The 144179-nt window shown below is 41.5% G+C and overlaps 1 protein-coding gene across 1 annotated transcript; it reads right to left on the bottom strand.

Annotated features, from left to right (window-relative positions):
* Window positions 1-33789: 33789 nt before the first annotated feature.
* LOC124605591 (methionine--tRNA ligase, mitochondrial) lies at window positions 33790-109017 on the bottom strand. The gene is made up of 7 exons (XM_047137378.1): window positions 108861-109017; window positions 108507-108784; window positions 90975-91206; window positions 70651-70903; window positions 68133-68344; window positions 34593-34784; window positions 33790-34429 (listed from the first exon to the last, which is right to left on the bottom strand). Exons 1-7 carry the CDS (start codon window positions 108997-108999, stop codon window positions 34077-34079), a joined length of 1659 nt encoding a protein of 552 aa, XP_046993334.1. The 5' UTR covers window positions 109000-109017; the 3' UTR covers window positions 33790-34076.
* Window positions 109018-144179: the final 35162 nt, after the last annotated feature.

The following is a 144179-nucleotide window of genomic DNA, read 5'->3' as shown; positions in this document are numbered from 1 at the left end:
TTTGACTTGAGAAGTGCCAAGCTTAAAACAAAATTTGACGTAATAACACTATTCCACTTTTTCTGTCATTTTGCCCACAAAACAAAATCTGACTACTGCCACTTACACTTGTCAGTGCCTAACCAGTAACTGGTTATTTCCACAGTGGTGAAAAAAAAGAAATGTTCAATACATGAGCAGCCCTCACATATAGGCAGCTATACATGTAAGTATAAATAGAATAATATCCACTGGTAACTGATCAATATTAGTGAAGAGCTGGTGATTAGTGCGGGATTTGGATGAGTAGCACTAGATGTCTCTGACATTCAGAGACAGGCAGAAAAATGCAGCAGGGAACTTAAGTTTATAATATGAGGATGGTTTGATAATTCTGGTAAATTTCATGAAAGAATTAACTTTTTTTGCTGCACCTTCATGATTGGTAAACTGGATTATTCTAAGGATAGTGTAAAGAATTTTAACAATGTACAGTGTATAGTTTATTGTTGACAGTTTTCTAAATTTGTCAGTGTGTAGACCATGATTGAAAATGGAGAAAACCAAGTTTTGTGCTATTATTGAACATTTTGATTTGAATGTTTGGACTGGCACACAAATCAAAACAGAATTGGGGAAGTTTATGTGGACTCTGCACCATTACTGAAGTCTATTTAATTTTGGGTTAGTGACGTTAAACATTGTCTAGTAAGCACCAAAGACAAAGTGCATTCCGACTGTCCAACTGAGGGCACCACAAAAGAATACTATTGAGAAAATTCATGACATGGTAATGCAAGACCACCGCATAAAAATTTGTGAGATTGCTGAGACTGCAGGCATCTGAAATGGGTGAGTACATAATATCCTGCCCTGAGAATTGGCTGTGAAGAAGCTGTGTGTGAGGTGGGTGCTGCGATTGTCCACAGCTGACCAAAAGTGCATCCACCACAACATTTCAACACAATGTCTGTTGATGTTCAGCTGCAATGTGCAAGACTTTTTGTGCCAATTTGTGACTGTTGATGAATCATGGATCAATCATTACATACCAAAGTCAAAACAGCATTCAAAACAATGGACAAAGGCCAGTAAAAATGCGCCAAAGAATGCAAGAACATTTTGCCAGCTTGTAAAGTGGTGGGCAATTTTTTTTATTTATTTTATTCCAAAGTAATAAACCTCATAGATTACTTGGAAAAAGGCAGAACCATAAGTGGACACCATTTTGCTCCATTATTGGATTGTTTGAAACTTTCGAATTGGCTCCTCATCCACTCTGTTCATCAGACTTAGTCCCAAATGACTCCTACTTGTTACCTAACTTGAAGCTCTGGCTTGCTGGAAAGAAGTTTTCACCAAATGGATAAGTGATAGTTGCAGTCAATAAGTATTTTGCAGAGTTTGACAGAACCTATTTTTCTGACAGGATGAACAAGCTGGAGGATCGCTGGACCAAGTGTATATGCTTCGAAGAAGACTATGTCAAGAAGTGAGGTGAGGTGCTTATGAAATAAACATGGTTTAGTTGCTTTTTTACCAGACTTACCAAACCACCCTCATATGTATAGATAATTGTCATACGCAACTGTTGTGTGTGTAGTGGTAATGCTATGATTCCTCAGTTATACTCGTGCTCTCACCCTCATTTCTACATTGGTCAATTCTAATTGTATCTGACAAGACTCAGACAATGAGTTTATGGTTGTAAATGGGCAGTGCAGAAACTAGTGAGTCGAGTCTCTACACACATGGAGAAGGTGAGTTCAGAGGTCATGTCATAAGACCCATGGGAGAGTTTAAAGTGAATTTACAGAGCTCATTTCTGATCTCCACTGTGAAGTACTTACTGACTTTTTGGTTGCAAATTTAACAATCACAAAGGAACCCATAAATTACCTTTCTTTTTATTGCTCCTTACACCACTGACTGCATTTTTACAGTGTGTTCAATTATCATTGTTCTATTTCCCCCTGAAACGAAGTTAAATTCAAAGGCATTTTTGGTGATGGAATGTTCTTTAAAAATTGTGTACACAGTGTGCAGATCAAGTCTCTGGTACTGCATGTGTATCAGGAGTAGATGCCTCAGACAAGGACTTAAGCTGTTCAACTCAATGCTTTTCCTTAGGACAAAATGTCACTACAAATGTAATTTTTTCTGACCCCATAAGAGGAAATTGCATTTCAAATTTGATATTTTCCTCCAAAAACTGAGCATACCACACCATTCATTTGAGTATTCTATCAGTTCCATCAACAATGCCTTCCCGATCACCTTCCTAGCATGATGTACTACACTAATGTCATATAGAATATTATCACTTTAATCACACTAAGCCTATTCATAAACGAAGAAATATTTTTAAAAAAACACATAATCTAATAAATATCAAACATTACTTTAGATACAAAGAAATCAAATTTCTCTAATTTATTAAAGGCCATTAAAATAGTAGCTAGAAGTTGATTAAAAGTAGATAACTATTAAACTTTTTCACAGTTTCTTCCAACTAGTTGTTAAGCTGTGAACAAATGGGATAAGCTGTAAAAAATGAATTTCAAGATTTAAGTTTCAAGTTGGGTTTATTACTTACATATTGTTTGATTTTCCATAGTATTTCTTACTTATGGAACATACTTGCATTGAGAGTATTGTTAGTATTTTTAAATAATATAAAATTATTTGATTTACTATGACAGAAAGAAACAATAAAATATGCATTTTTTTATTGTGTTAAAATGCATGTTTGCAATACAACACAACAGTTAAATTTTACATGTTACGCCAGTAATGGAAGTATTAAAGAATTTGTACAGTTAAAAAATACAGTGTATTATTCACAAGATTGTGAAACTGTTGTCCAAGAGCTTGCTTTCTTATTAACAGACACCTAAAATTAGGAAGAAATTATTGTGTTCCCATGTGTAATGGTATACAGACTAGGAAATTTTGAACTCTACTACAACAAGTCTGCCTACAATAATCACATTATAAACTGATTTTTGTAAGTTTGGTTTCACTTACTTAGCACAATAACTGTTCTTTCTATTTTTCTTCTTTTCAACAGTTTTCAAGCACAACTTGTTAGACTAATCATCCAATAGTTTTCACATTTATCTACACCTGGATTCCGTGAAAATGTGAAAATAATGTGTTTCTAATATCTGATGGTAGGTAACCAGTTTCATATATTTTTATACAAAATTAAATAATCGAGTTTTTATGCCTTTTCCTAATTTCAGTATCTCCAAATGCACATCATCAATTCCTGCCAACTTGTTTGAATTCAGGTTATTCAGTGCACTGTCAAACCCTGACAGCACTATTGGAGTATCTATATTTGCTCATCTATCATACTCCTCCAATGTACAGGTCTTCAATGTTCTTCTGCTATGTCTGCCATTTTTTTTGCATATAATACAAGTTTTCCATCTATCTATCATAATTTACACCTATGTATTGTACTTGTCCAAAGCAACATTTATCCCTCCTGTGCACCATGCCAATTCTTTCTACAATCATATCTTTTATATTTCTGGCAAGTATTTGATTTAACCTGTTTGCACTTCCTGTTAATTATTTTTCATAGGCAACCTGTACTGTTGCCTTTGTATGTTATTGTGGTCTTCAGACCAAAAATTGGGTTGACGTAGCCCTCCACACTAGTCTATCTTGTGCAAGCTTCTTCATCTCTGCATACCTACTACAACCTGCATCCAAATGAACCTTCTTACTGGAACCAAGCACTGGTCTTCCACTACAGTCTGTATCCCCCATACTTCTCTCAGTTACCAAAGTGACTATTCATTTGATCATTTCTTTTTGTAAAATTCTGCCATCAACCTCTTTCCTCATGAGTTCAGTTCAGCACCTCTTTGATAGTCTTCTGATCTATTTATTTAATCCTCAGTAGTGTTGATCCTCAGGAGAGTGTCCTGGGCCGATATCTGCACAGATTGTCAAATAACCACCTGACCAAGAAAAGAGGCATGATTAATACACTCATGATGTGAGTAAGATGAATATGTGAGCTATAGCACCTCATATGTGAAATGTAAACCTAGAAATGGTTCTGAGGAGCAACGGGTACTCCACCAGTTACACAAGAAGTGCCACAGAGTCAGGCACTCAGCAAAGTGACATTTTGGAAAAAGAAATGTCAAGTACAGCATTCCTGCAGCATATTATGAGAGTGACCTACAGAATCAATTGTTTTAGTGCAGACATGGAGTGAAGACTATTTGTAAACCAACAAATAAGATCAAAGAATTTCTCAGAATGGTCAAGGAAAAAGCGACCACTTGCAGTATCAAGTTACAGCACCTACCATGTACATTTGGAAAAGTCTACAAAGGAATGACTAGACTATCAGTGAACACCAGGATCACACGTAAGTGGCACTGCAGGTTAAGGCAGGTGGAGAAATTGACCGTGGTGGAGCACTGCTGAGTGAGACTGATCACATAGCAAAATTCGCTGACATGGAAGTTTCTGCTGTAGGAAATAGTGAAGTGTTACATGTCTTCCAAAAAAAGGACAAGGTAAATATACATCAGATGTTACATCAGGTGACAGATCTCATGAAGTGTTCTGGCCCAGCTTCAACTACATGGAGTGAACAAGCATCTACATTAAACAATAAACCAACAAGACAAACACTTTATTTGGCTCCCAGCATACAGGATGAGGAACATTGGAGAAAAATGAAAGAAAATAAAGAACTATAAATCTACAAAATCTGGAAATTTAATGAGCAATAAATTATGGCATTGCTAAGAGGAACAAAGATTAAACGAAAGAAGCAGTACTGATATGTCAAGAAGAAAGCAAAAGGAAATATCAGAACAATTCACAAAATCTGAAGACAGACAGTACTTATACAATTGTGGTACAAGTATTATGGCAACTTCTATTAAATTTATGTGTCAAATAAACAACACTGACATGTGAATAAAAGAATGTTTTAAGTATGATGGAGTAATTTTTCGGTGAGTGTGAAGGAGAAGAAATTATCTGTCAGTTTGGAGAAGCAGATTTCGAATTTTTAAATCGGCAGGGATGCAGTAGCAGATAGGAACGCTGCAGGGGTGCTGCTGCATGACACAGTGCAATCCACCTATCACTGTGTTTGAGACATTTGCTGGCCTGGGAGGTGCAAATCATCGCGGTACATCGCTCCGTACACGCGGATGCATCAGCTGCACGATGAGAGTGCACAGTTCGTCGGAAAGGGTAAGCTGTTCAGAAAATACAGAAATCCATGTTGAAAACATTTTTCATCTAGACAGTGGCACATTGTTTTAGTTTTATCATGTTTAAGAAAGCTGTTTTAGTTTTATCATGTTTAAGAAAGCTGAACAGTAACCACAGCATAATAGAGGGTGCATAATAGAGAATATTTGAATTGTTTGCCAATCATTATCAGAAAAATGACTGCAGAGGCTAAAAGCTTAAAGGTTTATTATAATGTCTGATGAAAGAAATTCTAATTTTAAGAAGTTATCTGACAGAGCAGAACCAACAAATAAGAAACAGCCTGACACAAAGGAAAAAATTATCTGACACTAGGAAGGAATTATCTGACAAAGTAGATACTAATATTAAGGAACTATCTGACAAAGTAGAGACTAAATGTAATGAACTGTCTGACAAAGTAGAAAATATAGAAAGCAGAACTAAAAAGAAAGAGAAAATAGAATTGCTTAACACTAACACTCTTTCTAAGGAAGGTGCTGAAGAAAATAAAACAGAATTAATGAGACTAAGGAGGCTATTGAGAGTACTAAGTAGGAAATCCATAAGAAAGTGGGTGTAAATAACAGTGGGTTATTGAGTACTTTATTAGTGGAGTTAAAATTCGGAAGTAATGTGAATTTATCAAAGCAATCTTGAAATTCAAAGCTGTTGCTGAAGTTCACATCACCTATTTTTTGAGAGTATTTTCTAGATCTTTACAAAAAATCTGGGCGGATAGCAGAAAGATAGATTTTGGCTTGAGTTATTTGATAAGTGATGTAGCAGACTGGGTAGTGATATCGCCTCTGTCGAGTATTGATTGACAAATAGATTGATCATAGAAATTATACTGACGTTTGATGATGACTTACATGAATATACTTGCCTATTCTACTGCATTTCATATGGGCTTGTTACGATCAATTTTCAGGATCAATTTTCCACAAAGGTGAAGCCACAGCAAGTCCGTTCTGTAGGAAATAGCAAACAACTTCTCACTCCCAGTGCCACAGAGAAGTACCTTAGCAGATGGGGTACCTGGGGTGGAGAGTGGTAAGGGAATCATCTATGAAGTATTGTCTTCTTTTCTTCTTCGATTCTAACATACCTGTCTCACTATTTGGCATAATCATGTACTGAAAGTTCTGGTTGAGAGTTGTGAATTATTTAGGAATAAAGGAGACAACTCAGCAAAAGGCAGAAGTGCTGCATCATCAATAGGTACACAAACAAAAGGTACAGAGCGTTGCTAGCTTTCGGAATGAACTTCCTCTTCCAAGTGTGTAGGGGAAACATGCACTCAAACACCCACACACTCACTCACAAGCACACGCTTGTGCTACATTGTGCTCAGTTGACTCAGTGCAATGTAGGAAGACAGTTCTGTGCAAGTGAGGGAGTGTGTGTGTGTGTTTGTGTACAAGTTTCTCCTACAATTTGGAAAAGAAAGTTCATTCCAAAAGCAAGCAAAGCTCTTTACCTTTTGTTTGTGTATCAACCAATGACACTGCACTTCTTTCAGGAGTTGTCTCCTTTATTCCTACATAATTCACATATCTCGCTATTTCCTTTTCTTACTTCTCCATCAGGAGTGCCAAAACTATCTTCCCTCTGTCCATATGCAAAGTTCCTATCATAGGATCTCTTTTTACACTCTGTACAGTAGAATTCACAACCTACAACAGTAGGATTGCACCAGTGGGTATTTCACGTATGATGATGATGATATACTTAACAAGAATTTTGTTTTTAGTCTTAGGTAAATGATACATGTTAGTCACGCCACACGTTGCAGGGGGGAGAGTCCTGGTAGGAGGTGGAAGACAAGACAAACTGATGGCGTGCTAACATGCATAGCCAATTAAAAAGCAAGGTCTGTATAGAGTTAACAAGAGGACAAGAAGGTTTGATAACTAGTATTCAACCTAGTGTATTCACTAGAAATACCTGGAATAAAATCTTTTTTATTGTCTACATCTAGTAATTATAAGAAAGTAGAGGGTAACCTGCATGTATCAGTAAGTAGAAGGAAGACACTTACGTGTGAGAAGTATGTGTATGTAATGATGTTATGTGTGTTATAAACAAGAGTAAGGGAAAAAAGCTAGAAGAGAGGAGTTAAGATATTTAGATAGAGAGCAATCAGCAATTATTGGAGAAATTTATTGTTTAGAGCGAGAAAAGATAATAAAAGTGGGCTAGTAACTGTATTTACTGATGAAGTTAAGATGGGGCATATCCAAATAGTGGATGAGATGTAGGATAGGAAAAGGGTGGGTGGATCTGTAGGAGGAATGGCCTATACCATGATCGGGTGAATCCGTGGGAGGAATGACCAGTATCATTTAACGCAAGCAGGAAAGAGCCAAGGTTAGAAGGACCCATAGAAGAGGTGGTCTATAACTTAGTCAGGTGAATCCTTGAGGAAATGACCTGTACCATATATTTCTAGGGAAATAATGGTATACCCACATTTATAATGGTATATGGTGAGTGCCCTTAGAAGGAGTGTAAGTGCAGTGAATACAGAAGTATGAAGCTGTATAATGACTGGTGGTTACGATATGAAAGTTTTCTCCAAACTAGTTCTATACTATTATAGTCACTACAGTTCTTCCAGTACCCCTGTAGCTGTGGAGGGCAAGGGCCGCATTTCTGAGAATCAGGTTTTCTGAAGGGCAGTGCTGAAAGCAGGTGTAAAGCTTAAGAGTTGCTATAGCTCAGCCAAGAAACACTGCTGCAATTCCACTGGAGGATGACGTTATTGTGAGGCTGGGAAGGCATGAAGCGTGCAAGGAGGCAGGTTATGGCTCGGGGTCACCTGCTGCCACCGACTGAGTATTTGTAGCCATTTCTATGGTGGATGAGGCATCCTTGACATCCAGGTCGACAGGGGACACTAAGATCACCACATCCTCAGATGCAGAATTGATAGGGACTGGTGGTGTTGGGGCTACCAGAGGGTTCTGTTTCTTAGCGACTTCTTAGTTTGCTTGCTCTCTTGCTTCTCTTTATGGGCTTGCTGGGAAGATTTCTCCACATCTTCAGGTATGGAGGAAAACTGTGAAGCTCTTCGTCCAGCAGCTTTTGGCTCCTTGAGCCACTGGCAAGTGTCTGCCATGGCATTAGTAGAGACCTTGGGAGAGAGGGCCCCAAGGGACCCATTCCGCACGAGAGGAGCCGGAGCAGGCTGTTGCTTCTCCAGAAGGGGGGAGGAGGACCGATGCCCCATGCGTTTGGGAGGGCCTTGCTCGCGAAGTAGGTGCTTTGGGAGCAATGGAGGAAGATTTGCCCCCTACCATCAAGGGGGCAAATGTATTCTGATGATGCGGGCGGCCCACTGTTCGTGGCACAGAGTGAGGAACCGCTGGCACTTGGGACGGTGATGGTGACACAGCTGCAGCATATGTCGACGTCAATGGAATGGGATGTTTACGTTTAGCTTCTGTGTAAGTCAACCAGTCCAGGGTCTTGTACTTCATGATTTTCCATTCCTTTTGGTGTACTGGGCAGTCTGATGAGAAGGGGGAGTGGTGTTCCCCACAGTTGATGCAAGTGGGAGGTGGCGCACATGGAGTATCTGGGTGTAGTGGACGTCCACAGTCTCGACATGTGGCACTGGAAGTGCAGCAGGAAGACATGTGACCGAACTATCAGAACTTAAAGCACTGCATAGGGAGAGGGACATATGGTTTAACGTCACAGTTGTAAACCATCAGCTTGACCTTTTCAGGCAATGAGTCACCCTAAAGACCAAGATGAAGGCACCGGTAGCAACCCTGTTGTCTTTGGGTCCTCTGTAAACGTGCTAGATGAAATGAACACCCTGCTGTTCTATATTGGCCCGGAGCTCGTCATCAGACTGCAAGAGGAGATCGCGATCGAAAAAGATCCCCTGGACCATCTTGAGGCTTTTATGGGGAGTGACGGAAACAGGAATATCACCCAGCTTGTCACAGGTGAGTAACGCTCGGGATTGGGCTGGGGATGCTGTCTGAATCAAGATTGCGTTTTCGCATCTTGGACAACGCTGTCACTTCTCCACACTTATCCTCAAGCTGTTTAATGAAAAATTGAGGCTTCGTAGGAAGAAAGTAGTCCCCCATCAGTTCTGCTACAGACTAAAAGCCAAGGCGAATATGGCTCTATCCGTTCTGTAGCCCTGTGTTCCTCACATGGTGTAGTGAGGGAGGGAAACGCTTTAGGGTCATACCTGTCGGCATTGTATTCAATCTTGCCCTTCATGGAGACTGCTGGAGTCATACGGTCACCAGCAAGAGATGACTTAGTCCACTTCATTGCAGGTCATCCACCCTGATGCCACCCACTTTTATCAAGGGCTCTCCCCACGGGCACCACACAGCCACAGCAAAGGCCAACTGGCATGATGGCTGTTTCCCGGAGTCCTGATGCCTCAGGAAGACAGGCATCTACTCCTTGGCATACGTGCAAGGTTTACAGCTCAGGCATCAGCAGTGCGATTCCTGTGTTGTCAGGGGGCTACCAACAAATGGGTGCATGATGGTCCCACCACAACAGACTGGCTACCATGCTGGATATTGGGTGCAGAGAAACCCAATATTGTCATGGGAGCAAAATAAGACAGGAGACAACAGAAGAAGATGACATACCCAGGAAAGTGTCCTCGCCCTAATAGTTAAATCGTAGGTGGAGATGTAAAGCCATGACAAGAGATTCAGGAAATCAAATCTAAGGGCACTATGGATAACTCTTGCACCACGTAAGGTGTCCTTCCCCATATGGCCCACATTTTGCAAGTGGAAGGTCAAATCATAGAATGGGACCTGAACTCATAGGGCTGAAAAGTGTGAGACTCCTTTTAGTCACCTCTTACGGCAGGCGGGAATACCTCGGGCCTACTCTAACCCCCTGACCTGCAGGGGGAACTCATGCTGGAAGCCAATGTCTGAGCCTGTGGTGTTGTTCCCCATATTTGCAGCTAGCAAGCTTTAGCTCAGTACATGGAGTAGCATTTGTGGTTTGCCGGTGCAACAAGTTGCTAATGCGGCCAGTGCAGATACCAAGCTGCAGCGAGAGAGAGTGCAAAAGGTACTGGTAACACTGGGTCTCCACACCTTCCCTCATTGTCTATAAATGAGTTAATGTATTGTTAATTAATTGAATGTTAAAGGTTACATTTCTTTTTTTAATATGCACCCACCACACTCTCCGTCTGCATATAATTACACATGATGATATGTGTTAGTAGAGAGACGCAAATTTAATTGTGATGGGGGACTGGAATTTTATAGTAGGAAAAGGAAGAGAAGGAAAAATAGTACATGAATATGGATTGGGGGGGGCATAAACTAATCATACCTAAAACTTGGTTTAAGAGCCATGAAAGTAAAGGTTGTGTATGCGGAAGAGACCTGGAGAAATAGTAAGATTTCAGACCTATTACATAATTGTTCGACAGAGATTTAGGAACCAGATTTTAAATTGTAAGACATTTCCAGGGGCAGGTGTGAACTCTGATCACAATTTATTGGTTATGAACTGTAGATTGAAACTGAAGAAATTGGAAAAAGGTAGGAAATTAAGGAAATGGGACATGGGACATGGGTGAGTTAAAGGAACCAGAGGTTGTTGAGAGCTTCAGAGGGAGCATTAGGTAATGGTTGACTAGTACAGGGGAAAGGAATACAGTAGAAGACAAACGGATAGCTTTAAGAGATGAAATAGTGAAGGCAGCAGAGGATCAAATAGGTAAAAAGACAAGGCCTAGTAGAAATCCTTGAATAACAGAAGTGATATTGAATTTAATTGATGAAAGTAAAATATTTAAAAATACAGCAAATAAAGCAAGTGAAAGGGAATACCAACATTTTAAAAAATGAGATTGACAGGAAGTGCAAAATTAGTAAGCAGGAATGGCTAGAGGAGAAATGTAAGGACACAGAATAATATTTTACTAGGAGAAAGATAGGTACCACCTGTAGGAAAATTAAAGAGGCCTTTGTGGAAAAGAGAAGCAGCTGTAAGAATGTCAAGAGCTCAGATGGTAAGCAAAGAAGAGAAAGCTGAAAATTAGAAGGGAGATGAACTCGAAAGCAAAAAATATACGCGCTCACTGTCCAGTGTCGCAAGGAGCACCACCACTTACATCAAGCAATAAACTGTGAGAAGTCTTCCTCTGTGCTCTTTTTTATCAAGTGCACGCTCCCATGTGTTACTAAGTGCGTAGATGGTGTGTCTATTGAAGTTATCACATACTATAATTTCCATCGCTTTGTTAACCATTGAGTGTACATACACAATCAAAAAAAGTTTTGCATCACCTCAGTTGCGAGAGTTCTGGAACCTCTACAGAAAATTGGAAGAGATATCAACATAAGCATATTTTTGCCCTTTTTATTGCTCATGAAAACTGCACATAGTGTGTTATACCACCATACAGCGAGATCTTCAGAGGTGGTGGTCCATATTGCTGAACTCACCGGTACCTCTAATACCCAGTAGCACGTCCTCTTGCATTGGTGCATGCCTGTATTTGTCATGGCATACTATCCACAAATTAATCAAGGCACTGTTGGTCCAGATTGTCCCATTCCTCAATGGAGATTTGGCATAGATCCCTCAGCGTGGTTGGTAGGTCAGGTCATCCATAAACAGACCTTTTCAATCTATGCCCGGCAGGATCGATAGGGTTAATGTCTGGAGAACATGCTGGTCACTCTAGCCGAGCAATGTCATTCACAAGATGAGCACCACGGGGGCGCGAATTGTCATCCAGGAATACGAATGTCTCGCCAATATGCTACCGATATGGTTGCACTATCAGTCGGAGGACGGCATTCACATATCGTACAGTCGTTATGGTGCCTTCCATGACCACCAGCATCGTACGTCGGCCACCCCAAAACGGAAGGGTACCTCCACCTTCCTGCACTCGCTGGACAGTGTCTAAGGTGTCGGCCTGACCAGGGTGACTCCAAACACGTCTCCGACAATTGTCTAGTTGGAGGCATATGTGATGATCATCGGTGAAGAGAACGTGATGCCAATACTGAGCAGTCCATTCGGCATGTAGTTGGGCCCATTTGTACCTCGCTGCATAGTGTCATGGTTGCAAAGATGAACCTCGCCATGGATGTCTGGAGTGAAGATATGCATCATGCAGCCTATGGTGCACAGTTTGAGTCGTAACATGACATCCTGTGGCTGCACGAAAAGCCATTCCCAGCATACAAGAAAAGAGAAGTAGTCCTTACATGTACCATTAAGACTAAATTGATCAATATTATGCAATAATTGTAGAAGCTGACAAGGGTAACACAACTGTTGTAAAGAACAGAGCAACATATGTAGAAAATCTTTAGACTTCTTCCAAACCAACAACATAACAGAGATACATAAAGATCCAACAGCCAGAATACAAAAAGACATTAAACACATTTCAAACAACATCAACTTTCTACTCACCATCCAAAAAGCAAGAAATATTGTAACAATGAGCCCACAAGCACCTTGCCTTAGATCACAACCTAAGATACACAAAAATGGGACACCCATCAGGCCTACAGTGAACTGTAGGAACAGCCCAACATTCAAACTCAACAAAATGCTCTTCAAAATTCTCAAAGAAGCATACACATTCAATAATGAGAGAACACCTAAAAACACAAAAGAATTTACACAACACGTCAAAAACATAGAAGTACCTGATGGAGCCACATTTGCCTCATTTGACATACAAAACCTTTATTCCTCTGTGCCAATAGATCCCACACTACAGGTAATCAATGCCAACCTACAAGAGAACAAAAAAATTCCCTTCAACCCACATTACTGAACTAATGGACCTGCTTGAATTCACACTTTCACACAACTATTTTTAATTTAACCATAAAATCTACAGACAAACAGATGGTCTGGCAATGGGCTCGAATATTTCCGGACTGCTAGCTGAAATATTTATAAGTAACTTAAAAGACAAAATCCTGAATTCCAATCACCACCTCCTCAAAAATATCATCTACTACTACTACAGATACATAGATGATACCACCATTTTAATCAAAGGCACCAAAGATGACATCAGTGAGTTGAACGAGTTATTCAACAACTCCCATGAAAACATAAAATTCACAGTTGAACACCAAACAGATGACAGTATAAATTTCTTAGACCTTACCATTAGAATAAAGAACAACAGACATCAGTTTGAAATTTATTGGAAGCCTACCACAACACATAATACAATCCACAACTCCTCTTGTCACACCACAGCCCAAAAAATGGCAGCATTCCATTACATGATCAATAGAGCTATCCAATTACCACTCTCTGAAGACAAATGTGAACAAGAAATGGAAATAATAAAACAAACAGCTATTGCAAATGGTTATAACAGCTCCATAGTAGATACCCTGAAAAACTCAATAACGGCAAAGCAATCACAACACAAAAATCAAAAAGAAAATAACATCTTCCATACAATCCCCTTGCTAGGTAACATTTCATATCAGATTGCCAATGTCTTCAAATGAAAAGGCATAAGCATATCCTTTACCACAGGTAACAGACACAACATCAGCACACAAAGCCCACTTTATCACACAGGTGTCTACAAAATTGAATGTTTGGACTGTGACTGCTTCTACATAGGCCAGACAGGCAGATCATTTGAGATTAGATTCAAAGAACACATGGCAGCACTAAAAAACAAAAAATACCACACATCAACAATAGCTATCCACCTGCATGAAACAAAACACCATGTTAACAACTGAAGTATCAGTATCCTACTCATCCAACTAAAAGGCAGTAAACTAGACATCCTTGAAACACTCCAAATATACAAACACCAAACAAAACATCCTGAATCCATCTTAAATGACAATATTTACAATAGTATCATCTCTGTTTTCAGCAACTGCCTACGTCATTAAAAACTGCAAAGCATGTGCACGTGCGCTCGCATGCACACACACAAGCACACAAATATTAACCATAAATATTTAGTCATGTTACCACAACAGCCCCTAAGTGCACAAGAGATTGGCCTCATTTACAGATATATCATCACACCAACAGCTTGTACCCTTGTCAGTGTGAAACTATATGTACATCAACTACTGGCACTAATTGCACATCCATCTGCATATTTTTAAGCATTAAGCAATGTATTACCACAACCTTTAGGCAGTTATTACATGTAACAGATATATCCTTAAGACCCCTTGCCTTGTAAAGTTTGCTCTCATACAATCACTCTTTCCACCCTTCCTCCCCTCTCACTTTCACTTTCTCTTTCTCCCTCCCTGCCTCCAGCCTTTCACATCTATCCATGAATCCCAACCAAAATTATTTGTGTACGATTTTACCACTGTAGCCAATTTGATTATTGTACTTAAAGTTTGTAACACTTCACCTGATTGTATAAATGAGTATGAAGTTTAAGCTATTTTTACTTGTCAAAATCGGATTTATATACCACCTGAAGAATTTATTCCAACAAATATAATCAATACCTCAAACAATACCTCCAAATCCCTTAAAAAATTTATTCTGTAATAATGTTGTTAGGATGTACATTCTTTGTACTTTCTGATAATGTTTTCTCTTCTGCTATACGATCCATGCACCCAATAGTTTCCAACACCATATTTGTCTACAAAATATGACAGTACACATGTGACGACTGGAGGTACTTTATTTTACTTATTTTTATGTTTACCATTAGATACATGTTTAATTTTTTTCGTCAAAAGAAACCCAAAACCATGTTCTGAAATAGTGTTTTGTTTCTCCACTAGACAGTGCCTCCACCAAAAAATCGTAACACAACACACACATAAATGTCATATTAACAAGTGTAAATCCACCTGATGATGGAGGTTTAAACTTTTGAAAAGTGTTGTGGAGATAAATAAACAGTGACTGGTAACAATAAACTTGTGGTTTCATTAATGTCAATAACAGTCACAGTAAAGCCTAACCTAAAATGTTTGCATTTAAAGTTCCCGTCTCCCTGTGTCTCCTCCATGTCTGAACATTGCTTTGGTTCACTTCGAGATGCCTGGACACTTAGCTTGTGAGCCCTTCCTGGCACAATGTAACAAAGCAGATGCGATCGAACCGGTATTGACCATCTAGGCATGGACAAACTACAGGCAACACGAGCTGTGTACCTCCTTCCTATTGGAATGACGAATTAATCAGCTGTCGGACCCCTTCCATCTAACAGGTGCTACTCATGTATGGTTGTTTACATCTTTGGGCGTGTTTAGTTACATCTCTGAACAATTAAAGGGACTGTGTCTGTGATACAATATCCACAGTCAACGTCTATCTTCTGGAGTTCTGGGAACCAGGGTGACACAAAACGTTTTTTGATGTGTGTGCCATAATTCTAGTATGTTCAAACATAGCCTTGTCTGTATTTTATGCTCTGTCCTCAACCACCCTTGATTTTTCATCATTCTTGTATTCAAGATGATACTAACGTTCAACATAGTGACTAGTGACCGGCAATATTCTGTATAGCTGCACCCCCCCCCCCCCTCCCCCTCCATAACTGTTACTGACTCACAAGAAATATTACAAAACTCTACTGTTCTCAGCCAAGATTATCTTTAACAGATTTTTCTTGGGTGGCCCAAATACAGATCTGATGACTTGCCAGCTTAGGACTCTTACCTGTATTAGTGGTTGCACCTCAGAATGGAAACAGTGCTACTTGTTGGTCCTCCCTGAGTTGGCTGAACAGCATTGCATCTCAGTTTCCTCAACAGTGTTGATGTAAAATCACAGAATACCTGGCTCTCTGTATTAGTGTGTTCAACATCTCCCTTCTGAGCTGGTTGAAAGAAGCTATGCCTGTTGAGTCATAGGTCCATATGCATCAGTTTTCTATGCACAGCATGGCTGATTTGGCCATCTGCTTTCGGTTCAACCAGCACATCAAAGAAAAGCAACTGCCCATCCTCCTCCCATTCCTACTGTAAATCTTATGTTCGGATATTTACTATTCATGTGGTTTATAAATTGCTGTGGTGCCTCACAGCCACATGGGCAGATTGAAAATGTATTGACAGCTTATCTGAAGAAACAGTGGGGATGGAGGGGGCACCCAATTAACATTCGTTCTACATCATTCTCCATGAAAAAATTAGCTATGGCTGGTGACAGTCTTAAACACATGGCTGTTCCACCATTCATTTTGTAATTATTTCCACTGCATAAAAAATATGTCGCTGTCAATGTTTGTCAAAACAGTTTTTAAGTTTCAGGGTAGAAATGAGTGGCTAACAGTTTTAATGTTTCTTCTACTGGTAACTTCCTAAAATACGAGACCACGTTCAGGCTACCCATGACTATCAACATCTGCTCTATGTCAATTACACACATTGCCTGATATAGGTGCCAATAATTTAGTAAAATACTTTACCAGCCTGTATGTAGGAGAGGCAATAGCACTAACATTTGGTCTTGGTGATATGCTACCTTTGTGTATTTTAAGCACATCATGCAACCTGTGTGGTCTAGGCATCCTTGTCCTTAAATTCTTCACAAGATCACCAGGGAGGTCAGAGTTCTTTAGTAGCTCCCCTGTCTTCTTGCTAAGTGAGGATATGAGATTCTAAGAATCTTTTATGTGCTGTCTTCCAGTAATACAAACAGTTTCTTATACCGTGTAGCATTGAGGATAACCATAACATTTCCCTTGATGAAGAGTAAAACAACAAACTCTTCAGCCTTCTCCAATGATTCCAGTCCTTGTTCCTCTATCCTCCTAATATTGGGTACAGAGGGCTTGGCTGTCTCTAAAATCTGGCTAGTTGCAAGCCTCACCTCATCTGCTGGCTCATGAGGAAGATGCCTCATTGCTTGTTCCACTCCACTGATAATCTTGGCAACTGGTAGGATTTGTGGAGCTGGTGCGAAATTCAGAACTTTACTTAGAACTGAACTGAATTCAGCTTCTTGTTGGAAAAGTTGGTGACAGTGCAGTAAATGCCACAGAACCCAGCAGTTCCTCATTCGGTCCCGGCGGAGGTTCGAGTCCTCCCACGGACATGGGTGTGTGTGTGTGTGTGTTTGTCCTTAGGATAATTTAGGTTAAGTAGTGTGTAAGCTTAGGGACTGATGACCTTAGAAGTTAAGTCCCATAAGATTTCACACACATTTGAACATTTTGAGTTCCTCATTCACAATTAATGCATTTGAGCTGTTTTGCCATTTTAAGCAATGGCAAAACAACTCACTGTATACTGCCAACGTCAGGTGTACACATTCCCAGTCCTATGGTGAAAGAGCTGCCAACAGAAATAGAGGGAAACTAAATAAGAAGTGAGTGTTGGCATCATGTTTATACTTCATATGACATATCCTCTTACTGACAATAGTGTAGCTTCTTTTGTGTAAAATTCTGTTTGCTGTTCACTGAAGCAATGCAGATTTAGTTTACTGAAGCAGTACACGTTTAACTCCTGATGACAGTGATGGAAACAATCACTGAAAGTTTGGGATTTTATTCACAATGTTATGTAACATTTATAGACTTATAGTAGATCAAAAACTAAATGTTGCAAGAAACTATACTGAAAGTGGCAGATGGGCCACTCATACATAATGTTAAAAAGTGCCCCACATCTAAAGGGGTGTCTGGCTACTGACTAATTTCACTACTTCATGAAGATGCTGGAAAAGATTATGCAACCAAGAAATGCAACTTACCACTCTCAAAATAAGGTACTTATTTAGCCTCGATTTAAATTGAGTGCACAGCTTCTTGTATTTTCTTACCAAGCCCTTGTGCAGTGATTTTCTTTCATGCACGAGGAAAATTCTTCCAACTTCTTTTATAGCCGAGATTATGTATCTCTGCTTTCTTAACCAAGTTGCCTAGATTTTAAAATAATGATTTTTTTTCTCAGCATTGTTTAATCAGAAGGACCAACCTTAATTTTCTTTCTTTTGTAATTGTATGCTTGATATACGTGCAGCAGCGGTACATTACATCTGACACACTTCTCACATTCTTGACAAATTAACTTCTACTTATTATTCATACTGTTCATGAGCAGAAGATCAAATCTTACACTATAAAGTTTGTAATAGTTCATATGATGCCATGTCTTTTAATGTGGAGTAAGCTGCAATGTAATCTAATTCTAATAATAATTATTTCATGACAGAATGTTTCTGATCAAAGCACTTACAACTTATTTCAGATTTAATAAAAGTAAAGTTTAAAATATTATTATTTGTTTATCTTTTCTTGCATACTATTACTGACTGATCTCTTAGTGCTCACAAAAAAGAATCACATAATTTAAACGACACAATTTAAGAGACTATACTGGTCTCATGCAGATATGATTTTTTTGTGTTTATATATTGAAGTGGTGAGTGAAAATTTATACCAAGACTAGGAAATGAACTCGGGTCTCTTGCTTACTAGGCAGGTGCGTTAGACACAACTGCATGGGTTATCCTAGCACACCTCCTCCCTTCGTCCAAATTCTCACTTCCACCTTAGTCTACTTTAAATTCCCACTTACACATGAACAGAATTGCCAAGGCTCACCGTGTTCTGGGATAGCACCTCAGCATTGAATGTAAATGGAGGATCCAGCCTAAAATCTAGGTGCAGGTACTTATACATATTATTTGGATTGACGAGGGAGGTGTGCAGGGTAATCCACACATGTGTGCAAACTGCTGTGTCAAGGTGGCTTAATGGCTAGTGCACCTTCCTAGAAAGCAGGAGACCCGGGTTTGATTCCCAACCTTAGTACAAATTTTCACTCGCTGCTTCAGTCTATATACATAAAAAATTATTTATGTATGAGACTAGTAAACTTTCTGAAATTGTGTCATTTCATTTGTATAACTACCTGCACATGTGTTTCAGGCTGGATCCTCCATTTACGTTCAATGCCGAGGTGGTATTCCAGAACATGGAGAGCCTTGGCAATGCTGTTTGTGTGTAAGAGAGAATTTAGCGTAGACTGGGGCGGTGGTGAGAATTTGGATCGAGGAGGGAGGTGTGCCTGGATAATCCATGCTGTTTTGCAAACCGCTGTGCCAAGGTGGCTTAGTGGCTAGCGCACTTGCCTAGTAAGCAAGAGACTGGGGTTTGATTCCTCGCCTTTATACAAATTTTCATTTGCCGCTTCAGTGTATATGCATAACAACATATAATTTTCAATATTAGCCTTCAGCAGGCATTGTAAAATTGAATGATCCACTACAGTACCTCTTCCTCAGTGGGTAATACGCACCAGCACGACCTGCCATGGTGACACTGTGTACTTTTCTCATACATAAATGTTTTCCTTCACGTTTTCATTTTTTAATTGATATAAGATGAGAATGAATAAAATATATTTCAGAAGTTAATGAAAATTTATTTTCAAGACATTACAAGTCGTTTTCAGTGTGAAACATGTCAAAGCAAGGTGCTCCCCACAAGGAAAGTTCGCATTCTGTGCACCAGTATAAGTCTCTCTGTGAAGTCCTTTTCTCATGCACACCATACATTTACCTGTTGGCATTTTCTTCATAGTAGACAGAAGGAGATCTGGAAAATGCCTGGCTGTAAGGCACATTGCTTTCGGTGTTCAAGGTGGGCGTCCTACTGATGTCCCATGTTATGAAGAAGATATGGCCAATTGTTTGCCAAGACTAATCATGAAGTTCATTCTATATCATTTTCCACCATTCTTCTTATACAGAAGATATGCAATGAAGCATTCAGTGTTTAATAAGTGGCACAAAGGCTTCTGATAACATTTTTTCAGCCTGTTCCTGAGCATCTGATAGCTTCGCACCTATCCATACCTCTCGTATTCTTGCTGTAATCAACGTGGCTTTTGAACAATTCCCTTCTTTGAATTTACATTTAAAAATGTATTGTCATGGAAGGTGCTGACCATAATGACGTCTCTTTCATCGCTCCATTTCATTAAACTCTGCTTGCCTCTGTACCTTGTTATGTGCCCTCTTCCTTTATTACAAAGTCAGGGAACCTCTTCCTGTCTTGTCACACTGTGCTGACAACTGTCATCCAAATCTGGAGTGGTGTACCAGTTGTCAATATAAATGCAGAAGCCTTTCCCGAGTAGTTCACATGCACGCCTCAAAACAATTTTAGAGGTTATTGTTCCTTCTGGATAGTGTCATTTCCAGTGTAAACAACAAAGTCCCATCATACATACCCAGATCTGCTTCCACAGAGTTCGTACAATTTGATGCCAACTCCACTGCACTTTGATGGAACAATTTGCCTCCATCAAGCTGTCCTTTCCAGAGCAACAACAATTTGTCAGCAGTCATGTTCCATGCACCATGATGAGGTGAAATATGAATAGCTTTCTCTGGTAGTGCCTACTGGCAGAATTTCAATAAAGATGAAACCGTTTTTCACTCATCAGTTTCCCAAAGAAAGGAGTGTCAACTGATTGTGTTCTCATTTGTGTGAATTCATGGAAGTGTAGCCATTCGTGAGGATTCCAATAAGTGTTTTTGCCTCATCAACTTGTAGTATCCTGCCAACTGCAAACCCTGGAGCATGCTGCTAAATTGGGAAGAGCTATGAACTGTTGTCATGTAAGTTTGTCCGTGCAGCTATTATTTTGCACAAAGCATCATCCAAAAACACATAAAACAACTCACCACATCATATTGTTTTGGACGCATAACTGTACTACTTCTACCACTGAACAAATATTGATCACTAACTGAACTAGCATGCACAAATGCATTAGGTACCGTCAGCTGCAGTAGTGTCTCATCATCAGATGTTTCTGTATTGAGGTCACTTCCACTAGCTTCAAGATCCACATCATGAATATGGTGTCACCGCCAGACACCACACTTGCTAGGTGGTAGCTTTAAATCGGCCGCGGTCCATTAGTACATGTCGGACCCGCGTGTCGCCACTGTCAGTGATCGCAGACCAAGCGCCACCACACGGCAGGTCTCGAGAGACTTACTAGCACTTGCCCCAGTTGTACGGACAACTTAGCTAGCGATGCAACACTGACGAAGCCTCGTTTATTTGCAGAGAAGATAGTTAGAATAGCCTTCAGCTAAGTCAATGGCTACGACCTAGCAAGGCGCCATAGCAATTGATAGTTATCGTATGAAGCATGTCTCATCAAGAACGATGTATACAAATGATGGATTAAAGTTAAGTATTCCAGCAGCTACGTACTATTCTTTATAGCATTCATTCCGTATCCTGTTTCAGACCTCACGCCAGCCTGCTTGAGTTTAACGCGTGCATTTCGGCCTTCTCTAGCTATACAACAAATGGCGACGAGGATGGGATGTTACAAAGAAATTACTTCAGTACTGGGTCATCTGTATAATCAGTCTCTATTGAATCCGTATGCACCAAGGATACCATTGAAACCTGGTGCAGGAGTACCAAAAGATGGGAACCAAGCCTAACCTGCTGAAGCTGAAAAGCAGATGAAGAAGATAATACAGCAGGCACTGTCAACAAAGGATGAACTCCTGCATGTAGCTATATATGACTGGATGTTAGGAAAACAGCTTTTAGAGCAGTTAGTGACAATCTCTGAACCTAGCTTTGAAAGATACTTGAAGCATTCTGCAGAGCGCAACAGTGATAGTAATTACATCAATGACCTGCTTTGGAAGTTCTATGAGAAGAATGAAAATCACGCTGAAGCTGCACAAATTTTTCTTAAAATGGCAACAACTCCTGGGTCTTCTCTGAATCTTAATCAGCGGATAGCTTACTTAGCTCGAGCAGTTATGTGCATGCGTAGTGATAAAGTGGGTTGTGCACCTCATCTAGGAATTGTGCTTCAGGAACTTGAAGACAAGATTGATGTGGCCCACGTACAACAACAGATTTTTAAGCTAGTCAATCCCTCCCTTCAACAAGTGATAGACATATTGGATAGGCAAGACACACTTGACTTAGCTCAGGAATCGTTTGAAACTTTGCCAGCTGTGTGTCACATTAACCGGCCCGCCGGGTGAGCTGCACGGAACTGTAAACAGCCCTCGCGCACGTCCGCGCAGCAACGTGTCCCGCGCCAGCATGCAAATGCAGTACTAAAGTCGTGCCCGCGGTGTGCTACTAGACATTCGCGTGAGAACTGCCCGTCACGCCAAGCTATTTGATTTTTCTGTAATAAAAAAGGACATGTTCAAAGTGTTTGCCAGAAAAAGCTCAGATCGGACACTAAAAACCATTCCAGGCCCTTTGCTTCGCACCGGAATCGAACCAAGAATACTCAGGCTCGTGAACCTTCGCCCATGGACATCCATGTAGTTCATTCCACTCCGCCCAGTGCCACTCTCTCTAATGGTGACTGTGTTCGTCCCACAAAAAGTGTGCGTCGACATCGACGGAAATCACGTCAAGTCGCATGTGATTCTGTACCAGTGTCTGTTCACGTTGCACAAAACAGTCGCTCTTGTCGTCAGCAGGACAATAAACTTTTTGTAGACTTGGACATTAATGGCAACGTGATCCCATTCCAGCTCGATACCGGAGCTGCAGTTTCATTGATCAATAAAGACACGTACAAACAACTGGGCAACCCTCCATTGCGTGCCGCAAATGTTAAGCTCATTAGTTATTCAGGACAGCATCTCCCTGTGTTACGACAGTGCAGCCTTCTTGCAACATACAAGGGACAAACAAAACTTGTGTCATTTTACGTCCTTCGTTCTTCTTCTGCAGTGAACTTGTTTGGTTTAGATTTATTTCAGTTGTTTAACATGTCTATAGTCAATCAGGTCCTATTAGTGAACCAGACTGTGCCTTCAGACAGTGTTTCTCATCTATGTGAAGAATTTGCAGACATTTTTGCACCGGGCCTTGGTTGCGCTAAGGACTATGAAGCGCATTTGGAACTGAAAGTCAACGCGCAACCGAAATTTTTCCGAGCGCGCAATGTTCCCCACGCATTGCGTGATGAGGTCGCAAGAACATTACAGGATTTAGAATCACAAGGTGTAATTGAACGTGTGCAGGCTTCTCTCTGGGCCTCACCCTTAGTAGTTTTACCAAAACCTTCCGGAAAATTGAGACTTTGTGTGGACTTCAAGGCAACAGTGAATCCACAACTAGTGATTGCCACTTTTCTTTTACCCCGCCCGGAAGATCTTTTTGATAAACTGTGCCCGGGTAAATATTTTTCTAAGTTGGACCTCGCAGATGCGTACTTGCAAATACCGGTGGACGAAGAATCCCAGCGCGTATTGTTGGTTAACACGCATCTTGGTTTGTATCGATTCAAAAGACTGCCATTCGGGTGTGCATCCGCCCCTGCATTGTTTCAGCAGTATCTGCAAACTGTTTGCGCGTCGGTCCCTACTGCAGCAAACTATCTGGACGATATTGTGATCTCCGGAAAGACAGAAGAAGAACATTTAGCAAACCTCCGAACATTATTTCAGGTCTTGCGACAAAATGGTCTTCGCTTGCGGAAGGACAAATGTGTGTTTTTTGCTCGTGACTTACCATATTTGGGACATGTAATCAATGCCCAGGGCATACATCGAAGTCCAGAGCACCTTCGTGCCAAACAAGACTTGCCTTCACCGCAGAATTTGAAGCAGCTACAGAGTGTGTTGGGAAAACTTAATTATTATACTAACTATGTGCCGCAAGCCTCTTCCATTTCAGCTCCACTTCATCGCTTACGCCGTAAAGGTGTTCCGTTTGTCTGGACGACGGAATGCGAACGCGCCTTTCGCCAATTGAAATCGGTGTTGCTTCCTAATATTTGCCTTATGCCATTCGATCCCCAGAAACCCCTATTGTTGATGGTAGATGCATCGGATTTCGGGATCGGTGCTGTGCTTGCGCACAAAGATGGATCGCATGATCGCCCTATTGCCTTTGCGCCCAAATTGCTCTCGTCTGCGCAAAGAAATTATTCACAGATAGAGAAAGAAGCTTTGGCTCTCGTGTTTGGTGTTACAAAGTTTCACAATTTCTTGTATGGTCGTCACTTTACCATCATCACAGACCACAAACCTTTGACATCGCTTTTTCATCCGAACAAGCCTGTACCTCCACGTACAGCGCAGAAATTCATTCGCTGGTCTATTTTCCTCTCACAGTACCGCTACGATATCTTGTATTGGTCCACTGCTAAGCACGGAAATGCCGATGCGTTGTCCCGTTTGCCTGTTGCTGAGGATAGAGCATTCGATTCCTCCGAACTTGCTTGCATGTTCATTGATGCGGAAACCGATGACGTGGTCAAATCGTTTCCGATTGATTTTTGTCGTGTAACTACAGCCACAGCTGCTGACCTGTCCTTGCTACCGTTTTGCGTTTTGTTGCTACGCAATGGCCCTTGTCCAAGTCACGGATCGAGGATCCGTTGGTTTGCCGATTTTTTGCTCACAAGGAGAGACTTTTTGTACGACGTGGTGTTTCGCTGTTGCGTTCTGATAATGATCAGTCCAGGGTCGTGGTCCCACATTCGTTACAGTCCTCTGTCTTACGGCTTCTCCACCAAGGATATTGGGGTATAGTGCGAACAAAACAACTTGCTCGTCAGCACTGTACATGGTTCGGAATCGATGCTGCGATTACGAATATGTGCTCTTCTTGCATGGCGTGTGCCAAACAACAATCCACCCCACCGCGGAAATTCTTTGCATGGCCGAAAGCCACTTCCCCTTGGCAACGCTTGCACATGGATTTTGCTGGTCCATTCTGGAATGCTCGATGGTTGGTTGTGGTCGATTCTTTCAGTAATTTTCCTTTTGTTGTCCGGATGTCTTCCATGACGTCATCTGCCACCATCCAAGCGTTATCTGCTATCTTTTGCATTGAAGGTCTTCCACAGACTATTGTTTCCGACAATGGCCCACAATTCATGTCCGCAGAATTTCAGTCATTCTGCAAGGCCAATGGTATTCAACATCTGACGTCCACGCCGTTTTCGCCTCAGTCAAACGGTGCTGCTGAACGATTGGTCCGGACTTTCAAGTCACAGATGTTGAAGTTGAAAGAGTCGCATTCTCGGGAGGACGAGTTATTGCTCTTCTTGTCCTCGTATCGCTCTCAGCCCCGAGATGGTCGTTCACCGGCTGAGTTGCTCATCGAACTTTGATGTCTTTGTTGCATCCGCCACATCAGGTTCCTGTGCAGCGGCGGACGCCTGCTTTTGCTCCAGGCGACGTTGTATACTATCGCAACTATCGCGGTTCACAGCGTTGGCTCGCAGGGCACATTCTTCGCTGCCTCGGCCGCGCTATGTATCTGGTTTTGGGGGCCTCTGGTGAGGTGCGTCGGTATCTCAATCAGCTGCGCCTCTGTCGTCGCACGGGTTCTGCCGCTCCCCGTCTGCTTTCAGCGATGGTGCCGTCCGGTCAGCACCCTGGGGACCCATCTACTGGCTCGCCTCATCCCCAGGTGTCACCGACGCTGCCTTCCATTCTGCCCCATGGCGACGTGCCGCCGCCGCCTGTTCTCCCGCCGGCGCCGCCCGCAGTGTACGCATCGCTGCAGCTGCCAGGCGCCTCCCTGGGTCACGCGCCGCCGATCGCTTCCCGTGACCAGCAGTCCTCCGCCATGGACCTCTTGCCCGCTCCGGACCACATGGCGTCTTCGCGCGTCGGGTACCCCGACGCGATGGAGGTCGACCCTTCGGCCCCTCCTGTCTCTTTACGGGCGCATACACCGCATGTTGGCGTGCACCCTGGACTAGGTTTTCAGGCGTTTCCTAGCTCCCCTCGGACCGAATGGCCGGGTGCGGGTGGCACAGCCTCGCTTGTTGTTAGGCTCCCCACCTCATCGCATACGCCAACATGGGGTCCTCCCCACGGCGGCCGGAAGCCTTATAACACGACCGTTCGCCGATTTGCGGGGGAGGAATGTGGTGTCACCACCAGACACCACACTTGCTAGGTGGTAGCTTTAAATCGGCCGCGGTCCATTAGTACATGTCGGACCCGCGTGTCGCCACTGTCAGTGATCGCAGACCAAGCGCCACCACACGGCAGGTTTCGAGAGACTTACTAGCACTCGCCCCAGTTGTACGGACGACTTAGCTAGTGACGCAACACTGACGAAGCCTCGTTTATTTGCAGAGAAGATAGTTAGAATACCCTTCAGCTAAGTCAATGGCTACGACCTAGCAAGGCGCCATAGCAATTGATAGTTATCGTATGAAGCATGTCTCATCAAGAACGATGTATACAAATGATGGATTATAGTTAAGTATTCCAGCAGCTACGTACTTTTCGTTATAGCATTTATTCCGTATCCTGTTTCAGACCTCACGCCAGCCTGCTTGAGTTTAACGCGTGCATTTCGGCCTTCTCTAGCTATACAACAATGAAAGCTTTCAGAACTGTCACTGAAATTATCATCACTTCTACAAGGAGAAGGCTACCATCTATTGGATGAAGCTCAACTAATACCACAGTATCAATGGCAGACCGATGATTCATCATTCCCACTAGCTACTAGCCACAGAATGCAATGGATGGACATACCCATCCAAACCATTGTGTATTAGCAGAGTGTGGGTAGATACAAGGTCTGTTCAAAAAATTCTGTAACATTCGTAGTTTTGCACCAATGGTGCAATGGAGTAAAATGCGGTTGGTATCCCTGCACACACACCTGTGTTTAATGTGTAACTGCCGGAAGTTTTATTGTTGTATGTCTGTTAGTTATTGTTCAGTGCTGCTTTGAGTAGAATATTGTGTTGCCCACTTTGCGAATTTCGAGATGGGAGAGTTAGAGGAGCAATGCATCTGCATTACATTTTGTACGAAACTCGAGAAAACCTTTACAGAGACACACCAAATCATGCAGGAAGCCTACAGTGATGAGTGGTTAAGCTGTACTTGGTGTTACAAATGGCCAGACAGAAGTTAAAGAGGAACTTCATTCAGAATGCCTTTTACCATCAACAGACAATGCCCATATCAGGAAAGTCAATGAAATTGTGCATGCCAATTGAAGACTTACTATCCGAGAGATTGCAGCAGGATGTAACATTTCAGTTAGATCATGTCATGAAATCCTGATGCAGCATCTCAGAATGCATCATGTTGGCATCAAGTTCATCCCACGGCTCATGAGTCAAGACCAGAAAGACTTCTGCCTCGCAATCTGTGAAGAACTTTTGGATAGTGCATAACTAGTGATGAGATATGGGTCTACGGTTATGATGTTGAGACCAGGGTTCAATATTGAAAAGGTTCTTTTAAGGCCTAAAAAAGGTTGTCAGGTCAGGTCAAAGTCAAAGCCAAGCTGTTAGTTTTCTTTAAGTTTAAAGGATTAGTTCATCATGAATTCATGCTGCAGGGACAAACTGTTAATTGATGGTACTATCGGAACATGTTGAGACACCAGTGAGATAATGTGAGAAGGAAACAGCCTGAAATGAGGCAGGATAATTCATGGCTCTTGCATCACAACAATGCATCCGCAAATTCACCTCTGTTGGTATGTGGCTATTGTACAAAAAACAAAATCCTGTGCTGCCTCATCCTCTGCTCTCTCCAGACCTGGCCCATTGAAAGTATGAAGATTTGCAACGTTAGATGAGAAAAAAGAAAATTTGCAGAGGGCACTTTGTGGGATCCAGCGAGAAGCATACCGAGACTGCTTCCAGATATGGAAACAGCTTTGGGAGAGGGGTCTCAATTACGGAGAAGAATTTTCGAAGAAGATCATGCACAATAGGTAAAAGGTAGGTGCAGAAGAATTTTGTGGACAAAGTCCTGGAATTTTTTGAACAGACCTCATATATCCTTCATGTGTACTTAAAGGGTTAACCTCCAATGAAGTAGTTGACAATAATCAACTTGAGTTCAAAACCATAAATATAAGGCTAGAAGCAGAAATTACTTGCACTACCCTTCACTTAGCCTTATAGAAACAAGAGAGATATTCACTGATAAAAGTCTTTGACCAGTTACCCAGTGGTGTTAATAATTTCAAAGACAGCAAAAGTATCTTCAACGACAAACTGAATCCACATCATCTTGACAACACCTTCTGCTCCATAAAATATTTCCGAATATGTAATAACATTTTGTGTATGTGTGTGTGTGTGTGTGGGGGGGGGGGGGGGGGGGAGACAGAGAGAGAGAGAGAGAGAGAGAGAGAGAGAGAGAGAGAGACAGAGAGAGAGAGAGAGAGAGAGAGAGAGAGAGAGAGAGAGAGAGAGGGAGGGGGAGAGAGCGCACGTGTCACAGTTATGCTCCATGGAACATGCAAATAACTAAACTACCTAATTTGATATGTAGTACTATAAAGAGAACACAGAAGCTTAATGTTTTATAAATTAATCATGATGTTATGTAGAAGTTAAATGTATTTTTTTTATGGCAGAGACAAACTGAATTATCTTAACTGTGGTTGCTCTAATATTTACTTAGATATTTATTACTCCTGGGGTAACTAAAAAAAAAAAAAAAAAGAAGAGATCATGAAGACTGTATGTGAAAATTACTATAATGTTTTGCCATATAGCTGCAAAGGAACATGGAATACAGATTGGCTTTCATTATGATGGGAGGAACAGTTTTGAAGAAAACAAGTCCAACAGATGTAGTACTTGAGGTCAAGGTCACTCTGTCTTCAGGCTCATCAAGATTTAGTCATCAACTAGCACACCTGCAATTATAAGATAATTAATAAAATAACAGGTCCCTGTGTAAAACACTAATATGGAAACTGAAGTCTAAATAGCATGCAGATGCTATTTATTAACTAGAGGTTCAAAATGCACCCAAGCAGAAAACCTCTGAGAATAGGCAGATCAAACTAGAGCAAATTCACACACAGTTGCTGATCTCATCTGTAACAAGTCTCATGTCCATTATCAAAGCCTGAGCTTACCCAAAAATTTATAACCACCACCAAGATCCAACAGATACAACCTTGAAATTTTTGTCCAACCAATAATTTCATTTCCATTCACAACTTTGCCTATAGATTTTTTCAGCAAATCATTTTTGTGGCGAATATATACAATTCTTGTGGCAAGAAGGTCTTGCCCACTCATTGTCTCCTTTGAACCTTAATCTGTCCTCACGATTTTAATGCGAATTTTTCCCTGCTTCTGTTTTTCTATCTTTTGCACCCTCTGCCTCTCGTTTTTCCACTCTCGCCATTTCTAACACTCCAAACCGTCCTCTTCCCATGATGAGTCCCATCACATATTACATGCATTCTTTTTGAGAACATGCTTTTGCACTATCAAAATTAAGGTTCCACATACTGTTTCTTAAAACCTGCTTGTCCCTTGGAGTTACTACCAAAGGTCTAATATTGAAAGTCCCTTTTTCTGGATACAATACTACTCTGCACCAGCCTCTTTTACAGTTTCAAATACAGCAATCTCTTGCACTTACCCGTCTAATCTTTGACCTATACGCCACATCTACCAGTTTCAACTCCACCAGACTTTTTTCCTTCTACAAAATCCTGCAGTTATCTGCCCCTAATATTTCCTTGGATGGTATCATACACCAAGCCCACTTCAGACTGGAACAACATGCCAGACTTCACCTCAAAAAGCTATCCCACCTTCTCCTAAATCTCCTCAACAGTGGTGTTTTCATTCCTGTGCTCTGCAGCTCACCAAATAGCCACAACATCAACCACCACTCGTCTCCTACAAGTTGAGCATGGCCAACCTCCTTAACATCCCGTAGCCTGTATCACTGCCTCCCAGATCAGTAATAACTCAATTACAAAAACCAGTCACAACTGCACAGTATTCTCAACCTCTCGTCCAAAGCACTCCCCCCCACTAATTAACTGTGTTATCCAAGGGTCTCACTTTCAGCCCTAAACCTGCATTTAACTATGCTGCTTTGGTGAAGGACCTACTTTCCTTTACACATAATGACAACTGAAAATATCACTTTGCAAACCCAATCCCAAAACCTTTCCGACAGCAGACCTGACATTGAACCCTGCCTTGAACAGTACTGACCACAATCCCAACTTGACCCACTACCATTACTTCAGAATCATCCCTTACATGCCTTCCAAGAATTCCTCACTTCCAGCATTGCATCACAACCTTTCCTCAGATTCCTACTAATGTGACCCCAATATGTCCTCTGCAGAACTCCATGATCTACGTTCCCTAAAAGCTGATGACTCCATCATTAACTATCCATTTACATTATATTATCAATAATTGATTACTTTCTTTGTTATACTAACTGACGATGAGTTTTCTGCATGTGTTTATATGATTGAGCAGCAGTCATTTGGTACAACACGGGAGCACACTCTTTATTGGTCACGAGGGAAAAGTTGTGCAAGCGGTGCCTCCGAGGTGGAGCCACCTAGCGATGTTCAGCAGAGTGTACAGTGTTTTGGTGCCTAACTCCAACAGGGATATAACATTTTATTTCTGCTGTGGCAATTGGGATGCACTGAGAGTCCCAGCTGCTTGTAATCCACTTGTCACTACCATCTCTGTGTCTGGTAGTGGGATCTGTTTAAGCAGGTGACACCTCCTTATTGCCAGGAACCATGTCCACAGCCCCCTGGAGTGAAGGCATCAAGTCACTGCACAGCAAACTGAGGTGAAGGAAATGCTGTCTGGTGAGAGGAAAGAGAGAGCAAGGCCTCTTGTATCTCGTAGCAGGCTGCTAGAATGCGAGTCAACTAGGGCAAAGTTGGTTCTGACAATGGTACAAATAGAGGGCTTAGTGGATGCTTATTATTTCTAGAAACTGTGGGCACAGATAATAGTGGCCAGAATCCATCCAGGTTGGTGCCTAATTGTGCAAGTACATAGAAAGACACTAGACATATTCCTGGCTCAGCAGCTACTGATTGGAGTCTTGCACACTTGGGTGCAATAGTTGCAGGAGTGTCTCGTGTTGTTGCCAAGCCAAATTTAAGACAGATTCTTGTCAACCTCTGGGTTGAACCTGTAGGTATATAGGGTAATGCCAACAGTGCTTTAGGCATGGGCCATCTAACATGTGAACCATCAGCTCCATCCCATCTCACTATTTGGCTCAGGGTGGAATAGTAGCTTAAGAAAGTGCGAAGTTCCATCCTGCTCACACAAAATAGAGAACGAGGTGACCACAGCAAGCAAAACATAATAAAATTTATAAGCCTTGAAAGGCAAATCTTGTATGAATGGCATCAAGGTCACTACCAAAGTCAATAAATCCAAGCAAGCTAGCAGTCTTGTTTTGTGTTATTCTCTTTTTAAAAAAGGGAAAGCAGAACAAGGTTTCATGTCCTGTCAACTGTTCAGTCTAGGAAAGGAAATCAGCCACCTATCCTGCCTTGTATTAAGTAATTTAGGAAATCACAGGGAATACAGTCCTTAACATAAGTAAACACAGAATTTCATCACGCAATAAACTGAGCTGAAATCATTCACCATTAGAATGTTAGTTTTACATGCTACCATTAGCACTGATAGTTCTACTTTTGAAAAATAAGAAATTAGTAACATATAAAGAATAGTAACTAAAATCGATTAAGGTAAGCAACTGGGTAGTGTCTTGTTACAGCAGAGTGACAGATACTCTGAAGCAAGTTTATTTCACAAAGCTCACAACATAGAAAAAAATAGATGGTAACTCACTGCCTAATGATTACATAAACAAACCTATAAGAGGAACTCACTTTAAATTCTTCTTCTCTCCAAATTTTGAAGACCAAAGAAGCCATGGTGTTGGATATATTTTTAAAAATGAATCCCATCTTTCTGTAAATATGTATGTATACTTTCATGCCCCTCTTAATTATAAGTAGTTTGCTTAAGTCAATCAGATTAGAATTCTGCACTTAGGCTTCAAGCTCATGGGTAGAGTGTGAGACTCCTTTATTGTTATTTTGCACAGGCTGCTAGTGGAGATGGTTTAATAGTTTGACCTGAGGTAACACAGATCAAAATCTTGACAGCATATTATTTAAGGGATCATCATTATTCTGATTGATTTGCTGAAGCCCAGCATGATTTCCTCTCCTGTGACAATCTATTCATCTCACAGTACCACTGTCTTCAATTATTATGGTCTACAAAAATCACAAGTTGTCAATTTTCTGTTGACACACAGTTATCCACAATTATGGGGAAATAATGATATCAATATAATGGAAGGAAACATTCCACATGGGAAAAATTATATATAAAAAAACAAAGATGAGGTGACTTACCGAACAAAAGCGCTGGCAGGTCGATAGACACACAAACAAACACAAACATACACACAAAATTCAAGCTTTCGCAACAAACTGTTGCCTCATCAGGAAAGAGGGAAGGAGAGGGGAAGACGAAAGGAAGTGGGTTTTAAGGGAGAGGGCAAGGAGTCATTCCATTCCCGGGAGCGGAAAGACTTACCTTAGGGGGAAAAAAGGACAGGTATACACTCGCACACACGCACATATCCATCCACACATACAGACACAAGCAGACATATTTAAAGACAAAGAGTTTGGGCAGAGATGTCAGTCGAGGCAGAAGTGTAGAGGCAAAGAAGTTGTTGAAAGACAGGTGAGGTACGTCCCCTCAAACCCAGAATCCCCCACAGAAGAACCACAAAAGTGCCCCACTTGTGACAGGATACTTTCCGGGACTGGACCAGACTCTGAATGTGGCTCTCCAGCAGGGATACGACTTCCTCAAATCCTGCCCTGAAATGAGATCCATCCTTCATGAAATCCTCCCCACTCCACCAAGAGTGTCTTTCCGCCGTCCACCTAACCTTCGTAACCTGTTAGTTCATCCCTATGAAATCCCCAAACCACCTTCCCTACCCTCTGGCTCCTATCCTTGTAACCGCCCCCGATGCAAAACCTGTCCCATGCACCCTCCCACCACCACCTACTCCAGTCCTGTAACCCGGAAGGTGTACACGATCAGAGGCAGAGCCACGTGTGAAAGCACCCACGTGATTTACCAACTGACCTGCCTACACTGTGATGCATTCTATGTGGGAATGACCAGCAACAAACTGTCCATTCGCATGAATGGACACAGGCAGACAGTGTTTGTTGGTAATGAGGATCACCCTGTGGCTAAACATGCCTTGGTGCACAGCCAGCACATCTTGGCACAGGGTTACACCGTCCGGGTTATCTGGATACTTCCCACCAACACCAACCTATCCGAACTCCGGAGATGGGAACTTGCCCTTCAGTATATCCTCTCTTCTCGTCATCCGCCAGGCCTCAATCTCCGCTAATTTCAAGTTGCCGCCACTCATACCTCACCTGTCTTTCAACAACTTCTTTGCCTCTACACTTCTGCCTCGACTGACATCTCTGCCCAAACTCTTTGTCTTTAAATATGTCTGCTTGTGTCTGTATGTGTGGATGGATATGTGCGTGTGTGCGAGTGTATACCTGTCCTTTTTTCCCCCTAAGGTAAGTCTTTCCGCTCCCGGGAATGGAATGACTCCTTACCCTCTCCCTTAAAACCCACTTCCTTTCGTCTTCCCCTCTCCTTCCCTCTTTCCTGATGAGGCAACAGTTTGTTGCGAAAGCTTGAATTTTGTGTGTATGTTTGTGTTTGTTTGTGTGTCTATCGACCTGCCAGCGCTTTTGTTCGGTAAGTCACCTCATCTTTGTTTTTTTATATATAATTATGGGGAAATATTTATTTAAAAAAGATAATAGTTTATTGCCTACTTTTCATAAAAAGAAGCAAAGAAATACAGCATCTGTTGATAATGAACAATCTACTTTGTATCTGAAATCGCACACAACAAGGAAATTCATTGTACAACTGAACAATTGGATCCCTGTACATCAACTACTATGACAGTTACAGTAATGTCACCCTTTCTTTGTACCCCTCCAATTTAACTTCTGTGAAGGTTAAAACAATGCTTCATCACATGCAGCAGGAAGAACTTAATAATCCATTTTATTACTTAAACTGTAGCCTCCTAAACAGTGCTGAACGATCTGTTCCCAGCTTCCAACCTCCAATGTTTCCACCACTCCAACTTAGAGTCTGTAAGCTTGCCCAATCTCTGGCACTTGGTGAAGTTCCCAATCTGTCTAACACCTGTTCTGCTAGACGTGGTGCAATTGGCAACAGTAACACACTGCTCACTCTCAGTGTTTCCATTACCATGTGAATTTCTGCATTGCGCTTTTCTCTATGTGCTTCCCAAGGCCGCTGAAGTTCAAAAAACCGATTTGCCTCATGTAAGGTTCCTATAATTGTGTCAATGGCACGATGAAAATTAAATTCTTCAAAGTGCTCTTTTACCACACCTGCAAAAAAAGAATGAAGTAATTTTTGTTGTTGTATTTATACCCTTATTAATAGTAGTTGGCACAAAGTAACTAACCTTGTAGCAACTGTTGCCTAAAATGACACAGAGGTCAACTATGTAGTACACTATTTAATGTTCTAACAATAACAACACATACTCACCTGCCAGATGTGTGGCTCTATCTTTTAGCTTAGCTCCATTGTGCACACAGTACTGTCGGTACGTGTCGTCACAGAATTGTGGATATATCTGATCAGGATTAATAGCCATACCACAACATCGATTCAACAAGTTACCAAGTGTGTCAGCAAGTTCAGAATTCAATATGCGCACAGCCTTTGTTGTACTGTAATCTGCAAAAAGCAAAACATCTGTTATGTGAAATTCATACACAATTCAATCAGTCAACAGAATTCATGATACGAATGTGGCACATTGTCAAGTAGAGATAGTGCCACAACCGACATTCACTTCCTTTAAAATATCTGAGAGATAACCAAAGAGAGACTAATACCTGGCAGAAAGCTATGAATTAATGAAACAATGAAACAGAAGGGCAACGTGTGGAATCACTGACTTGCAGCCAGTAACTGTTTCAGATACAAACTTACAGACGTTATGATAAAGTTAGTTTATCTTCTAGTCAGAAAGGCCAAATTCCAAAAATTCTAGCTTTCAAAACTGTTAGTTCCTTCCTCAGGGAGTAAAGTGGGATTAAGCGGGTAGGAGAGCAGGTCACTCAAACCTCAGCTTAGGAGGAACTATCCTGTTGTGTGAACGTGGAAAGACAAGACAGCAAAGGTGAAATGGAAAGCATCAGAGGGAATAGGAGATCAAAGTAAAAATGTTGGTAAAGCCGTCGGCACACAGAACACGCATCCGAACATTTAGCGCTGAGTGTGCTGTGTTTCTGACATCATAGTGTGAAATAGCACGTTCGGGAGTCTTTCCAAACGTACAGAGCAATATCTAGCATGTTAGATATTCTGAGCGTGCGTCTGAGCGTTGACCAATCAGATGGCACAACGCCACCTACATCACATGCACGCCATCTCTCTTCAGCATTGAGCTGTGAGGCGCCATATTGGCATACAGTTCAAGCCTATGCATATATTTGTTGTTTCTGAGCACCAGCAAATTGAGAATCACTCAAAAACCCGTTGTTAACTGCGTGATTTGTTGCAATAAAATAATGAGAGACATCATATTCGTGGTAAAAGAATTATTGTAACTTGCGTATTATGATAGTGTCATTTGAAAGCAGTGACACACTGAGGATCCACCAAAAAACACATTGTTCTTGGTACAATTTGTTATAATTAAATTTCAGTTAGTAACATAGCTATGATTAAAGCATTTAGCAAGTTGCAACATATTAAAATTGGCCATTAATGAATTGTTGTCACTTTAGCATAGTGAGTAGCATTGATGATTCATGACCAGATAATTGATCTGATGATGGTTCGTGTCTCACCAAGTCTAAATATTTTTTTCCTAACATTCACGTATATAATACGTTCTGATGCATAATTAGTAGTTTAATGTAAGTATCTTCTACAATATTTGATGTTATGTAAATATAAGTTCACCTTTGTTTGAGGAGTGAGTTTGTTCGATTGGCTTAATCTACAGGACAGCTTGCGTTACTTGCATAAAGATATTTTGTTCCTTTTTCTTTTGGGTTTCGTAATTTACATGTTGTAAAGATTCTGCTACTGGGTAGGAACAATGATCAAGTAAGAATGATCTTATGATTTTACTAAAATGTGGGAAAGATAAAATAGTGTTTATCTTATGTGGAGAACTACTGCAAGTTTGTGTCACATTGTTTGTAATGGAACTTTTATAAGCCTGTGTCCTTATTGATTGGACATGGTACTTTCCTTTTTGTCTTAAAACATGTACATCGATATTGAAGTTTTTATTTGTGTATATTACATATAGAACAATGTGACTAGGATATGAACAATGGAGTAAATGTGCATTTTAATAGAGCTAACGTGGGAATTTTACAAGCACCTGTTGAATAAACAGTGTGATTTATGAACTAGAAACATCCCAAAACTGCCGCTGGAGTGCATTGCGATCGCGTATACCATGTTGGGGCCCATGTACCGTATGCACAAGTCGCATCGTTCCTGAGCATTCAGCAGCACGTTGAACTTGGCACGCTCATTGTTAATGTTCGACAGCACGGTCCATGTGCCAAAGACTTAAGCACTGTGTCAGCTTCAGACAAAAGAAAGAGGGTAAATAGTTATGCTCGGAAGGAAATACTACCAATTAAAAATATAAATAAATGTGGAGAGTTTATTAGCAGAGATTAATCCCAGGAGGGTGGTGGGGTGTGAGAATATGTTGGAGAGCAAATTTCCATTTTTGAAATTCAGGGAAACTAGTGCCGAGTGACAGGAAACCTGTTTACGCAGTTTCACCATTTAATGATTACAGTTATAACACAACAGCAACATATGATAATGTTCACACATTAGACTTTACTCCAAAGGACAAGTTATTTCTGTCCAGATGGATATAAAACTATAACGGAATTGACAAACTGATAATTAGCTTACAACTCTGGTTAGCTTCACACTTTTTAAGTCGGTCCTATATTCCACCAACATAAGAAATATTCAACTCATTGCCTAGCCAAACAACCTTCTGGATAACAACAACAACAACAATAAAACTGTAAATGTGAGGCTTAAGAATACTACCCAAAGCCAATGGAATAATGTGTAGGTAGAGGAATCTTTAACGATCATACAATTGTTAACTCAAATGCCATTAAAAATATTCCATAATGATAGGCATGCCTAAAATTTAAGTATAGCAGATGTATATTACTAGAAGCATTGGAAGCAGTGCATAGGTCAGTTCAGGCATATGGTAGAACTGCATGTAGTCACACCCATCTTTTCTCATTGGTTCAATAGCGAAGAGAACTATTAAAAAAGCATGGGACTGGTTGCAATCTCCATGCTTCCAAAATCCAATTGACTCAACAACTTCTGTCAATAGACCATGAACAGCAAAGAGAATTTACCAAGTGGATCATCAGATAACAGGAACTGAATACCAATTTTTTGGGCAAATGAGTTCCATTTCCACCTCGATGGTTTTATTAATAACCATGTTTGACAATCAGAAAATTCACAAATGATTAATGAGGGAAAAAACACATTCCCAATGTGTCACCGTTTAGTGTGCATAATGGTCTGGAGGAATTATTGGACACTTTTTATTTGAAAACAAGGCATGTCAACCAATAATGGTACATGGTGAACTTTATTGTAACATGATAACCCATTTCTTTGTTCCTTAATTGGAAAATATTGCTCCTGAAGACATTTGGTTTTAGCAGGTCTGTGCCACTTGCTATACCACCCGTAAAACATTGACAGTTTTGCACGAGTCTTTTGCTGATTGTGTTATCTCCTGTTCTGGTGACCTGAATTGGCTGCCAAGATCTTGTGAGTCACTCCGAAGGACTTCTTTCTGTGGGTTTTCTGAAGTCTCAGGTTTATGCCAAAAAGCCCACATCTACCCAAGCAGTAATGGACAAAATTTGACATTGTATCACCAAAATACCATGACATTTATGCAAAACTGTTATTGAACATTTCACCATAAGAATACACCTGTGCCACCAAAGCTGGGATGACCATTTATTGATGTTTTGTGGCATACAAAATTCTCAATGCCTACATTATAAATCAACAAATATTACCATGTTTTGTTACAGAAAACCATGTTTTATTTAATATTCAAATTTTATGCTCTTATTGTAGCACCCTTTACAAACTGCAGTCTGACCTGCTCAGTAATATAAAAAGCCCAAGATTCATAGACAGCCATAATGTGGGAGAACAATTCATCTCTTGAATTAATAGTCATCCAATACTGAACAGGCAGCACTCATTCTGGAGGTTTCTGGGAAATTCACATTTTCCAATCATAGTTCACAACATTTTTATTTGTAAAATTTCTGGATTTTTGAAGGCAAGTAAGTTAAGTGGAAATATTACAGTCCCACACTTTTGTTTTCGTATTTTTAACATAACCACTTGTCCAGAAAATTATGTATTTAACTAATTTCTCGAAGTGAACATTTGTGATACTTTCTCTAAACTGATGGGTACTTGTGTATCCATAGTTTCTTCTGTTCATTATGCAGATTAGTTTGAATTCTATCTATATTATAATTCTATGTATTACGAAATCTGGTTGATTGGTATTTCAAAACCAACAGCTGAATTACTAGAATACTATTGAAACTTAAAATCTGCATTAGATAATCAAGTATTTCACACAGAGATGAACAATTTTCAGTGACTTAGAGATGAACTGAAAAAGAAAACATCCAAGGTTTTGCACATATTGTCACACACCACAGTTTTATTTTGATAGTGCTAAATGAATTGCAGTTGTACACATTCTCAATTACAATGGCCATGGCAATAAAAGCTGATGATTATATTTATAACGACAAACTTGTACACTTTAATGATAATGCACTGCAGAACAATCTTCTGTCATATGTGCTATAATCATATGATGGAGTCTTCAGTGTGCATAAATTCATGCACTGGGGAATAGAAAAACCGTTTCTGTATCTCAAATAGCTCAATATAGTTTTCTGTATCAAAAGGAAAATTCAGATGCGAAAACTATTAAATTAAGTGAGAGACCTGACCAGTAATTAATTATCTTCATGAGGCAAAATACTTCAGTACTGCAGGTACATACAAGTAAAAGACCACCCAGGATCCCTGAATGGTGCACAAGAAGAAACACTGGAACTAACCACTGCTCAAGCTGAAAATACACTTGAACAACTATGAAATAAAATAGCCCCTGGAGATGATATGATAACAAATGACATGAAGTAGGTAGAAGTAACTCGCTGGAAGCTGTGAGGGTACTAATCAACAAGAGCATCAACTATGGAACAATACCAGAAAAATGTAAAAACTGCTTTATAAGTTCCTGACTAAAATTGTAACAAATTATCTAAGAAGAGATCTGGATTTTTCTCAACCTGATGAGCAAGTTGTATTTCAAAACTTTTTTTGACTACGGATCACATGCAAACTATTTGCCTTTTTTCTTGATAAAACTGGCCTTTGTAGATTATCAAAAAGCTTTTGACTCTGGATATTTGGACAATCATGAAGGCTCTTGAAAATGCCATGATAAATTCAAGATACCTAAATCTCCTGAAATACATCTTGAGTAGACAACAATGACAGTCAGGGTGGATGAAGACCTATCATCAGTCAACAAAGGAGTTTGCCAAAGTGACACCATCTCTCCAAAACTTTTCACCCTTGCATTGAAAGATGTATTCATATCACTAGACTGGAATGACAAAGAAATAAAAATCAATGGCTTATATGTGAACTCTGCCAATGATGAGAAGTTTTGGAAGAGCTACAGAGTAAGATCCAAGAACAAAAACTAATCTCTGCAAAGATTGGCTGGTAAAATAACATCAGTAAAGCAAAAATATTAAGCACAGACCATCAAAAAGTCATAGTTGAAAAACACTCTATAGAAGCTATTGATAAATACATCTACCTTGGGCATGAGATCAAAATAGGGAAAAATGATCAAAATGCAGAAATTCCTTACAGAAGAGGACTGAGCTGGGCAGCATTCAGGAAACTGAGATTCATTCTGACCAACAAGGATGTCCCAAATAACCTGAAGAGTAAGGTGTATAATATGTGCATGCTACTAGTTACAATGTATGGTCTGTAAACTACCGGTATGACTTTGACTAAGCTAAGTGCTCAAAAGTACAACACAAAAAATGAGCTACGGAGCGACAGATGATAGGGGTCTCCCTCACAGATATGACTTTATCAAAGATTATTAGAAGGAGAAAAGAGGTAACAGACATACTACAGAGAACATAGCTTGGGAAGATTACAGTAGGTGGGTTCCTAGAACTGTTCACTGAAGACTATGAGACCAAATGAGAGGCACTGGAAAACCACAAAAGAGATGGCTTGATAACATGAAGCTGGTGGCTGGAACACAACGGAATATGTGACTCAAAATCAAAGACAATGGTAGCATATTGAAGAGGCCTATACCCAGCAGTGGACTGACAAATGCTGAAGAAGAAAAAGAAGAAGTCCCTTCCTTAAAGAGAAGAGATCCCAAGTTATAGTAAGTTAAAAAGGAAGGGCAGGTCCACAGATGCCAAGATGAGAGGGATCCACCTGTATCGAGGGTGTATGGTCTATGTTCATTCTCATTACAAGTGGGTCTCTCTTATCCTTGAGTGTGTGTGACCTGCAACCTGAGACTTTCCTTTCCTTGGGAAGAGACTAATTGTGCTGAAAGCTGGGATAATGTCATGTACTTCTACTTTTATATGTGTCAACCAGCAACACTAAATATATAATCTATTGAAAATAAGTAATAGCCAGAAATTTTGTCCCATAATTTTATAGTTTTTTCAATACAGTTTTCCAGCAATATTTGAGTGCTACTATGCAGAATACCTTAAAAGGTCCCTATATTGTCTAACTGGTTTAACTGACAGTGATTTTACATTTTTTGTTATGTAGTGTTACCACTACTACAGAATGATATTCTTTTAGTGATTCATTGAAGAACTAGATTTCAACCACGTCTGCTATCAGTAAACCTAAAGGAATCATGTGGCACATGGAGGATCTGACAGATACATCTGGGAACCAGTAGATAGGGTGAAGCAAATCCATTGAAATTGGAATTCCCTCACCGTCCACATTTATTATTTCCTCTGGTGTCTGCACTTTTCATTATGATGTCGTTATTCCATACTGTTTAAAAATCTACAGACGAAGTGTGTTTGTGGGTAGGGGGGGAGGGTGTTACATTGTCCAAAATAATACAAAAGGATAGAATAAAATATTGTATAAAATTAGATTCGCACTCTCAATCTCATATTCATCCATACAGACACACTATGAAAATTTCAAAATGGGATGTAACAGTATTATCAAAGGCTTAGTTGCTACTCACCATATAAGACAGATGCTGAGTCACAGATAGGTACAACAAACAAAAAGACTGTTGGAAAGTGAGCTTTCAGCCAACAATGCCTTCACCGAAAGTAGGCAGCATTTACACACAACTCGTGTGTGACCACAGACTGAAGCCAGACTGTGAGCAGCGGCATACGATGGGAGAGGCGACGGGTAATGGGAGTATGGTACATGTTTTTTTCAGTGACGAGAGATCAGCTTTCACATTGAAAGGGTCGCAGGTTTGACTCCACCCAGTGGCAAATAGTTTTGTGCTCCTTGGCAATGGATTCACTACTGACATTACAAATTACCACGGCATTATATAGGTTATTTTATTAATTATTATAAGCACAAAAAGTAAGGCATAGGATGGAATGTGGGACTGCAAACATTTAAAAAGGGACTGCAGTTAACACGTACATGGGAACGTCGTGTATGTAAATCAACGTTCCCGTGTACGCGTTAACTACAGTCCCTTTTTAAATATTTGGAGTCCCGCATATCATCCTATGCTATACTTCTTGTGCTTATGTAAATTAATAAAACAACCTATATGATGATGTGGTTGTTTTTGATGTCAGTAGTGTACCCATTGCCAAGGAACACCACCAGGCAGAGTCAAAACTACGACCCTTTCAATGTGAAAGCTGATCTCTTACCACTGAGCCAAACACCACTTCCTAAACACACTGTCAATTAATAAGGTGCACATAGGGATGGATCCGTATCAAAATTCCTTTTATTTCCTAAATGCTTGGCCATCTGGAGTTTCCACTTGGGGCACTTTCTTGTCTCACCACGGCCTACATGTACCATAAATTTGGATGAATTCGGCAATGATGAGTAGGCGTCCTCCCTTGTCAAATACACCGCCTTCTTAGTAAGAATGGTACACTTTTATTGTATTCCACTTTTTAAAGCTGGTTAATCTTTGCATTTTTACTCAAAAGTAATACTTTGCTAGTCTCCATAGTCAAGACAGACAATTAACCACGTCAGACGTAAACAGTTTTATTGGTTCAAAATCATGATTGGTTTTGGGTGGTTACAAGACCATCTTCAGATGTACAAGAATCCAAAATGAAAAAATGAAGTTATAATAAGAGATTGTTTAAGACTTAACCTAGTTTGTTATAATGATTCATCCTGTCACCCTACAACTATAAATACAAGACTAGTACAGTTGCATTAGGCAGAAAGATGATACAGATGTCACGCCTTATAGCTACAAAATAACCTAAAAAAAGTGAGCAGCCTAAGCAAGAAAAAGAGAGGGAAATATTAAAACTACATCATTGAACAGACTAAGTAACTTCCACAATGAAATGTGTGGCTGCCACATACTGTGAACTCTAAGCTAGAGGCAAGTGATAGCCACACATGCAGCTGCAATACAAATTAACACAGTGGTAGCAGCTGCGTACAAAAATAGTGACTGTCATATTAGGGGCAGACACGCCAACTTTCAAAAGTGAAAAATCAGGAGAATTTTAGCGGTGTACTATTGTGAATTACGAAACATCCCTGACAATTAAAGTTGCAATAATTCAATAAATGTAACAATTCAATTACATTTGCTTTATTATTTGCATGTAAATACTAAATAATGGAGGTACCTGAGCCTTCGGGCTGCATAATTTATCATTCAACATGCTGAACAATATGAATGTTGAGCTCTGCAGGTTTCTTTGGATTCACACACATTCAAATGAAGCACTCTCGAGAGAACTACAGTTCAAAATTACGATCCGAGGAAACAAATTAACGTATATCAGATTTCTGTTTTGACATTAGCACTGTTTTTGCATGAATAAATCACTGTTAAATGATCACACGTTTTCATTTCGTAACGCAACCCACATTTTCATGGCATCTTATATTCGTAAGACATCTTTCCCAAATTTAAATCAATTTTATACAGGATGTACATGTTAGGCTTAGCAAATAATTTGAATAGTTTATCAGTCTGAATTTGTCTGATTACAGTAGTTAGTAATTCAGCACACCCGTAGCTGATTGGTTGGTTGGTTTGGGGAAGGAGACCAGACAGCGTGGTCATCGGTCTCATCGGATTAGGGAAGGATTGGGAAGGAAGTCGGCCGTGCCCTTTCAGAGGAACCATCCCGGCATTTGCCTGGAGTGATTTAGGGAAATCACGGAAAACCTAAATCAGGATGGCCGGACGCGGGATTGAACCGTCGTCCTCCCGAATGCCCCGTAGCTGACTTAGGCTAAATTTACACTGCCCGCAATGCGATGCGACGCGATGCCGAGCCGAGCCGAGCGATGTAGCGCTGAAATCGCGTGACAATGGGCAGGCTTGGTTTAACAGTGGCAACAGAGCAGTGCCCGTTTAGACTGCAGGCTGGGCCGGGCGAGGCGATGACTCCGCTGTAGTCGCTACCGAGTTTGCGTTTCGCGCGAGTGTTTGGAGCGACTGCTTGTTTGCGCTTGCGTCTGGAGTAATTGCTTGCTTGCAATGGACGTCGAAAGACTAATTAACAATGTGTGTGAACGCACAGTGTTGTGGGACCAGAAAAATAAATATTACCACAATAGGGATTTTGTTCGTCAAGCATGGAATGAAATAGCTGAAGATTGTGGACAGTAAGTACAAAAAAGTAAAATAAATAGCTACAAGACTCCAAGAAATAAGTAACACAAACAACTTCGCTTATTTTATAATTTTAATTGTGTATAGATACTGTTACAGTATTTTGATACTGAAATGACGTTCACAATAGTTACAGTATTTCATAATTTCGACATGAAAAATATTTGCATTACTGACTGTTGACATAGTTTTTGAAGGCCTCTCTGACACTCCTCGCTCTTCTTGAAGACTGTTTGCTCTGTCATTTTGGAAGCATGCTGCTAAAGCACTGTGTTCTGTTATGTCCTGGTCAATAGACAATTGAAGGGAAATGTCAGGCCCATCTGTATTGATTACTATATTGTGCAAGACGCAGATGCACTGAATAATAATGTCTGCATGTTCTACAGAAGTTTCAATTTCCTTTCGGAGAAGACACCACTTGCTGGCCATAATTCCGAAAGTGCGTTCCACCACCGTTCTAGCCCTCGATAGCCTCCTGTTAAATAACCTGTCTTCCTCAGTCAGTGACAGTCCAGGGAAAGGGCACATTAAGTTTTCCAGTAGTGGAAAGGCTTCATCTCCAGCCAACACTAATGGGACTTTTACTGAAGTACCTGGTAGTTCTTTCGGTGGAGGCCAGTTTTCAGTTTCATTCAAAATATTATTGTACAAGTTACTTGCTCTAAATGTGCCACCATCTGATTGCTTGCCATAGCCTCCAATGTCAACAGCTATTAATCTGCAGTTAGCATCGGCTACAGCTAGTAAAGCAAGCGAAAAATATTTTTTGTAATTGTAATACATTGTTCCAGAATGAGGGGGACATTTAACCCGAACATGCTTACCATCAATGGCCGCCACACAATTCGGAAAATTCCAGTTGGCATACATGTGTTTTGCAGCGGTTTGAAGCAGTGGTATAGTAGGAGATGGCAGGTGTACACGGCTCAGAATTTCACATATTGTGGCGCACGTTTCATGCACACATTGTGCGACTGTAGTTACACCCATCCGAAACGACTGTGACAGTTGCATGGAAAGACATACCAACTGACAAATATTTGAAAAAGAATGAAATGAGTGTAATTGAAGGATGTGTAGGATCTTTGTAGGATTTGCAGTTAATGTGCTAAGGACAAAAAATGTATTAAGTATACAGTGTACTTAATTATTTACGCATATTTTCACGTCTATATTTTCAGGTGAGGTACTGAAGAATAAATGGAAGAACCTACGTGACACTTTCCGCTCTGAACTCAAAAAAACTCATGCTGAACGTTCAGGAGACAAAGGTGGCATGCCGCCTTTCCAATCCAATTGGCCGTGGTACGAGCTAATGACCTTCCTGACTGACATAATGACGCCACGGAAGACGAAGACTAATGTTCATCATTGTAAAAGAACAGCATCGCAACACGACAACGCACACGATGACGTACCATTCTCACCAGCTCTTACACACACAGAGAGAGAGAGAGAGAGAGAGAGAGAGAGAGAGAGAGAGAGAGAGTTTCACCTGATGAAACCAACCAAGCCAGCTCTTCAAGACTAAGTTCAGAGGGTAGCGTTTCGATGCCTCCTCCCTTACCCACCCTACACACAAACCAAAACAAGAGATCCAAGAAATCGACAAACTTTGAGTTGCTAAATATAGAGAAGCAAAAGTTGAAGCTAATTGAGCAACAAATGTCGAAATCAGAAACGCAAGATGACAGTTATCAGTTTTCGCATTGCTGGCAGCAAACTCACTATAAAATATCACCAGCAGCTCAGTTGAGAGCTAGGATAAAAATTCAGCAGGTTCTTTTGGAAGAATTGGAACAATCAACCACTTCCACTGCACATTAGTTGATGTCACCCTATGCACCTGAAAATCCAGTTGAAATCGTAATTGCTGGAAATTCGCAGAATGAAATAGTCATTTCTGAAATTCAACCTAATAAAACTGTTATTTCAAGCCATCAAGATTCTGAAGACTTTGATACTTAAGTGAGTGAACTGTGATGTATTTTACTTCTCATTGTCAACTACGTCAAAATTTATTAAAAGAAAGTTTGAATCTATCACAATCTGTAAATTTTTCATAATAAAATGATTGCTGTCAACTTATGATTGTGTACTTACCTGACGGTGATCATAACTTTCTCTTCAGGGGTAATAGCCATTCTGAAATTTGTGTTTTGCTTCTGTAATCTATTTGAAACAGACGACACTATATAATCAAATGTCTCTGTACTCATTCTGAAATAATTCCAAAATTTATCCTCATCTTTTCTCAAGTCGCTGTACAAATGATGAAATTCTCCTGAAGCCCTCCTCTTCTTGTTGATTTCATGCACCCATTCACGACTGCATTGAATTCTCAGAGCACTGTTTTCTAATAAAAAAGAGTTTACTGGGTCGAGGAAAAACGACATCGTGCCGAGACTGCTCAATTGCTGGCCAGATCGCACGCACGCTGTATCATGTGCAATGTGAACGCTCCATCGCATTGTATCGCTTTGGCCATTATGCCTCGCATCGCGTCGCGTCGCATTGCATCGCAGGCAGCGTAAACGTACACTTAGCCTTCTTCAAAAACTCTGAACTAAATTTCTGCTCAAAGCACTTGCCTTTCTTAACTCTTCTGAAAGCATGGACCTGAACTGAGTTTTGTTGTTTGTAACTGTGCTAAAAGTTCTCTCACATTCCACATTATTATGTGGAATTGACAAAATAACCAGCATCACCTTTGCAAGTTTATCATACTGAAGAACCCCATCAGCCAATTTCTTCTGACCTACCAATGCCCACTGAACATCAATTTTCTCTGTTGCCAAGTTGGTTTCTTCCAGCTGAAAGTTACAGAACTGAGAGTGAAGAATATCAACTTCTGTATCTAAGTGTTCACTTTCGCTAGTCAGCATATTAGAAAATCTGTTTATGAAAAATCTAAGGCTGGAAAATGATGCTTTGCCAATTATAGAAATATTTGCAACTTCTGCACGCGTTAGAACTTCATCTTTGAATGGAAATTTGTGTATCATGTAATCACATGATGATAAGAAACATTTTCTTACAGACTTAAAGAATATAGACTTTTCCTCAGGCTTCAAAGTGGTCGCCAAAGCAAATGTAGAATTCCCTATCATCGGATCATAATCATCCTTTTGATTTGCTGGAGTGTGATAATCTACATCAATAAGGGAGCTGGAGGTTTTAATAATGAGTGGTCTCACAAATCTTGCCATCACATTCTTCAATAGTTCCTCCAAAATTGACCTCAATAAGTGGATATGTGGGGCACTTGACTGAAGAGCTACATTTGGGCTCTCAAAGACAGGCATAAAACTAGAAAGGAAAAGGCATGAAGATTTATGTAAATTTGATGACAGAAACATGAACAGTCGTTCCTCACATGATAAAGCATGGTCCACAGTGTCAATGGTTTTCTGTAAAACTGATGATTGGGTTTTTCTTTTAAGTGAGGAGTGTAGTGAAATCTTATCACAGTGCTTGGACTTGTGATATGAAGTAGACACATCTACATTTTGAGTATGTTTTGGAATTTTATAATTCTTCGAAGTTTCCACTTCAGAATCCTTACTTACAATTTCACTCTTGAACAAACTAACCAAAGGGTCCCACTGCTCAAAAATCCTATCCAAACATCTTTTCAATGATAACCATCGTGTAGGCACACGTTTCAGAATTTTCCTCATTTCTGTGTCATGTAAAGTTTGAAACTTTACAAATTTTTCTTTCCTCTTTGCACTCCTTTACAAATAATAAAACATGTCAATAATATTTTCTTCAATGTTTAAAGGCAAACATGCCGCCCCCTTCTCAGCAGCAAGATTAATTACGTGACAAGAACAGTCTACAATGATTAAGTTAGCAATTTCTTGCTTCAAATATCCTGCCACACCCTTTTTTAGCCCTACCATTACAGGAGTATTATCGGCACCAAAAGCCAGACTGTTTTTTAATGGAATACGGAATTCCCGTAAAGTTGAAAGTAGAAGATCAGCAATATTAGCTCCAGTGGCATCCCCTTATAAATTAGGCACAGAGAGTAGGCAATTTTGAATTTCACGGAGTTCAAGGTTGAAGAACGATACAATAATAGGATATAACTTAAAGTCCGTTTTATTACTAGCATCGGTAGCAATAGCGAATGGATTCGACTGCGTGGTCAGCACAGTTTATAGGCAAGTTATGCTCTACAATAAATGTGGTAAATAAAGCCTCGGCATTCGTCACAGAATCTACATTTTGGGGTTTACACGAGAAGTTAAGTTTCTGGTTCCATTCTATGGACACTCTCTGGTGTTTTTCAGTTTGCACCTGTTTAAGAATGTCGCATTTCCTGCCATGAGCTACTGAAAAGTTGCATCTACATACACGACAAAATGTGTAAGTTTGTCCCTTCCTCGATTCACTTAAACACGGAAACTCTTACTTATACACGTTTCTGAACACTGCATCATATTTCTTCGCCATTCTGCACGAAAAATAATCAACACCTCCAAGATACGCAGCCAACAACTACTACTGAGTACACAAATCACGCAACAGAACTGAGAATACAATGATCCTACGTTCTAGACAATGGTCTTGTAGCAGCGATGCCAACCCTCACACACCGTTTCCCCCTATATTGCACTTCAAATTCCCCTAAATAATTTATCACACCGTCGGGAAAGCAAGCAGGGTAGTGGGTTGGTAAAAGGGAGTCACAAATGAAATTGTCGAGCAGAGAGGCGGGGAGGGGAGGGTAGTAACCCTAAATATTTTCCCCCGTGAAACATTTATCTCTCTAATTTCCCCCCAGGGCAGCTTAATTACCCCTAAATTTAGGGGGAAATCCCCTAACTTGGCAACACTGCCTTTTAGACAATAACAATGCTAATCACTTTGCTTGAAACAACTATCGACTACTCCTTGTCCACGATAACTTTATGATTGCACTGGTGCTACCAGAAGCGGAGGAAATTGGCACTAGTTGAAAGGTATTCATTTGTCTCCGAACGCTGCCAACGAGAAGTTCCTTACTTCCTTGTAGATACGAAGCGCGAGCTACGCCTACTGCCGCTCCCGACAGCCACCGCACCAATCTACCAAGTTAACATAAACAAGTAGTAGCCATACCTTGTCATCCACCAATATCTCAAAGGCGCATTTTTTCAAATAGTAAAGAAGGTATTGAAACTGGTCTGAATAACGGGAGATAGGTCTTCACTGTCAGGAGATCGGGAGGAAGAAGGAAAAATCGGGAGTCTCCCGCCTGAATCGGGAGAGTTGGCACGTCTGTAGGGGGAAAGTGAAGCCGCCTACTGGCGGATGACATACGAGCTGAATGACCATCCTGAACATCAACAAATGGTGAATATGTAATAAGTAAGGGAACCTAAGATGGTTGAATGTACGTCAGCACAATATAAAATAAGGAGAAATTATGTACTTCGGCATAAACAGTGAGAGTGCCCAGCCATCTACTAAAAATAATATTGAATTTTAAAAATATGAAACGGCTACAAATGAACACAGTAGTGGCAAGCTGGATAAAAATAAAATAAACATAATGACATTTAGTATCCACAAAGGAAAAAGAGTATCAAAAGGGTGGCTAAAATCAAAGGGATAAAAAGAAATATACTATTCCTTTGAGAAGAGAATCTGAGTGGAATATTGGTGAGATATGAGTGCTATTTCAAACAGGAATAATTATTTAGAAGATGCTTATGCTTCAGGGTGGTTTGCTCATTTTGGTAGATGAAGCTTTCTTATTTAAGCTGTACATAATTTCTTCTAATAAAGTAAGGACACAGCCTGTATCATGACAATGAAGGATACTCAAATTGGTATTTATGTCACCAGTAGAGTAACCATAATTTTTCAAGTAACTAGATAGAGCGGACGTAAAATTGTTACAGTCCCAATGTCCCTTGAACCAGATGTTAAAAATGTTCCCCATCTCACTGATATGGAAGTAATGACAATCATTACACTTAATCTAATAAATGTCTGAGTGAATGTGGCAGTTGTGGATCCTAGCTTCATGGTGTCTGTAATCTGTTTGGTATAAAAAACATCACTGTGACACCAGCCTTTTTGAGCCATTGGCCAACTTTATCTGAAATAGGGGCATTTTACTGTATCAATATAATGAAAAGTATAGTTGCTACTCACAATATTGTCGCAGAAGAAACTGAATAGCACCTTGGTGTAGTGGTTATGATACTAAACCGTGGCATGGATGATCGTGAGTTCAAAACTCACCTGGACTGTACAATTTTAATTTCTATATTCGGTTCGAGTACATTCTAGAAGTATCTGCAAATGTCAAGGATCACTGTACTGGAATGTTCTATAGCTGTATATATGCTGTACGTGTTCTGGCTGGAGGCAGTTTGCTCGGCGCTGTTGTATGTGCAAGTGCTGAATAAACCTTCATTAAGTGAAGTTAGTGATCGTCGTTCATCTAATTACACCTTCTACATGACAATATAATAGAGATGCTGAGTTACAGAAAGGCACAACAAAAAGACTGTTGCAAAGATAGCTTTGCAAGGCCATTGTCCAAAGTAGACAACATACACACTCACGCAAATGCAGCTCACACACACATGATCACAGACTCTGGCGGCTGGAGCCTGAGTCTGGCGGCTGGAGCCTGAGTCTGGCTCCAGAAACCTAACTTTCCAACAGTCTTTTTGTTGTGCCTTTCTGCGACTCAGCAGCTATAATAAATATGGCGTGGAACAACTATCCTTCTCATTATATTGTTACATTCCATCCTGGATTTTCCATTGTATTTTACTGTATGCATAACAGGGAATGTCCTTTTCAATGGGAGTAAAGGTAATCCCATGATGATCACTATGAAGTTGTGACAAAGCAAGCTGGGGTAATTTTAATTCCCCTCGTTTTGCCATCTGCCTCCTTAAATTCGTTTTTTTTCAATTTTGAATTAATTATCATTAACATGTGTGAATATAATCTGCATTTCCATGGAAGAGAAAGATTGGCCCTCAGTTTTAAAGTAAATAACATCATGTCTAATTTTGTTCTTAGTTTTATGTATGTAATTGATTTTCTAATTTATTTTGACTATTCCTAGTTAGTATCCTTTAATATAGGGTGAAATCAGTAATTGTTTCATAACATAAATTCTATTGTTGACATGTAAACCAATATAAATTCTATACTAATTATAAACATTTGGAAGATGAAGTGCTGGTAATCTCAAAGTATCTATTTAGCTCTATTCAAAAACATGTTAGCAAAACCAGCCCTTCATTAATTCCAAAGTTATGTACAGTTTTGTCAAAAGTATTATTTGCATAAATATATTTGTGTATTTCATGATTTAAACAAATAATTCAGCCTAAACCTTGCAGTAGGAAGTCAGTTAATTTAATGAGTTATGTTTTGATTGTAATTTCTGCAAATTTAACAATAAACAATGTATAGTTTCAGCAGCTATTATTGTGACGCTATATAAGGGCCCGATTTTTGGTCATAAAAACAGTCAGTACACGGCCGAGTTTCAGACAAGTAACCTGTGCATGTTACAACAATAACAATGCTTCAAATTAACTGTTGAATAAGTGTTAAACAATTAGGCCATGTGTAAATACACTGAAAGTGTCTGGTCCATACGTGCCTGATTATTCTTCAAGAACTGTGAACTTTGTGGTTAGGTTTTACGGCTCGTAGCTGTTCAACAGCAAACTATAATAGCAGCATGTGGAGTTTCGCCTGCAAACTATTAATGAGGCTTATGGAAAGTTTAAACAGTAGTGCACTGGCCATATAACTGTATATGATTAGAGGAGGGGGGTGGCCATTTGTCAACAGTGAAATTTAACCCAGATAGTCTTGAATTATTTGTTTTTCAAAAATTGATTTATATCTTATATACATTCATTCACAAGGTTGTAAGGAAGAAAGTAAAAACAATTTTGAGTATTTATTTTTATTTTGTATTTCCAAAAATGGGCGTCCTTCTAGAAGGACGTCAGGACAATGAGGGAACATGTTTTTAAAGCATATGACATTGCACAATTAACTTGTTTTGGTTTTTATACTTTCAAATAAACATAAATAAATTTGAATTATGGGCTAACACAGCTAATAAATACAAAAAAAACAAAGAAAATAACCTATACACATATTTTATGCACTAGTATGATAAGACAAAAAGCAACAAACATGAAGTGATTTGTCACATTTTATGCACATAGTAGTAGTTTTTTGTGGCAACTTCGACATTTCAGCTGCTTCAGCTGCTTCTTCTTCTTCTTCTTCTTCTTCTTTTTTGTTATCTTGTCCATTGGTAATTCAGCAACATAATGTTCTCTTCCATCAAATCTAGAATCTAGTTTTGCCCTCTTACTAGGATATCCTCTGCTGGTAGTGACTCTTTTGTTATTTTCAAGAATTGCAGTGACAATTCGACGACGAAATGTCAGATGATCTATGGGTTATTCGTTGTGCTTGTAAAGATCCCAGGCGTTTTGCTCTGCAAATGTCTATAAAATGTGCAATGATCGGGAAATACCACTTTTTCCCTCTTATAGAGCATCTATATAGGGATTCATTTTGGTCAGTTCGATCTATGCCTCCCATATGAGTATTGTAGGAGTGTAAAAAGTTAGGTTGAAGCATGCTAATCCTTTTCTTTTGTTCCCTGGAAAATCTTGCTACAGAGCGTAGTGGTTGCACTCTGTCAAAGTTGGTGGCTACAGTAACAACATTGTTGTCATTCCAACGTACAATGGAAATCCCGGATGCTGAGTGGGAACAAATTTCATATGATCCTCTATTTTCTTTTATCATTTTATCTACAAATGATAGAGTACAATTCTTAGCTCTGTTTCCTCTTATTGTTCCTGTTGCTTCCACGCCCCTCTCTTTTAGGTCATGTAGTGCAGTAGCATTGAGCTGACTTGCTGGTAATTTATCTACACTTGGATTTTCTTCAGCACCCGAATCTTCATCTGTTACGTCATCAGTTGAATTTAGACGAGGGTGTAATGTTACATTCACACCAGTATTAGGTATTTCCTATCTTTTGATTCTAACAAGTCCAAAAGTTCCATAAGTGTACATCGTTTTCTGTGAATACAAAATGACAACATATACCCTGACGTCCTTCTGGAAGGACGGTTGAAAACACTATTGAATTACAACTGATGAAAACTTTCAATCGTAATATGAGCCCATAAATAATATAGGTTAATTCTTTAAGATATTATATGACAAGTTTCAGAATTATTGATGCAATATGAAGGAAAATATACATACCCATCGATGACAAGGTCAGTCAGTTCGTCCATGGTAAAATCGGCCCTTTTTCAAGACACAGTTTCTCACTCACTATGAACGACAGCATCAAACTGACTGTCACAGCGTGCAACTGACTCTACCTACTTCATACAACAATATGTCACAGTCCGTTGCAACAATGCATTATTCGCAAAAATAAATAATTTCAACAGTGAGTTACGACATCCTTCCAGAAGGACGTCAGGGTTATCTGGGTTAAAGTACTGTGAAACACAACTGTGCACCTGTCGGCTACATAATTTACAGTGGTCAGTGTCGGAATCCACAACACACATTTTTCAGCCAGTGTAGCAATGCAGTACGTTGACAGTGAGGACAATCAACAAACGAAGAAGTAAAAGCAGGAGGGACTGCCAGAAAGTCCTTTATGTTGTATTTGCTGCATAAGGGCGTCCGCAGTATAATTCACAGCTCATCAAATCACCTGCAGAAATATAAGGTGGCTGTGTCATATGCAATGATGTGCTGTGTTACCAAAGTACCCTTTGATGAACAGGAATACAAAAATGTACTTGAAATTATCAAGTACAATACAAGTTCTAATGGCTATCCAAATTATGCTGGGGACACCCTTACCCAACAAATGCAACATAAAGGACTTCACAGTGATCAACATGGGACTACCTTGACACCAACTGATAAGGAACATTGCCTGTAACTCATGCTGTAAAATACCCTATTTAGGTACTATTTCAGATAAAGTTGGCCGATAGCTCAAAAAAGCTGATGTCATAGCGGAATTTTTTTTACACAAAAAAAAAAAAGTCTTCAATATAGGCACCAGGAAGCTAGGATCCACAAATGCCATATGGGCTCACGCTTTGATTGAATTTATTGTAATGATTTTCAATACCTCTAGATCAGTCAGAAGGGACGCAGTTTTAACATCCGATCAGGACCTTAATAATTCTATGTCCACTTTATCTAGTCTTTTGAAAACTTATAGGAATTCTATTGGTGACATAAGTATCAATTTGAATATCCTTCACTGTCACCATCAAGGCCAGATCCTTTATTTATTAGAAGAAACAGAAATTATGCACAGGTTAAAGAAGAACACTTCAGCTACGAAAACGAGCAAACCACCCTGAAGCACATGTATCTTCTAAATAATAATTCCTTTTTGAAATAGCGCCCATACATTTCCTCTCAAAGGAATAGTAGCCCTCTAATTTTACTCACCCAACAGATACTTTCACTTTATTTTGTATTGTGACAATGTGCATTTAATTATCTCCTGTTCATTTATACATCATGTATTCACCATTTGTTTTACGGGTTAGTCAGTCACTTCTTACACTGGTCACCACTTCGTGGCTTCACTTTCCCCCGTAATATGATGACCACTAGTTTTATTGCGCATCTGCCTTTTACCAACGTGTCATTCAGAGTCTTGGCTTCACATGTGGCTGTCACATGCCTGCAACCCAGTGTTCATAGTGAGCGGCAGCCACACACCTCATGGTGTAAGTTATCTTATGTTGTTTGGTGATGTTCTCTTAGTATCCCTCTACCTTTTTCTCGCTTCGACCTCTCACTTTTCTATGGTTGTTTCTTAGCTATCTGGTGTGATACCCATGTTTGCATTTTTTACTAACATGGCTGTATCAATCTCTTATTTATAATTAGACAGTTAATCCCACTATCATTATATCAAACAAGTATTATTACACCAGTCTTACATGTTCTGCTGCCACTTGGTGAGTAGAACTTTTATCTATCCAATTAAATAATTTCATCAATAATTGATTGTTTTCGTTGTTATATAAACAAGTATCAAGTCTTAGACATTCCCTTATTACAGATTCTTTTTCCCTTTTGCTGTCTTATACACCTAAAGATGGGCTTATAATTGTGCAAAATCAGTCGTGATCTTGAACTGATTTACAACTGAGGCAGTTAATTATCTGTCACTACGAAGCAGCTCAGTTGCAGATGTCTTCTAACCAAGTCTTATGTAGTCTTCATATGTTAACTTTGTTGATGTAACCAAAAGTGTATTTAAAGCCCGTCTCTTCAGTGGGCATGGCACATATTTACTACTTTTACACTCTAATACCTTTTAAATAATGTATGTTTTAAAAACTATTACAATTCACTTTAACTGATAATTACTTTACATTTATTTACAGAATTCCAAGATACACTTAATGGCAATGGTGTTGTAGCCTACATTACATAGAAATTGAGTCTCTACTAATATTGACCCCCCCCCCCCATGAACAATGGACCTTGACGTTGGTGGGGCGGCTTGCGTGCCTCAGCGATACAGATGGCCGTACCGTAGGTGCAACCACAACGGAGGGGTATCAGTTGAGAGGCCAGACAAACATGTGGTTCCTGAAGAGGGGCAGCAGCCTTTTCAGTAGTTGCAGGGGCAACAGTCTGGATGATTGACTGATCTGGCCTTGTAACATTAACCAAAACGGCCTTGCTGTGCTGATACTGCGAACGGCTGAAAGCAAGGGGAAACTACAGCCGTAATTTTTCCCGAGGACATGCAGCTTTACTGTATGATTAAATGATGATGGCGTCCTCTTGGGTAAAATATTCGGGAGGTAAAATAGTCCCCCATTCGGATCTCCGGGAGGGGACTACTCAAGAGGACATTGTTATCAGGAGAAAGAAAACTGGCGTTCTACGGATCGGAGCGTGGAATGTCAGATCCCTTAATCGGGCAGGTAGGTTAGAAAATTTAAAAAGGGAAATGGATAGGTTAAAGTTAGATATAGTGGGAATTAGTGAAGTTCGGTGGCAGGAGGAACAAGAATTTTGGTCAGGTGATTACAGGGTTATAAATACAAAATCAAATAGAGGTAATGCAGGAGTAGGTTTAATAATGAATAAAAAAATAGGAGTGTGGGTTAGCTACTACAAACAGCATAGTGAACGCATTATTGTGGCCAAGATAGACACGAAGCCCATGCCTACTACAGTAGTACAAGTTTATATGCCAACTAGCTCTGCAGATGATGATGAAATTGATGAAATGTATGATGAGATAAAAGAAATTATTCAGGTAGTGAAGGGAGACGAAAATTTAATAGTCATGGTACTGGAATTCGTCAGTAGGAAAAGGGAGAGAAGAAAACATAGTAGGTGAATATGGATTGGGGGGAAGAAATGAAAGAGGAAGCCGCCTTGTAGAATTTTGCACAGAGCATAACTTAATCATAGCTAACACTTGGTTCAAGAATCATAAAAGAAGGTTGTATACCTGGAAGAATCCTGGAGATACTAAAAGGTATCAGATAGATTATATAATGGTAAGACAGAGATTTAGGAACCAAGTTTGAAATTGTAAGACATTTCCAGCGGCAGATATGGATTCTGACCACAATCTCTTCGTTATGAACTGCAGATTGAAACTGAAGAAACTGCAAAAAGGTGGGAATTTAAGGAGATGGGACCTGGATAAACTGAAAGAACTAGAGGTTGTAGAGAGTTTCAGGGAGAGCATAAGGGAACAATTGACAGGAATGGGGGAAAGAAATACAGTAGAAGAAGAATGGGTAGCTCTGAGGGATGAAGTAGTGAAAGCAGCAGACGATCAAGTAGGTAAAAAGACGAGGGCTAATAGAAATCCTTGGGTAACAGAAGAAATATTGAATTTAATTGATGAAAGGAGAGAATATAAAAATGCAGTAAATGAAGCAGGCAAAAAGGAATACAAACGTCTCAAAAATGAGATCGACAGGAAGTGCAAAATGGCTAAGCAGGCATGGCTAGAGGACAAATGTAAGGATGTAGAGGCTTGTCTCACTAGGGGTAAGATAGATACTGCCTACAGGAAAATTAAAGAGACCTTTGGAGAGAAGAGAACCACTTGTATGAATATCAAGAGCTCAGATGGCAACCCAGTTCTAAGCAAAGAAGGGGAGGCAGAAAGGTGGAAGGAGTATATAGAGGGTTTATACAAGGGCGATGTACTTGAGGACAATATTATGGAAATGGAAGAGGATGTAGATGAAGATGAAATGGGAGATACGATACTGCGTGAAGAGTTTGACAGAGCACTGAAAGACCTGAGTCGAAACAAGGCCCCCGGAGTAGACAACATTCCATTAGAACTACTGACGGCCTTGGGAGAGCCAGTCCTGACAAAACTCTACCATCTGGTGAGCAAGATGTATGAGACAGGTGAAATACCCTCAGACTTCAAGAAGAATATAATAATTCCAATCCCAAAGAAAGCAGGTGTTAACAGATGTGAAAATTACCGAACTATCAGTTTAATAAGTCACAGCTGCAAAAGACTAATGCGAATTCTTTACAGACGAATGGAAAAACTGGTAGAAGCGTACCTCGGGGAAGATCAGTTTGGATTCCGTAGAAATGTTGGAACACGTGAGGCAATACTAACCTTACGACTTATCTTAGAAGAAAGATTGCGAAAAGGCAAACCTAAGTTTCTAGCATTTGTAGACTTAGAGATAGCTTTTGACAATGTTGACTGGAATACTCTCCTTCACATTCTAAAGGTGGCAGGGGTAAAATACAGGGAGCGAAAGGCTATTTACAATTTGTATAGAAACCAGACGGCAGTTATAAGAGTTGAGGGGCATGATAGGGAAGCAGCGGTTGGGAAAGGAGTGAGACAGGGTTGTAGCCTCCCCCCGATGTTATTCAATCTGTATATTGAGCAAGCAGTAAAGGAAACAAAAGAAAAATTCGGAGTAGGTATTAAAATTCATGGAGAAGAAGTAAAAACTTTGAGGTTCGCCGATGATATTGTAATTCTGTCAGAGACAGCAAAGGACTTGGAAGAGCAGTTGAACGGAATGGACAGTGTCTTGAAGGGAGGGTATAGGATGAACATCAACAAAAGCAAAATGAGGATAATGGAATGTAGTCAAATTAAATCGGGTGATGCTGAGGGGATTAGATTAGGAAATGAGACACTTAAAGTAGTAAAGGAGTTTTGCTATTTAGGGAGTAAAATAACTGATGATGGTCGAAGTAGAGAGGATATAAAATGTAGACTGGCAATGGCAAGGAAATCGTTTCTGAAGAAGAGAAATTTGTTAACATCGAGTATTTCTGAAGAAGAGAAATTTGTTAACATCGAGTATAGATTTAAGTGTCAGGAAGTCTTTTCTGAAAGTATTTGTATGGAGTGTAGCCATGTATGGAAGTGAAACATGGACGATAACTAGTATGGACAAGAAGAGAATAGAAGCTTTCGAAATGTGGTGCTACAGAAGAATGCTGATGATTAGGTGGGTAGATCACGTAACTAATGAGGAGGTATTGAATAGGATTGGGGAGAAGAGAAGTTTGTGGCACAACTTGATTAGAAGAAGGGATCGGTTGGTAGGACATGTTTTGAGGCATCAAGGGATCACAAATTTAGCATTGGAGGGCAGCGTGGAGGGTAAAAATCGTAGAGGGAGACCAAGAGATGAATACACTAAGCAGATTCAGAAGAATGTAGGTTGCAGTAGGTACTGGGAGATGAAGAAGCTTGCACAGGATAGAGTAGCATGGAGAGCTGCATCAAACCAGTCTCAGGACTGAAGACCACAACAACAACAACAACAACTAATATTCATACATTTTATTATTTCTAAAGATTATTTGATACTCAAAATAGTAAATTTCAGTTTAACTTAAAGATAATTTTCTATTTATTGTTATTTTTACAGGTCTGAAGATTGCTATCTAGCAACTGAAACCAGTAATCAACAAACTGTGAATTACTTGTGTAATTGTGAGAGTCTCTGTGTTGCGCCTATCTGCGACTCAACATCTCCACTATATGGTGCGTAGCAACTTTCCTTCTTGTAATTGTTACATTCCATCCTGGATTTTCCATTGTTTGATAAACTGTAAATTAATGTATCATTGCAATCAAGCCAATTACGAAGATTAGATTAGATTCAGTTTTCCACATTATTTAAATTGTAGCAGTGTCAGTTACGACTGATGAAGCCAAAGTGGGAAATGGTGACTGTAATGAAGGTTATCAGTAACTTTCCATGGAGCAGAATCTGCAAGCAAAATTAGAAGTCAATGGCTGAAAATGAGCCAATAGCATTGCTGAAATGTGTGAGGTTTCCAGCGTTAAAGTTACACAACTCCTGAAATACCATGAGATTCTCTAAAACTGAAACCCTGAGACTGGTAATACCTGAAAAAATAATGCACTGTGTGCATTAAATCTCCTAGCAGGAGAAATGGTTGGGGGAGTTGTATAATAAGGTATTTGAGAGCCTCCTTTGGTGTTAAGTACAGAAAGTATAATGTAATCTGTTGTCTTACATGAATTTCAATAGAACTGCTTGGAGGTGTGTAATTAGGTATAGCAGAGAGGTTGTAGGTGTTGCTTACAAACACAACTATCCCTCCTTTAGCCCACTCCTAAATCAGATCAACCATGTAGTGGAGGGTATACCTCTGAACACAGGGGCTTCAGTGAGTTTAAAATGGTCCTGAACCTATCAATATTCTACTGTGTCATGAGGACCATTTTAATGGTGAGGCTTATTTTGTCTTTCCCCTTATCCTTCCATCAGGTTGGGTACTAAACAAGATGGTGGATTGGATGAGGAATGAAGTGGTTCTGTCACACAAATTTAACAGTTTATAACATCTGTGGGAGTGTCATTAAACCCACCAGATAAAACTAGTTTTGAGAGATCTGATGGCTGTGGATTCAGTCTTTTATGATTTCTATTATTTACCCCCTGCTTACCTTTTGGCGACCAGGGTGAGGATTTAATTATTATACGAACACAAGTACATTTATCTTTATCTGTTCTTTGTGTAAGCCTGGTTTGCTGTGCATGATTCACTACATGGTACCTGCTTAATCACTTTCATTTTCTTTATCAACCTCTTCTCCATGTACATGGAAAATCTTGACTGCAGATTGGGTGACTTCCACACAATTAATGAAGGAGGCCCGATTTGCACATGTGATGCCCAGGCTCATTGGTAGCTAACCCACAATTTCCAGAAGCTGCCTGGCCTTTAAATACAAGATTAGTCTGTCCATATATTAACATTTAAGTCACATTAAAGGCTTTCGTATGCTAAGCTGGACTTTTATATGGATAAACTCAAATGTTATGCTTGCAGGAAGAACAGGTATTACAAGTCCAAACAAATCTAGTTGACTTTTCCATTTCCCACTGCCTTTTAACACGATGTCATATACATCAAGTCATTTCATTGCCATCCCATTCTTTCTTTTTAGTTCATATCCTGTGATTCACAACACCTTTGGTAAAATTTAGGGTTTTGTGCAGCTCTATTGTGACTAGGTACTCACCAAGTAACTTCACATTCTGCTACAGAGTTGCTTGATATTAGGTAGCAATTTCCACTAGCAGTGTCCCATTTCAGAGACACTTCACTGATTTCAGGGTTTTCGTTCCACCACACAAACCCTCCCGAATGTAGAAAGGTGGCAACTTTTCTCCAATGCACCTTCTTCTCTCTTAACATCTCTCTTGAGAATCAAAAACAAATTCGGGCTAGTGATCTGTTACTGTTTACTAACTTTCTTGACCATATGTGACTTCTCTTAATATGTTGGATATAAGAACTACACTATAATCCAGTTGAAGTGCTGGAAGATTTTTATTGAACATAACATGTTTTCTCACAAGCAGCCAGAGATATTCATGTCCACCAAGATATGAGTCCCATTTGTCTGGACAAACCTTACGCAACTGGGATGCACCAGACAGCCCAGTTGTTTCTCTCTAGTGGTAATTTTGCCTCAACAGCCATCTATTTCAGCACACAGTGCACCTTTAGATCTTCCGGGCAATTACGCCAATATTTCCATTTCCTGTGAATACAGTTTTCCACCACCATGCCACACAGTGGTCACTGAGTACAGAGCTTATAGTTATAAAAAAACTGGTGGCATTCACCAGGGCCACCTCAAGAAACCCGTGTTTGCCAAACCCATATGCAGCCAATACTGGCTGGGTTCTCTAGGTGCTCCCCATTTAGCAAACACAGGGGGGGGGGGGGGGGGGGGCACATTTGATTTATCAAATGTCAATGTGGCACACATTGCACCAACACAAATGATGATGTCCACAGTCACAAGTGGAAGCACAAATAATAAATTAATGTTTTTTTTTTTTAAAGAAGTTTTATGTATATTATACCAGAATGCTGCTATTTTTTGAAGCTTTATTCAGGAGTTATACAGTTAGGCAATAAGCTTATTTCAACCGCATTGCTATTTCCAAGCAATCCACAATTATATATTGCTGTTATTAGTATATATGGCTTTTACAGTATGTATCTAATTGGTTTTGTAACAGTGTATTGAGTACTTACTTCCATTTCTCATCATTCTGCTTATTGTATTTGTAGCTAAGATTGAGTTGTTTTTGTTTGTCTATAACTTTTTTCTCAACAGTAAGTTATTGTTGAGTAATATTGGTTGAAATTTTCATTTTCTATAATCTGACAGCGTTACTTGGTAGGAGTCAAATGTTGTATGGTTAAATGTTAATCTTATTATCTGTGGAATTGTGTAGTGGTTATAGAGTCCTTGTAAAGGCTTGTGTGAGTAGCCTCTGCTTATCATGTTATCTATTACCACATTCTAAAATTCTGGCAGACTTTTCAATAACATTTTCACACTTAAGTTCAATTTGTTCGTTTATGATTTTCTCTCTCTCTCTCTGTGTGTGTGTGTGTGTGTGTGTGTGTGTGTGTGTGTGTGTGTGTGTGTGTGTGTGTGTGTTTCTGTTTCTTCTTCTGAAAGGATCACTATTGGGTCTTCGGCTAATATATATATATGATTTTCATTGCATGGGCGAACTGGTTTACGTTATGGTCCTCTATTTTCAAATGGTAAAAAAACGTGAAGGGCTTCGTATTCTCGATATCTGATCACAAAATTTCATCCTGTTTGGCCCACACAGAATTTTTCACAATCATTACACTCAATATTACGTATACCTGGATATGTGTTTAATTGCCATGGTTTTGTGTTTTTATGTTGAGTGCAGTACGGTATGCATATCTCACTACAGTATTTTTTACTGACAAGGGGAGGCCGCCAATTGTGAAATTCAGATTCGATTCATACTGCGCATAATAAAAGCTCATGGCCAGAGGTGTAATGTGGCAAAGCACTAAGATGCACTTCTCAGCCGTTGTCGAGAAAACCGACAGTTAAAAAGAAACCGTTGCGGTGAAATACTCTCTACGATTTACAATTCTCCACAGTGTTGTGGCGCAGCGGTAAACGCTCGGGTTTGTAATCCGAAAGTCGCCGGATCGAATCTCGCGCCATGCAACTTTTTTGTTTAGTATTTGTTTTTTGTAATTTAAATGTGTATATATATACACACGCACATATATATAATTCCCGGCAATCAGTTGCAACAATTATGCATATAATATAATGTTGAAAGTCGTTTGTCGTGGAAAAACTGGCGACTTCGAACATCATTATGTTTTCCGCAAACAAAGTTGTATTTCACAAATGTTATTAATTGTCTTCATAATGTTTACCACGTATAGTTAACGGAAGACATAGAAACGATATTCCGAAACGAATACGTATAGCGTAAGTCAAATGTTCGAATTAGAATAGAGACCCCACGAACACAAATTTGCTGTGGCAGGTATGAAATATAAACTCCATCACTCGCTCGTTACACTTGATGGACAGATGTTGAATGGGCCGAAACGAGCCGCCGCACAACAGCGTAGTTGCCTGCTAACTTCGAAAGAAGGTAGATGCGGTCCCTAGTGCAACTTATAACATCGTCGAAAATCAGTGCGGGCTTGAGAGCTTTGGTACACCCTGTTAAACAAACGGAAAAATGGAGGCGGTACAATTGGAAAGCGATCCGCCTTCATCAACATGCATAAGCAATTCATTAATTCGCGGCATGCAACTTTTTTTTATTATTAGTTTTTTGTAATTCAAATATATATATTTGAATTACAATATATACACTCCTGGAAATTGAAATAAGAACACCGTGAATTCATTGTCCCAGGAAGGGGAAACTTTATTGACACATTCCTGGGGTCAGATACATCACATGATCACACTGACAGAACCACAGGCACATAGACACAGGCAACAGAGCATGCACAATGTCGGCACTAGTACAGTGTATATCCACCTTTCGCAGCAATGCAGGCTGCTATTATCCCATGGAGACGATCGTAGAGATGCTGGATGTAGTCCTGTGGAACGGCTTGCCATGCCATTTCCACCTGGCGCCTCAGTTGGACCAGCGTTCGTGCTGGACGTGCAGACCGTGTGAGACAACGCTTCATCCAGTCCCAAACGTGCTCAATGGGGGACAGATCCGGAGATCTTGCTGGCCAGGGTAGTTGATTTACACCTTCTAGAGCACGTTGGGTGGCACGGGATACATGCGGACGTGCATTGTCCTGTTGGAACAGCAAGTTCCCTTGCCGGTCTAGGAATGGTAGAACGATGGGTTCGATGACGGTTTGGATGTACCGTGCACTATTCAGTGTCCCCTCGACGATCACCAGTGTAGGAGATCGCTCCCCACACCATGATGCCGGGTGTTGGCCCTGTGTGCCTCGGTCTTATGCAGTCCTGATTGTGGCGCTCACCTGCACGGCGCCAAACACGCATCCGACCATCATTGGCACCAAGGCAGAAGCGACTCTCATCGCTGAAGAAGACACGTCTCCATTCGTCCCTCCATTCACGCCTGTCGCGACACCACTGGAGTCGGGCTGCACGATGTTGGGGCGTGAGCGGAAGACGGCCTAACGGTGTGCGGGACCGTAGCCCAGCTTCATGGAGACGGTTGCGAATGGTCCTCGCCGATACCCCAGGAGCAACAGTGTCCCTAATTTGCTGGGAAGTGGCGGTGCGGTCCCCTACGGCACTGCGTAGGATCCTACGGTCTTGGCGTGCATCCGTGCGTCGCTGCGGTCCGGTCCCAGGTCGACGGGCACGTGCACCTTCCGCCGACCACTGGCGACAACATCGATGTACTGTGGAGACCTCACGCCCCACGTGTTGAGCAATTCGGCGGTACGTCCACCCGGCCTCCCGCATGCCCACTATACGCCCTCGCTCAAAGTCCGTCAACTGCACATACGGTTCACGTCCACGCTGTCGCGGCATGCTACCAGTGTTAAAGACTGCGATGGAGCTCCGTATGCCACGGCAAACTGGCTGACACTGACGGCGGCGGTGCACAAATGCTGCGCAGCTAGCGCCATTCGACGGCCAACACCGCGGTTCCTGGTGTGTCCGCTGTGCCGTGCGTGTGATCATTGCTTGTACAGCCCTCTCGCAGTGTCCGGAGCAAGTATGGTGGGTCTGACACACCGGTGTCAATGTGTTCTGTTTTCCATTTCCAGGAGTGTGTGTGTGCGTGTCTATATATATATATATATATATATATATATATATATATATATATATATAGGAGCAAGTATGGTGGGTCTGACACACCGGTGTCAATGTGTTCTGTTTTCCATTTCCAGGAGTGTGTGTATATATATATATATATATATATATATATATATATATATATGAATTATAAAAAACTAATAATAAAAAAAAAAGTTGCATGCTGCGGGATTTGATCCGGTGACCTTCGGAATAAGAATCCGAGCGCTTACCGCTGCGCCACGACGCTGCAGAAAAATTACTAACCGTAGAGAGTATTTCACCGCAACGGTTTCTTTTAACTGTCGATTTTCTCGACAACGGCTGAGAAGTGCATCTTGGTGCTTTGCCACATTACACCTCTGACCATGAGCTTTTATTATGCGCAGTATGAATCGAATCTGAATTTCACAATTGGCGGCCTCCCCTTGTGAGTGTGAAAATTCCAATCCACAATCGGGAACTTTAGCATTTTACTCTCAAAAATATTCTACAATGAACTGATGGCACAATAATGCATGCTTCAAATTGCAGAGGTAAGGCGATTCTTTCATCATGACAATTATGAACTACCTTGGCCAAAGACAAAATTAATTTGTCACAAATTGTTTTTACACTTCACTTAACAATAATTTTGCTGACACATTATTACTGCAACTCTTGGTCATGCTAAAGGGCACTGTATGTTGCTAAACGGGAGGTGAGATCCTGTGAACTTATAGCAGTTCCCAATACATACCGTATTTACTCGAATCTAAACCGCACTCGAATCTAAGCCGCACCTGAAAAATGAGACTCGAAATAAAGGAAAAAAAAATTCCCGAATCTAAGCCGCACCGGAAATTTGAGACTCGAAATTCAAGGGGAGAGTAAAGTTTTAGGCCGCACCTCCAAATCGAAACAAAGTTGGTCCATTGTAATATGAGACACAATTTAGGTCGAATGAATGACGATAGAGCTACAGTAGTTTGGTTCGAGTCGTAAGCTTAGCAGTTAAGCTTTACCGGGTAGCCATAGCTATGCGTCAGGCGCTCCGTCCGTATTTATACGGGTACCCTTCCTTTTTCACGTGCTTCGTCTGGTTTGAATTGATTGCTTATTTTGCTTTGATCTGATAAGTGCTGTTTTCTTTGTTATAGGTGTTCACGTCACTCAAAGCTGAAAATGCATTACTGTACTGTGTCACGTATTGTTTGTCGCATACTGATAGTGCGTGTTTACGGCCTGTCGCCGCTCACGGCATGGCTTGCTTTTGTGCACGCTACCACCGCTTACAATTCAAAAAAAAGAGAGAGAGTAATCGTCTCATTAGCGAAACAATGGCAAGAGACTGCTATTTGTTGTTACTTACACTGCTGCTTTCTTTGATAATGATCAACAAGAACCAAATAATAGACTGCCTATGATAGAACATGTTCTGAACGAGAGTTAGGCGAAAATGTTTCTCCGTTTGAAAATATTTGCGGCCGCTTCTTTAGTACATCAAATTCTGCACAGAAATTAGTCGTCTTAGAATTAAAAATCTAGTCAGTTTCCGTGCTTCATTTCTGACTGTATCACTATTAGGCATAAGAATAATGCGAATATAAACATGACACAATACGTATATTCTTCCGCGTTTGCTGTTGTCTCACTCTAGTTTCGTAGTTTATTAGGCAGACAGGATTTAAATGAGAGAGCAGCAAACACGAAAGAATACATGGCAAAATGTTGATATTCGTATTATTCTTATGGTGAAGAGAATACTGCATGTGATTCACATTTCATCAGGTTCCTATTAGCAACCATCTCTTCTCACAGGTAGGAAAAAATTCAGGAAGTAGAGTTGGCCATATTGACAAACATCCCAAACAGTCTTGCATGTCGGATTTTCGTAGTACATTGAAATTCTGCTACATTCGAAGATGGACAATACGGAATTTGTATTTACTTCGTTGGATAATGTATGAAAATGCAGTGGTCGAAACTCGGGGCGGAGAAAAAAGCTCGTCTTCCACCTTTTTTTTAAAAAATTTATTTACTGACGCGGAGGTTTTGGCGCCAGTATTTGTCTTTGTGCCTACAAAGCATGCCTGTGTAGCGCTACATATATTCGACGGCAGAAGTTAGTTGTGGCGGCACCTACCAACATTTTTCAGAACTTCCACTTGCTTTGCACTCGATTCTAAGCCGCAGGCGGCTTTTTGGATTACAAAAACCGGAAAAAAAGTGCGGCTTAGATTCGAGTAAATACAGTACCAACTTCAGCTACACATCCAATTTAACAACATGTATACATGACAGCTTCAGCTAAACATCCATTAACAACATATTCTACTGAGAGCTTGAGTATGCAGGAACTTCAGAAAGTAAGTTACACATTTCATCCCATGCAAAGACCACTGTAGATGGTCCAGATGGGTTTCCTGCAAACACAGTCCAGTTGCAGAACAAATAACAGGTGCATCACAATGTGCAACGGAAATAGCATGGCAGCTGGTAACATACTCCAAAGTTTAAGAATGTGGAACAGAATGACTCTTGTCTGCAGCTTGTGATCTAGTGGGTAGTGTAGCTGCTTCTAGATTGTGGAGTCCCGAGTGCAATTCCTGGTCAAACCAGAGATTTTTTCTTCACTCGGGGACTGGGTGCCCGTGTTGTCCCAATCACTTCTTCTCATCTTCATTGACATGCAAGTCATCAAAGTGGTGTCAAATAGAAAGACTCACCACACACTGAACTATCCCAAAGGGGGTCTTTCAGCCAATAATGCCATATTATCATTTCTGTATTATTTTTTAGGGCAAAATGTCTAAATTGCACACAGATTCACTGTGAAATCGTGATGGGGTACAGACCAAATGCAATTTCATGTCCAGCCACAGTGAAACAGTGTCAACAATTAGACCAAGGTTGTATAGAATGGGTGATGCCTACCAATAAGTCCAGATCTTGCACCTTGCAATTTTTATTTCTTTGGCAAGCTGAACACATATATCTAGGGGAAAGATTTTCCAACAATGAAGTCATTCACACAGTGTTTCTTTAGTGGCTCCAGATGAAGAAGCTGATTTCAATTATCACGAAGAACTGAACAATTGGTAGAGTGTTCTGACTGTTGTGTACAGGAACGTGGTAACTATGCTGAAAAATAGTATCATATATGACGTGTCACTGTGAAGTGTATTATTTTATTTTCCTCGACACATATTACCAGAAAATATTACACAAAATACACCAGCCTGAGAAAGAGAAACCACAAAGCAGAAAAATCTTTGACTGCTGAAACGCAGTAATTACTTCTAGGATCAAGTGACAAATGTATCACAGATTGTTGCAACAATGTTATTTTGACACATAAAACAAACACTGTACAATAATATAACTTGTAACTTACTTCCATCAGAATGTGGCACTCCTTCCCTGAGCAACAGGTATCGTACTCCACATGAAGTGAAGTCGTGAATTAGTGCAGCAGGATCAACCACATTTTGTCGAGACTTCGACATCTTCTCACCATCAACAGTCCAATGTGAATGACAGAGTAATGTGCGTGGTGGCTGAAGACCAGCAGCAATGAGGAAAGCCGGCCAGTAGACACCATGAAACCTGCAGGTCAGGTTGGACTGTGGAGGAAAACATTTATGACAAATTCAAGTTACAGAGCTAAAAGCAGCAGTGACAAAGGCTTTCAAATTTTTCTTGTTTTTGTAAACATACAGGGAGTAATGCACAAAAGGAATTCCAGAAACTTGACTTACAAAGTTCTTAACCGTCTCACAAACCTATCATGCTTAGTAGTTTTTATGTTAAAGTAGAGATTTAAGATTGACTTGATAGCAGCAACTAATTATGATTGTATTGCAAAATTTATATGTATTGAATGAATTTTTTGCAAAATAACTATATATGCAAAAGTGTTTAGTTTCCCAAGGATTCTCAAATCTTTCAAATTCTTATTTCACTGCTCTGAGGGATTGATATTGTTGCTTAGGCTTTCCTGGTAAGAAAGCCTGTTGCATACTTCATTTTATAAGATGCGAGTTCAATTACAGGTCAAGAGGCCTCAATGAAACAAGAGAGAAATTATAAGCTGACACAAGAAGCTTTCACTACAGGAGGAGGAGATTATCGTTTAATGTCCTGTTGACAGCGAGATCATTAGAGACTGAGCACCAGCTTGGATTAGGGAAGGATGGGGAAGGAAATTGGACACGCCCTTTCAAAGGAACCATCCTGGTACTTGCCTGAAGCGATTTAGGGAAATCATGGCCAGACGAGGGTTTGAACCGTCATCCTCCTGAATGCAAGTCCAGTGTGCTAACCACTGCGCCACCTCGCACGGTACTTTCACTATAATTTAACTCTCTGGCTGCTGCAAGATATGCTTGTTTTATGCTGTGTTGAGCACCATGACATTATCGCACAATCCAGGCACCTGGACTAAGTAAGTGCCTTGTGATTGGGCTGCTACCTGATGCTGAGGTATCTACATGTCATACATTACCCTGAGCTGGATATTACTGTCACCCTGAAGTTTGTCACTGCTGAAAGTAAATAAATACTTAGGTATAAAAATTATTGCAACACTTATTTTCTGACTCTGGAGCTTCTCTGGAGTTGAGTTACAGTATCAGCAAAACCAAAGAATTGTTCAATTGTTTCTTAATTATGAACTGCAATTTTTTCAGCATGATCCGACATGAGTTTAGCAGTCCATTGTTGATGTGTTGATTACAATTCACCGCAGTAGTTATCTGCCGCTTCTCCATACTATTCCCATATTGTTCTACACTGTACTGTCACAACAGCAGTTAAGAGGATGTTTTTGTATTGTACATTTTTGATAGTATTTGATTTGGTGCATAATATGCTGTTTAATTGCCTGGGAGAAACAGAGGCCATTAAAACTATGACTTACTGCAGTATTTTTTTCTAGCCGAAAATATTTCATTATATTGTACAGTGATGAGATAGATTCCTAAGATTGCTGCAGTTTTAGTGTAAATGTAGTAGCATCATCAGTGGCAGGGAAGCAGTTAATATTCCACTTGCTACCATTGAAGTGCTATGTCAAGTTTTGGAAGTTTTTGCAACCACAATTCCTGAGAGATACTCAATAAGAAAAAGTCTACTGAAAACAAGGACAAACTTAAGCATAAGAAACTGCATGCAGCTCCTCTGTATTGGGGTAGTCAATTACTTTCAGCATTTAACAGGCAAAGACACAGTGCACAGAATGTCTGTGAATCCTTCAGATTTGTCTTTACCTTGCAAGCATCAGATACATAAAATCATTTTCTGAAGCATTTTTGAGGAAAATATAAGTTAGACTAAAACCAATTTTGATAAATTTCAAAACGTTTGGTCTGGTATTGATAAATGAATTTCTCTGCTTCACAATATACTTATTTTGTCATAAAGTTTGTTGTAAATAATCCACAGCAGTTCAAAAGGAGCAATGACATATATAATTATACTAACAGACAGAAAAATGACACTCATTAGTCCACATTAAGTTTGTCTTTAGCACAAAAAAGGATGCACAATGCCCCAACTAAAATTTTTAATCACTTATCCAGTGGTATAAAATGTCTGACAGACAGCAAAGTACAATTTGAAAATAAACTGCAAACGTTTCCCTCAAAAGCTCCTCTTATTCTGTAGAAAATTTCTATTCTAATGTTTAAAAGGCGGTAAGTAGGTATTACTAACTCAAATCTACATATTTTTATAAAAATCTTACAACTTTTCAGCATGTAGCCATATTTACAAATTAATTTTTTATGTGAATGTAAGATTACTCTCTCCACATCATTATGATTTTTCGTGCATAATTATCAATGGAACATGAAACAAACAAAACTAACTACACATCTGCAAACACAACCATTCTTCCCTCATGAGTTACTCACTTCAGTATGTCTTTCCCAACAACCTGCACATCTGGCGGCCAAGCAAAGTCATGTTCAGGATAACCCGTAACAGTGAGATAGTTTACAAGGGCATCTAGCCAAACATAAACTGTATGATTAGGGTCATCTGGTACAGGTATGCCCCATGGAACACGTTCCCTTGGGCGAGAAATTGAAAGATCTTGCAGCACTGAACCTTCATGGACCATTTTTTCCAGTTGTTTTCTGAATTTGGAGGGCTGTACAGAATTTTCTGTGAAAATAAAATATTTGAACTGCAGTAAATTAACAATTCAGCACAAATTAAATATTAGATTAAATATTCTTAAAATGTAAACTGATGCAATGTATAATGTTTAAATCTTTCACACTACGTACATCAAATCAAAGTAATGTCTTTTTACTATAAATGTCCAATCTCCAAAATTGCAGGTACATGTTTGCAATCCTGATGTCAGAGTAAAGCAGCAGCAGCACTAAAGGAGCCAAAACAAAACAGTGAAGCTACTGATGAAGCGGAGTATCACATAGTAATCCATTTTCAACAGTACTGGAAATGTTGCAGCTGCTGAATAATAATAATAATAATAATAATAATAATTATTATTATTATTATTATTATTATTATTATTAACATGCAACTTTTTCTTTAATGCAACTTTTTTTTGAGGTGATAGTAGTAACTTTGTTGTTGTTGTTGTTGTCTTCAGTCCTGAGACTGGTTTGAAGCAGCACCCAAATAAATGGCAGTACAGTGAGGCCACATTTTTTGTAAGTGCTGCTGGAAGGATATCAAGAGTGTGCCCCCTCCCCCACATACACACTTCTGTGATGAGCAGAATAGTGCAGGGCCTTCCTCACTCACTGTATAGTCTCTGGTTAATGTATTTTGTTCAAAGTAGAAGTGACATGTGGTTATAACAAATACTTAAATGCTGTGTTTGATTGAAATGGCCTTATATATATAGACATGTTGCTAGCTGACACTGGCAGTGAATGCAAACAGGTCAACACTAACCCAACTCAACTACATTCTATTGAGTACTCCACTCCCAGCAGACTCCACTACAAGTGCCATTTACAATGGACACAATAGATGGAAAATAATATTTTTTATAGTGTACATGCATTTTCAGGTGAATGAAACAAATGTAGAGGGCAATCTACAAGATGTATCACTGCTCCTTTGTCATAACTGAGAGGTAGTTGAAGTAATGTACTTTGATAAGAAATCACATTTCATTTACCTTCTATGCAGATACCTTTTTTTCCATGTACCAACAAAAATTCAATTTGCGCTCTTTCAGTAACACATCTTTCAGCAACTGGACACGAAAAAAAAATAGAAAAAAAAGAATTCTGGGAATTTACAAATCACTACCTTTTGCATGTTATCCAATGAATGATACTGAGAAAAGTTGAGAAAGTGTGAAGAGGACTTCACCCCATCATGTTATGAACCAGGAGTGGTTCAATGAATTTTGTTGCAAACCACGTATCTGGCAGACAAATATGTTAATGGAAAGTCCTGGTAGAATACAGATAATTTAACAGCAAATAGTAGAGGCATTGGATCATTGACAGACACTTTAAAAAAAGGACTAAAAACTTGACAGCTTTCAGAGGAATCCTTTTCTGAGCTTGAGTACGTATTGAAGTGTTGACATACTGAGGGTCAGGTGTTCTGTTAGTTATCAGCATCGTCCATGCACAATATTTCAAAAATTTGACTCATTTTCCTGATTAGGTGCTATCTGAGACCAATAATCAATAGTGGAACAGGTCCAACCTCTATACCTACTGCCTTGTCCTACCATGGTCGGTTCTAGGTGCTCTGTCTACAGTCCTTTCCCATTAGAGGTCTTCTGAGAACAGTAGGACCTGTTCCAGTCAACTAATAGTGTCAGGTAGCACCTGATGAATACAAGTCACGTTGTTGAAGTATTGTGCATGGATGACACTGATATCTGACTGAACATGCAATGCCTCAATATATCAGTAGGACAGTAGCTACAATTTCTAACCATTTACAACAGGCAGTTATCATGTGATCATATCTAAGCAGCATTTGCTGATGTTCAAGTCAAATCTGAGTAAATTTTTAAGGCACCATTTCACAGTGGATGAAATGTTGATTCATTACTTCCAGACCATGAGCAAGGAATAGCCAAAGACAAGATTCACCTTTGAAAAGAGTACCAAACATACTGAAAATTCTTTCGGCACTGAAAAGGTTATGAGAACATATTCTAGGACATTAATGGTATATTTTTTACCAGCTAACTGGAAATGGAGATGTGAGAATTGCACATCTATATTTTCTCACTCTCATCACTGGGAGCCAAATACTTCATAGTGAAATCTACAAAACTTTGCGGCAAGGGTACAAGACACAGGCAAGTATGTTATTAAGGTGCAGGATAGCTTTCTTCACTGCAAGATGCAGACACTTACAGACATACTTCAGTCTGTCCAGTAGTGATGTGAATACTCCCCGGTGATGGTCCGCCTTTGTGAAAGTAGATTCGGAGCACTACACCATGTGAATACCATGTAGCTGTAGCCATAGCTTCTCCCAAAGATAGAACTGTTTGTGCTTTCTTTCTTGTTTTATAACATATTATTTCGACTGCTCCTTCATCTCTGGCATGTAGTGACGAATCCTCGTTTCACTTACTGTTATGAAACATTAGAGAAACTCACTGGAATTGTGTTTTAATAAGCATGGACACTTTTAAGCTCTATTCATAACAGTGTAATGTGGCAGCTGGAGACCACGTATTATAGTATATGATACATCCCATTAAAAAACATCCTAAATACTGTAACTCTGTTACATAACTGCTGTACAACAACATTCGAAACAATATTTTATTTACACAAGAAAATTTTTAGTAGGATGGAACAAGACAATGGAGCTATATGATCAACTTGTAAAGAGTTTTTACTTTAATAGTCTTCAGTATGACTTGAAACACTATTTTTCACACAAAAAGATAATGCTTTAGCATTGGAGTCACCACTATTGTAACAAAGCAGAATACCAATCTAAAGGGTGTTTCAAAATGAACGTACCAGTGTTAAGGCATTATAGCATTTATTATGTTAAACTTGCAATTGTAAATAATACACCAAATGAAAGAGCAACTCAAACAGGTTTGTTTGTATACCTATGCACAATGGGAAGAGTATGGAATGTCAAAGAGTGACTGAAAAACATGTTGAACAAGTGCTGGTCTTTCAGGCTTAGCCTCAAGAAATATCACTGTGGAAAGTTTATGGGCCTTTCTTTTTCAGTGAATCAACTGTAACTGATGTTTATCATCTTGATATGCTACAACTATGGCCTGTGCCTCAATGGGAAGAAGCTGAACAACACATCTTTATTTGGGAACAAGATGGTGCACCGCCTCACCAGGAAACTCAGTATATGACTGGTTAAACAATGTTGTATCTGACCGGTGGATTGGGCACGAGGGGCTGGTGGAGACAGCATTTAATGCATGGCCTCCACATTCACACGCAATCTGAAGTGATCATGAGTATGTGTTTCCGATGCCAGCTGATCTATCTGATTTTAGAGACAGTGTTATAGCAACAGTTACTCCTGACACATTGATCAAGGTTTCACAACTTGCCTATCGACCTGATGTTTGATCGGTGTTCACACTGAATAATTGTAAGAAAAACTGTTTGTGTTTCTCTTTCATTTGGTGTATTATTTATAATTATAAGGTGAATGTAATATGAGCTACAAAGTCTTAAAACTCATATTTATTTTGAAATGCACTGTATTTTTAACGAATATTTACATGTTTCAATATTAACTGTTAAAGAGATTTATTTCATGAAATTCAGTATGGAAAGCTTTGCATTTTATAAAACAATCAATTAAAATATATTTTTATTTTCTGCTGACCATGTACAAATGTTTTACCATTATAATTTACATGAACTAATAATTTTAACAAAACCCTAGCAACCTAAAGCTCTAGCAGCATGGAAAGCAGCTCAGAACCGTAACCAGGTCGCAGCCACGGTCTGTCCTCCAGACAACGTCCCTGCCAAAACTGCAGTTCAGCAGATGCTGGCACTTCCATACCACACCCATGTGTCAATGACCTGGGAGTAGAATAGCCTTCAGAAAGCTTCAGCAGTTTGAACAACTGTCACACAACGACAGCCAGATCCTAATCATCGGCCTCTGTCCAAAAGTTGCCAGGCAAGACAAAAACACAGCTCTTCCATGAACTCAGACCTGGGCTGCAGTATTTAAACCCACAGGCCCAATCCATCGTCAATTAGTGCAGCTGGGTCCAACTTTGATGTACAGCCTGTGCCAGTTGTCGCTGCACTTTTGACACAGTTACGTTTGCCATCTCTGGGTCGTGAAGTAGCGACTGCCATCTGGCTACATGAGCCTAGAGAAAACAACACTTCCCGCTACCTGCATAGTCCAGACCAAACCATGAGTTCCAGGCAACACAGCAATGGCCGTTGCCTGCTACGGCTCTCGAGCCTGCAGTTCCATATTCACCGTCCAAGTGTAACCTTGGCTAATACCTGGCTCATGGCCATCCACCATCTACTAGCTGCTTGCTGCACATGCACTGGTTTGCATTCACGTATGATTGTTAACAAAGGGTTTTGGTAACAGATTGGCTGACTACATCGTCTGCACCTCCATCCATCTCCAGCAGAGAATTACTTGCCCACACCTTCCCAAAGCAAGAATCTGTTAGACTTGTCAGAACAACTGTTGGAGGCTGTAACGGTGGACCAGCAGAGGGCAGAACTGAAGATGATGCAGCAGCAGTGGCAATTAGCACAAGTTTTCAAATAAGTGTCAACGTTAAGTTGTTTTTTGGGTCTATCAGGTCTTGTTTTATTTCTTTCCTTTTCTTTCTGTTTGTGTTTATTATATGCCTGTGGTGGTAATAGCAATTGAAAATGTCTATGGTGAGAAAGTAACAACCCAGGAGGTGATTCAGCATTTGCTGGATAATGCAGGCAAAATTTAAGCGGATAACGAGGCTTTCCATAAGAAAGAATATCAGCTAAAGGGTGAAAGAAGAGAAAAGTCAACTTCTAGCATGTCTCCGCCCTTCTTCAAAGCTAGTACTGCCTTATTGGTGACTCCATTTACAAATAAGTCTGAGGAAGATGGAAGATGTTTTTTATCTATTTTGATAGTTTACATGCATCCACTAAGTTAGGGAACTGGAGTAGCAAGCAGTTGTTAAGTGTGGCTTGTTTTAAAAAAGTACAGAATGCTAGAGCATAGGCAATGCACAATGGGAAGCTGTGGGATACTCAGTCCCTTGCACTCCAGAATGGATTAGTAGATAGTTACAGAACGAAGATACTTCTAGGTATTATAGTGAACAACCTACCTGAATAGAACAAAAACAAGAATTGGTAAAAAGTTTTGTAGACCAGGACAGTCTGTCAGCTTAACTGCACTAAGGGGAAAGTTGGTTGGTTGGTTGGTTGGTTTAGGGGATTCAAGGGACCAGACTGCAACGGTCATCGGTCCCTTTTTCCAAATACTAAAAATACCCAAAGAGAATAAAAAAACATTCAACAGAATAGTAGACAGATGACACAGAACAAGAGAAACGTAGACAAGGACCAGACAAAACGAAATAAAAGCACACAGAGTGTGACGGTGGTTGGCCGACCATAGGAACAAAAAAAGGAGAAGCCAACCACCGAGAAACACATTAAAAACTCAGTTTAAAATCAAACGCCAAAGCCCCGAATCAACACAAAAAACATAACAAACCCTCAAATTAAATGATAAAAAACCCCTGCCCGAATAAAACGTAAAACCAAGCATGCCATGGCAGATCATCAGTTAAAAGGGCAGGGAGCGTATCAGGCAGCCCAAACGTCTGCCTGACCACAGTTAAAAGGGGACAGGCCAACAAAATGTGGGCCACTGTCAAAGCCGCCCCACAACGACACAGAGGAGGGTCCTCCCGACGCAGTAAATAACTGTGTCAGCCGGGTGTGGCCAATGCGGAGCCGACAAAGAACAACTGAATCTCTGCGAGTGGCTCGCATGGATGACAGCCACACACTCGTCGTCGCCTTGATAGCACGGAGTTTGTTTGGCATGGGCAGATTGCGCCATTCAGTGTCCCAAAGCGAGAGAACTTCGCGGCATAAGACTGCCCGCAAATCAGTCTCCAGAAGGCCAATCTCCAGAGATGCTTTACTGGTGGCCTCTTTCGCCAGGCGGTCAACATTTTCATTGCCGGGTATCCCAACATGGCTGGGGGTCCACAGATTGGCCACAACAGGCAAGAGTATGCAGGGACACCTGGATGGCCATCACCAGGTGAGAATGAGGGAAACACTGGTCGAGAGCTCGTAAACCACTCGGAATCGCTACAGACGAAGGACTCACCTGAGCAGGAGCAGATATACTCTAGGGCTCGAAAGATGGTGACCAGCTCAGCAGTGTAAACACTGCAGCCAGCCGGCAATGAACGTTGTTTGGAATGATCCCCTAGAGTTAGCGCATAACCGACACGACCAGCAACCATCGAACCGTCAGTGTAAAACACGCCAGAGCCCTGATACGTGGCTAAGATGGAATAAAAGCGGCGGCGGAAGGCCTCCGCAGGGACTGAGTCCTTCGGGCCCTGTGCCAATTCGAGCCGAAGGCAAGGGCGAGGCACACACCACAGGGGTGTATGCAGAGGGGACCGGAAAGGAGGTGGAACAGGGAAAACCCCTAGCTCAGAGAGAAGCTCTTTGACGCGGACGGCGATCGGATAACCCAACCGGGGCCGACATTCTGGGAGATGGACGACTGACTGCGGCAACAGGAGACGATAATTTGGATTCCCGGGCAAGCTAAAAACATGGGCACCATAAGCAGCCAGTAGCTGTTGGCGTCGTAACCGCAGTGGAGGAACACAAGCCTCCACAAGTATGCTGTCCACAGGGCTGGTCCGGAAAGCACCAGTGGCAAGGCGTATCCCGCTGTGGAGGATTTGGTCCAGCACCCGCAACGCAGATGGGGATGCTGAACCATAAGCCAGGCTCTCATAATCCAGACGGGACTGGATTAACGCCTGGTAGAGCCGTAAGAGTGTAGATCGGTCAGCAGCCCAGCTGGGGTGGCTCAAGCATCGCAGAGCATTTAGATGCCACCAACACGTCTGTTTAAGCTGCTGAATATGAGGCAGCCAAGTCAACTGGGCATCAAAAACAACTCACAAAAACCTGTGTGTCTCCACTACAGCAAGAAGTTTGCCAGTAAGATAAAGCCACGGCTCAGGGTGGACTGTTCGGCGTCGGCAGAAATGCATAACGCAGGTCTTGGTAGCCGAAAACTGGAAACCATGCGCTACAGCCTAAGACTGCGCCTTACGGATAGCGCCCTGTAGCTGATGTTCAGCAGCTGCAATGCCAATAGGCAGAAGTTATCAGCATACAGGGAAGCGGAGACAGAATTTCCCACCACTGCAGCGAGTCCGTTTATTGCAATTAAAAGCAGGCAGACACTGAGGACAGATCCCTGCGGTACCCCGTTCTCCTGGACTCGGGAGGAACTATGGGAGGCAGCGACTTGCATGCAGAAGGTACGATATGACAGAAAATTTCAGATAAAGATCGGCAGAGGGCCCCAAAGACCCCATCTATGAAGCGTAGAAAGGATGTGGTGACGCCATGTCGTATCGTACGCCTTCCGCATGTCGAAAAAGACAGTGACCAGGTGCTGATGGTGGGCAAAGGCATTACGGATGGCCGGCTCCAGGCTCACCAGATTGTCGGCGGCGGAGCGGCCTTTACGGAACCCACCCTGAGACGGAGCCAGAAGGCCCCGAGACTCCAGTACCCAATTAAAGTGCCGGCTCACCATCCGTTCAAGCAACTTGCAAAGAACATTGGTGAGGTAAATGGGACGGTAGCTGTCCACCTCCAAAGGGTTCCTGCCAGGTTTCAGAATGGGGATAACAATACTTTCCCGTCATTGCGACGGAAACTCACCCTCGACCCAGATACGGTTGTAAAGGTCGAGGAGCCGTCGCTGGCAGTCCACTGAAAGGTGTTTCAGCATCTGACAGTGGATGCGATCTGGCCCAGGAGCGGTGTCAGGGCAAGCGGCTAGGGCACTGCGAAATTCCCACTCACTGAATGGAACATTGTACGATTCTGGATGGTGGGTGCGAAACGAAAGGCTCAGACGTTCCATCCGCTCTTTAATGAAGCGGAAGGCCAGGGGGTAATTCGCGGAAGTGGAACTCAGAGCAAAATGCTCTGCCAAGAGGTTTGCAATGACGTCGGAGTCAGTACAAACTGCTCCATTCAGTGAGAGCGCAGGGACGCTGACAGGGGTTCGATAGCCATAGAGGCGTCGAATCTTGACCCAGACCTGCAATGGAGAGACATGGAGGCCAATGGTGGAAACATACCGCTCCCAGCACTCCTGCTTGCGCTGGCAGATAAGGCGGCGGCCCCGCGCATGCAGCCGTTTGAAGGCAATGAAGTGTTCTATAGAGGGATGTCGCTTATGACGCTGGAGCACCCGCCGGCGATCTTTAATCACTTCAGCGATCTCAGGCGACCACCAAGGCACAGTCCTCCGCCGAGGGGACCCAGAAGAACGGGGAATGACAGATTCTGCGGCAGTAACGATGCTGGTGGTGACAGAGTGAACCACCGCATCAATGTCGTCATTAGAGAGAGGCTCAATAGTGGCAATGGAGGAGAACAAGTCCCAGTCAGCCTTATTCATAGCCCATCTGCTGGGGCGCCCAGAAGAGTGACGCCGTGGCAGTGACAGAAGGATCGGAAAGTGGTAACTACCACACAGGTCGTCATGCACACTCCATTGAAAAGACGGTAAGAGGCTAGGGCTGCAGATCGAAAGGTCAATGGCGGAGTATGTGCCATGCGCTACACTGAAGTGTGTGAAGGCACCATCATTTAAAATCGAAAGATCGAGCTGCGCCTATAAATGTTCAACCGTGGGGCCTCGACCTGTTACCACTGACCCACCCCACAGAGGGTTATGAGCGTTAAAGTTGCCCAGCAACAAGAAAGGTGGTGGCAATTTGGCTATCAGCGCAGCCAGGACATGCTGCGCGATATCACCATCCGGTGGAAGGTAAATACTGCAGACGGTAACAGCCTGTGGCATCCACACACGAACAGCAATAGCCTCTAAAGCTGTTTGTAGAGGGACAGACTCGCTGTGAAGAGAGTTAAGGACATAGATGCAGACGCCACCAGACACCCTTTCATAAGCTGGCCGATTCTTATAATAATCCCGATAGCCATGGAGGGCGGGGATTCGCATTGCGGGAAACCAAGTTTCCTGAAGAGCAATGCAGAAGAAAGGGTGAAGGCTGATAAGTTGTCGGAGCTCAGCTAGATGATGGAAGAAACGGCTGCAGTTCCACTGGAGGATGAAATTGTCCATGGCTCTGAAAGGCGTGAAGGGACTGGGAAGGCAGTTTACGCCGCTTGTTCACTCGCTGCCACCAATTCAGCACCAGCGCGTGTGACATCCATGGTGGCTGAGGGACCAGCGAGATCCAGGTCTTCAGCAGACGCCAGAGTCTCGACCTAGTCCTCAGACGCTGAGCTTGTAGGAAGCGGTGGGACGAGTGCCACCGCAATGTCGGTATTCTTCGGAACCTTTTTCTTTTTAAGTTTATCTCGCTGTGCCTTCTGTGTTTCAGGCTGGGAGGGCTTCACTGGGTCAGTTTCAGGGATGGACGACGACCGTGAGGCCCTACGACCAGGGACCGGTGGTTGCTTGAGCCACTTGCGGGTGTCCGCTTTTATACCGATCGGAACTTGCGAAGGGAGGTCCCCAAGGGACCCCTACCTGGCAAGAGGAGCCGAAGAAGACTTACGCTTCTCCGGCTGGGAAGGGGGAACTCATGTCCCTGATGGTTGGGGGGGGGGGGGGGGGTGTTGCTCCTGAAGTAGATGGAGCAGGAGCAACAGGGAGTTTAGTGCCCCCACCATCAAGCAGGCAGGTGTGGTCCTTCGACTGAGAGCTGACTGGAAGTACTGGAGCTGTAGCAGGAGTGACAGTTGCAGCATAAGAAGATGTCATACACACTCGATGAAGCCGATCATATTTCCGCTTAGCCTCAGTGTACGTCAGTCAGTCCAGGGTCTTGATTTCCATTATTTTCCTTTCCTTCTGCAGAATCGGAAAGTCCGGCGAGCAAGGGTGATGGTGCCCTCCGCAGCTGACACACATGGGAGGCGGGGCACAGGGAGTATCAGGATGGGATGGTCGACCACATTCGCGACATACGAGGCTTGAAGCACAGCGTGAAGACATATGGCCGAACTTCCAACACTTGAAGCACCGCATTGCGGGGAGGGATATATGGCTTGACATCACAACGGTACACCATCATCTTGACCTTCTCAGGTAATGTGTCACCCTCGAAGGCCAAGATGAAGGCACAGGTGGCAACTTGATGATCCCTCGGACCCCAGTGGACGCGCCTGGCGAAATGGACACCTCGTCGCTCTAAGTTGGTGCGCAGCTCGTCATCGGACTGTAAAAGGAGATCCCTGTGGAAAATAATGCCCTGGACCATATTTAAGCTTTTATGGGGCATGATATTAACTGAAACATCCCCCAGCTGTTTACAAGCGAGCAAGGCCCGTGACTGCGCAGGGGATTCTGTTTTTATCAAGACTGAACCGGACCGCATTTTGTACAAGCCCTCCACCTCCCAAACTTGTCCTCTAAATGGTCAACAAAGAACTGAGGCTTCACAGATACAAAGGATTCACCATCAGCTCTGGTACAGATGAGATACCGGGGCGAATACGTTTCACTGGCATTCATAGACTTTTGTTCCTCCCACGGCGTGGCCAGGGAGGGGAACGATTTGGGGTCATACACATTAGCTCTAAAATGAGCCCTCAAACGCTTAGAGACTGCTGGCGGCTGGCCACCAGCGAGAGCTTCATTGCGGGTCATCCGCCCTGATGCCACCTACTCCAACCAATGGCCCTCCCCATGGGTGCCACCCAGCCTCAGCAAGAGCCACCTGGCAGGATGGCCATTGCCAGGAGTCCTGATACCCCAGGAGGATAGGCATCTACTCCTTGGCATACGTGGGGAGTTAACGGGGCAGGCATCAGTAGAGCGATCCCTGTGTTGTCAGGGGGCTACAACCAACAGGGTACATGGCGGTCCCACCACGACGGACTGGCTACCATGCTGGATGTTAGGTAACATGCGGTCCATGGTCGCTGTCAGTGCAGAAAGACGCACTGCACAGCGTAAGGTGGAAAGTGCACGCAGGAACGTATCCATGCCCAAGAGATGGAGAGTGGGCAGGACTGCAATGCAACGACAAATAAGCTGGCGAAAGGTCTTATCGCAAATGGACACAATGCACCAAGTAAGGCGCCCTTCCCCAATCGGTTCGCTCTTCGGAAGAATTTGGAGATATGGAGGTCAAACCCAACAGGGGACCATCACATAAGGCCGAAATGTTTGAGCCTCCTTTTAGTCGCCTCTTACGACAGGCAGGAATACTGCGGGCCTATTCTTACCCCCGAACCCACAGGGAAACTAAGAGGAAAGATGATGCATCTGAACAGAAGTAATAGAGTGTACATAAAGACATTGCTGGAGGAATATGTGATTTTATTTAACCCAGCTAGACCATTACTCAGCTATGTCAGTAGTGCAGCACAGAATTCCCGCAAGAAACCATACTGGGAACTCCATCATCTACAACCATTGATGAAGGAGTTTATTGATCAACAGCTCCAGGATGGAATTATAGAAGAAAGTGCCAGCACCTGACCAGTGCCAGTAGTCATCAAGCCAAAGAAATTCTCTGATGGTAAGAAGGCTTTCAGACTTTGCTGTGATTATAGGTACGTAAACTAGATAACATCTAATGCAAACCCCATGCCAAACATTACAGGGACATAACCAAATCTGGGGCATTGCTGTCATTTTACCACAAGGGTTTTAAACATTTCAGCCCATACATAAGTCATGCCAGCAAGCTTGGGAAAAAAGTACTGAGCAGGCTCACAGTTCTATCTTAGCAGAACACAGTGTACAACATGCCAAAGAGTGCTACATTGCAGCAAATTTCTGGTAGCTAAAAATGTAACAAGATGTAAAGCACTACATAAAGAACACCATTCCATGTGTGCTCAAAGAACTGACGTAAGTTGTCAGCAGATTACCACAAGTGGATGGACTATTCCAAATGATTGAACTAGATGTCTACAGCCCCTTCACATCAGCACCAGCATGGAATCAATATGAGGTCTGTCAAAAAAATATCCAATCTTTGATTCTCCTGCGCAAAATTGAGACGATAGTGCGGCACCACTGTACACAGTTAAGGAAGAGACCTCTATGCGCATGCGTGAATTTTGTCCCCGCATTCTAGTGCATCAGTCGCTGCCTGTCGGTCGCTGAGTGAGGTGCTATGCAAAATGTTTGTCAGATAACCGATTCTCTCAAGGTGACTGAACATGTTGGGCAAAGATACTGCATCAAATTTTGTCAAAATCCTGATGATTCTCAAAGCGAAACAATTCATAAGACTCAGCAGGTGTTTGGAGAAGATGCAATGGGTGTAACACAAATTAAGGAGTGGTTCAACTGATTCAAAAATGGCCACACATCAGCAGAGAGTGACCACTGTTCTGGCAGGCCCCAAACTGCTTGGAGTGCAGATGTTGTTGAGAGGGTGCAAAATTTTGTGATGGCAGATTGTCATTTGACCGTGCGGGAGATTGCCCAAGAGGTTGGAGTGAGTAAAGATTTTGCATTTGCACGATGATTTGAACATGCACCGAGTGGCTGCAAAATTCGTGCTCAAGCTGTTCTCACCAGAACAAAAAGACCTCCGTTTTGACATTGCACAGGACCTTCTGGACACCACCAACACTGATCCTGGGTTTCTGAACACCGTGATAACTGGAGATGAGTCATGGCTGTATGGGTACAACCCAGAAAGAAAAAGACAGTCATCGCAATGGAAGCATCCCGAGTCTCCAAGGCAGAAGAAAGTAGGGCAGCTGCGAAGCAAAATCAAGATGATGCTGACTGTCTTCTTTGATGTCTGTAGAATTGTGCATTACGAATACGCACCAGAAAGACAAACAATGACAAAGGAGTACTATCAAGATGTTCTCCGATGACTCGCAGACGCAGTTCGGCACAAAAGACCAGACACGTGGACAGCGAATAAGTGGCAACTGTACCACAACAACGCCCTTGCACATTCATCCCACTTGATCCAAAATATCTTGGCCAAACATGGAAGTACAGCCATTCACCTAACTCCCTACTCTCCAAACATGACTCCTTGTGACTGCTGGTTGTTTCCAGAATTGAAGACACCACTGAAAGGATCCCATTTTGAGAGTAGAGAAGAGATAATGTGGAACATGACAACAGAGCTGAACATCATTCCAAAATAAGACTTCCAGAGCTGTTTCCAGCAGAGGAAGGATCAGTGGTCTAAGTGTGTGCAAGGACAAGGGGCCTACTTTGAAGGGGATTATGGTCCCAGCCCCATCAGGTATCCGAAATATTTTCTCTGGACAAAGATGGGATACTTTTTAGACAGCCCTCCTACGTGTTAACTATAATTAATAATTTTTCACTTTACTTGGCCATTATCGACATTAGGAAACAGTGGTACAGGTTATTGTTTATCAATGGTCATTGAAATTTGGAACACCAGAAACTGTAAAAACTAACCCAGGCACTAACTTTATGTCAGAGTTCTCGAGGTAATTATGCCAACTAGTACACTTATAGAAGTTATGAACTAATGCACCAGAGCAGCAACTGAATGGCAGAAATGAAAGGGTTCACAAGGCAGTGGGGAAAATGTTAAGTTATGATGTAAATAGTACACATGATAATTGGGACACTTTCCTACCATTCATTGTGGCTGCATACAAATTGAAAATTCATGAAAACATTGGCCTATCTCTCTACAAGGGTTTTTGGCCAAAAGATGCCCTCCCCTTTCAAATTATGCCAACCTACCCTGGGAAAGGCTATACCCTTCACTCAAAATTTTGCTAAAAAGTTACAAAGTATCCAGCATCAGCTTAAAAAGATGAATACAAAGATTCTAAAATAGCAGGAAGGCACCCACAACAAAAAAGTGAAATTGAATAAGCACAGCATCGGGCAGTGGGTAATGTTATCTAGCCTTACATGATGTAAGGAAAAACTAAAATGTTATTTAGCTTTGTCAAGCACCTTACCAGGTAGTCGAGGTGACAACTCTAGTTAATGTCAAACTACAACTTCCAATCTGAAGTATGGTGGTGCATATGGGAAGACTTTGTCCTTTCCAGGGTAAACTGGATGCAATGCCCAGATTACCAGCAGCTCCTACCAAAGACGGAATGGAAGTGGTTAGAGAAAGGAAGGTAGAGCTAGGAAAGTGGAGCAGGGTGTACCTGCAGTTGTTCTGTCACATTCATATGGCTTAAGACAACAAGGTGGCCTTGCAAGCTAATTTTTGTGTTTTCTGATTAGTTATTAGTGACATTTGTGAGTATATAATATCTTAGGTCTATGTTTGTGTTGCTTTTATGAGAGGGGCTCACATGAAATATTCTTGTTTACGTAATAGGTTGAAAAAATTTAATGTACAATTTATTTGTGGTGTTAGTGTAACCTCAACACATCTAATTTGGTTTCGAAGGAAAAGACACATTACTGTAGTACATTTATTCTTTTGTTAAATATATGGTAAGTAGTAGTGCAGACCTGTAATAGGAAGTGATTTGACATTAAATTAGAGATAGTGTTTTTATAGGTGTCACATTTTGGTGTTTGGGTTAATGATTCTTTATAATGGAGGCTGTCCAGGTCAGTTTAATAATTGAAGCTGATGAGGAATTTGAGGAACTTCTATTGTCCACCATGGGGTACTGCAGTGCTGAGCTAGGCAATCTATTGTCTGCCATACAAACTGCACACAAAGTCCCTAACTTAAGCGAATACACACTGTTTCACTCCGAGAAGCTTTCGACTGAATGTCACAGGAAGTATATTACTTGAGAAACTGAATTCTTTCGAAAGTTATGGTCAGACTGGTCATTCTCTGTATCAAAATCAATTACACAAAAGTGGACGCTTAGTAATAGTAGAGTAGAGTAGTGGAACGACACACATTTTACAAAAGGGAGGGTTCGGAATAAAGTAGAAAACAGTGTAAATTTACCTTGACCTCAAACAAATGTCGATGCAGTGCTGAATGCATGAGTTGGGTTCAATCACTGAAATATGTGAATTACGTCTAGGAATCACTGCCTTGCGCTGAAAATGATGAGCCTGCTCAGCACAGCATTGATAATCCAAGTATGCACAAGCCATGGCACACCACTTTGAAGCACCTTTATGGCGAAAAATGAAATGGTGTCACAAATTTGGAGAGCCTATCTGTAGCTGCAGTACCAATGAACTAAGAAAGAGTGCGCACAGTGTATACTACATGACATGCATGTTCTTAACCATGCTGGTGGCAAGTAATGGTTATACTCTAATAAGAATAGCAAATGCTTTGACTTCCAAATGTGCTTGTTCTAAATTATTTGTAAACATAACTGTACATATTATAACACTGACACTTCCTGTGCAAAGAACAAATTAAGAACTTGACCACCAATAGAGATCTTTTGCACCCATACAGGCCAAAACTCATAAATTAAAATGTTTAACATAGAAAACTGAAGATGCTGGATTGTACCACTACTGCATACTGTTGGCCAGTAATAGTGGACCACGGTAGTGTACAGTAGCAGGGCAGTTGTACAGGTACCTATAAGGTTTATCTGCACAGACAAATGAGATGTATTAATTCATAGAGGTGCCAGTTGGGAATAAGCCAAACATATTTAAATTTGTATTATGCTGCATCAATGTAATCTGAGAGGGTGGCAGAAAAATTAAAAATGATGTACCTTCAGATTTTTATACAACACCTCTCTTGTTTTAATACTTGTAACATAGCTCTTGTGTTCTTGTAAGCCGTGGTGTACGGACGTATACTTGTTCTCTAGGTGTCAACAACTAAAAAGTGGATAGCTCGTGAAAAAGAAGTATTTTAGTTCTATGACCTTCAAGCACACCTATTCCTCTCTACATGCATCACGAACTGCTGCAGCAAATCTTTGGACGCAGGGGAATAATCCTCAAGATGATGATTGCCGCATCCCATAGACACTGTCATACTAAGAGGGAGAAGAGGTAATTATTATTAATAGGAAAAGAATTTTCAAGACTAATCATTTCAAGCTCATGCTGCAAAAGATTGAAAGCAGTACCTAGCATAATGTAATGCATGGTGTTTGTGTAAAAGAAGAAAAACTTCTCCAATCGATGTGCGCTGCTGAGTACGATACTATCATCACACCTTTCTCTGTCACCAAGTTAATTGTATTTTTATATGTGTTTCACTAAAGCTGGAACTGAGCCAGTAGGAGCCACTTCACCTATTCAGAGGAAAGATGTTTTGTCCAGTGTCAAGACGAGACAAACACAAAAGTGTAGGGTCTATTAATCATTGGCACTTAGAATGCACAGCAAATGATGGTCCACCTGATGGAAATGGCAGCAAGGGACAGGAAAGGACACCAGGTGCACTCATTGTGTATGCCCGTTGGCCTCATTCAACATGTTGTTGAGGCTATTCCGGGCCATCGAGGGAACAGGGTGTAACCAACTGCAGATTGTGGCACTTGTTGGAACAAACAAAGCCTGTCATCTGGGCTTTGAGGTCACACTTTGGGTCATTGGCTCTGAGCACTATGGGACTTAACTTCTAAGGTCATCAGTCACACTTGGGTCATTCCAGCGACTGTAGGAGAAGGTTGAGAAGACCAGCCTTGTGCATGGAGTATCAATGACGCTCACAATTTGCAGTGTTGTTCCCAGAACTGATTGTGGCCCTTTGGTTCTGAGTCAAGTGGAATGACTGACAAGCTAGGTTGCAACTTCCCGGACTTGCACCCATAAGGTTGAAAACTATAGGGTCCCCATAAATTGGTCAGGTGGGCACAAAACATCAGAGGTTGCTACTCAGGTAGCTGACTGTGAATGGGGTGCACACAAGGGTTTTTTAGATTAGGCGACTCTCCATCCAATCCAGATAAAGATAGGTGTAGGAAACCCAGAAGTATCAGTGTAAGATCGAAACAAATGTCTCCTACAGGTGACAGGATTAAAACCCTTTCTGGTTAACTACCGAATCATTCACAACAAAGTGCCAGAGTTTGAAGTGCTCATGAAAAGCAGTGAGGCTCACATAATACTAGGTACAGGATGCTGGTTGAAACCTGAATTGGTAGCAGTGAGGTTTTTCTTGAAAATTTTAGTGCATATTTAAAGGACAGGCAAAAAGAAAATGGAGATGGTGTATTTGTCACAGTACACAATAAACTCAAATCCACTGAGATAGAAACTGAACATGCAATGCTTGATGCCTTTCACGACAACCACAGCAGAATATTGTCAAACGATATTTTCACACAACACCCAAAGAAATTCTGGGCATATGTAAAGGCCGTTAGTGAAACCAATGTCAGTGTCAAGTCTCTTGCAAATGAGACAGGAACTGAAATTGAAGGTAGCTAAGCAAAAGCTGAAATAATTAACTCCATTTTCAAATGTTTCTTTACAAAGGCAAACCCAAGTAAATTGCCCCAATTTGATCCTCATACCACTGAAAAGATGAATGAGATTGTCTGGACACAACTCAGTATCAGATTGGGCATAAAATGGTAACTGAATCCTTCGATCACCCACCAGACTTATTTCCGGATGTAACCGAAAACTTTAGAGGAAACCTCAGTTCAGTTGTCCTTAAGTTAACCAGTCACACTGTAATCATTGTGGGAGACTTTAATCATCCAACAATTAACTGGGAAAATTACAGTTTTATTAGTAGTGGGCTTGATAAGACATCCTGTGAAACATTACTAAATGCCTTCTCTGAAAACTACCTAAGATAGATGGTTCAAAACCCAACTCCTTATGGAAATAGATTGGATATAATGGCAACAAATAGACCTGACCATTTTGAGGATGTCCACATAGTAACAGGTATCAGTGACCATGATACAGTTGTGGTAATGGGAGGGAACATCAATTTGTTGTAGAACCTCAGAACACATTCTGAGCTCAAACATAATGAGAGATCTTGAACAGACTTACCTCTTCAATGCCAACCAGCAAGGATTCTGAAAACATCTATCATGTGAAACCGAACTTGCTCATTTCTCACCTGAGATACTGAAAGCTTTGGATCAAGACAGTCAAGTAGATGCAGTATTTCTCAATTTCCAAAAAGCCTTTGACTCAGTATCACACCTATGCTTATTGTTGAAAGTATGGTCATGTGGGTACAAAGTGAAATGTGTGGCTGGATTGAGGACTTCTTGGTAAGGGGGACGCAGCATGTTACCTTGGATGGAGAAGTAACTTCAGTATGTTGGGACTCTTGTTGTTCATGTTGTATATTAATGACCTTACAGTCAATATTAATAGTAACCTCAGATTTTTTGCAGATGCAGTTATCTACAATGAATTACTGTCTGAAAGAAGATGCAGAAGTATGCATTTCAGTACTTGATAAGATTTAAAGTTTCTGCAAAGATTGGTACCTTTCTTTAAATTTTCAGAAACGTAAAATTGTGCAGTTCACAGAACGAAAAACCATAGTATCCTATGATTATAATATCAATGAGTCATTGTTGGAATCAGCCAATGCGTACTCATACTGGATGCAATAATTTGTAGAGATATGAAATGGAGCGATCACATAAGTCTCAGTCAAGGGTAAAGCAGGTGTTAGACTTCAGTTTATTGGTAGAATACTGAGGAAGTGCAATCAGTCTACAAAGGAGATTGCTTAAAACCCACTTGTGTGACTGCTGCTAGAATATTGCTCAAGTGTGTGGGACCTATAAAAAACAAGACTAACAGGTGATACTGAACTTGTATAAAGATGGGCAGCACAAATCGTCACAGGTTTGTTTGATCCATGGGAGAGTGTCACGGAGATACAGAAGGGACAGAACTGGAAGACTCTTGAAGAAAGGCAGACTATCCTGAGAAAGTCTATTAACAAAGTTTAAAGAAATGGCTTTAAATGATGACGTAGGAATATATTACAATCCTCTATGTATTGCTCACATAGGGATCATGAGGATAAGATTAGAATAATTACTGCATGCACAGGGGCATTCAAACACTCATTCTTCCCATGCTCTATATGTGAATGGAATGGGAAGAAAGCCTAATAACTGGGTCAATGGGACATGTCATCTGCCATGCACCTCAAGATGGTTTGCACATTACAGATGTAGATGTGTAGAAGCAAGTTGTGTTCAGTGGCCTGCTCATGAGTGGGGGAGCAGGTTTGTTCCTACTTGGCCATTTGCATGCACAGAGTTATTGTGGACTTCTTAGAGGCAATGAGTGGGGCCCCTAGTACAGTTGTTGTGCAGTTATTCACACTTAATTCTTATTTCAACAAAAGGAAACAAAAATTTCAAGATAAGTGGAGGACGAGATGCAATGTATTCCAATGAGACAGAAAGTCGAGGAAACAAAACATAACGAAGATTAAAATTAAACATCTCATCAATGACAAAGAGCATTAGAGATGAAACACAAACTCGGATTGGACAAGGATGGAGAAAAATTGGCTACGTACTTTTTAGAAGAACAATGGGTTTAGGTAAACCTAAATCTGGGTGGGTCAGAGAGAATTAGAATACTGCTTCTCCTCATCAAGAATTCAGTATGTTCAACACTTGCAAGGATGACAAAAGTATACAAATATTGCACCAACATCTTTATAGATTTATGTCACAACGCAGCCTCTCCTGACCGCTTAGAATGCACCAGTCACATGCCTATAGTGTGACTTCGAGGGGAGGAGGGGGAGGGGGGAGGGAGAGAGGGAGGGGGGAGGGAGAGGGGGGGAGAGAGGGGGAGAGAGAGAGAGAGAGAGAGAGAGAGAGAGAGAGAGAGAGAGAGAGAGAGAATTTTAGGGTGCTCAACAGTAAGATTATTAGTGTAACTGCTAAAAATAAAGTTCGGAGATGAATGTGGTTAAAACAGCTACAATTAAAAATACCTAAAATATGTCAATCACATTCTCCAATTTTCACCACATTTGCCTACTCTTTACACCCAGTCATGAGGACTGTAAAATTCGTAACTTGACATAGTCACCCTGGTAACATGTTGCACTCTGTGAGGTAACATACTGTGAGTATCTGTATTTGAATCACAAAATCAAACAGTTTACACATATTACCATCACGAAGCCAGTGAAGCAAATCTTGCTGAAAATTACTCAGGCGAAACATATAGTTATCTTCTACTGTAAACTCAGCAGGTTGGCCAGATTCCACAGACACTTTGCATAAGGACCCATCACGGCCAACTTCCTCCCGCAGTTGAGATGCCGCCAGAAATGTCTCATCAGACACACAGTACCAGCCATGATACTGACCTTTATATATGTATCCACCTTTCCTTAAATCATTCTGAAACAATGGAAAAATCATATAATTGTCCATAAGCAAACCACAATAGCTGTATTATATTTCTTTTCTGCCATATTATTTTAAAAACAATAAGTCAATATTACTTTGAACATAAGTTACAAGGCATCTAGACATTCACACCCTATAAACTGTCTGGACTTTGGTAAAACAGCAGTTAGGTAACAAAGATCATTATAAACCATCTACCTAAATATTCTGAATGTTTTAGTTTGATAATGCAAGATAAATTCCATATGTATAATGTGAAAGTCATTTGAATTATCAATGATTGCATCAGACAACACATCTACATACATACTCCGCAAGCCATCGTGCATTGCGTGGCAGAGGGAACCATAAACCACTACAATTTCCTGTTGCAGTAGCAAATGGACCAAGTGGAAAACGACTGTCTACAAGACTGGAGTTAAATGATGTCCATTCATTGTCTAAGTGGGGATGCTAAAAACAGCTTAACTGCTTTTTTCCAGAATAAATATTGTCCTGGCCTTCCTAATGGATTTATTAACTTTCGTAAGCACTGTTGTTATGATAACATCATGCTCACTAGTCCTTGTCTCTACAGTGACACTGTCAATAAGGTCAGGCCAGTTTGCAGCTATAAGGTCTAAAATGTTTCCATTGTGTTTGGGCTGTCTAACTAGTTGTTCAAGGCACTTTCAGGAAACGTGTTCAAAGGTACTTTCAAAGACTGTCTGTGCGTACCACCTGCAGTGAATCCACAGACTTCCTAATCTATACTCAGTTGATTACAGTCACTTCCCACTAATACTACATGATTTGGGTATTTCTGTGCGCTACTGAGTGTAGGCTTTCCATAAATGATTCTACAACTGTTAAGGGAGAATCAAGGAACTTAGGCATGCTAATCCTGTCCAGGTAACTTCAGAAACAGGCTCAAGTTTGACCTTGACAGAAACAATATTTTTGTCAACAGCAATGAATGCTTCCATTCACATGGCGTCTAATCTGTCTTTTCAATATATGTTCCATGCCTTGCTAAAAATTTCAGTTTTCTATTTCAGGTTTCAGGCAGCTCTCAATTCCAAGAATAATTTGAGCACAACTACTTTTCTGAGGGTAGTGAGTTCAGGAACTCTGTTACGAATACTCTGACAATTTACTGTTGAAATTTTGACAGTCAACTACTTTGTACGTGATCTGATTTTGCTCTCTGCTTATTGAGTGATGAGCATTCATCAGAGGACCTCAAACAACTGCCTAGCCTAAAAGAAAAAAAACAACCCACAAGCCCTCCAAAAGTACTCTGTTACCCGAGTAGTTACTTCCTTTGTGTAGTGCACCCCTGTCCATCAAGGGAGTCCTACAACCCTCCACCCCATAACAAAGATCCAGAAATCTGCAGCCATGACCATTAGAGAATAATTGGAGCCTCTGGTTGAGACACTTCAATCATCTCCAAACCAAAGGACCCTACTGGGTAAGATGTCGCAAATTGTAAGCAGTGCTTGCATCCAGTGAACAAAGCCAGCAGTCCTCACCACTTCTGCCAGGAACTGAAGATGACCTCAGAATACAAGAGATGTGCATCACTGGCGTCGACAAGAGTAAAAACTTGGTGATTACTTCACCCTCCACCCTCGATAGAGCCACCTCCACATCTCAGATGAGCCCCCCCCCCCCCCCCCCAATACTCACACCGAGTGCATTTCAGACCTGGATGCTATTCCAACACTGGAGCTCCTAAAAAAGTAGTAAACTCCTCCACCTGTGTGCCTGCTCAGACCCTGCTGAAGGAGTGGGCCACCTGTCCACTCAAAAAGTGAATGGGCAACACCACATGGCCAGCCTCCACACTGACACATCGCTTCAAGCTACATGACCGCATAACCACTACCATTCGTTCACAGTGAGTGTAGATCCCATGCTTCAGATACAAAGGAAGGTGCCTCGACAGGGCAGTAGCAAGTAGCAGCAATTGGCTTATTTAGCGTTCATATAAGTGTTGTAGTCAAGTTGAAAGTTTGGTTGAGTGTTCTTAGCGCACTTGTTTAGTTAAATCTACCAAATCATTGTGTACAGAATGAGATTTTCACTCTGCAGCGGAGTGTGTGCTGATATGAAACTTCCTGGCAGATTAAAACTGTGTGACCGACCGAGACTTGAACTCGGGACCTTTGCCTTTCGCGGGCAAGTGCTCCACCATCTGAGCTACCGAAGCACGACTCGCGCCCGGTACTCACAGCTTTACTTCTGCCAGTGCCTCGTCTCCTACCTTCAAAACTTTACAGAAGCTCTTTTGCGAACCTTGCAGAACTAGCACTCCTGAAAGAAAGGATATAGCGGAGACATGGCTTAGCCACAGCCTGGGGGATGTTTCCAGAATGAGATTTTCACTCTGCAGCGGAGTGTGCGCTGATATGAAACTTCCTGGCAGATTAGAACTGTGTGACCGACCGAGACTCGAACTCGAGACCTTTGCCTTTCGCGGGCAAGTGCTCTACCATCTGAGCTACCGAAGCACGACTCATGCCCGGTACTCACAGCTTTACTTCTGCCAGTATCTCGTCTCCTACCTTCCAAACTTTACAGAAGCTCTTCTGCGAACCTTGCAGAACTAGCACTCCTGAAAGAAAGGATATAGCGGAGACATGTAATGTTTCCAGAATGAGATTTTCACTCTGCAGCGGAGTGTGCGCTGATATGAAACTTCCTGGCAGATTAAAACTGTGTGACCGACCGAGACTCGAACTCGGGACCTTTGCCTTTTGCGGGCAAGTGCACTACCATCTGAGCTACCGAAGCACGACTCACGCCCGGTACTCACAGCTTTACTTCTGCCAGTATCTCGTCTCCTAATTTCCAAACTTTACAGAAGCTCTTCTGCGAACCTTGCAGAACTAGCACTCCTGAAAGAAAGGAGGAGACGAGATACTGGCAGAAGTAAAGCTGTGAGTACCGGGCATGAGTCGTGCTTCGGTAGCTCAGATGGTAGAGCACTTGCCCGCGAAAGGCAAAGGTCCCGAGTTCGAGTCTCGGTCGGTCACACAGTTCTAATCTGCCAGGAAGTTTCATATCAGCGCACACTCCGCTGCAGAGTGAAAATCTCATTCTGGAAACATCCCCCAGGCTGTGGCTAAGCCATGTCTCCGCTATATCCTTTCTTTCAGGAGTGCTAGTTCTGCAAGGTTCGCAGAAGAGCTTCTGTAAAGTTTGGAAGGTAGGAGACGAGATACTGGCAGAAGTAAAGCTGTGAGTACCGGGCCTGAGTCGTGCTTCGGTAGCTCAGATGGTGGAGCACTTGCCCGCGAAAGGCAAAGGTCCCGAGTTCGAGTCTCGGTCGGTCACACAGTTTTAATCTGCCAGGAAGTTTCAAATCATTGTGTAGTTTCATATTTAACAGGGACAGATTTGCATTTTACTATCCATGATGTGTAAAGTCACTTAGTTGTCTGTCAATTGTTTATTTCTTTCAAATAGTCTTTGTACGTTACTGACAGTACAGTTAGCCCTCTGCCGCCGAGCAGTGTGTCACCAATGCGCAAGTAGCAACATTACTGCATTTACTAGGCAGTCTTGTATTTTAATTGTTTGTTTGTGTGGTCTTCGGTCCTGAGACTGGTTTGATGCAGCTCTCCATGCTACTCTATCCTGTGCAAGCTTCTTTATCTCCCAGTACCTACTGCAGCCTACATCCTTCTGAATCTGCTTAGTGTATTCGTCTCTTGGTCTCCCTCTACGATTTTTACCCTCCACGCTGCCCTCCAGAACTAAATTGGTGATCCCTTGATGTCTCAGAACATGTCCTACCAACCGATCCCTTCTTCTAGTCAAGTTGTGCCACAAACTCCACTTCTCCCCAATTCTATTCAATACCTACTCATTAGTTATGTGATCTACCCATGTAATCTTCAGCATTCTTCTGTAGCACGACATTTCGAAAACTTCTATTCTCTTCTTGTCTAAACTATTTATTGTCCACGTCTCACTTCTATACATGGCTACACTGCATACAAATACTTCCAGAAAAGACTTCCTGACACTTAAATCTATACTCGATGTTAACAAATTTCTCTTCTTCAGAAACGCTTTCCTTGCCATTGCCAGTCTACATTTTATATCCTCTCTACTTCGACCATCATCAGTTATTTTGGTCCCCAAATAGCAAAACTCATTCACTACTTTAAATGTCTCATTTCCTAATCTAATTCCCTGAGCATCGCCCGACTTCATTCATCTACATTCCATTATCCTCGTTTTGCTTTTGTTGATGTACCATCCTATACCCTCCTTTCAAGACACTGTCCATTCCGTTCAACTGCTCTTCCAAGTCCTTTTGCTGTCTGTGACAGAATTACAATGTCATTGGCGAACCTTAAAGTTTTTATTTGTTCTCCATGGATTTTAATACCTACTCCGAACTTTTCTTTTGTTTCCTTTACTGCTTGCTCAGTATACAGATTGAATAGCATCTGGAAGATGCTACAACCCTGTCTCACTCCCTTCCCAACCACTGCTTCCCTTTCATGCTCCTTGACTCTTATAACTGCCATCTGGTTTCTGTACAAATTGTAAATAGCCTTTCGCTACCTGTATTTTACCCCTGCCACCTCCAGAATTTGAAAGAGAGTATTCCAGTCAACATTGTCAAAAGCTTTCTCTAAGTCTACAAATGCTAGAAATGTAGGTCTATCTTTCCTTAATCTTTCTTCTAGGATAAGTCGTAGGGTCAGTATTGCCTCACGTGATCCAATATTTCTACGGAATCCAAACTGATCTTCCCCGAGGGCGGCTTCTACCAGTGTTTCCATTCATCTGTAAAGAATTCGCGTCAGTATTTTGCAGCTGTGACTTATTAAACTGATAGTTCGGTAATTTTCACATCTGTCAACACCTGCATTCTTTGGGATTGGAATTATTATATTCTTCTTGAAGTCTGAGGAAATTTCACCTGTCTCATACATCTTGCTCAACAGATGGTAGAGTTTTGTCACAACTGGCTCTCCCAAGGTTGTCAGTAGTTCTAATGGAATGTTGTCTATTCCCGGGGCCTTGTTTCGACTTAGGTCTTTCAGTGCTCTGTCAAACTCTTCACGCAGTATCGGATCTCCCATTTCATCTTCATCTACCTCCTCTTCCATTTCCATAATATTGTCCTCAAGTACATCGCCCTTGTATAGACCCTCTATATACTCCTTCCACCTTTCTGCTTTCCCTTCTTTGCTTAGAACTGTGTTTCCATCTGAGCTCTTGATATTCTTACAAGTGGTTCTCTTTTCTCCAAAGGTCTCTTTAATTTTCCTGTAGGCAGTATCTATCCTACCCCTAGTGAGATAAGCCTCTACATGCTTATATTTGTCCTCTAGCCATCCCTGCTTAGCCATTTTGCACTTCCTGTCGATCTCATTTTTGAGATGTTTGTATTCCTTTTTGCCTGCTTCACTTACTGCATTTTTGTATTTTCTCCTTTCATCAATTAAATTCAGTATCTCTTCTGTTACCCAAGGATTTCTACTAGCCCTTGTCTTTTTACCTACTTCATCCTCTGCTGCCTTCACTATTTCATTCCTCAAAGCTACCCATTCTTCTTCTACTGTATTTCTTTCCCCCATTCCTGTCAATTGTTCCCTTATGCTCTCCCTGAAACTCTGTACAACCTCTGGTTCTTTCAGTTTATCCTTTAATTCCCACCTTTTTGCAGTTTCTTCAGTTTTAATCTACAGTTCATAACCAATAGATTGTGGTCAGAATCCACATCTGCCCCTGGAAATGTCTTACAATTTAAAACCTGGTTCCTAAATCTCTGTCTTACGATTATGTAATCTATCTGATACCTTCTAGTATCTCCAGGATTCTTCCATGTATACGACCTTCTTTTATGATTCTTGAACCAAGTGTTAGCTATGATTGAGTTGAGCTCTGTGCAAAATTCTACCAGATGGCTTCCTCTTTCATTTCTCTCCTCCAATCCATATTCACCCACTGTGTTTCCTTCTCTCCCTTTTCCTACTCTCGAATTCCACTCACCCATGACTATTAAATTTCCGTCTCCCTTCACTACCTGAATAAATTCTTTTATCTCATCATACAATTCATCAATTTCTTCATCATCTGCAGAGCTAGTTGGCATATAAACTTGTACTACTGTAGTAGGGTTGGGTTGTTTTGGGGAAGGAGACCAGACAGCGAGGTCATCGGTCTCATCGGATTAGGGAAGGATGGGGAAGGAAGACGGCCATGCCCTTTCAGAGGAACCATCCCGGCATTTGCCTGGACTGATTTAGGGAAATCACGGAAAACCTAAATCAGGATGGCCGGACGCGGGATTGAACCATCGTCCTCCCGAAAGCGAGTCCAGTGTCTAACCATTGCGCCACCTCGCTCAGTACTGTAGTAGGCGTGGGCTTCGTGTCTATCTTGGCCACAATAGTGCGTTCACTATGCTGTTTGTAGTAGCTTACCCGCACTCCTATTTTTTTATTCATTATTAAACCTACTGCTGCATTACCCCTATTTGATTTTGTATTTATAACTCTGTATTCACCTGCCCAAAAGTCTTGTTCCTCCTGCCACCGAACTTCACTAAGTCCCACTATATCTAACTTTAACCTACCAATTTCCCTTTTTAAATTTTCTAACCTACCTGCCCAATTAAGGGATCTGACATTCCACGCTCCGATCCATAGAACGCCAGTTTTCTTTCTCCTGATAACGACGTCCCCTTGAGTAGTCCCCGCCCGGAGATCCAAATGGGGGACTATTTCACCTCCGGAATATTTTACCCAAGAGGACACCATCATCATCATTTAAACATACAGTAAAGCTGCATGCCCTCGGGAAAAATTACGGCTGTATTTTCCCCTTGGTTTCAGCCGTATTTTAATAACCATTTAAATTTTGTGTCGAATTGTTTGTGCTCTCTGTAGATTAGTTCAGACGTTCTTTCCACAAAAGTATTTAGCATGGATAGGGACTGCGACTGCTGTGTTCGGATGCGGTCTGAGTTGGCATCCCTTCGCTCCCAGCTTCAGGCAGTGTTGGCTTCAGTCACACAGCTTGAGGCTGTTGCCAATGGGCGAAAGACATTCCGGAGGGCTGAACAGAAAGGTCTCTCCAGTTTGTCTGACAAACCAGTTTCAGACTGTCTCCGGCTGATACTGATCTTCGGCCAGACATGGCTGCTTGTCCTGTTCCAGATGTTACCACTCAGTCTGCAAGATCCGGGCGGTCGCAGAGGGTGGGCTTACTGGTAGTTGGGAGCTCCAACATCAGGTGCGTAATAGGACCCCTTAGGGATATGGCTGCAAGGAAGGGGAAGAAAACCAATGTGCACTCCATGTGCATACCAGGGGGAGTCATTCCAGACGTGGAAAGGGTCCTTCCGGAGGCCATGAAGGGTACAGGGTGCACCCATACGCAGGTGGTCGCTCATGTCAGCACCAACGATGCATGTCGCTGTGGATCGGAGGAAATCCTCTCTGGCTTCCGGCACCTATCGGATTTGGTGATGACTGCCAGTCTTGCTAGCGGGATGAAAGCAGAGCTCACCATCTGCAGCATCGTCGACAGGACTGACTGCGGACCTTTGGTACAGAGCCGAGTGGAGGGTCTGAATCAGAGGCTGAGATGGTTCTGCGACCGTGTGGGCTGCAGATTCCTCGACTTCCGCCATGGGGTGGTGAGGTTTCGGGCTCCGATGGGTAGGTCAGGAGTCTACTACACACAGCAGGCGGCCACACGGGTAGCAGGGGTTGTGTGGCGTGGACTGGGCAGTTTTTTTTAGGTTAGATGGCCTCGGGCAAGTACAGAAAGGGCAACAGCCTCAAAGGGTGTGGGGCAAAGTCAGGACATGTGGGGACCAAGCAGCAATTGGTATTGTAATTGTAAACTGTCAAATCTGCGTTGGTAAAGTACCAGAACTTCAAGCACTGATAGAAAGCACCGAAGATGAAATCGTTATAGGTACGGAAAGCTGGCTGAAGCCAGAGATAAATTCTGCCGAAATTTTCACAAAGGCATAGACGGTGTTTAGAAAGGATAGATTGCAAGCAACCAATGGTGGCGTGCTTGTCGCTGTTAGTAGTAGTTTATCCTGTAGTGAAATAGAAGTGGATAGTTCCCGTGAATTATTATGGGTGGAGGTTATACTCAACAACCGAGCTAGGTTAATAATTGGCTCCTTTTACCGACCTCCTGACTCAGCAGCATTAGTGGCAGAACAACTGAGAGAAAATCTGGAATACATTTCACATAAATTTCCTCAGCATGTTATAGTCTTAGGTGGAGATTTCAATTTACCAGATATAGACTGGGACACTCAGATTTTTAGGATGGGTGGTAGGGACAGAGCATCGAGTGGCATTATACTGAGTGCACTATCCGAAAATTACCTCGAGCAATTAAACAGAGAACCGACTCGTGGAGATAACATCTTAGATCTACTGATAACAAACAGAGCCGAACTTTTCGACTCTGTAAGCGCAGACCAGGGAATCAGTGATCATAAGGCCGTTGCAGCACCCCTGAATATGGAAGTAAATAGGAATATAAAAAAAGGGAGGAAGGTTTATCTGTTTAGCAAGATTAATAGGAGGCAGATTTCAGACTACATAACAGATCAAAACAAAAATTTCTGTTCCAATACTGACAATGTTGAGTGTTTATGAAAAGTTCAAGGCAATCGCAAAATGCATTTTAGACAGGTACGGGCTGAGTAAAACTGTGAGGGATGGGAAAAACCCACCGTGGTTCAACAACAAAGTTAGGAAACTACTGCGAAAGCAAAGAGAGCTTCACTGCAAATTTAAACACAGCCAAAACCTCTCAGACAAACAGAAGCCAAACGATGTCAAAGTTAGCGTAAGGAGGGCTATGCGTGAGCATTCAGTGAATTCGAAAGTAAAATTCTATGCACCGACTTGACAGAAAATCCTAGGAAGTCCTGGTCTTATGTTAAATCAGTAAGTGGATCGAAACAGCATATCCAGACACTCTGGGATGATAATGGCACTGAAACAGAGCCGAAATACTAAACACCTTTTTCCAAAGCTGATTCACAGAGGAAGACCGCACTGCAGTTCCTTCTCTAAATCCTCGCACGAACAAAAAAATGGCTGACATCGAAATAAGTGTCCAAGGCATAGAAAAGCAAATGAAATCACTCAACAGAGGAAAGTCCACTGGACCTGACGGGATACCAATTCGATTCTACACATACACAGATTACGCGAAAGAACTTGCCCCCCTTCTAACAGCCGTGTACCCCGAGTCTCTAGAGGAACGGAAGGTTCCAAATTATTGGAAAATGGCACAGGTAGTTCCAGTTTTCAAGAAGCGTCATCGAGAAGATGCGCAAAACTATAGGCCTATATCTCTGACATCGATCTGTTGAATTTTAGAACATGTTTTTTGCCAGCATGTCATGTCATTTCTGGAGACCCAGAATCTACTCTGTAGGAATCAACATGGATTCCGGAAACAGCGGTCATTTGAGACCCAACTCGCTTTATTTGTTCATGAGACACAGAAAATATTAGATACAGGCTCCCAGGTAGATGCCATTTTCCTTGACTTCCGGAAGGCGTTCGATACAGTTCCGCACTGTCGCCTGATAAACAAAGTAAGACCCTACGGAATATCAGACCAGCTGTATGGCTGGATTGAAGAATTTTTAGCAAACAGAACACAGCATGTTGTTCTCAATGGAGAGACGTCTACAGACGTTAAAGTAACCTCTGGCGTATCACAGGGGAGTGTTATGGGACCATCGCTTTTCACAATATATATAAATGACCTCATAGATAGTGTTGGGAGTTCCATGCAGCTTTTAGCGGATGATGCTGTAGTATACAGAGAAGTTGCAGCATTAGAAAATTGCAGCGAAATGCAGGAAGATCTGCAGCGGACAGGCATTTGGTGCAGGGAGTGGCAACTGACCCTTAACATATACAAATGTAATGTATTGGGAGCACATAGAAATAAGGATCCTTTATTGTATTATTCTATGATATCAGAACAAACACTGGTAGCAGTTACTTCTGTAAAATATCTGGGAGTATGCATACGGAACAATTTGAAGTGGAATGATCATATAAAATTAATTGTTGGTAAGGCGGGTGCCAGATTGAGATTCATTGGAAGAGTCCTCAGAAAATGTAGTCCATCAACAAAGGAGGTGGCTTACAAAACACTCGTTCGACCTATACTTGAGTATTGCTCATCAGTGTGGGATCCGTACCAGGTCGGGTTGACGAAGGAGATAGAGAAGATCCAAAGAAGAGCGGCACGTTTCGTCACAGGGTTATTTGGTAAGCGTGATAGCGTTACAGAGATGTTTAGCAAACTCAAGTGGCAGACTCTGCAAGAGAGGCACTCTGCATCGCGGTGTAGCTTGTTGTCCAGGTTTCGAGAGAGTGCGTTTCTGGATGAGGTATCGAATATATTGCTTCCCCCTACTTATACTTCCCAACGAGATTACGAATGTAAAATTAGAGAGATTTGAGCACACACGGAGGCTTTACGGCAGTCGTTCTTCCACGAACCATAAGCGACTGAAACAGGACAGGAAGGTAATGACAGTGACACATAAAGTGCCGTCCGCCACACACCGTTGGGTGGCTTGCAGAGTATAAATGTAGATGTAGACAGCAGAGTCCATGGGTGAAACAAGCAACACCTGAGGTGCCCCACATGATGCATCAGTTCCTCTGCTGCACCACAACTCAAGGCAGCAGCCTAGAGATCGCTGACTGTGACCATAAGCATCTTCACATCTTCAGCTGTTTTCAAACTGCAGCCAGCTGCTCCTGCATCCACACACAAGATGCACTAACCCTAACCATTTTACTACTACTAACTAGAGAATTAAACTATGGAAACAAACAGAGAAGCTAAATATGCAACTTGCTAGTCTACTGGTGCTTCACGGTGTCATGCTGTTAATGGGACACACAATGGGCCTAAACAAATTTTCAGCCATTTATTTTGATGTTATATGTAGTGTAGTATGGAATGCTTGCTGCTATGAAGTCTTACTCTCGCCCTAGTTCCAACGTGCTGAGAGAAATACACAACTGATGTATCTGGTTATAATTGTTAAGGGATCTTTTCTTATTGCTGTTTCACAGCAGATTCCGTGAAGTTACACTTTCCAAACTCGTAAGGAATTTGATACTTTGATATATGAATAACCAGCTTCTGTCATAACAGTGGCTCATCAGTCCATGGAGTGTGATAAAATTAATCCCAAGACATTGCAGTGCCACTATTTAAAGGTACACTGCTCTTTGCAATGTGTATATGTGAGCATGACTTGTTTGTCTGTAGTATAATGGGCTAGTTGTAATCAAAACAATCTCAAACACACGTGACATATCAAGACATTCTAACTGGTTGTCTAATTGTTGTGACTAGTGTAGCACAATCTGAAGTAAAATTTCTTAATTTTTTTCATGTGATATAGAAGGATTGAAGTATCAATGAGAATAGTGCATCGAACAATGTAGTACTTTCTATACGTAGCTTCCAATATGGAAGCACGACATAGCATAGTTTAATGGTTTATTGGGACTGGGGGAGTGGCCATTAAGCTTTTCATAAAATGTGTGTGTTTTCCATTGACAGGAACAGTTAGTTCATCAACAGATTAGCCATAGGTACTGCATTCCTGCAGACAGCTCCAATATCCACAGCATAGATGACAGGTTGTACTTCCTATGATTTGCTTGTTTTGTGGGCATTTAGTATGTCAGCTGCATGCAGACAATTATTCTCAGCCCGGTACATAGTTTTAATCTGCCAGGAAGTTTCATATTGGCGCACACTTCACTGCAGAATGAAAAATTCATTCTGGAATTTCACTTTGCTAAAATTTATCTCATTGTATGGTGTCCAGTGTTCTCACGATATGGCAATTTTAATTTATTTTAACTTTGTGGTCAGTTGCTGGTTTTCTGTGTTTGCAGTGAGGGAAGTCTTGGACAATACCTATCTGTGAATCAAGTATACTTAATTCTGCATGTTTTCATATTTTTGAATGTTTGTGTATTACATTTTCTGAGGTAGAAATCAGAAACTAGCCCACCACTTGTTACATGAGCTTAGAAAGCTACCTAAACACCAGTCAGGCTGACCAGTGGTCCGAACCAAGACACATTAATCCACCACATGGATCTGACCTGGGTCTACCTCACCTCCCTGTCTTGCTAGCCTGGATCTGCCTGACTCTGATGCATTAATCTCACAGCAGAAGCAATCAATCATTTTCGTGGTCTTAATCATTACTATTGACTGTGCTCTGTTATTGCCCATCACCACCATTACTTTCAGTCTAATATTAGCTTTACATTTAGTAGCTATCAGTTCAGTGTTTTGTAAAGAGTCCATTTGCTTAACAATGAACTCGGTGTTTGGATCCATAGGCCAAAATGCTCAGTTCTATGGGAATTTTTCACATAAACTGACAAAAGCTGTTGTGGTCTGCACAATCTGTCAAAAGGAAATACATTCCCACAGTTAATCCAGTAATCTAATGGAAACATCATCTGTTCACAAATATTGCATCTGTCGCTTATTTGTAAAGAATGTACATTTTTATATACTACTTTTTTACCTCTCCTTGAAATATAATCAGTTTTTTACCTCTAAGACAAATTGGGCAACAAACTGCCTGTTGGCTTCTATGCCAGGTTCTTTAACTGAACTTTGTTTGACGATTTTTCTGATGTTTAGCCAGCATTGTCAGAGCTGGTGGTGGCCTGGAGTCAAATTTGTGGCCACATCCAAGGGCATTCCTGTGGCCATTGCTGGTGCGATTCTACACTTGCTACCTGCAACGATTATTAACTGCAGTGTAGGAATACAGGATTTGTTCATCTTGAGGCTTTTTTCTTCCTTGTTGAAGCTATTCTCATGTTCCCATATTTCTATAGATTCTGTAAACAAGCAGCGGTGATAGCTCCTATCTACAGCAAGAACTTCCTTGTCAGTAAGTTTCACTACGTGGTCTTTCCCACACAGTGTGTGCTCCGCCACAGCCAATTTCTCGACTGGCCCCAACCTAAAATGCCACTTATGTTCAGTGATCCTTGAGTTGATTGATCATCCAGTCATTCCGACATAGACTTTTCCGTGTGTACGTGGCATGCTGTATAGTCCCGACATTGCAAGTGGGTCCCTTTACTCCTTTGCCGATGTGAACCACTCTTTGATCTTCTTTGTCAATTTGTGTGCTATATGGCCCATTCTGTCCATCACTCTGGCAATGTATGGCAGAAAGGCCATACCCAACATTTCTTTTTCTGATGTGTCACTTCGTTGAATGTTTGACTCTGTGACACTTCTTATGCAATTGGTGGAGTACCCACTGCTCCTCATGGCCTTTCCACCAAACATTCACAGAGTGATGGACAGAATCAGCCATGTATTGTGCAAATACAGCATAAAGACTATTTATAAACTGACAAAGAAGATCAAACAGTATCTCATATTGGCAAAGGAGAAAAGGGACCCACTTGTGATGTCAGAAATATGTAACATACCATGTACAGGGTGACACAGAATAAGGTGAATGTTTGAAATGAGTAGTGGCAGCCATGGGCAGGTGGCTGCACTGCAGGTTCGTGACAATTAGCGAGTAAATATCCGCCATTTCAGTAATCATGCATCAGTGGAAAGGACAACAGCATGCGTTTGCCATAAAAATGGCTTATGAAAACAATGATAGTTTGGTAGCAGCGCAGAGGGAGTTTCGACATTTTTAGAATTTAGGACGTAATGATGCCCTTCCGTCAAAACACGTGATAAAATGTTGGATTAATAACTTTGAAGAGACTGGACCTGCCCTTAAGAAGAAACCAACAAGATGACCAAGAAGTGTGTTTTCTCCAGTGAACTTTGATGTTGTACATAAGTCTGTCTTAGGGAGCCCACAGCAATCAATTTGTAAAAAAGCAGCAGTGGTTGGAATGTCCCGGGAGTATGTTTGCAGAATTCTTCATCTTGATTTAAAATTTCATCCGTACAAACCACAGATGGTGCAACAACTGAAGAACAACAATTACCGGTTACGATCAGGATTGTGTCAACAAATGATAACAAAAATAAACAATGACGACGAATTTCTAAACAAGCTGTGGATGTCAGATGGGGCACATTTTCATCTTACAGATTATGTGAATAAACAGAACTACCGTTACTGGGCAAACACAAATCCTAATGACGTTCATGAGAGCCCTTTACACGCTAATAAAGTGAAAGTATGGTGTGGTGTTTCATCACATGGGATTATCAGATCGTATTCTTTCACAAATGGACAGGGAAACACAATAACTGCCAATGCCAATCGTTATGTGGAAATATTACGAACTTTTGTTATACCTGCATTGAACAACTTTCCAAATGTCCAAGAAGCTTGCTTTCAAGAGGACGGAGTAACATCGCACATTGTATGGCAATTAGGGGCATGTGTGCGAGAACTGTTAGGCAACTGTGTCATCCCACGATTTGGTAACATTCTTTGGCCCCCTAGATTGCCAGATCTATCCGTTTGCGATTTTTTTCTTCTGGGGTTACCTCAAGAGCAAAGTCTACACGACTCATCCAAGAACCTTGGATAAGTTAAAACAGAGAATTTGGGATGCAATTCACAATATCCCAGCTGAGATGTCACAGGGGTCAATGAGGAATCTCAACAGCAAATTTCATGAATGTATTCGTTCAGGAGAATGCCATCTAAAGGAAGTAAAAAAGGAATTAAAAATGATAAATGCCATCACTGTTTCATAAATGGCAAAGTTGTAAGATTTCAATTACTGTCAATGCAATTTCTTTCCTTCATCATTTCTAGTTTTATTGGATTGTGGAAATGTTCCAGTTTTTCTGTCATCCTATACATGCGAGAAAGTCTATGTTGAAATGACTGGACCATCAATCACTGAACATAGGTGGCACTGTACGTTGTGGCAGGTGGAGGAATCTGCCATAGAGAGCACATGCTGTGTGGGAGCGCACATAGTAAAACTCGCCAACAAGGAAGTTCTTGCTATAGATAAGAGCTAGCAAACCCACTTGTTCGGAGAAGCTATAGAAATACACATACACGAGAATAGCTTCAACAAGAAAGAAGAAACTTTAAATGTGAATGAATCCTGGCTTCCCATGCTGCAACAAACTGTTGCAGGTAGCAAGGGGAGGGCCACTTTGGAAATAACCATACAAAAGCCCTTGACACGCCAGGTGCACACAATCTGCAGCCACAAGCTCGACTGTAGTCCACCACCAGCAGTGGATGGTAAAGTTTTAACAATGTCAACCACTCGTTTTGGCAAAACATAAAAAAAGCCTTCCAAAAGACTGACTGAAAACATTCATGTAGCTGAAGTAACCATGAAAGACTTGTGTCAGTAGGTTGTCTCACATCAAGTGAAACTACTCACACCTGGCGAATGAGTGTGAAGCATTCATATCTGACATGGCTGCAGCGACTAGTTACATTCAACTGAAAATAAGACTGACTGAGCAAAGACAGAAATGGTTCCTGAAATTAGTCAGTCATTAGTACTGCTAGCCTGCAATGAGACAGGCAGTTGATTTGCGACATCTTTTGCTATTTTTTGATGCTGGTATTTTAAACAGCGTTCCCGAGTCTCACGACAATGAGAAGGTTGACTTTGGGGAATGAGGGAAAAACACTTGAGTTTTTTATGTTCCAAATTCCTCACTTCTTTTTCAGAACTTATAATCAAATGGCCACTTCTACAGACAGGTCTAATGCAAACTAGTGGAATGGGACTCAATGCAATAAAACTCAACACAAGTTTTCTCTGCTGCTGATAGTCACAGAAATTTTTCTTAGAAGTATTTGGTTTGGGAACGTATCAAGTGATGATAAGTTTCTGATTACCATTATTTGTACCAATGTACTACATTAAGCTCGTGGTCTTGAGGTAGCGTTCTCGCTTCCCGCGCATGGGGTCCCGGGTTCGATTTCCGGTAGGGTCAGGGATTTTCCCTGCCTGAAGATGACTGGGTGGTGTTGTGTCATCGTCATCATCATCATTCATCCTCATTACGATGCAGGAGGCCCATGGCAAACCACCTCCGCTAGGACCTTGCCTAGTAGGCAGTGCGGGTTTCCCACATATCGTCCCCTGCGCTCCTCGGAGTATGGGACCACCTCACCACTATCATCACTAGATTAAATCTGAAACCTCTCTGCAGTCTCAATGGCTGTTGGCATATGACAATATTCATATTAATATGATCAATAATGGAAGGTAACCTGATGTTCAATAATAATTTCAGTTGTACCTTAATGTGCCATTTGAAAGGAACAGACCAACCATAGTTTGCACATTCTACTTTAAGTTAAGTTTATAGCAATTTAATCACATAAATATAATGTCACATTGCACATGCGCCACATCATTACCATTATGCAGATTGATATTTTGTGTGAAGTCTGGGGAGGCTACAGTAACCCATTTGCAGTCAATTACTGACTAGGACTAAAGGTGATAACTAGAATAAAATGACACAGTGACTGGCAGATTATGGTGGCTTATGATTTGCTCCAAATATTCTTCAAACTGTTTAAATAAATGTAATGTCAATTCAACCACAAAGGATGAACAGTTCCACAGTAAAATGACAGAAGTGGCTGCACACCAACTTTATAACAGTTGTTGCATAACAGTATCTGTGAATTATACTAACTCTGGTGCAGCTTACAAGCAGTCAGAAAATGAAGTGTGCTTACTTAGAATGAAAAATCTTAATCAGATACTTTTGATGGCTGTGCCACACACAAAAACCATAGAAGTACGCCCTGTCACAGAGCAAAACTGCTTTCAATTACACTTATAGGCAATCTTAAACTATTACAAACAATACATTCACTGTGAACAGCGAGTTGGCAATAGCATCCTGGCCTACAATATCTTGTTATGCAAACTACCACGACACAGACCAAACAAACGTTTACAAGGGGCAGTCGGCATAAGAAAATGGTTCAAATGGCTCTGAGCACTACGGGACTTAACATCTAAGGTCATCAGTCCCCTAGACTTAGAACTACTTAAACCTAACTAACCTAAGGACATCACACACATCCATGCCCGAGGCAGGATTCGAACCTGCGACCGTAGCAGCAGTGCGGTTCCGGACTGATGCGCCTAGAACCGCTTGGCCACACCGGCCGGCTCGGCATAAGAACGAGAGTTCAACTGACAAAGGCATTTCTTATATTATTGCCATGTGAAAGCAACCATATGCAGATACTATTACTAGCATCTTAGGAATTAACAGTTTTGCACACGCACCCAGAAATGTTCAACCGCTGCTTTATGTCTTTCATCTGTTGTTCTTACGTAATCGGTAAAACCAACATCGAACTGATGAAATGTAGCTTTATATTTATTCGATATATAAGTGCAGTAAGTCGGCACATCCATTTTGGCAGAAGCGGCAGCTTGCTGTACTTTCGTGCCATGCTCGTCAGTGCCCGTGCTGAAAATGCACTTTGTGCCATACACCAACCGCTGAAATCTTTGAAGTGCGTCCGCTATGACGGCAGTGTACAAATGTCCGAGGTGAGGTGCTGTAACAAGACACATACCAGCTACTCTGCTTCAAACAGGTGTAACCACACCGACATGTACGTACTCATCACTTACAAGCATTTACATAGAATATCGGTGTTGTTATAAAATAGCAATCTTTGTTGTTTTTTGTTGATAACGAAAGATTCCTATACCCTTTGGGACAATTACTGAATTTACACCACCTGACATTCACCATCGTACCGCACCACATATAAACAAACACAATGTAGCAATATCGATTGTGCACAACGGCTAGCAAGTAGCGAGCGGTCGACGACAGACTATGGTATCTTGTCAAACACAGATATTCTGAAAAGTGTGTGGTGCAGAGAACTTTAGATCAATTCAGATTGGGCGTCACGTCACGTCACCTTCCGTCAAAATATTACAAGCTGGCTTCATACTTGCAACAAAAGTCTCTGCACGCCTAAATGGCTCAAACGTCATTGTTGGTTGGTTGTTTTGGGGAAGAAGACCAGACAGCGAGGTCATCGGTCTCATCGGATTAGGGAAGGACGGGGAAGGAAGTCGGCCGTGCCCTTTGAAAGGAACCATCCCGGCATTGGCCTGGAGCGATTTAGGGAAATCACGGAAAACCTAAATCAGGATGGCCGGACGCGGGATTGAACCGTCGTCCTCCCGAATGCGAGTCCAGTGTCTAACCACTGCGCCACCTCGCTCGGTTTAAATGTCATTGCTCTCGATATTCCACTCAGGTATGACTTGCCTCAATTCTCGTGTGTTAACAGGGCAGTAGCATATACAAACAGTCAATATGCAGAAATTTGCAAATGTTACGCAAATGTACAAATGGTTAACGTGCAAAATTTTAGTAGAGAACCTTACACCACTCACGGCCTTCACCTCAATCGGCGCGGAAAAAGTCACTTAGCGTCCATTATTTGTGAAATCTTCGTAAATGCTAGGAACAATGTAGACTCAAAACACCCACATTTGAAGAATGAGTCATCCACAACACAAGAAGACTGCAGAAATGGGTATAGACAGACGACATTGGACAAATGGTTGCTGAAAACACCAGGTAAAGCTGATTCTTCCCAGTCTCCCAGTACGTGGAAACAGACCAACTTGTATAAATGGATAGGTAAAAATACCAAACCCACTCTGTCAACTCATATTTCTTTTTCAGGGATAAATGTGTAAGTGGTTCTGGAAATAAAAATTTGACTATTTACCATCAAAACATCTGTAGGATGAGTAACACGATTAATGAACTCTCAATTAATATCCAGGGGCCACAAGGTATAGATTGTGCCCACATTCTGTTTTTTACTGAGCACCATATTATGTCAACTATGAAAAAACTTGCTATAGATAATTCCTGCTTAGCAACATCTTATTGTAGAAAATTTACAGAAAAAGGTGAAGTAGTGATCTATGCCAGAAACAGCATCACGTGTAGTGTAATTAATATGCTGAATTTTTGTATAGATCAACAGATTGAAGTGTGTGCCATAGAGCTGGCTTTGAATAATTCTTATATAGCAGTAGTAGCTTTATACAGGGCACTTTCAGCTAACTTTGGCCTTTTTTTAAAAACAGTTAGATACACTCTTAACAGTACATATTTAAACTCAGTAGAGGCGTCATAGTTGTTGGAGACTTCAATGCAAATTTCCTAACAAACTCCAGAGACAGAATAGATCTTGAGAACTTGATGTCCTCATATAATCTGGCTTCTGTTGGGAATTTTCGCACCAGAATAACTTCACGAACAAAATCATTAATTGATAATATATTTATTGACATAAGCAAGATTGATGATATAGCTGTCAGGCAAGTCCTGAATGGTCTCTCTGACCATGATGGACAAAGACTCGCCATTAACAATTCAAGTATTTGTGAGATTAATAGTGGTCCCAACTGGAAAATCACTAGGAAATCTACTGATGAAACTATTGAGATCTTTAAACCACGTTTCCAAAACGTAGACTAGGTTCCAGTATATAATGTAGAAAATGTCAATTCCAAATACAACCTTTTCAGTAATGAAGTGGCTCTAATATTTGAAAGTACCTTCCCAAAAAGAATACATAAAACCCATACTAAAAAATCCACCAACAAGCCTTCGATTAGCACTGGAATTAGGATTTCTTGCAAGAGAAAGAGAGAGTTGTACATTGCCTCAAAAAATCAGATGATCCTAACATTTTAAATAACTATAAAAATACTGTAAAATATTGAACAAAGTCATTCAGAAATCAAAAAGTATGTATCTGTGCTCATAAATTAATAACTCCACTAATAAAATCAAAACTATATGGGAAGTGATACGAAAAGAAACTGGTGCAAATTACCCCAACAAGATCCAAAATAGTGCTCGTAACAATGAAGGTAAGCTAGTTCAAAATCAAGATACTGTAGCTAAAATCTTAAATGAGCACTTTTTAACTGTTGCTGAGAAAACAGCATGCAAAGGCTCTTCAGAAAAGGCAAAAAAAACTCTGAAAGAACTTTTAACTAACTCTATAGACATGATAGGTATGACCCTCATAACTGTGCAAGAAGTAAGAAAAACCAAAGTGTCTCTAAAAAGGAAAAATTCATCGGGTGTAGACAATATTTCCAGCAAACTGCTAAAAGCCAGCTGTAAACAACTCTCTAAAGTTCTAGCTCATATATTCAATTCCTCTCTCAATCAAGGTATCTTCCCTGACAGAATGAAGTATGTTACTGTGAAGTCCCTCTCCAAACAAAGGTGATCCCACAGATGTTTCCAACTATCGTCCTATCTCTCTTGTAACAGCAATTTCTAAAGTCTTTGAAAAATTAATATACGTCAGGATCATCTATCACCTCGAAAAATTTGCACTAACTAGTAAACAACAATTTGGTTTCAGATCAGGTATATCTACAACCAAAGCAATTTTCGCATTTACAAATAATGTTTTAGAATGCCTTGACAAGAAAAAGTTACTTGTTGGCATATTCTGTGACCTGACTAAGGCTTTCAACTGCGTCAATCACAGAATACTTTTAGGAAAAGTAGCCCAATATGGAATCCGAGGACAAATGAGTAACTGGCTCAGATCATATATAGAAGACAGACAACAAAAATAGTATTAGGTGTTAACAATCTACAAGTAGGAGAGGTAGAGCCTGACTTGGAACATCATGGAGTTCCACAAGGGTCAGTCCTTGGTCCCCTCCTATTCATTATACAGGGTGAGTCACCTAACATTACTGCTGGATATACTTCGTAAACCACATCAAATACTGACGAATCGATTCCACAGAACGAACGTGAGGAGAGGGGCTAGTGTAATTGGTTAATACAAACCATAAAAAAATGCACGGAAGTATGTTTTTTAACACAAACCTACGTTTTTTTAAATGGAACCCCGTTAGTTTTGTTAGCACATCTGAACATATAAACAAATGCGTAATCAGTGCTGTTTGTTGCACTGTAAAATGTTAATTACATCCTGAGATATTGTAACCTAAAGTTGACGCTTGAGTACTCCTCTGCTGTTCGATCGTGTGTATCGGAGAGCACCGAATTACGTAGGGATCCAAAGGGAACGGTGATGGACCTTAGGTACAGAAGAGACTGGAACAGCACATTACGTCAACATGCTAACACCTTTTTATTGGTCTTTTTCACTGACGCACATGTACATTACCATGAGGGGTCAGGTACACGTACACACGTGGTTTCCGTTTTCAATTACGGAGTGGAATAGAGTGTGTCCCGACATGTCAGGCCAATAGATGTTCAATGTGGTGGCCATCATTTGCTGCACACAATTGCAATCTCTGACGTAATGAATGTCGTACACGCCGCAATACATCTGGTGTAATGTCGCCACAGGCTGCCACAATACGTTGTTTCATATCCTCTGGGGTTGTAGGCACATCACGGTACACATTCTCCTTTAACGTACCCCACAGAAAGAAGTCCAGAGGTGTAAGATCAGGAGAACGGGCTGGCCAATTTATGCGTCCTCCACGTCCTATGAAACGCCCGATGAACATCCTGTCAAGGGTCAGCCTAGTGTTAATTGCGGAATGTGCAGGTGCACCATCATGCTGATACCACATACGTCGACGCGTTTCCAGTGGGACATTTTCGAGCAACGTTGGCAGATCATTCTGTATGTTGCAGCTGTTTGGGCCCCTGCAATGAAGTGAGGACCAATGAGGTGGTCGCCAATGATTCCGCACCATACATTTACAGTCCACGGTCGCTGCCGTTCTACCTGTCTGAGCCAGCGAGGATTGTCCACGGACCAGTAATGCATGTTCTGTAGATTCACTGCCCCATAGTTTGTGAAACCCGCTTCATCGGTAAACAGATAGAACTGCAACACATTCTCTGTTAATGCCCATTGACATAATTGCACTCGATGATTAAAGTCATCACAACGTAATTGCTGATGTAGTGACACATGAAACGGGTGAAAGCGGTGACGATGCAGTATGCGCACGACACTACTTTGACTCAGTCCACCGGCTCTCGCAATGTCCCGTGTACTCATGTGTGGGTTCACGGCAACAGCAGCTAACACATCAACTGCACCCGCTTCTCCTGTGATGGGCCTGTTACGGACCCGTTTGCGTGCTACGATCATACCTGTTGCATACAGTTAGCGGTAGATGTTTTGCAATGTGCGGCACGTTGGATGATCTCTGTCCGGGTACCGTTCTGCGTACACCCTGCACCCTTCAGCTGCATTTCGTCGACACTCGCCATAGATGAGTATCATCTCCGCCTTTTCAGAGTTCGAATACACCATGGTCACAGTTCCTACAACACTACACTATCACAGACGTCTGGTAACACGGTGTACTACAGTTGGTCTGCGTGCGGAGACGAATGCAGAATAACAATAGCAGCAACCGCTACATGCGGACACTGCGACAGCTAGACCAAACCACAACAGTGGCCTACAGCCACACTCGTAAACACGGTCGTCATCGTAAACATGTCCCTGCAGATGCTGCTCGCCGATCGTGGCCCATGTTTGTTACAACACGCAACTGAACGTCGGAGGTTTCAAGCGTCAACTTTAGGTTACAATATCTCCGGATGTAGTTAACATTTTACAATGCAACAAACGGCACAGGTTACGTATTTGTTTATATGTTCAGATGTGCTAACAAAACTAACGGGGTTCCATTTAAAAAAATCTAGGTTTGTGTTAAAAAACATACTTCCGTGCATTTTTGTATGGTTTGTATTAAACAATTACACTAGCCCCTCTCCTCACGTTCGGTCTGTGGAATCGGTTCGTCAGTATTTGATGTGGTTTACGAAATATATCCAGTGGTAACGTTAGGTGACTCACCCTGTATATATTAATGACCTACCCCTGTCGTCAAACAGTGCTAGCAATATCACAATGTTTGCAGATGACGCAAGTGTAGTGATAGCCAGCTAAACCTACACTGGCGTAGAGTTGAATGCCAACCAAGCACTTGCAAATGCTCTGTACTGGTTCACAGCAAATTCTCTAGCAATAAACCTCAGTAAAACAAATTACATGCAGTTCCAATCCAGTTACATACGCACAGAAGAGATTAACACTTACAGCACGGTGCCCGTACGCCATGCGGGCGCGGCCGCCCTGACGTATACCGTACGGGCGAGCCTTTATTTGGCTCCGTAAGCGCGTTTAGCGCGTCTCCGAAGCAGTTTCGTCAACTAATGTGGACGTATTTCATCCTTCTTCCGCAAGAGGCAAGCACTTATTGGCTATCTCATCCTGGGGGCGGCTGTGAGCACTGCAAAGTCGAAGTTACCTGCAGTTCATTCACAGGTGTTTACGATCGTGAAAATATCGCGCAGCGAGTTGGTGGAGGCAGAGATCTTAGATATTCTTTATGGACATGAAGGATCTGAAGTCGACGATTCTGACAAAGAGGATTCGTACTCTCCAGACGAAAGTGCAAGTGACGGTTCAGGTATGTATATGTCTCAATTCTTCATAAAGTGAAGAGCCCGTTTGCCCGAAAAACTTTGAGTGGTGGTAAAAGCTGTTTTTCCACTTGTTTATAGTGTCAACTGTCAACAGTTTTATTTTATATAAAGAAAACACTAGGAAGAATGTATTCCTCGTAGACTTTATTCACAGAGTGGGAAGAAATTGGCTGAGAAGGGCGGAAATATTTTTCAGCAACAAGCCGCTTCATCCTCACAAATTGAGAGGACATTTGCAAGGCACTTTCCAGAGAAGGTCCCACCCACTGCAAACAAGGTGAATACTACTAGGTACTGCAAAGTATGTTCAGACAGGGGGAAGAAAGAGACGGGTAAGCGCATCAGGAAGGAAGTAGATGGTGGCACAAGGACTGTGGCGTTGGCCTTTGCGTCCCACAGTGTTTCCAGGATTTTCACACGAAGGCTAACTACATCTGAACTATTAAAATACTCTAGTTTACAGGTACCGACAGTTAGACAGTCAAGTGATATTTTATTTTAAATTTAGATACAGTAATAATGGCATTACTCAAGAGAGAGATCATGTAAAACTTTTTTATCCACGATATTTTTGTGTTTTCTTTTTTTAATTATAACACCCATTTGTATTTTATATTGTAAAATAAACTCACTATCATGTAAAGCTCTTACTTTTTCCTTTTAAATGATGCAAGAACCATATTCCTATCATTTTCCTGTTCTTTGCAATCTAATTTCAAACATTCATTAAATATGCCAGTTCACAGCCAAGTGCCGGGTGTAAAGAGGGCAGTGTTGAAAGTGTTAACATTGCACATGAGAGACAACAGTTACAGAGCGTTCAGTGCACAAAGTTCCCAGGCATTCACACAGATAACCAGCTCAACTGGGAATTCCACATACAGCAAACACTAAAAAAGCTTAGCTCAGCAACATTTGCCATCCGAATTATCTCCAAAATTGGAGACATCAACGTATCAAAGTCTGCATATTTTGGCTACTTTCATTCAGTGGTGTGTTATGGAATAATATTTGGGGCAACTCACCACTTTCAAAAAAATTTTAGTAAGCCAGAAGAAAGTAGTCTGAATTATACACTCCTGGAAATTGAAATAAGAACACTGTGAATTCATTGTCCCAGGAAGGGGAAACTTTATTGACACATTCCTGGGGTCAGATACATCACATGATCACACTGACAGAACCACAGGCACATAGACACAGGCAACAGAGCATGCACAATGTCGGCACTAGTACAGTGTATATCCACCTGTCGCAGCAATGCAGGCTGCTATTCTCCCATGGAGACGATCGTAGAGATGCTGGATGTAGTCCTGTGGAATGGCTTGCCATGCCATTTCCACCTGGCGCCTCAGTTGGACCAGCGTTCGTGCTGGACGTGCAGACCGCGTGAGACGACGCTTCACCCAGTCCCAAACATGCTCAATGGGGGACAGATCCGGAGATCTTGCTGGCCAGGGTAGTTGACTTACACCTTCTAGAGCACGTTGGGTGGCACGGGATACATGCGGACGTGCATGGTCCTGTTGGAACAGCAAGTTCCCTTGCCGGTATAGGAATGGTAGAACGATGGGTTCGATGACAGTTTGGATGCACCGTGCACTATTCAGTGTCCCCTCGACGATCAACAGCGGTGTACGGCCAGTGTAGGAGATCGCTCCCCACACCATGATGCCGGGTGTTGGCCCTGTGTGCCTCGGTCGTATGCAGTCCTGATTGTGGCGCTCACCTGCACGGCGCCAAACACGCATACGACCATCATTGGCACCAAGGCAGAAGCGACTCTCATCGCTGAAGACGACACGTCTCCATTCGTCCCTCCATTCACGCCTGTCGCGACACCACTGGAGGCGGGCTGCACGATGTTGGGGCGTGAGCGGAAGACGGCCTAACGGTGTGCGGGACCGCAGCCCAGCTTCATGGAGACGGTTGCGAATGGTCCTCGCCGATACCCCAGGAGCAACAGTGTCCCTAATTTGCTGGGAAGTGGCGGTGCGGTCCCCTACGGCACTGCATAGGATCCTACGGTCTTGGCGTGCATCCGTGCGTCGCTGCGGTCCGGTCCCAGGTCGACGGGCACGTGCACCTTCCGCCGACCACTGGCGACAACATCGATGTACTGTGGAGACCTCACGCCCCACGTGTTGAGCAATTCGGCGGTACGTCCACCCGGCCTCCCGCATGCCCACTATACGCCCTCGCTCAAAGTCCGTCAACTGCACATACGGTTCATGTCCACGCTGTCGCGGCATGCTACCAGTGTTAAAGACTGCGATGGAGCTCCGTATGCCACGGCAAACTGGCTGACACTGACGGCGGCGGTGCACAAATGCTGCGCAGCTAGCGGCATTCGACGACCAACACCGCGGTTCCTGGTGTGTCCGCTGTGCCGTGCGTGTGATCATTGCTGGTACAGCCCTCTCGCAGTGTCCGGAGCAAGTATGGTGGGTCTGACACACCGGTGTCGATGTGTTCTTTTTTCCATTTCCAGGAGTGTATGTAGTGTTCCTCCAAGAACCTCATGTCAAAATCTTTTTAAACAGTTAGGTATATTAACTACTACCTCACAATATCTCCTCTCACTGATGGCTTTCACACTTCTCAATTCCTCTGAATATGAAACAAATGAGGCATACTATCATTATAACACAAGATGGAAAGATGATATGCACTGTGAACGGAAAAATCTCTCTCTGGTACAAAAAGGGGTAAAATACACAAACACAAAAATCTTTAATGTACTCCCGAGTAATATAAAGTGTCTAAAAGAAAATAAAACGTTATTCAAAAAAATCTAAAGGAATTCCTACTAGAAAAATGATTCTACTCTTTAGATGAATTCTTCAGCAGAAATAAATAATTTGAGTATTAATTCAGATTATTTCCTTTGTCATTGTATCTGTATTGTTTTATATCACTATTGTATTTTTATATCTCTGTTATATTATTGTATTGCACCAGTTTTGAATCATTCATCTACCATGTGTAATATACCAGTATGTATTGTATTGTATGATATCTATATTGTATCTGCTTTGACTCGTTCCACATCCATGCGTAATCATGCCATACTGGATCTATGGAACATGTATCTCAAGTAAAATAAAATAAATAAATAATGAGATACTGCATTTGCACGTGCGATTTTCCAGTTTTTAGTGGCGCACCTGTGGAGACCCAACATTTGTCATGCCACAAAGAGTTCAGCTTCATTGTACTTTCCTTCCTCCACTACTTCTGGGTGACTGAATTTCGAAATACGAGCATTGTGTCGCAGTTGTCATGGATAACTGCTACTGTACTCCATTCGATTACAGTGTATTTTCGATTTATTACTGAAAAAATCAAAACAGTGGTCTGCAGGTACACTTTAGCAGCTTCTTGAACTACAACAACAAAAGTCTATGTCTAATTTACTGTAGGTATGTGTGTGTGTGTGTGTGTGTGTGTGTGTGTACTAATGATGTAGGCCTACCCCACAACTTTGAAAGATGGGCGCTAATGACCACAGCAGTTGAGCGCCCTTAAACCCAACCAAAAAAAAAAAAAAAAACTTTGAAAGATTTTTGTATGAATAAAAGAGAAATTTGTTAACATCGAGTATAGATTTAAGTGTCAGGAAGTCATTTCTGATAGTATTCGTATGGAGTGTAGCCATGTACGGAAGTGAAACATGGACAATAAATAGTTTGGACAAGGAGAGAATAGAAGCTTTCGAAATGTGGTGCTACAGACGAATGCTGAAGATTAGATGGGTAGATCACATAACTAATGAGGAAGTATTGAATAGGATTGGGGAGAAGAGAAGTTTGTGGCACAACTTGACCAGAAGAAGGGATCGGTTGGTAGGACATGTTCTGAGGCATCAAGCGATCACCAATTTAGCATTGGAGGGCAGAGTGGAGGGTAAAAATCGTAGAGGGAGACCAAGAGATGAATACAGTAAGCAGATTCAGAAGGATGTAGGTTGCAGTAGGTACTGGGAGATGAAGAAGCTTGCACAGGATAGAGTAGCATGGAGAGCTGCATCAAACCAGTCTCAGGACTGAATACCACCACCACCACAACAACAACAACAAATAAATAAACTTAATATGTAGCCAAAAAAGGGAGTCTTTTAAACTTTGTGGTTTGTGAGACCAAGCACTGTATAAATTGTGGGAAATAGCCACTGAGTGTGATGTGGCAAATGTGAAACAAAACACTGGTTATTCAGAATGCCTAGATCAATGAATACAATAAGATTCTAAAATCTTGGAAGTGTGAAGTGTCTGCATATAATATTTACATGCTGCCTGCTGTTGGTTAGCTTGCCATAGCACACATCAATTACGCCTTCAAATGTCATTTGAAATGTGTTTGTGACCACTGATTTATCCCTGTGCAAAATCTATTTCCTGATCTAACATTTGGTTTCTGGCTTCCTTGTATTTAACTGTTGTCATAGCTCTAAACCCATAAAGGCCAATTCATACTGGCCATCAGGGCACCATCAAGTCATGGCACATTAGGTTAATTAATTCAAGACCACGCGATCTCAACTCGGATGGCTGTCCTCAACTGTTTTTTTTTTTTTTTAGTTTTTTCAGGGGAATTGCGATCTTCGCAAGATGACTGTCAACTCTTTTTACGCGTGTTGTGCCCATACACATCGCGGTATCTTACACAAGTGGATGCTGGAGCCTACATTAGTATGAAAATGACATTTATTGGACTCAAATGGTTTGCAACCTGCAGGGATAGCTTATGTGTTAGAGAAGGAAGACAGGAGTTCAAAACAACACAAAGAAAGAGTGGGTGTCCGAAAAATTTCATTATGTGGTACAGAAGAGGAATTTCACATGCTGTACAAGGAGTTCGAGGAAGAGGAATCTGCATTTTATAATTTAGAAAGTCAAAACATTCGTTTCTTCATTTGTTAGTCAAATTGCACCCAGAATTACTAAAAGGAACACAGTGTCACGAGCTGCCATGCAGTCAGTGAAAAATGCGTTTGTTTAAGGTCAAGTTTAGTTCCAGTCCAGTGCAAATTTTTGTGCGATAGTCATTTCTCCCTCAACACTTTTCCCTTCAGGTTCTATAGATTTCCCTTACCTCTCGTATTTGGCTTTTAATAGATCAAGTGTCTTATTTGTACTGGTGTTAGCTAGTCAAACCACATAGATATTGACCACAGATACTTGCAAAACTGTTTCACACACAACTGAGAGAGCTACTTAGCAATAAATAAGCCTGCCACAAACACATATTTAAACAAACAACTAGAATGTCTGAAGGTATCAGTCCATTTCTTTATAAAACATTACAAATGCCTGACAATATTCAAATAAATTAACCCTACTAATCAATCTGGTTCTATCAACTTCAAGTTACAGCCATATTGCCATTCATTTCATTCTAAAATATTAAATAGAGTTTCAGTTTGTATAAAAATCCACCTTATAGATGTATTGTATGTCAAGCAATTCAGTACACTCATGTCATACAATTCAGACTGCTGCCTCACTGCTTCAATTAATTTTTCGTCATTTATTATAAATTTTAACAAAATAAATAACGAGACAAAACAAATAACAAGCAACAAACAACTGATATCAACCATGAAAAACACGACAAAACGAAATATATATCAGGGGGAAATGAGCTTGGGGTCACATGATCAACAATGGATGGATGAAGTCAACAATTAAAACTTTCTTCCCGAAAAACCGTGACGGTGCAGTGACATGACATGACATGACATGATGGATGCCGCCATTTGAAATGGAATTCATAATATTTTAATAGGACGATACATGATGTAACATGATTGCCAATGTGAACTGGTCTTCCCCTGCATTGTAATGTTAATACCTGCCTATATGATTTCAGTTGACGCCATGGTGAACACAGTGAAACTACCTACAATTTGTGGCATCCTGTATGAATGATGGCCATGGCGTCACTACAGAAAGCCACAAGCTTTGCCATCACATTAGTTATGTGTGTGAACTCAGCTGAAAGCATTTCAAATGGTGGCACCAACACTGGCCTTCACATCACGGCATGATTAAGGCTTCTTTGGGAAAAAGTTTTGATGGTTAACATCATCATCTGATGTTTATCAAGAGGCTCCAAAGCTTATTTGCCCTAATTGGAGGACAGAAACGAGAATTTCAAGAAATCGAGAACTCACTTCTCAAGAATCGAAAGGAATCAAGTAACACCAAAGAACTGAGAACTTTGGTGAATACAGCACACTTTTTTTTACAGTAATCCACTCACATACTTGCGTCTCCATATGCAGTTGAGTTAAAGTTAAAACAAGGAAGCGTTCTGTAAAGAGTTCTGTTCATTTCTTGATATTCTGAGAATGTTCTATAAGAATTTTTGTTTATTTGTAAATATTTTTAGAATGTTCTATTATTATGTTTGATTAAGCTCAAGTATTAAATCGGTTGGCCTAGGCATTAAAAAATTGTGGCTCTGACACTAATATCGGTCGTTTTTGTAACATGTCAGTGTTTTTTAACTACCACCAGGCCCTCGCCCCGCATAACTGTTCTAGGACGATCTTATAGTAAATTTATTCAGATGGTGTGTAGTCAGGCTAAAACTGCTCAAAACCTACCCAACATATGCTGAAATATACTTCCATAGATTCATTTGAACTTGCATACTATTGCAATCTCAAGGCTAATTCACACTGGCTGTCACATAACGTCACATCGTGTCCTGTCAAAACATTTTGCAATGCATTTCAAATGGTGTCATCCACATTGGCCACCACATAACACAACATGTCACAGCACTGTAGAAGTTTCTCGGGAAGCAAGTTTTGATGGCTGATGTCATCAACTTTTTTTTATCATTCCCAAGCACTCTTCCTCCTCATACACAGCAATGCATTCATCTCCAGGCTTCATTTCGTCGCGCTTTTTGAGGTCGGTATTTTTGTATCCCACCTGGATAGGTGGAGCGTGGATCTGCTCCTGTGAACTGTTTCTGCAAAATAGGCCGAGAGTGAAGGAGGCGAGTAGGAGCAGGAAAAGGTGATGTACTTCGGTACTGCATATAGGTTAAAGCTCTTTTACTGGTGTATGAACATATACAAATTATAATATTACTTACCTTTGCATACAGATGAGCACGTAGGTGCGAAGCCGTTCATGTATCAAAGCTAACAGCTACTAGAAGTTACAAAGGCAAATCTGTAGTGGCTCACCCACAATGTTGCTTGGTCGTCTATTCATGATCAAATGGGCTGAATCTGGAGCGGCGCTCATAGAGCTGCACAGCATCGGGCTAGAGGGCGCTCTGGTCGGCAATCATCATTTGCTCTCATAGTGCCAACTTACGAGAGTGCACCTACGTTGTAGCATCATAGCTATCGATACCACACCCCTCCCCCTGAAATGGTGCACTGTCGTTGAGATGGCTTCCGACGGCGGGTGTAGGGACCCAGGGGTGGCGCAGCTGAAGGGGCGGACAGCAGAACTGCCGGGGCGTGCTGCCCACCCACAACCCTGAATTGCTCATGAGGGGGCGAGGAAAACGCCCTGTGGAGAACCTGCCGAGGCCGTGTACTGCCACTGGGTATGCTCGGATGAGGAGGTGGAGCAACAACCACCATGGGCGACGGCGGCGGCGCCGGCGTGACGGCAGCCTCAGTGTCGATCGGTTCCAGCACCACAGAGGAACACAGCGGCTGCGACGGCGGCGGCAGCTGGAGGTGGGGCCGTGGCTGCGGCGAGAGCCGCCCACACAGTGCAGAAGTCCTGACCGGCAGCAGCGGTGGCAGTGGTGGCAGGAGAGCCCGCGGCGGACGCGGCAGCGGCGGCGGCGTAGGCGCTGGGCTGAAGTGGGGGAAGCCGCGAAGCCTCCAATTCTGTCGGAAAAGAACCAGCGACAGAAAATCGAGGGCGGCACAAATGGATCTGGTTCTGGTGTCGCCTGACAGTGCCAGAGGGACCAGAAATGAAAAATAAGGTGCGGCCAAGCTGGCGAAGAATGCGCCCCTGCTCCCAGTGCTGCCTGCCAGAGAAAACGCGATAGAACACCAAAGCATGCGGCGCCAAGCCAGAATAAGGCGAAACAGCGAGAGCGCGCTGCGGCGGGTGCAATAGCTGCAGGAGCGACCGATGGGATCGGCCGTGTAGCAATTCCGCTGGGGAACCGGTGCCACGCGGCTGGGTGCAATATGAAGCAAGGGAAGTCCAGAGTGAGCACTCGTGAGAGTGCGTGGCACGCAACTTGCTCATCTGCGAATTAAATGTACGCACAAAGCATTCAGCCTCGCCGTTCAACTGGAGGTGGAACGGGGCTTCGGTCAGATGGCGAATGCCATTAGCCGCACAGAACGCTTCAAACTCTGAGGACACGAATTGCGGGCCATTGTCGGAGACGATAACTTCAGGAAGGCCCTCAATGCAGAAAATAGATGTCAATGCCCGAATGGTACTGGCAGATGTGGTAGAAGGCATAGGTGCAACAACATATCAATAACTATCAACCAGCGGATGTCCCAGAAAGGACCAGCAAAATCAATATGAACGCACTGCCAAGGCGTAGTAGACGTCGCCACGCAAAGAAGCGCTGGCGGGGAGCAGATTGATGATCCACGCAAGAGCGACAGTTAGCAAGCAAAGTCTCAATTTGTTTATCAATGCCGACCCATGTGCAGTTACGACGCGCTAATTGTTTCGTCCGCACTATACCCCAATGAGCAGCGTGCAGCAATCTGAGGATTTCCGACTGCAACGAGCGAGGTACAACCACACGAGGTTGATCATTGTCTGTTCGTAACAAAATAACACTGTGGTGTACAGACAAGTTGTGAAGTTGCGCAAAGTAACGCCGAACAAGGGGATAACTAATCTGGGTAGCAGATGGAGGCCTTTGAGAACGAATATACTGCAAAAGAATCTGCACAGAAGCATCGGCGGCTGTAGTAGAAGCAATGCGACGAAAATGCACCAGAAAACCATCAGCTAATTCCTTATCTTGCGAATCAATAAACATGCGTGACAATTCGGAAGAATCAAACACTTCGTCAGGACCGATAGGCAGACGAGACAAAGCAACGGCACTGCCATGCTGGACCATAGTCCGAAACAAAATTTCTTAATTGTAGTTAGGCAAAAACAAAGACCAACGTTGCAACTTTTGTGTAGTACAGGCCGGAACTGGCTTTGACGGGTGAAACAACATCGTCAAAGGCTTATATGGTCGGTGACCAAATAGAACCTGCGACCGTACAAAAAATCATGAAACTTTGTCACTCCATATACAATAGTTAAAGCTTCTTTCTCGATTTGAGGATAGTTTTGCTGGCCAGAATTGAGCAACGTAGACGCAAAAGCGATCAGGCGATCGACAGAATTAATGCGGTGCGAGAGAACCACTCTGATGCCATGGGAAGATGCATCGACAGCCAAAACAATTGGTCTGGAGGGATCGAACGGAATGAAACAGCGGTCACTCAACAAAGCAGATCTGAGCTTGTGAAAAGCAGCGTCACATTCCGAAGACCAAACAAAAGGAACGTTCTTACGCCGAATGCGATGCAAAGGCGCTGCAATCTGTGCTGCATTTGGTATAAACCGAATATAATATGTAATTTTGCCCAACACAGACTGAAGTTCTTTCAAGTTCCGTGGTGCTGTCAAGTCTTTAATCGCACAGAGATGTGACGGTAAAGGGTGGATACCCTGTCCATTAATCACATGTCCTAAACAATGAATCTCATTTTGAAAAAAATTGCACTTGTCTCTGTCACACTTGAGTTCTGCGTGCAAAAGTACGGTAAATAAGGCACGTAAATTCTGCAAATGTTCGTCACGGGCTCCACCCGACACAACTATATCGTCCAGATAATTTGAGCAACCAGGGACAGTGGCACACAGCTGCTGCAAGTAAGACTGAAAAATAGCAGGCGCCAAAGCACAGCAGAACAGAAGGTGGCGAAACTTGAACAAGCCAAGGTGGGTGTTGATCACAAAATAGCGCTGCGACTGTTAGTCGAGCGAAATTTGAAAGTATGGCGTCCCGTAAGTGAATCGTGGAAATTAATTTTCCCGCACCAAGCTTATCAAAAATACACTCCTGGAAATGGAAAAAAGAACACATTGACACCGGTGTGTCAGACCCACCATACTTGCTCCGGACACTGCGAGAGGGCTGTACAAGCAATGATCACACGCACGGCACAGCGGACACACCAGGAACCGCGGTGTTGGCCGTCGAATGGCGCTAGCTGCGCAGCATTTGTGCACCGCCGCCGTCAGTGTCAGCCAGTTTGCCGTGGCATACGGAGCTCCATCGCAGTCTTTAACACTGGTAGCATGCCGCGATAGCGTGGGCGTGAACCGTATGTGCAGTTGACGGACTTTGAGCGAGGGCGTATAGTGGGCATGCGGGAGGCCTGGTGGACGTACCGCCGAATTGCTCAACACGTGGGGCGTGAGGTCTCCACAGTACATCGATGTTGTCGCCAGTGGTCGGCGGAAGGTGCACGTGCCCGTCGACCTGGGACCGGACCGCAGCGACGCACGGATGCACGCCAAGACCGTAGGATCCTACGCAGTGCCGTAGGGGACCGCACCGCCACTTCCCAGCAAATTAGGGACACTGTTGCTCCTGGGGTATCGTCGAGGACCATTCGCAACCGTCTCCATGAAGCTGGGCTACGGTCCCGCACACCGTTAGGCCGTCTTCCGCTCACGCCCCAACATCGTGCAGCCCGCCTCCAGTGGTGTCGCGACAGGCGTGAATGGAAGTATGGCGTCTTCAGCGATGAGAGTCGCTTCTGCCTTGGTGCCAATGATGGTTGTATGCGTGTTTGGCGCCGTGCAGGTGAGCGCCACAATCAGGATTGCATACGACTGAGGCACACAGGGCCAACACCCGGCATCATGGTGTGGGGAGCGATCTCCTACACTGGCCGTACACCACTGGTGATCGTCGAGGGGACACTGAATAGTGCACGGTACATCCAAACCGTCATCGAACCCATCGTTCTACCATTCCTAGACCGGCAAGGGAACTTGCTGTTCCAACAGGACAATGCACGTCCGCATGTATCCTGTGCCACCCAACGTGCTCTAGAAGGTGTAAGTCAACTACCCTGGCCAGCAAGATCTCCGGATCTGTCCCCCATTGAGCATGTTTGGGACTGGGTGAAGCGTCGTCTCACGCGGTCTGCACGTCCAGCACGAACGCTGGTCCAACTGAGGCGCCAGGTGGAAATGGCATGGCAAGCCGTTCCACAGGACTACATCCAGCATCTCTACGATCGTCTCCATGGGAGAATAGCAGCCTGCATTGCTGCGAAAGGTGGATATACACTGTACTAGTGCCGACATTGTGCATGCTCTGTTGCCTGTGTCTATGTGCCTGTGGTTCTGTCAGTGTGATCATGTGATGTATCTGACCCCAGGAATGTGTCAATAAAGTTTCCCCTTCCTGGGACAATGAATTCACGGTGTTCTTATTTCAATTTCCAGGAGTGTATCTTTTGGACGCGGTAAGGGAAATGTAGCGACCACTGTTTGGGGATTTAAGGTAGACTTAAAGTCAGCACAAATACGGAGACGACCGTGTGGATTTGTCACACATACTATGGGCGAAGCCCTTGGCGAAGCAGAAACAGGTTCAATGACACCACTGTCTTGCAAATGCTTAAGTTCAGCAGCGACGGTGTCGCACAGTGCGTGCGGTACCGGGCGTGCGTGCAAGAAAACAGGCATGCCATTGTCTTTAACTACAACATGCGCTGCAAAGTCGGTGGCACAACCAAGGCCATCAGAAAAGAGTTCAGCAAAATCATCACATAGTGCGGCATCACTGTCTGCTAGGTCAGTAGCGTTAGTGCAAAGTGAATTGCGAGGCCAAAAGGTTCAAATGCGTCCATGCCAAAAATGTTTGGAGCATCACTAGAGTGGAGCACATGGAAAGACACTGTACATGTCATTGCACCATACGTGGCTTACAAACTACACACGCCGAGCACTGACACTTCCTGTCCAGTAAATGCAGTCAGCGTGGAATGCGAGGAACGAAGCGGGGGCGAACCAAGCAAGTCATATGTTGATTTGTACAGTAAAGAAACTGACGCATCAATGTCCAGCTGCATGTTGATGGAACGTCCACAAATGTTCAAAGTCACAAAACGTTTTCTCGCATCGCGCTGAATGTGAGAGTGTGTCTGGCAAAACTTGATTCACACAATGAAATGTAGAAGCACGTGAAGCAGAAGGCTTTCAGTAAATGGCATTAACGTCCATAGGCTGATATGAATCATGATCACGGCGGTTTCTGTTGTGGTGACGCCCACGCGAGTTACACGAACGGAAACATGCTGCAAATTCGAGCTTCTCTTACTGCACACAGCTTGCACATGTCCTTTCTTATTACAAAAATAATACTGTGCTTGACGGGATGGGCAACTGTTCCGTGGGTGGGCACGAAAGCATTTCGGACATGATTTCAGTTTCTGAGTAGGTGCCAGGTTGGAAACTTGTTTACTTGCGAGCGAGCAGCGCAGCGTGGCGTGCTGCGCCGGACCCGGGCGGAAGGCCACGTGTTGTGTCGTACTAACAGTAACACTCCTGGGGTCACGTCGAACGCGGAAGTAGCCATATCTAATGTATCTTGTCTGTCTAGCAAGTCCACTACTTCCTGCAAAGACGGGTTTTTAAATCGTAATATTTGCTCGCGGATGCGGTGGTCCGCCATATTCTGCACAATAGCATCTCTAATCATATCCGTATATGAGCGTCCACATGAGCAATTAAAGTCACAATCAGATGTTAGTCCCTGAAGGTCCGCTAACCAAGGTTTATTGTACTGAGTAGGGCCAGGCCGGAGATGAAAGAATTTGCAGCGTGCAGTTACCACATTCACACTGTCACGGAAGAGGGAATTCAAAGCATCAAACATTTTGTCGTAAGTCTTAGTTTCTGGGCGGGTGGTGGGAAACAATTTTACGAGCACGCGGTATAACACAACACCCGCGTTGGCAATGAAAAAGGCAAGCCTCTCTGTACCTGGTCTGTTGTATATTGCAAAGTGTGCCTTGAGCTGGGCGATGCATTCTGGCCAGCGTTCAAAGTCAGGATTGAAGGCACGAAATGGCGGCGCCGGAGGCGTCGTCGGCTGTGGTACAGGCGGAGACGTTGGAGGCGCCATAGTAGCTGCAGTTTGCAGTGTGACCAGTCCATTTATGGCAGCAAGCAGCTGCGTCATTTGCTGAGCCTGAAATAGTACGAGATCGAACAGCAAAGCCCATTCCTGTGGCGAAGCCATGGTTGATACAAATGAAAGTCTTAGAGCGAAGAGTGGAAGCAATCATACACGCAGTCACACCGGGCTATCACAATAAAATAAAGCAGTACCGAGCAAAAAACATAAGAGGAGAGGAAAAAAAAATCGTGTCCCTGCTCGACGCCACTCTTTTGTATCCCGCCTGGACAGGCGGCGCGTGGATCTGCTTCTGCAAAATAGGCTGAGAGTGAAGGACGTGAGTAGGAGCAGGAAAAGATGACGTACTTCGGTACTGAGTATAGGTTAAAGCTCTTTTACTGTTGTATGAACATATACAAATGATAATATTACTTAACTTCGTACAGATGAGCATGTAGGTGTGAAGCTGTTCATGTATCAAAGCTAGCAGCTACTAGAAGTTACAAAGGCAAATCTGTAGTGGCTCACCCACTATGAAATAGAAACAATGTTGCTTGGCCGTCTACTCGTGATCGATTGGGCTGAATCTGGAGCGGCGCTCGTAGAGCTGCACAGCGTCGTGCTAGAGGGTGCGGTGGCCAGCGTTCATTGTTTGCTATCGTGGTGCTAACCTACGTGAGCGCACCTACGTTGTGGCATACCACAGGCATCAGTTGTTATTCTAAGTTTCTTTTATTAGTTATGATTTTTTCATTTTTGTTATTTCTTTCGTTAAAATATACAATTTTATAGTGAATAATGAAAGGTTAATTGAAGCAGTGAGGCAGCAGTCTGAATTGTATGCCATCAGCGTCCTAAATTACTTGCCTTCAACTAAATTTATAAAGTGGGTTTTTATATATACCGGTACTGTATTTAATATTTTAGAATGAAATGGATGGCAGTATGCCTACAACTTTAAATGAAAAAAATTCTGAGGATAGAATCAGATTTATTAGTGAGTACAATTTGTTTGTATGCTGTCATGCGTTTGTAACGTTTGATAAATACAGGAACTGAAGCCTTCAAACACTGCAACAGTTTCAAAATGCTTTTTTTTGTGAAGTACACATCAAGTAATGTATTACAGTTGTTTGTTTAAATATGTGTTTGTGTCAGGCTTATTTATTGTTGAGTAGTCCTCTGGATTGTGAGTGAAACAGTATTGAAAGCACGAGTGGTCAATGAAAGTCTCTTCGAGTTTGCTGCCAGATCCTAAAATGAACTCAGTTCAATGTTTTGGTGATCTAACTGTTCACCAGATTCAGAAGAACGCTGCTTCTGCTGCTGAGTCCCGCTCAGCACCAAAATATTGAATCGAGTTGAGTTTAGGACCCGGCAGCAAACCTGAAGAGACTTGCAAGACTTATTACGCCGGGAAAGTGGATGAACCCACATCAGTGGTCAATATTTATGTGGTTTCACTAGCTAACCCCAGTGCATATAATGCACTTAAACTGCTAAGACAAATACAAGGTGTAAAGAAAATTTATAAATCCTGAAGTAAAAGGTATTGAGGGAGACATGATTAATGCACAAAAATTTTTGCTGGCCTCATAATTAAACTTAATATCAAACAAACCAGTTTTTTAGATCGTGTGACAGCAGCTTGTGTTTCTGTCAGTAAATCTGGTTGTATTTTAATGTAAAAAATGAAAAAAAATTGGTGCTTCGACTTTCTAAAAAATTTATAAAATGCAGATTTCTCTTCCTCACGCTGGTTGAAGAGTGTGTGAAATTCCCATTCTGTACGGCATAATGACATTTTTCAGTCCCTCTCTCCTTATAGTGTTCTACATATATACATATATACTCCGCTAGCCACCAAGCAGTGTGTGGCGTTGGGCACAGTTCGCGCCAAAGTCATATTTCCCCCTCACTGGTCCACATGCGGATCGCGGGAGGGAAAAACGACTGTCTGAACACCTCAGTACGAGCTCTAATTTCCCTTATCTTTGAATGGTGAACATTGCGCGATTTGAAAGTTGGTGGTAATAATATATGCTCTACATCCTCGGCGAAGATCGGATTTCGGAATTTAGTGAGCACACCCTTCCATTCAGAGCGTCATCTATCAGCAAGTGTGTCCCACTTCAAACTTTCAATGAGATCTGTAACGCTCTCGCGATGGCTAAATGTACCAGTCACGAATCTTACAGCTCTTCTTTGGACCTTCTCAATCTCTTGAATCAGACCCAACTGGTAAGTGTCCCATACAGATGAACAATACTCTACTACTGGACGAACTAACGTATTTTAAGCAAGAATGAAATTTTCACTCTACAGCGGAGTGAGCGCTGATATGAAACAACCTGGCAGATTAAAACTGTGTGCCGGACCGAGACTCGAACTCGGGACCTTTGCATTTCGCGGGCAAGTGCTCTACCAACTGAGCTACCCAAGCACGACTCACGCCCCGTCCTCACAGCTTTACTTCTGCCAGTATCTCGTCTCCTACCTTCCAAAAGGCAAAGATCCCGAGTTCGAGTCTCTGTCGGTCACACAGTTTTAATCTGCCAGGTTGTTTCGTATTGTAAGCAATTTCATTTGTTGAAGGATTGCATCGCTTCAGGATTCTACCAATAAACCGCAATCTAGAGTTCACCTTGCCTGTTACTTGTGTAATCTGATCATTCCAATTGAGCTCATTTCGAATAGTCACACCCAGATACTTGACAGATGCTACTGCTTCCAAAGACTGGGCATTTATTTTGCACTCGTACGTTAATGGGGATTTTCGCTTTGTCATATGCAGTAGGATACACTTACTAATGGTTCAAATGGCTCTGAGCACTATGGGACTCAACTGCTGAGGTCATTAGTCCCCTAGAACTTAGAACTAGTTAAACCTAACTAACCTAAGGACATCACAAACATCCATGCCCGAGGCAGGATTCGAACCTGCGACCGTAGCGGTCTTGCGGTTCCAGACTGCAGCGCCTTTAACCGCACGGCCACTTCGGCCGGCACACTTACTAATATTGAGAGATAACTGCCAGTCATCACACCACACATTTATTCGCACTTTTGCTTAACTCTTTTAATATACAGGCTATCCCTTCAAGCTGCAAGCCATTTGTGTCCAGTAAATGTCATTTTCGTACCAATGTGGACTCCAACATCCACATACATAAGCTACTGTGTTGTGTATGTGAACTTAGCACATAAGTATAGTTGACAATAATTTTGCACAGACCGCAGTTTCCACGAAAAAAACGGTTGAGGACAACCATGCGATTTGATGGCAGTGTGAACTGATCTTTACATATCACATGTCATGTGTTATTTCTGTTAGCACTAGTTTTCATGTACAAATACCGCACGACTAGAAATTTGGTGGTTATTATAATCATTCTGGTACACCAAAGGATTTGCTTATCAATGTTTACATTAGATTAGATTAGATTAGTTTTCGTTCCATAGATCCGTGCTGAGGTGATCCTCGTGGATGTGGAACATGTCAATTTTTTTTTAAGCTGAAATAACAATACTAATAGTATGAATATATATATCATTTGTTTCTATTACAAAATTCGTCAATGGAGTAGAAGGAGTTGGCCACTAGTAAGTCTTTCAGGCTCCTTTTAAACTGATCTTTATTTGTAACTAAATTTTTTATGTTTACTGGCAAATTATTGAAGATGAGTGTTCCTGAGTAGTGGACCCCTTTTTGCACTAAAGTAAGTGCTTTTAAGTCCTTGTGCAGATCATTTTTGTTCCTGGTATTGTATGTATGAACTGAGCTGTTTGTTGGAAAAAGAGATATATTATTTAGGACAAATTTCATCAATGAGTAAATATACTGAGAGGCAGTAGTTAGTATACCCAGTTCTTTGAAGAGGTTTCTACAGGACGTCCGTGAATTTACTCCACAAATAATACACGCTTTTGGACTCTGAAAACTTTTGTTTGGTTTGAAGAGTTACCCCAAAATATTACACCATGTGACATTATGGAATGAAAGTAGGCGAAGTATGCAAGCTTTTTCATTTTTATGTCGCCTATGTCTGCTAACACTCGAATTGCAAATACAGATTTGTTAAGGCGTTTCTGCAGTTCTGTGGTGTGCTCTTCCCAACTGAATTTATTATCAAGTTGTAGTCCCAGAAATTTAAGGCTGTCAACCTCTTCTATCTGCTCTTCTTCGTACTTTATGCATATGCTGGGTGGAAACCTCTTACACGTTCTGAATTGCATATAGTGAGTCTTTTCGAAGTTTAATGTCAGTGAGTTGGCTTTAAACCATTTATTAATATCCATGAAAATATCATTAGCAGATCTTTCTAGAACTACACTTGACATACTATTTATTGCAATACTTGTGTCATCTGCAAACAAAACGAACTCTGCTTCTGGCAGTGTAACTGATGAGAGATCATTAATGTACACAAGAAAAAGCAATGGCCCTAAGATGGATCCTTGTGGGACACCGCATGTAATTTCTTCCCATTCTGATGATGACTGATGACTTAATTCACTAGTCCCTTGCACTGACACCCTTTGTTTCCTGTTAGTGAAGTATGACTTGAACCATTTTGCAGCACTGCCCGTGACACCATAGAATTCTAATTTACTTAAAAGGATGTTGTGGTTCACACAATCAAATGCCTTTGACAAATCACAGAAAACACCTGCTGCTTGTAATTTGTTATTTAATGAATTAAGTACATTTTCACTGTAGGTGTAAATAGCCTTCCCAATATCAGAACCCTTCAGAAATCCAAACTGTCTTCTTGATAATATGTTATTTGTGGTCAGATGGTTGAGCAGCTGCCTGTACATTACTTTTTCTAAAATTTTTGAGAATGCTGGCAAAAGTGAAATCAGTCTGTAGTTTGATGGTATCTCTTTATCCCCTTTCTTGAATAGAGGCTTAACATCTGCATATTTTAGCCAGTCAGGAAATGTCCAAGTTATAATTGACTGATTACACAAGTAGCTTAGAATTGTACTAAACTCACAAGAACATGCCATAATTAACTTTGTTGATATTTCATCTTACCCACTAGAATGCTTTGTTTTTAAAGATTTTATTATGGACGTTATTTCTTTTGGTGAAGTGAGTGATATATTCATGTACTTGAAGCTATTTGTGAAGGCTAGTTTCAGATATTCAAGGGCATTATTTACTGATCCTGAAAGTCCCATTCTATCAGTAACGGATATAAAGTACTTGTTAAATAGATTTGCCACACTATGCCCATCAGTTACTAATGTGTCATCTACCCTTAGTCCTATTTGCTCCTGTTCCTTCCTGGTTCTACCAGTCTGCTCTTTCACTATATCCCATATTGTTTTTATTTTGTTCCTTGACATTGCTATCTTCTTCTCGTAGTGCATTTGTTTAGACGTCTGAATTACTTTTTTTAATGTTTTACAGTATTCCTTGTATTTAGCTAAATCATCAGCATTGGAGCTATTCTTGGTCGACAGATACATTTTCCTTTTTGTCTTACAGGAAATCTTTATTCCTTGTGTAATCCATGGTGTTATAATAGACTTCTGTTTAATTTGAGTAACTTTTAGAGGAGACGGTCGCGGTGGTCTAGCGGTTCTAGGCGCTCAGTCCGGAACCGCGTGACTGCTACGGTCGCAGGTTCGAATCCTGCCTCGGGCATGGATGTGTATGATGTCCTTAGGTTAGTTAGGTTTAAGTAGTTCTAAGTTCTAGGGGACTGATGACCACAGATGTTTAGTCCCATAGTGCTCAGAGCCATTTTTTTTTAGAGGGAAACAGTTCTCAAACATGGTACTGAAATTGTTCATGAATGTGTTATATTTTTCATTCATGTCATGAGCACTATAAACATCTTTCCAGTTCATATCTTTGAGCAGTTTTCTAAAACACTCAATTTTTGGTTGATTGACTACTCTCCTGTACTCAGATGTAGCAGTCTTGATAATCTGCTTAGAATTTACATCTAAAACAAGGAGCTGCATGTCATGATCTGATAGTCCATTTATAACAGATATTAAAATCCATATTCCTGTAACACTCAAACAGCAACTTAAATTATAGGAAGTGCTGACCCTACCCCAACACTGTAAATGTCTGCTCATAGCTCGCTTTCGACATCTGGACTTACAGAGACCCAACGACAATTATGTTTAGCAGCAGCTTTTTTGATCGCATTTGTGAGGCACCCACAGAGATTTTTGTTACTTTCCATATCGTTAGTCTTAATCAACTTCATTATTTTATGAAAACTTATTTGCAAACTATATTGGTTCAAATGGCTCTGAGCACTATGTGATTTAACTGCTGAGGTCATCAGTCCCCTAGAACTTAGAACTACTTAAACCTAACTAACGTAAGGACAACACACACATCCATGCCCGAGGCATGATTCGAACCTACGACCACAGCGGTCATGTGGCTCCAGACTGTAGCGCCTAGAACCGCTTGGCCACTTCAGCCGGCCAAACTACATTACTGACTTGCATTTTCACCATATTTTTTGAAAGTTAATCGAATATTATGTTCTGTATTTTTATGATTTTGATGTTGAAAAAATATTGTATGTTTTAAGACATATTTCATTTCAATGTTCTAATTTGTTTAACAAATAAAACATCAGTGATGTTGCTTGAATTCGTGTAATAAAAGGCAGCAGGCACAAATAAAAGTCTAAGTACCAGAAATGTTTGTCTCCTTTCAGACAAAGGAAATGAATACACAAAAAATGGTTCAAATGACTATGAGCACTATGGGACTTAACATCTGAGGTCATCAGTCCCCTAGAATTTAGAACTACTGAAACCTAACTAACCTAAGGACATCACACAATTCCATGCGCGAGGCAGGATTCGAACCTGTGACCGTAGCAGTCGAACGGTTCTGGACTGAAGCGCCTAGAACTGCTTGGCCACTGCGGCCAGGATGAATACACAACTCAGAGCTCTGGAGTAAAATTAAGAAATAAGAACTGAGAAGCGAGAGCCGAAACTGAGAACAGAAATAAGAACTGAGAAGTGTGAACTGAGAAATGAGAAATGGGAAGTGACACTGAGACCGAAAACAGAAAGAACTGAGAAGCCAGAATTAAGAAATGAGAACAGGGAAGGAAAACCTGAAAATCGAGAACAGACACGAAAACTGAGATGTGCGAACGACGAAATGAGAATGAGAAGAGAAACCTGAAAACTGAGAATTTTTGGATGCTAATCATCATAAAAACATTTAAAACATAACTTCTTGTTCCTCTACAGCAAAACAACCCAGATAATGATTTAACTGAAAGAAAGTACTATGAATGAAACAGAACTCAAGCAAAATGAAGAATATAAATATCGAATGCAATAATATGGACAAAAATATAAAATGATAAAATGGAAGAAATGAAATTGAAGCTAATACATAAAAAATACTTATAATCAAATGGGCAATAACTCAGAATGAAAGAAGAATGATCGACAGAAAAAGAAGAAAGCAAATAAAGAATGATGATTAAAATTACATATTTAAGGATTAAAAATGAAAATAATTAACTTTAAACAAATTAACTGAATCGAGATAATAAGCATAGTTATTTTGATTATGATTTAAAAATAAAAATTTGATGTCACTTGTGGAGATTTGAATCCAGCAGCTCTGGCATATTGTGTATAAGGCGGATATCCTCCTCATACACAGCTATGCAATCAACTTTTGGCGGAACGCCACATACATTTATTAAAAAATCAAATGGAGTTTATGTATTCTGATGAATAATTCGTCATGTGACGGTAGAAGTCTTAAAGTGCGATTTGTTTTGTCCACCAAACAGTAACATTTGGAAAAAAATCTAGAGAACTAAACATAATGATATCCAACCTTCTTTATTTTGTCTGTGTTGGTGAATGAAAAAAGACCAGAGACATTGTATCATGTGACTCACTCTCTTGTCTTCGTTTCTTATATGGATAATAGGAGCCATTGTGCACTGCATATAATTGTGCATAAGTTCTGTAAAACTATTCAGAATATAAATAACATTTCCATGTAATAACATTTACTTTTTGTACAGCTCGCACCTCTCATATAAGTTAATAAATATTTTGTGTAAATTTGTTGTATTAGCGCGTGCTCCAGATGGGACCACCATTTCTCTTGCAGCACAGGTCGGCCATTACGCCAGCAAAACAATTACTCTTACTAAATCATTTATCAAATGTAAATGTAAATGCAGGAGAGTTCTCTGTTTTTCTCATCCAATATTCCAAAGCCAGTAAAATTAAATTAAAGCTTCAATAATTAAAATCATCGCTTTATTGAGTCTGGTAGATGACGAGAATCTCCTAAGATTTGCCTTGCTAATTAAAAATAAATGCAGCAATTTATTACTTATCATGAAAACGGCAATTCTGAGGTATTAATTGTCATTTTAAAATTGGTGCATAATTAAAGCCCCCTTGAAACTAATTTTTATTACAACATTCCACGTAATATAGGCAGATTTTTATTAATAATACCAGCCACTCACGCAAACCTAACTGTAGAAGGCTGTGAGCCGCACACTGTAGATTAGAGATTAGATTAGATTAGATGTGTTTCAAAAATTGTTATGTATGTACTGCGGAAAATCCAAGGTCTGTGTAAAACTTCTGGTGGTATTGAGCTGGCTTAACAGTCTCATATTAGCCAAAATCAGAGCCCAAAGCTAATGATGACCATTTCTCTTTGAATCAAGTGCCACAATAGAAAAAGGAAATTACAATTTTACGTAATAGTTTTACCCATATGATGTATCAGGCAGCGTAACTTGCTGTGGCCGTGCAAGAGAGAGAGAGACAAAGATATTGTTTATTACTCTGTGGTGGTCAGCGCTCACATAATTATTCTTCAGATATAGAGCTTTTGTTCTTGTTAAGAGTAAATTTTACAAGAAGAGAGCCATTCTTGTGATGTAAAAATCGACGCCATTGCGAGTTTTTTATTCACATTGTGAAATATATGTGTATATGGAAGGAAATCATTTAATAGAACAATAAAATATTGTTCATTTCAAGAAGGTATATGTTATTCTACATCCAGTGTATACTTCTATTGTGATTTAATAATAAATACCAGCTTGAGAACAGTTCCAGTGGGAGAGTTCAGTTCTAGTGAAATAGTTCGATGTTTTCTTCGGAAAAGAAGTCACTTCATGGATCATTCAAATCCACAATAGTATCTGGACGTTTCTCAGAACTGAAAGCAATCTGATTGCTATGCAACAGAGCCCCAAAGAATATTTCTCTGTACTTTGGTTGCCATTTTCAGCTCAACACGGTATCTGCTGCATCTGGAGCAGATTTCTGCAGCAGCAGAACTGTGTAATCGCTATCAGTTTCACACATCGCCCTGTGTATGCTGTATGTATTTACCCAAAACAGTGAACATACAGTTACTCACACACATAGAAAGACAATACAAGGTGGTGTGGGAAACATTTTAGTATAAAGGTCCTGTAGAGCTAAACAGTTATTAGCCTAGTAGTAGTAGTAAAAAATTTTTTTTTCTTCAAAGAACCCTTTATATATGGCGACCCTGACAGGACACGTTCCTGATACAACAGTACAACTGCAATATAACTATGTTAGTAATTTAGTAATTAATGTTTCATTGTGTATATATATGTCTAATTTTATAGAGTAACTACATTATGGTCCTTTGTATGTTTCATGCTATCGGAACGTGCGGATGTATCTTGTGAAGAGAACGAGTATGCCGTCCTAGCAGCCGATCAGAAACTTCAAAAATGCCAGAACATTTGAATTACTAGCTTTCTTGAGCATTTATGCATTGTAGTGACCTTTCACGTATTGATTTTCTAAGTATAAATAGTGTTGCTACATTACTTTTACTGTAATTCCAGTATTTCAGTAGATATAATAAGACAATATTTTATGTGTTATCTATGAACTGCGTTTGTGTCACATTGTAAAGTGTACATTAACAGCATTAGGACATTAACTTTGTGTAAAATTTAATAGTCACTTTTGTAGGACTTATTTAGTGGAGAAACTGTCAATTGCTTATTTACATGGTGATAACTAATTCTATGTTCAAAGCCAATAAGCAAGCACGCATCACAATACCTCAAAATGAATTAAATAGTGTGAATGCATCGTCAACTAGTGCCACAGAATTTAATACTGGCGTAGTTAGCGATATGTCGATTACGGCTGAGCAACCAGCAGAAATTAATGCGCTCACGCCGTCGACACAAACGGTTGCTAGTTCCGACATTCATATGTCGAATGAATTCCAGAGAAATATGCAGCAACCAACAAACAACATAAATTTCATCTCTGACACAGACGCGTGCGAGAACGAAATGACTGTACCGAAAAATGTGTCGGTACAATCCTCATTAAGCCCAGTGCAATCGTCAATTGCTGACAATACCGATTTGTTATCCCATCTGATGTCAAGTTTGACTGTAATAACACAAGGGATAAAAGCATTGGAAACCATGTAATCCACGTTTGCAAATGACATGAATTGTAGATTCCAGGCATTGGAAACCACGCAATCTTATCTTGCAATGACAGAATCCACGTTTGAAAATGACATGAATCGTAGATTTCAGGCATTGGAAACCACGCAATCTAATCTTGCAACGGCACAATCCACGTTTGCAAATGACATGAATCGTAGATTCCAAGTATTGGAGAGTGCGCAATGTTAACTTGGCTCAGGAGCAATCTACCAAACTAAAAGAAATAAATGATAAGATGACTGAAAAATTCCAAAGTTTGGAAACAAAGCAGAGTCACTTGATTGCCAGTCAGGCACAACTCATAGTTACACAAGAACAACAGTATCAGGAATTAACAACCAAATACAAAGACATCTTATGTCGTCAAGATACACTAAATCATCAAGTGCAAGAAGTTATTCATGTACAGAACACTATTGTACATGACGTGAATACAATTAAACATGATAACGAGCAAACTGTCATTGAGCTTACTCGGAGGATAGATACTCTCAGTCTCGAAGGCGAGAAACACGTAGAGAAACTTTTCAGTGAACATAAGATCGCTATCTCTGAGGACATTGAAGACTGGGCGAAAGAGCAAACCGAGACAGTGCGAAATTATGCTGACCAAACCTTGAAGGAAACGGTTGCTAATGTGCAAGTTAACAACGAAACTGCACAAGAACAACTTAAAGCAGAAGTTAAAGAGATTAAGGAGAATACAGGAGATGAATTCCCTGCTTGGAAAGCAAAGATAGAAAATACATTAAAAGCATGCCAGCAGGGTCTAGTTAATACTAGAGGGGCACATACTACTTGCAGTTTATCAAAAGCAGACATTATTCCTGATGAAACCAGTGAATCCGAATCCACGCAACAATATCCATGTATTGGTGCATATTCACATAATCAACCAGAAACAAATTATCAAGATTATCATTCACCGCGAAGTAGCCACCAGAATACACCTGTGACTATGAATGAAGAAAAAATGCTTAAATATCGTCAATTCCAGATATTTATTCCCGAAAGGAAGTCGATCAATCTCGTGGTATTTATCAAGCAATTTAGAGGCATATAGCCACGAATGTGGACTGAGCAACAAAAAATTATGTACGTTGCAGGATTCATACATGGAGATGGAATGATGTGGGCGTCAGAAGCATCTGATTGGTGTCAAAATTATGACCAATTTGAACGTGCTTTCTTGCACAAATACTGGAATAAGGGAATACATGAAAGACTATGTAAGGAGGTTTTTGACCCACAACCTTTTTCTTTCAAAAATGGATCTTTAAGAAAGTATTTCGAGAAGAATATAAATAAAAGCAATGAACCAATCCCGACGCAGGATATCATTCGAATATTAAAGGGCAAACTTCCACTTGAAGTTAAGGAAAAACTTCTACATGTGCCTGAACAACATGTGGAAGATTTTCTAGCCACATTGGATTCTATAGGCATTCTGTTCGAAGAATCACGTGTGCGCTATAACCAACCAAGCTACCAACCTAACAAATACAATAGTAACAACAAACAGTATGGAAACAAACCTTTTGCACACAATTCACCAAACCCACAGGTGAATTATTTCCAGAAGAAAGTGAAATTTGGTAACGAAAATCCCTACCAGTGAATCATGACCAACGATGTGAACAAACATATAAACGGAAATGTAGGAAGAATAATAAGAAGAGGAAAGGATACTATCAAGAAGGGAATTATCAGCAAAAACGCCGATATCAGCAACCAACCCTAGAATATCACATCCAACCACAAACTTCAGGTTGGGTACCAAATGCTAATGCAAACGAATGGAGAAATCAACCACCAATAATAACTGACGTAATGGAGCAGACATCTACTAATAATGGACAATTGTCAAACTAAACTCGACTGTCAGAAGCCCCAACGGTGCAGTCGAGGAAGTTTTGAGGGGCGAAAATTCAAGTGTCAATTTTTTTCGGTACAATGATGGCAGATTATTAATAGAAGAACTTTAGCAAGATATGATGCCTTGTCAACAAGAACATATCACTGAACCTGTTGCCAGAATTCAGGTGGCAATTGAAGGCATTACTGTGCAAGTTACTGTAGACACAGGAGCAGCAGTAAATGTCGTTTCTGAGAAGTTATTTCAAAGAATACTTCAGAAAGCAAATCCACCGATTTTTCCTGTTCAGTGTTGTAGAATTGTAGGCCCTACTGCTCATAAGTCATCTCAGGTTGTAGAGCAGACTCAACTCCAGTTAGATATAGGAAATGTAGCTATAAATTGCACATTCCTTGTAATAGAAAAATTGGTTGAGGACTGTATCCTGGGTATAGATGAATTTAAAGAGAGAAATTGGCATATCAGTTTTTCTCTAGGCCGTGCCAGTTTTACAATAATGGATCAGAAACATCAAGTGAATCTTCCCAGGGAATATAGTACCCATGGAAAGTATTGTCAGGGACGAAAGCTGCAAATAAAGTGGATACATAGCAAACCTGCACGGTATTACCAAATTAATTACTTGCAACCAGTCTTAAAACCTGAAGATATGGTATACGAAAAGGTGCAAGAACCTGAATATTTGCAACAACATCAAAGAAAGCAATTATATGATCTTCTACAGGAATATCATGAAGTCTTTCAAGAAAAACCTGGTGTAATCAAGGGATACACATGCCATATAGATGTGATTCCACACCTAGTTTTCTGCCGTGTTTTTAATCCAGTACCGTGGTACCAACGAAAGGCAGTTGATGCGGAAATCCAACAGATGCTTGAATGGGATTTGATCGAACCTTCGACGAGTCCATACTGTAGTCCGCTTCATGTTGTCCCAAAAAGAGGAGGAAAAGTTCGTCTCGTGCTAGACGCACGGCAGATAAATAAGATTATCGTACCTGTGCGAACTCATCCGGAAAATATCGATGAGTTAATTCAAAAGTTCGAGGGGATAAAATACTTAACAAATATTGATCTGGAAAGTTCATTTTCGCAGGTGGCACTAGACGAGCCATCAAAAAAGTACACTGCATTTGTACATGCAGGTAGAAGCTATCAATCCTTGAGCTCAGGAGTTTTTATAAATGCTCTAGATTACGCATTGGGACCTGCACTTCAAAGCAATATAACTTTGTTTGTGGACGACATGCTCATAGCTACAACCACATGGAAGTAACATGTTGATTTATTGGGAAGAGTGTTAGAACGTTTCAAGGAAGCAGGCATAACCGCAAATCTGCAAAAATCCGATTTTGCTCGAGATAAAACCAAACTTCTGGGTCATCTTATAAATGAAAAAGGCATCTTACCGGACTCCGAGAAACTAAAGGCAATCAAAAACTTTGCAGTTCCAACAACAAAAAGACAATTAAAGGGCTTCCTCGGAGTTGTCTCTTTTTTCAGGCATTTCATTTACGACCATTCCATTAATGCAAAACCGTTGTTCAGCTTGTTGCGCAAAAATACTCTGTGGGTGTGGACGCAACAATGTCAGAATGCATTTGAAGCAATAAAACATGCCTTAGTCAATTCACAAATATTATATCATCCAGAAATGATCCAAGAATTCGGTTTAATGGCAGATGCTTCGGAAATTGGAATAGGTTCATGCCTCTTCCAAGTAAAGATGATAGATAGAAAGTCAACTTTCTGTCCAATAGCTTTTGCTAGCCGACTCTTAACTGCTAGTGAAAGAACATATACAACTACCGAAAAGGAAGCATTGGCTGTAGTCTGGTCATTTAAGAAATTTTACTATTACTTATACAGAGCGAAGACAACAGTATACTGTGACAACAAAGCGTTAAGTTTTTTGCAAACATGTAAATTATTACGTCCAAGACTAGCAAGATGGACGCTCTCACTTCAAGAGTTTCAGTTTGAAATTAAATACATAAGCAGACAGGATAATTTCATCGCCGATGCACTGTCTAAAATGCCAGATGGAGATTTGTCAACTATCATCATGAACAATCCATCTGAATTTAAAAATCTTATAATGACTGATAGAATATACAGGAAACATTTTCTTAACATGTGTAAGAACATGGGAAAACTACAGAATGAAGGTCCTTGTTGGTATTCAATAAAGAAAACTTCAGCAAAGCCTGGAAACGATGATCTGAAGAGACTGTACAAAGTTGAGGACGATGTCTTATTTTTCAAAGGGCATCTTGATTAAGATAATTGGAAGGTGTGTATTCCCGAGAAGAATGAGAATGATTTAATTTTGAACACACACAGTGTGCTCGGAAGATTCAAGCATACTGCTACTTCCCAAATATTCGCAGGAAAGTACACAGGCAGTTAAGGACATGTAAAATTTGTCAGCTAGCCAAACCTGGAAATTTTTGTATGAAAGATTTCCTACACTCTATTATACCCAATAAACCGCTGTCAATCATTTTGGTCTATGTCTGTGGTCCTCTACCATCATCAAGGGGAGGATGCAAATACACTCCTGGAAATTGAAATAAGAACACCGTGAATTCATTGTCCCAGGAAGGGGAAACTTTATTGACACATTCCTGGGGTCAGATACATCACATGATCACACTGGCAGAACCACAGGCACATAGACACAGGCAACAGAGCATGCACCATGTCAGCACTAGTACAGTGTATATCCACTTTTCGCAGCAATGCAGGCTGCTATTCTCCCATGGAGACGATCGTAGAGATGCTGGATGTAGTCCTGTGGAACGGCTTGCCATGCCATTTCCACCTGGCGCCTCAGTTGGACCAGCGTTCGTGCTGGACGTGCTGACCGCGTGAGACGACGCTTCATCCAGTCCCAAACATGCTCAATGGGGGACAGATCCGGAGATCTTGCTGGCCAGGGTAGTTGACTTACACCTTCTAGAGCACGTTGGGTGGCACGGGATACATGCGGATGTGCATTGTCCTGTTGGAACAGCAAGTTCCCTTGCCGGTCTAGGAATGGTAGAACGATGGGTTCGATGACGGTTTGGATGTACCGTGCACTATTCAGTGTCCCCTCGACGATCACCAGTGGTGTACGGCCAGTGTAGGAGATCGCTTCCAACACCATGATGCCGGGTGTTGGCCCTGTGTGCCTCGGTCGTATGCAGTCCTGATTGTGGCGCTCACCTGCACGGCGCCAAACACGCATACGACCATCAGTGGCACCAAGGCAGAAGCGACTCTCATCGCTGAAGACGACACGTCTCCATTCGTCCCTCCATTCACGCCTGTCGCGACACCACTGGAGGCGGGCTGCACGATGTTGGGGCGTGAGCGGAAGACGGCCTAACGGTGTGCGGGACCGTAGCCCAGCTTCATGGAGACGGTTGCGAATGGTCCTCGCCGATACCCCAGGAGCAACAGTGTCCCTAATTTGCTGGGAAGTGGCGGTGCGGTCCCCTACGGCACTGCGTAGGGTCCTACGGTCTTGGCGTGCATCCGTGCGTCGCTGCGGTCCGGTCCCAGGTCGACGGGCACGTGCACCTTCCGCCGACCACTGGCGACAACATCGATGTAATGTGGAGACCTCACGCCCCACGTGTTGAGCAATTCGGCGGTACGTCCACCCGGCCTCCCGCATGCCCACTATACGCCCTCGCTCAAAGTCCGTCAACTGCACATACGGTTCACGTCCACGCTGTCGTGGCATGGTACCAGTGTTAAAGACTGCGATGGAGCTCCGTATGCCACGGCAAACTGGCTGACACTGACGGCGGCGGTGCACAAATGCTGCGCAGCTAGCGCCATTCGACGGCCAACACCGCGGTTCCTGGTGTGTCCGCTGTGCCGTGCGTGTGATCATTGCTTGTACAGCCCTCTCGCAGTGT

This window comes from Schistocerca americana, chromosome 3 (assembly GCF_021461395.2).
Source record: "Schistocerca americana isolate TAMUIC-IGC-003095 chromosome 3, iqSchAmer2.1, whole genome shotgun sequence".
Lineage (NCBI taxonomy): Eukaryota > Metazoa > Arthropoda > Insecta > Orthoptera > Acrididae > Schistocerca > Schistocerca americana.
This window is presented reverse-complemented; position numbering and strand designations above follow the sequence as displayed.

Bases quoted from the DNA above. Each gene is read 5' to 3' on its own strand.
- LOC124605591 (XM_047137378.1), bottom strand. From the start codon at position 108,999: ATGTGGTGCGGTACGATGGTGAATGTCAGGTGGTGTAAATTCAGTAAT. The intron at 108,785-108,860 runs GTAAGTGATGAG...GTCTTGTTACAG, and splicing joins GATATTCTATGTAAATGCTT to CACCTCACCTCGGACATTTG. The intron at 34,785-68,132 runs GTAAGTTACAAG...TGCTTTTTGCAG, and splicing joins AGTGCCACATTCTGATGGAA to ATTACAGTACAACAAAGGCT.